Consider the following 144,179-nt stretch of genomic DNA (forward strand, 5'->3'; position numbering starts at 1 on the left):
CTTCCCACCAGCTCTATCCCTTGAGCTCTCTCCTGACTCTCTGGATTCTTGGGTTGCTTTGCAAATAACACCACTCCATGGTCCGAAACCAGATGTAAATTATTTTTTATTGTTTAATTTATTGAGATTATTATTGATTTGAGCACTCTATTGTATATGTTGAAATAGCACCACACATATTTAGTGGTGTTAGCATTGATATTATCCTACACAAGGTAATCATAGTGCAGGCAGCTACAAGGAATTACACACCGTAGCGCTGGGTTTTCACTGCTCTTAGTTGCTTTGCAAATAGGCTCACCAGCTAAGCCTAGCTGGGACCTTGGTGTCTTCAGGCTGTCTTCCTTCCTCGCCTTCTGCCCAAGAGGAACAGGGGTCTTCGCCAGCAAGCTGGACCTAGAAACACTGGCTCTACCTTACACCCACATACTGCAAGCTGCCCTTACTGTACAGGACTCACACAATTTTTGGACTCTTCCACATCTTCTGGGCACACCTCCCCAGGAATTGGCTAAAGTCCCATATAATATTCAGGCTGCAGTCTCTGCCCCCCCCCCCCCCCCCCTCCCCAATTATGCTCTAGAAATGTCTAAAAGACAGAAGTGGCAGAGCAGAAGCTTGTGAAACTCTGAGAAGCCCCAATTAATCAACATCTGCTCTACTGATTACAGAGGAGCTAAATCTAAATTTGGCTCAGCAGCCTACTCTAACTAGGAAGGTGCTACAGAAGTATACATGGAATATCATACAATGCTATAGAACAAAAATGTTTACATGGGTCAAATAAATGAAGATCCTAGCCTCTATATAAATGCAGCCCAGCCAATTGGGGCTTGGTCCAAGCTATATGCAGCATCAGAGAGAAAAACGTCATAATTGACTTATTTCAACATGTCCTAGCAAATAGATGAAGCGCCAGCTCCTGAAGAGCACGCACTTTGTGTTTTGTCATTTTATATTTCTGGAACCTCAGTTTGGTTTTGGGTTCAGTTATACTAAATATTGATCTCAGTACCAGTCTAGCTGGATTCCATTGTGTTCTCCTTGACCATAGGTGGCGCTGTCATCTCTGGCAGGTGCTAGAACGCACTCCAGTTAGGTGCATTGAGTGCAAATTCTTTCTCGGAACCAGCCCAGTGGGAGTGTCGTCCTGCTATGCATTCTGGGAGAGGGTGCTTTAGGTGCTTACGTCACGTGCTTTGGCGTTCCGGTCCAGAAGGGCTTTCTGTCTGTTTGGTCTTGGTCCTCCTGACCAGCCCCCAGGGCTCTCATGGCCTGGGGTGCGGATCCACCCAATTCCGAGTCTCGGGGCTGGCTAGCCTGAGGTAAAGTAACTGGAAGGAGGATTCGGAGGTGGTCCGGTGCCGTCTCCGTTTGTGGAGAGGCCCAGCAACTGGAGAAGCATCCAGGGGAGGACTCTTCAGGGAGAAGGCCACGCAAAAGGTTGACTTCTCAGAAGGAGCCTGGAGGCTTAGTTGAAAGACCCCAAGCGAATCTGGTCTCGTATGGTATCGCCGGACCGGCTGCAAGATACTGGTACCGTACGAGGGTTCTCTAAGTTTGTCTACATCCTTCAGTTATTCAAGTGTCCTGTAGCAGGTCTGTGGCAGAGGCTTCGCTTGGTTAAGCACTCTATCGGCTGCTAGGCCTAGTGAGAGAAGGACTATCCGATATAGGTGAGGAACCAGCTGTGAATGGCTAGTTTCTGGATTTCCTAATGTGAGAGACTCTTTTCAATTTGACTAAGTTCCAAGAGTACCTGGACTTTTTACCAAAACCCTCTAACCCTTATTTGATAGACTCTGTTTTGTTTATTCCTTCTTGCAAATAAAAATCCCTCAAGTGGATCTGGTGTCAGTCTCTACAGTTCTTGGGCCATCTACCTCGGGAAATCCCTAGACATACACAAGGTCAAGAAGGTAACAGTAAGCCCAATTAAATCAGCCGCTCCTTCGGGAGTCAGTGTTACATAGATATAACCATATTGGGAATTATGTCAAAATGGTCAAACGTCATGTTGAAGCATGACAAATGGTTGATGAGAATACAAAGGGAAGATATAGTAAAGAAAGAAATAGTGATTATAATCAAAGATGATACAAAGGTGTCTCAGAAAGTGGCTCCCTAAGTGCCAGACCCCAGTACCCAATCGCCTTTCCCCCATTAATCTATATGTTTCAGATATCTTACCGAATGTGGCTTATCGTGAAGGATACTAGCCAATTTCTCATGAAGCTTAAGCCAAGAAAGCCTATTCTTGGTGGTGGATAGATGGACAACTGGGGATTTCCATGCCTTAGCAATTTACTTTTTGCAGCCAAAAACTAAAAAAAAAAAAGGTCTGGGCAGGGGTGTTGCTAGGTCTACAAATGAACTGGGGCTAGAGCCAATAGCAGTGTAGTAAAGAAAGTCATACGCTTGGGTGGGCATACACATGTTTTTAATATACGTGTGTGTGTGTATATATCCCAGAGAGCCCCTCCTTACATTAGGGTCCCCAGAGAGCTTCCCCCTTAAATCAGGGTCCCTAGAGAGCCTCCCCCTTAAATCAGGGTACCCAGAGAGCCTTCCACTTACATCAGGCTGCCCAGAGAGCCTGCCCTCCCCTTGGAGACCCCTGCAGAGACTCGGGAGCTATGGGCCCCAGATTCTGGACTATAGCCCCAAAAGCCACCCTGTAGCGACACCATTGAGTCTGGGTATGTTTAGGGATATCCACAATTGGTTTGTTCAGAAGGGATGTTCTTGTGATTTTAGGTATGTTAACAGTTGCTACAAAGTAGATAGGGGTAAATATTCTAATCCAGAACTGGCAAACATTGGGGCCGACCCATCATATATGAAACATGGTGCCTTCCTGTCCGCATCCCGGCAAGCAAAGAGGGGATGCTTGTTTTTCAGGTGTTTTATCTCCTTCCTGCCCAGTCCTGTTGTCCCTTTAATAAGGTATGTGTGGCATGTGGGCATTAAAGCCGGCCAGGAACTGGCTGAGATTCAAACTGTTAATGGGCAGGTTGAATGTACCAAGTTGATTGATCGATCAACATAGGTACAACCAGCCTGCTGGATTCTCTTGCGATTATCGCTAGCGGCTACTAAAGCCGCTAGCTATAATCATTGTCTTCTCCCCGCAGGGACGGCTTCCCTCGCCCACCCCCCGCTGGGAGCAGACATTTTCTTTGTTGGGGGAATTGTGTGAATTTCTTTCCTGCAACCCATGGTTGTAGGAAAGACATTTCACCGTGGATGGCCTACCTAAGGTTCACTCCTTTGCCACTTCCCATATGTGTTATAGGGTTGCCATCTGTCCGGGATTCACCTGGACAGTCCGGGTTTAAAATCGTGTGTGTGGCTTTCAGACCACCTGAAACCTGGACACAATATTCAGAATGGACTGTGACTCTCCAAGTAACCAAGTACCACAACCGAGGAGTGCATAGGTGTGCACATGGGCCCCCTCTCCATGCATGGACAGGAGAGGAGAGAGGGCTTGATCTGCTCCTCCTACTCTCTTCCCTACCCCTTGGTCTGCCCACCCACGCTCCAATCCCTGGCATTCTGTACCTCAAAAAAAAGTATGTGTGGGCTGGAGGTTTGAAGCTCAGCTACTGGCAGATACATAGTTGATGAAAGGTGTCGGTGCCAGGGCCTCCATCCTCGGGTGAGTGAGCTCACCATCCAATGTCTATGTCTAAAGTCTCCCTCCTCCCTCCTTCTCTCTCTCCTGCCTCCAAGCGATAGAGTATACTAAGGTAAGGCGAGAAGACCCCCCAAGATGGAAGAAGACCCCCGGAGCTGTGCAATAAATTATTTTAAAAGCTTGTGTTGTGTTTTATTTACATTTTTTTCACCAGGTGAATGGGTAGGGGTATATTGTACCCCATACTCATTTACATAGGGTGGGGGACCGGTATCTGGGGGCCCCCTTATTAAAGGGAGCTCCCATTTTCCGATAAGCCCCCCGCCCGTAGACCCTGACAACCAATGGCCAGGGTTTTCGGGAAGAGGTCCTTGTCCTCATCAACATGGGGACAAGGTGCTTTGGGGTGGGGGAGCCGCAGGGCCCCCCCTTCCCCAAAGCACCCCCCCATGTTGAGGGCAGGTGGCCTGGTACGGCTCAGGAGGGGGGCGCTCACTCGTTCCCACCCCCTTTCCTGACCGACCGGGCTGCGTGCTTGGATAAGGGTCTGATATGGACCTTGGGGGGGACCCCCACTCCGTTTTTTTCGGCGTAGGGCTTCATCTTTAAGTCCATACCAGGTGACGGGGCCGGCGACGTGTCAATCTTGCCGATGGAGGCGGCGACATTGACTTTCTTCGCTAGTCCCGTCTACCTGGAGCCGCGTTCAAAATGAACGTACTTTGCTCAGTGTGCGTTCATTTCAAAAGTCCGGCGGACTAGCACACAGATGACTGGACGAGTCCGGCGGACAATTTTTGAATCAGAACTTCTTTCTAAGTCCGCCAGACTTTTGGGGGAAAAAAGTCCGCCGGAACCCACACACGGGCGGATTGTCTGGTGGACTCTGATCCGCCGGATAGTCTGATCTTGTGTACGCGGCATAAGAATACCTGAACTTCCTTTCCAACCCTCTGATCCCAATTTAAGAGACTGTTCATTGTCTAGGTTTTTGCAAATAAAATCCATTCAAGTGGATCTGTTGTCGGTCTCTCAATTTACTTGACCATTTACCACGGGACAACCCTAGACATGAAACGAGTGGAACAGAAGGTAAGCCCAAATCTAACCAGCAGCTCCTTCAGGTGTAGTGCTACATCTGTAATCCCCAAATAAATCCTAGTTAAAGTGCTTATAAAATCATTTAATCCACTCTGCCAATGAAATATACAATGCCTAGTGTGTGTCTTTATGTAACATTGTAGAAAATACCTTATTTATATCGCCGCTGGGCGCTCACATGACCCACTGGAGCATTTCTTCCCCTCTCAGAGCACTGCTGAGGGAGATGCCGAGATCCCAGGGCCGGATTAAGAACATCATGGGCCTGGTGTTTAGGATTTTGGTGGGGCTTTTTATAAAAATAAATAAATAGAAATGCAAACAATTTTTTTGTTATAACAAATTAAATAGAGTGAGGGGGGATGAGAGAGAGAGAGAGAGAGAGAGAGGGGATGAGAGAGGGGTGAGGGGTAAGAGAGGAAGGAGGAGAGAGAGAGGGGGGATGAGAGAGGGGTGAGGGGTAAGAGAGGCAGGAGGAGAGAGAGAGGGGGGATGAGAGAGGGATGAGGGGTAAAAGAGGGAGGATGAGAGAGAGAGGGGGGGATGAGAGAGGGGTGAGGGGTAAGGGAGGGAGGATGGGAGAGGGGATGAGAGAAGGGATGAGAGAGGGGTGAGGGGTATGGGAGGGAGGATGAGAGAGGGGATGAGAGAGGGGTGAGGGGTATGGGAGGGAGGATGAGAGAGGGGATGAGAGAGGGGTGAGGGGTATGGGAGGGAGGATGGGAGAGGGGATGAGAGAGGGGTGAGGGGTATGGGAGGGAGGATGAGAGAGGGGATGCGCATAAACATGCTGGAGGGCTCAGTCTGACAGGTAAGTGCACCTTAATGTGCTAAAATGCTGTGCATACATTATGGCATAACCTACCTCAGGGTCTCTGAAAAGTAGTAATGTTAGCAAAGTTTACTACCGACAAGGGGGGGGGAATAATTTACAAAGGAGGTGGGACTTTAAATGCAGCACATGGAAGCAAAACAATAAAAGGGCGAATGTGAAGGAGTTTTATTGATACATCAATCTAAATATACAAAAATACATAATAATGGTACAAAATGAATGAATACAAAATAGTAATGCTAAATAATCTACATATAATAATACCGTGTTTCCCCGATAGTAAGACACCCCCGATTGTAAGACGTATCGGGAGTTTCAGAGGGGTCGGCTAATATAAGCCGTACCCCGAAAGTAAGACATATGTCTTACTTTCGGGGAAACACGGGGGTATTGCCGCCTCCAGTGGCGTACTAAGAGTGGGGCGGGGGGTGCGGGCCGCACCGGGTGCCACACCCTGGGGGGGGTGCCAGGCCAGCGCCCTCCCCCTCCGACTGAAGAGACAGCGCCGTTCTGATCAGTCTCGGGCAGCGGCTGTCACTCACAGCCGAGCAGAGTGAAGCCGCCTCCCCCTCCTCTTGTATGGCTACACAGTGCTGTCCATGAAGGAGAAGGAGGGGGAGGCGGCTTCACTGAAGCCGCCTCCCCCTCCTCCTCCTCCTCCATACACAGCACTGTGTAGCCATACAAGAGGAGGGGGAGGTGGCTTCACTCTGCTCGGCTGTGAGTGACAGCCGCTGCCCGAGACTGATCAGAACGGCGCGACGCAACCACAGAGAAGGGGATTATTGCGCCAGGTCCCGGATCACTGCCGACAGGTGTCACTGGCTCTGTGTCCTCCCGGTACAGGTCAGTGCTGGTCATACAGAGAGAGACCAAGGAGGGGGAGGGGGAGGGGGGGGTGAAGAGATTCTCTGCAGCTCTTATTATGTAACCGCAAGATGCAGCTGAGGAGGACTACAAGTCCCAACATACCGGGCTGTGTGGGCTTACAGTTCTCCTCTGCTGAGCATAGCAGCTTTGTATGCTTGGACTTGTAGTCCTCCATAGTGCAGCCTTGCATGCTGGGACTTGTAGGCCAGGCCTCCTCTGTAGTACAGTGCAGCCTTGCATGCTGGGACTTGTAGTCCTCTGTAATGCAGTGCAGCCTTGCTTGCTGGGACTTGTAGTCCTCTTCTGTAGCGCAGTGCAGCTCTGCATGCTGGGATTTTTTTCCAATATAAGACATACCCCGAAAGTAAGACATAGTGGGGCTTTTGGGGATAAAAAGAAAGTAAGACACTGTCTTACTTTCGGGGAAACACGGTACATATGATAGTAAATTCATTAAAAATACACTACAATTAAGTGCATTTATAATACAATATAAATATAAATAAAAATAATAATAATAATAATAATAATAATAATAATGATGATAATAATAATAATAATGATAATAATAATAATAATAATAATAATAATAATAATAATAAATTCATGTGATGTAAACAAAAACATTTCCTCATTCGTCTCTAAAAGACATGGTATATTGCAATACTTGAAGAGGTAAAATCCGCAAGACCTATGGCCTCACTAAAACTGAAGGGGGAGTAAGAATTCTATAATGACATGGAGGTCTTAATACAATATGGTAAATACATAGAAACCGGTAGCTCTACGCGTTTCGTGGCTTAACCGCCACTCATCAGGAGCAAGCATATATGGGATCCAGGAAAAAGAATTTTTTTATATAAATAAAAAAAAATGTAATAAATATATAAAGAAAGTTCTAAATATAATGACTAAAGAAGCAAGGTTAAATGAATAATTACCCCAACCAAAGCTAACTTACTAGAATTCCCTGTATGGCCGATGCGGTAGTGGGACTGCAAAAGCGGTCCGGAAAACAGCTCCAACCGGGAGCTGAGGTGGACAAACACCCAGCACCGATATGGGCGATAGCCAGGGTGAGTGACTTGCAGGGACATTCTGAAGGGAAAGGAAAGAAATGAGAATAGGAGAGGGTGGGGGGAGGGAGAAGGGGGCAAAGGAGGAAAGGAAGGGAAAGGAGGGGGATTAAAGAAGAAGAAGTAGGGAATTTACATGAATATGTACAAAGATATAGAGAGAGGGAAGAAAAAAAAAAAAAAGGGGGGGGAAAAAAGGAAGAGGTGAGGGATATGTAAGTGGTAAGTGAAACACAATAGTGTGCAAAAGAGGGAGTGAAATTTGTACAGGTGTAAACTGAAAACCAGTGAGTTAGAAAAATAAAGTAATAGTGTTAAAGTTTACTACCGCTTTAATATCACAGGATCCCAAGAGCCTCTCATGGGGCCCCCTACAATGCACCTGTACTAATTCACCAAAAAAGTGTCAAAAATAGTAAAAAAGGCAGGAGACACTTTGGGAGAAGTCCATTAAAAAATAAAAATGTCCCGCAATGTAAATTCATCTAATGCCGCACGACGAACCGAAAAAAGAAAAAAAAAACACAACAGCTCCGCCTCCATGGGAAGCTTCCTCCGAGTGATGCTTCTTCTCGATGACAGCTGTTATATAGCTGAGGGCGGGGCCACTCTGTGTTTGGCTCATCCTTAGTGGGCAGTATGTAGAGGAGAGGAGTGTGGACGGTATGATAGTAGACAGTGTGCACTGAAGAGGAGTGTGGAGGGTATGACAGCCGGCACTATGTACAGTAGAGGAGTTTATGACAGTGGGAATTATGTACAGGAGTCGAGTGTGGAGGGTAAGACAGTGAGCAATATGTACAGGAGAGGAGTGTGGAAGGTATGGCAGCGGGCAGTATGCACAGGAGAGGTATGTGGAGCATATGACAGTGAGCAGTATGTACAGGAGAGGTGTGTGGAGCGTATGACAGCAGTCACTATGTACAGGAGAGAAGTGTAGGCCAGTGGGCACTATGTACAGGAGAGGATTGTGGAGGGTATGACAGTGGGCACTATGTACAGATGAGGAGGATGAAGGAATCTGGGAAAGAAAAATGTAAAGGTTTGTTGAAGGGTGTTTAGGGACTGCGTAGTGGTTAAGCGGGCCATACATGGATTGAAATTAAGCCAATTAGGCAGAGACCAGCCATAGTTGATCTATGTACGGGCTAGCTGGTTGTACACAAGGCAATCTATTAATTGACTTGAGTACAACCAGCCTGTCAGGTTTTTCCCAAAACAATCAGTGCTGCCAGCTATAGTTAGCAACACTGATCTTTGTATTGTGTGGGTAGGGAAGGATCCCCACTGGCAGAACACAATAACACTATGGGAGTGATTCCCCCCATTCACAGGTCAGCAGGTGAGAGCAGGGGTGTATGAGGTGGTCATGGAGGGATATCAATGTCTCTCCACTGCAGTGTATGGAATAAATTGCACCTATTCCTTTATCGATTTGGACTCATTGTTTCATCTGAAAGGTCATGTTTTAAGACTCCATAACCTGATTTAACACGGGGTAGGTCTTATTTTCGGGGAAACGCGGTCTACTGTAAGCTGCAGTTGAGCTTTAGGTATGTGCATGCTATTATTAATGTGGCATTGAGAAAAAACAGTCCCCTCTGAGTGATCTGTGTACATTGCAGGGATTTTTTTTTCAAACTTTGTTGCAGATTCCTACCTTTTGTTATTCTGAAGAAATAGTTGTTTGCTTGTCTGTGTTCATGTGTGAGTGGATGAGAATTGGAGTGTTTTTATTACTGTCAACCAGCTGCTGCACTTGCAGGGCTCTAATGAAGAAAGTGGCAGGGTCTGCATTACTTTATAAGTTGTTTTTTCCTTTGAGAGTATCTCTGTATCTTAGTACAGACTTCTGGGAAAATCAGTAAACCAGTTACACAAGCAAGAAATTATATTTCAGGCTGGCATTCTGTACACCATCTGTGTACAAAATGCCTACAGGTTGCCTTATTGCACTAAATTATACAGAAAATGACAGCACTGCCAGTTGAAAATGAAAGACAGTTTTTAACTGCTTGCTGACCAGGACATGACAGTACACCCGTTTGCGCAGCCGGGCCATTGTGCCAACAATATACGTCGGCACAATGGCACGGCTGCGCAAATGGGTGTACAGGTACGTCCTCTTTAAGACTCGACATTGTGGGTACGCGCACGCTGTGTGCTCCATGACCACGAGACCCACGGATTCAATGTCCACCGGTGTCCTGCAATCGGGTCACGGAGCGGCAGAATTGGGAGATTCCTATATAAACAAGGCATTTCCCCGTTCTGTCTAGTGACATGACAGGGATCTACTGCTCCCTGTCATCAGGAGCAGTGATCGCTGTCATGTCCTAGGTAGCCCCTCCCCCCACAGTTAGAATCACTCCCTAGGACACACTTAACCCCTTCATGGCCCCCTAGTGTTTAACCACTTCCTTGCCAGTGTCATTTACACAGTAATGCAGATATCGCCCAAATCGTTCCCTGCGCTCCTCCCAGGACCTCCTGCTCTCTAGCTCCCTTGTTACCTCCTCCCATGCTCGCCTTCAGGACTTCTCCAGAGCTTCTCCCATCCTCTGAAACTCCCTGCCCCAGTCTGTACAATCAGCCCCTAGCCTGTCAACCTTTTCGGAGATCCCTGAAAACTCATTTATTCAGGGAAGCCTATCCCACACCCACCTAACAACAACTGTTCCAGAGCCACCCCCATGAAATCATTCTCTGCAGCTATTACCTTTTGTACCACCTCCCCCTCCCTATAGAATGTAAACTCTACGAGCAGAGACCTCCTGTACCTTTTGTATTGAACTGTACTGTAATTGTGTTGTCCGCCCCCCCCCCCCATACATTGTAAAGTGCTGCGTAAACTGTTGGCGCTAAATTAATCTAATCGTGAATAATAATAATAAATAGTAATCAGTGCATTTTTATAGCACTGATTGCTGAATAAATGGCAATGGTCCCAAAATAGTGTCAAAAAATGTCCGATGTGTCCACCATAATGTCGCAGCCACGATTGCCACCATTACTAGTAAAAAAATAAAAATAAAATAAAAATGCTATAAATCTATCTCCTATTTGGTAGATGCTATAACTTTTGTGCAAACCCAATATATGCACATTGCGATTTTTTTTTTTACCAGAAATATGGAGAAGAACACATATCGGCCTAAAATTAGGAAACAAAATGAGGAAATCATTTTTTTATATATATTTTTGGGGGATATTTATTATAGCAAAAAGTAAGACATATTGTTTTTTTTTTCAAAATTGTCGCTCTTTTTATGTTTATAGTGCAGAAAATAAAAACCTCAGAGGTGACCAAATACCACAAAAAGAAAGCTCTATTTGTAGGGAAAAAGGGACATCAATTTTATTTGGGTGCCACGTCGCACGACTGCGCAATTGTCAGTTAAAGCGGCGCAGTGCCGAATCGCAAAAAGTTCTCTGGTCAGGAAGGGGGTAAAATCTTCTGGGGCTGAATTGGTTAAGAACATTAATTTACAATATGATTTGTGCAATTGTATATGCTATTTTTTTTATTTATATGCTATTTTTGTTCCCACAAAAGTGGAGTCACCCTTTAAGTCCTACCATTAATGGTGCTGTAGATTCTGTAGATCATAAGCTTCTCTGGACCTGGTTGCCCTAACAGTTTTTTTTTATATAGTGTTGCATAGTTGTCTGCATGATATGCTGCGAAAGCATTTGCCAGGCAGATAAATGAACTGTTATGTATATATTACATCCAGCGCAGTGAGCTATTCATTCTGTTTTGTGGTCTCTCCTGTCGTCTCCCATATATTGTAGATACCGAGAAAGATTTATGAAGGACAAAGAATGATTACATATTCTTTAGGTTCATAGAGGGTCAGTCTCTCTCCCCCACCTCCAAACATGAACTTATATTACCTCTGCTTAAAGGCAATGTATAGTCTTTTCAATTTTTTTATTTATTTTTTACTTTATTTTTTATTTTTTAAAAATACATTTTTTATTTTTATTTTTTTAAATCTTTATTTTTTTTACTTTATTTTTTATTATTTTATATTATAATTATATATATATATATATATATATATATATATACACATATATATTATTTATTTTATTTATATATATATATATATATATATATATATATATATATATTTTTTTTTTTTTTTTCTTAAGAAATCGGCTTGATTTAACCACTTACAGGCGGGACCATTTTGCTGGTCAAAGACCAGACCACTTTTTGCAATTCGGCACTGCGTCGCTTTAACTGACAATTGCGTGGTCGTGCGATGTGGCTCCCAAACAAAATTGACGTCCTTTTTTCCCCACAAATAGAGCTTTCTTTTGGTGGTATTTGATCACCGCTGCAGTTTTTTTTTTTTGCGCTATTAACAAAAATAGAGCGACAATTTTGAAAAAAACGCATTATTTTTTACTTTTTGTTATAATAAATATCCCCCAAAAATATATAAAAAAACATTTTTTTCCCTTTCCAAAAAACATATTTTTGGTAAAAAAAATCGCAATAAGCGGTTATTGATTGGTTTGCGCAAAAGTTATAGCATTTACAAAATAGGGATAGTTTTATAGAATTTTTATTAATAATTTTTTTTTTTTTTTTTTTTTACTAGTAATGGCGGCGATCAGCGATTTTTATTGTGACTGCGACATTGTGGGGGACCCATCGGACATTTTTGACACATTTTTGGGACCATTGTCATTTATACAGTAATCACTGCTATATAAATGCAGTGATTCCTGTGTAAATGACACTGGCAGTGAAGGGGTTAACCAGTGGGTGGTAGTGTAGGGGTTAAGTGTTCCTAGGGGTGTGTTACTAACTGTTGGGGGTTGGGCTTTCATTTAGTGAACACTGATCTCTGCTCCAATCACATGGAGCAGAGATCAGCGTCACTAGTTGCTAGGCAGAATGGAGAAATGCTGTTTACACGGCATTTCCTCCATTCAGCCGTCCCGTGAGACGATCGCGGGTATGCCCGCAGTGATCGTGTCCGTGGGTCCTGCGACCGGACTCACGGGGGTCTCGACCAGCGCGGGAGCGTGCCGCCGGCGGCGCGCTCCCGATGGCAGGGCGGCATTGAAGATTGGACGTACATGTACGCCAATATGCCTGCCCGTGCCATTCTGTCGACGTACATCGTCGTGTGCTGGTCGGGAAGTGGTTAAGTAACCTAACAATTGCATGTTAACATTTCAATGTCAATATAAGAGAAAAAGAGAAAAAAAGCACTCACGGTGCCTCATCCGTGAATAGTTTTGAATATACAAAGAAGAGAGGTCCCAGAAGGTGACCCAGGATCCGACTTTAAAGGCACAGTAAACAATAAGGATATGAACAAAATATTAATATCTATTGAAACATAGATGTAAATATATACATGGTATGAAAAGGAACATAGAAAAAAGGTTAAAAATCATATACTGTACATAAAGATGCATGATATATGATGTGAGCCCTAGTGCGTCAACGCGTTTCGCTGTTAAGCTTCTTCAGGACACATTTCAATGTCCATGCTGATTGTACACTGTTCTTTTTCATAAATAAAAAACATTATGGAAAAAAAAAATCATGTTTTGAGGTATAGATGTTAATTTTAGATGTACAGGGGGGCAGCCATGACTGTCAATTACACACATAGGTTTTGATTCCTGCTTTGCAGAGTTATGCCCTGTACACACGGTCAGCCTTTCCGACGGAAAATGTGCGATTTGATCTTGTTGTCGGAAAATCCGATCGTATGTGGGCTTCATTTGACTTTTTCCGTCGGAATTTTCGATCCTGTGTAGACAATTCCGATGGACAAAGTGCCATGCATGCTCAGAATAAATTAAGAGACCACAGCTATTGGCTATTGTCCTCTTTATAATGCCGTCATACGTGTTGTACATCACCGCGTTCTGAACGATCGGATTTTCCGACAACTTTGTGCGACTGTGTGTATGCAACACAAGTTTGAGCCAGCATCCATTGGAAAAAATCTGATGGATTTTGTTGTCGGAATGTCCGACCGTGTGTATGGGGCATAACATGTCTGTGCTTTACTGAACATGTAAGTCTATGGGATGTATTTATAAAAAAATATGCAGAGCTAATTATCCTGTGAAACTGCATGTACATTTGTTCTGTGCAAATGATGGCAAAATGAAATATTACTAGGCTGTTTTCTCTCCAGGTCAGATGTTCTTCATTCATAAGAATAATGTGAATCGTGAGAATACTGTATTATGGCCACTATATGGAGCTAACGAGCGAAGTAAAAAAAGTGTTTATTTCCTATGATCATCAGCTCCATCTAGTGGCCACAATGCATATCCTTCTCTTCTCTATTCTTTATGAAGGAAACACATTCAACCTGGAGAGAAAATAGATTAATTCCATTGACATTCTAACAAAACATGCAGTTTCACAAGGTGATTAGGTCTGCAATTTTTTTTTTTTAAATAAACATTGAGTCATCTAATTGAAAACACTGACCTGTATTGCTGATATATTATCTGAACAGCTATTAAAGTGACCCTGTCACCATTTTTTTTAAACCACTTCTCGCCCGCCATATAGCAGAATATCATCCAGAAAGTAGTTGTATTATCCTGACTGTGTGTCATATGGCGTCCAGCAGGCTCTCTGATCTAGGTAAAGAGCCTCTGACGTCGGCTCTTTACCATGTGATCAGCTGTGTCCAATCACAGCTGATCACAGTGGTAGCTAGGAAATGCCATTTATTAGCTTTCCTCCATTCACGCTGACAAGGTGTGGGTAGAGGAGAGCCAATCAGCGGCTTTCCTGCTGGAGGGGGGGGGGTCTGCTCTAATTGGCTCTCCTCTACCCACACCTTGTCAGCGTGAATGGAGGAAAGCTGATAAATGGCATTTCCTAGCGACCACTGTGATCAGCTGTGATTGGACACAGCTGATCACATGGTAAAGAGCCGACGTCAGAGGCTCTTTACCTAGCGCATTTATTATCAGTGCAGACCCAGATCAGCAATTCCCATCGGTGCACCACCAGTGATGCCCACCTGTATGCCAATAAGTTCCCATAAAGGATGCCAATCAGTAATGCCAGTCAGTTCCTATCAGTAATGCCTGTCATTGACTCATCAACAGTGCTTCCTAGCAGTGCCATCTATCAGTGCTGCCCATCAGTGTCCATCATTGCCCATCATTGCCGCCCATCAGTGCCATCTACCAGTGTCCATCAGTGCTGCCTATCAGTGCTGCATATCAGTGACGCCTTTCAGTGCTGCATATGAGTGCTGCGTATAAATGCCACCTATCAGTGCCCATCAGTGCTGCATATTAGTGCCACCTCATCTGTGCATGTCATTGCTGCCTCATCAGGGCCCGTCAGTGCCACCTCATCTGTGCATGTCATTGCTGCCTCATCAGTGCCCGTCAGTGAAGGGGAAAACTTACTTATTTACAAAATGTTATAACAGAAACAAAGAAAAACTTTTTTTTTTTTCAAAATTTTTGGTCATTTTTTTATTTGTAACGCAAAACATAAACAAGCCAGTGGTGATCAAATACCACCAAAAGAAAGCTCTAATTGGGGGGGAAAAAATATGAAAAACTTCATATGGGTACAGTGTAGCAGTGTAGCATGACCGCGCATTTGTTATTGAAAATGCGACGGAGCTGAAAGCTGAAAATTGGCCAGGGCAGGAGAGGGGTGAAAGTGCCCTTTCAGCCAGTTTCAGTGAGGAATCGTTGGTGGTTGGATGATGGAGGTCCAGAAGGTAGGGTGATCTGGCACATGGGGCACCCTACCGAGCAGTCGGTCCATATTTTAGGACCCACTGAGGAACAGAACCATCCTAGAGACCTGGTCTAGAACCATGGTGTGTAGGGCCTTGGGATGCACTCTATGTGCATTGGCTAACTTCCTAGCCTTTGGACTGAAGACGACAAAGTGTAAAGTGTATGAAAAGCTGGTAGAGAGAAGCGGTGCTCAACCCTGCATCTCTTAAAGGGTACGTTTACATTTAGTAACATGTTGGACCCATTGTGACAGTGGGTGGGGGATCCTCTTTTCGCACCTACTGTCACAATTCAAAAACAACACGGCTGTGTGGGGCTCCACCCTCAGTCGTGTCATTCATACACAAAGTTCTGTACATGAACTACAAGTCTTGTCTTCCACTGAGTAAGACAGCCTGTAGTGCAGGTTCGCCAACAATTGCGAACATAGTGACGTACTAGACGTACTATGTGGTTTTTCAGCTCCTTAGCGCCACCCTTTGGGCAACTTCTACTAATTTCGTGTTAGTAGAAGTTTGGTGAGTGCTGATTCGTGCTTTTCTTTTTGCGTTTTTTATTTTACGCTATTATTATTATTATTCTTGATATCACTTGAAAAAAAAAGCCTTTGAAAATTCGTTTGCAACTCCATCAGTATCACCAGAAAAGCAGCTTCATTATTATCCCATTAAAGAAGAAGAGAATGTGCGCTGCATTTGTAGATTTCATAATTTGCCAGGTCACGAATGTTAATTCCCCATTGCGAACGCTAGTTTACAAGACCGGCAGCTTCTGCTTCTGAGCATGCGTGGAATTTTGTGTGATGGACTCGTGTACACACGATCGGAAAGTCCGACAACAAAAATTTGTTGGCGGAAAATTTGAGAACCTGCTAGCCAACATTTGTTGGCAGAAAGTCCGACAACAAATGTTCGATGGAGCATACACACAGTCGGACTTTCCGCCAACAAGCTCACGTCCAACATTTGTTGTCGGAAAGTCTGATAGTGTGTCATTAGACTTCAGTAATTGTCTGCCAATACAGGAGTTACATACAGGCAGACAGCCATACTGGGAGAGTCTGCAGGAGCCTGACATTACACCCATGATCTGCTGATTCCGGGTGCATTGCTTTACAGGCTCCTAAGAAAAAATATAATGAATGCACTTTTTTTTCATATCCTTTAAAATGTCTCTGTAGTCAGTAATGGGACCAGTGCCAGTGACAAGTCAAAGGACATAATCCTTTGACATGTGGGGCCCAGTGCAGTAATAAGGGCGCACAAACCCACATGTTAAAAAAAGGCCAGTACCATAACATGTTTGTTAGCCATGTGTTATCAATCAGTGTTGTTTGGAGGACCATAATACTATAATATCTTCCCCTGTAAGCCTGTCACTACAAAACCATGCACAATAGGCACATTGCAACTTATTCACTCCCTCATTTTCTCTCGCCTTGACTATTGTAACTCACTCCTCATTGGCCTACTTCTCCGCAAGCTATCCCCTCTTCAGTCTATCATGAATGCTACTGCCAGACTCATTCACCTAACCAACTGTTCAGTGTCTGCCACCCCTCCCCGCCAGTCCCTCTACCGGCTTCCCATTGCCCAACGAATAAAATTAAAAACACTAAGAATAACATACAAAGCCATTTACAGGCATACCCCACTTTTAAGTACGCAATGGGGTTTATTTACTAAAGCTGGACAGTGAAAAATCATACTCAATTCTGCATAGAAACCAATGAGCTTCCAGGTTTTATTGCCAAAGCTTAATTGAACAAGCTGGGGTTAGAAGCTCATTGGTTTCTATGCTGAAGTGAGCCTGATTTTGCACTTTTCAGCTTTAGTAAATAAACCCCATTGTGTACTTAAAAGTGGGGTATGCCTGTACAACTCTGCCCTGAGCTAGATCATCAATCTTGTCTCCAAATATCACCCAAACCGTCCTCCCAAGACCTTCTGCTCTCTAGCTCCCTTGTCTTCTCCTCCAGTGCTCATCTCCAGGACTTCTCCAGAGCCTCAGCCATCCTCTGGAACTTACTACCCCAATCTGTCCGGCTATCTCCAACTCTGTCCACTTTCAGGCGTCCCCTGAAAACTCATCTTTTCAGGGAGGCCTATCCTGCCTTCAGTTCAGCTAGCAACCAAATCTTTTGCTTCCCCCATCAGTTCATCCCTCACAGTTACTACCTTTTTGTTTCACCAGCCCCTCCCCATTAGATTGTAAACTCGCAGGATCGGGGCCCTCCTAACCCTCTTGTAATGTATTGTAACTGTACTGTCTCCCTTTATATTGTAAAGCTCTGCGCAAACTGTTGGCACTATATAAATCCTGTATAACAATTGCTATTAGACCCGTTAATTGCCCGTTCGCCTGATTGATTGCTAGAGATAGCTTGGGGGCATCACAGGGCTTTCAAAGCAATATGGGAATTTCTTCAAACCCATTTGATCATTAGACATAACTAAATATGTGTCCAGAGAATAGTACACTAAATGTTCCCTTTAAAGTAATGGAAAACATATGGAGCAGGAGAGCCCAACCTGTTTAACATAGATACAAAGAAAAATCATTAATATCTGGTTGAAATGAGGCATTCATCATCTGCTCTTCAAACAGTATTGCAAGCTGTAATTTTATTGAGGATTCGATTTATACTGTCTCATTAAGTCAAATGTCTTGTGTAATCCCTTATTACTCAATCATCTGACTACCCTTTGTATCACCGTGGCAAGATCAAATACCATAACTATGAGGGGGCAGAGAGACAAAAAGAAACAATGGATGGAAGAGTCAGGCGAGCTTCGCCCTAATCGGTTCTATGAGTATGAAGCCAAATTGAGTGAACAGTATCATACTGCACTGTAGGGAGTAGGGACCTTGATATATGCAGAAAGTATCTATTCATTTTGTGCAATCTGCAGAAAACTGAAGGCCCCATTTACACTTGAGTTGGACATCTTTGGTCGTTTTTTTGGTAATTTTTTTTTTAGAGTGTTTGTGCAGATGTCCAGGCTTCAGCATTTTCTTGTTCGTTTTTAGCCAATGAAAGAAATGTTATTTGTACATCACACAGTGGTACTGTGAATACAAGAAAAAATACAAAAGTGCCATGACCCAATAAACTTGTAAGACTAAATAGAGAAGATGATGGCCTTTGTAGGCACCACAGTAACAACGTTATTAAAATTCAATACGTTTTAATACAAAACACATTAACAGTACTAAAAACTATTTCCATTCATAATATATCAAAATTGCCTTATGTTGCATACACACGATCGGAATTCCGGCTAGAAAAAGACCGATGAGAGCTTTTCAACGGAAAATGCGACCTTGTGTATGCTCCATCAGAATTTAGCTGTCCGAATTTCAGCCAGCCAAAAATAGCATGTTCTCAATTTTCTCGACGGAAATACTTTCTATCGGAAATTCCGATCGTGTGTATGCAATTCCAACAGGCCAAAAATCACGCATGCTCAGATTCAACTACGAGATGGAAGCTATTGGCTACTGGCTATTGAACTTCCTTTTTCTAGTTCCGTCATACGTGTTGTACGTCACCGCGTTGTAAACGATCAGAATTTGGTGTGACTGTGTATAGGCAAGACAGCTTGAGCGGAATTCCATCAGGAAAACCATCAGAGCTTTTTCGGACGAGAATTACGATCATGTGTACACGGCATTAGGACGTATAGTACACAACCTATTAGACCAATAGTAGTAATAGACTGTCTCTTCATCAAAGGGACCATGGAACTAGGTCCATTAGTATTGTTGCATCATAGTCACCATTTACCACGCTGAGTGGTACAGGACCAGCAGAGCTCTGCAATGGATGCCTTCCTGCATGGTAGACACTCTATGGCATGAGAAAGTCTATGGTAGGTTTGGAAAAACCTCTTACATCCTCAGTCACCATAACAGTACCCAAGCCGGATCTATTTATCTTACCTTATGTTTGCTACATATCATAACAACATAAAATTATAGAGCTGGGTCTGCCATGCAATCTCTGTCATCTTTAGATCAGTTTAATACCTGGCAATACATCCCTGTACTCTCCGCTGTGTCCTGGATACTTGTTTTCCTGTAAATAATCTTCAAATAGCGAAAGGCTACCATAATTGAAAGAATAATATATGCCTAAGCTCCTGAAGAAGCGTTTTCACGCCTAACATGTAGAGCTGAGTAGAGCCACAGCACACCTCCTATTCCACAAACACCAAGTCTGATGCAACAATACTAATGGACCTAGTTCCATGGTCCCTTTGATGAATAGACAGTCTGATACTATTATTGGTAGAGCTCTATACGTCTTAAGGCAATTTTGCTGTGTTATGAATGGAAATAGTTTTTACATAGTTAAATAGTTACATAGTTAGTCAGGTTGAACAAAGACACAAGTCCATCTCGTTCAACCAAACAAATAGAATAAAATACAATCCTATACCCACATTTGATCCAGAGGAAGGCAAAAAACCCCAGCAAAGCATGATCCAATTAGCTATAGCATCGGGAAAAAATCCTTCAGATTTTCCCTGGATCAACTTTACCTATAAATGTCAGTACCCAGTTATAGTATGTATATTTAGGAAAGAATCCAGGCTTTTTTACGAGCTGGCCAGAACCACCTCTGCAGGGAGTCTATTTCACATTTGCACAGCTTTTACTGTGAAGAAACCTTTCCGTATTTGGAGATGAAATCTCTTTTCCTCCAGACATAAAGAGTGGCCCGTTGTCTTCTGTGATGACCTTAAAGTGGATAACTCAACACCAAGTTCACTATATGGACCACTTATGTATTTGTACATGTTTATCATATCCCCCCTTAATCTCCTCTTATCAAGAGTGAATAAATTCAGTTCCTCTAATCTTTCCTCATAGCTGAGCTCCTCCATGCCTCTTATCAGTTTGGTTGCCCTTCTCTGCACTTTCTCCAGTTCCAATATAACCTTTTTGAGAACCGGTGCCCAAAACTGAACTGCATATTCCAGATGAGGTCTTACTAATGATTTGTACAGGGGCAAAATTATATCTCTCTCTCTGGAGTCCATACCGCTCTTAATACAAGAAAGGACTTTAGAAACCACAACTTGGCATTGCATGCTATTTTGAGCTTATGGTCTACCAAACCCCCCAGATCCTTCTCCGCCATTGATTCCCCCAGTTTTTAGTACTGTTAATGTGTATATTTTGTAATAAAATGTATTGAATTTTAAAAAACTTTATTACGATGGTGCCTACAAATTCCATCATCTTCTCTATTTAGTCTTTAGCCAATGAAAAACTAGTTACTAGGCAAGGAAACACTTGGACTATTTGGGACAAAAAACGGGACTCTGCCCCAAAATAAGCTCATAGACTTATTCAAGTGTAGTGCTACCCCCAAGGGGCCGCTGGTATTAACTGGTTCTTTCTCAAACACAACAGAGGACTGCAGTCATCCAAGCAACAGTCCATTCACTCTGGCTCCTATAAACAATGTAAGGATTGTCTTTTTGTAGTTTATTGCTTGTAGAAGCTATAATAGGTGTGGGGTTCGGTATGGGATACTCCAAAAGGATTAGCAAACAGCAGTTAGAGGGCAATCTTCTCCCTAAGTAAATGTGAATAAAGAGCAGCCTATTCCCTTACACCTGAAGTCCAGAGGGAAAGACCCTTTCACCAATGCAGAATTGCTGGTACCCAATGCAATCTCCAGAACACGGTACAGTCACAGGCATTAATTCAAGGTCTTTACTCGCAAGTCCCCAGGACAGCTGCACACCTTCCAGCTTCCTCCAGATACAACTCTTTTCGGTTCTAGATTCCTTTGGAGAAGTCCTGCAGTCAGTTCCAGATACTTCAAGGTCCCAGCTCTGCACCACTAAGACCTCACAGAACAGTAACGCAGCCCATAGGCTGCTTCAGGGGCAACAACCCCCTGGGGTTGGGAACTTTCCTTGGTGGAGAAAGACAATCTCTCCCAGGCTCCAGAGTACTTATCAGATTTGCAGCCACCATTTAGGCACACCTCTCCAGGAATTGGGTAGGCATTGAGTAATATTCAAACTGGCTTTTTGAATTGTCCCTCCTTAAAGTTTTACTAAACCCACAACAGTAAAATCAGTCTGTATATGCAGTAAAGCATGGTTGTTATATTCACTGTGGAACCTAAGGGGTTAATCCTCTGCATTGTGTAAAAAGGCTGTTAGATCCTCTCCTTCTTCCACTGATTCTAATCTATTTCCTGATATTTACAGAGCCAGGGGACAGGCTGCACAAGCTCAGTTTGGTGTGTATTGCTAAAGAGTTTTTTTTCTTGGGAGAGTGCATATGATCAGCATAGGGCCAATCAGCACTGTCCAGACAGAGGGTCAGGGGTACTGTATTCTTATAGGACAATTGTGGGAGAATGAAAACCCCTCCTACAAGCTTTTACCGGGCACTCATAGAAGTCACAAGACTGCTATATACTGCTGATGAAAAAAGTATTTAGCAGTTTATATTTACAAAAATAATTGCATTTCCATTTTCTGTGTAATTTGAGAGACCAGATATAGTGATTGTAAGGTCCTGGGTTTAGTAATACTTTAAGCTCCAGAAACTTCTTCTAGAATCAGGGGGAAGCAATCAAACTCCCAGCCTGTGAAATTTACCTAGCAGTTTAACTAGGAGGGTGCTACATGAGTGACAAAGTTCAAGTGACACTACGCTCAGGTGTGAAGGGGCACCATTGAATATAACGGAAATCCTAGTGCCGAATGCTAAAGCACTTCTGGTAAAGCTTCAAAATATGCTTCATGTCACTCAGTTGTGAACTAGGCTAAGGTTTTTCTTGAACTCTGAAGTGTTTCTACACTCGTGATGTTACTGCTTATGCCAGATGGACCAGAACAGGTAATAATGAATATTTATTGGCCCAGCCAATCAGTGAGAAGCTTGTCCTGTGGGGTGTGAGCTGGGTAGGTGAGAAATATTTGGGACAATCCTTGTAGAACATTCCTGGTTATCTGGGCTCCTGAAGAACCCCCCACCCCAGGCATAGATCAAAAGGGTTGTGTGTTCTCACTTTCTTGGAGGCTACTGCAAGATGTTGACCTGCCAAAGGAAAAGAAGTACTTGGGCCTTGAGGAATAACCTACAACTGGAATAACCTGTAGTGAGTGGTTGAGGGAAAAGTTGAACACAGAAGACATCTCAGCAATCCTGATGGAGGAATTGTTGATACCACTAAAACCTTAGCCCAAACAATTTCTATAGCCCACATAGTCTTTGGGAACACAGAAAGAACTTAAAGCAGGGTTCCGCCTGGGTTCTCCTAGGGTGGCATGAGTACAGAACCAGTTTGCCCTGCATCATCGTTGAGTTGCCATGGTTTGCCATCACCATAACAACCAATGAAGCTCTAAGGCCAGGACTCGTAGGGGTTGATTTACTGAAAGCCAACAGACTGTGCACTTTGCTCCATAGCTTAGTAAATGAGTCAAAGCTCCACTTTACAAAGAATACCCAATCATATGCAAGGAAATGGAATTAAAAAATAAAGCATTTTTGCTTGGACATGGATGAGGAACGTTTGCAGACCTTCCCCTCGTTTTCTAAGCTCTGGAGCAACTGCACTCTCAAAGTCAGCCTAATTTGCCTTTAGCAAATCCACCCCATAGCATCATTCATTGTTATGCTGTGTACACACAGGCGGAATTTCCGACAACAGATGTTCGATGTAAGCTTGTCGGAAATTCTGACCGCATGTATGCTCCATCAGACATTTGCTGTCGGAATTTCCGACAACAAATGTTTGGGAGCTGGTTCTCAAATTTTCTGACAGTAAAACTTGTTGTCGGAAATTCTGAGCATGTGTACACAATTCTGACGCACAGAATTCCATGCATGCTTGGAATCAAGCAAAAGAGCCGCACTGGCTATTGAACTTCATTTTTCTTGGCTCATCGTATGTGTTGTACGTCACCACGTTCTTGACGTTTGGAATTTTCCAACAACATTTTTGTGACCGTGTGTATGCAAGACAAGTTTGAGCCAACATCCATCGGAAAAAAAATCCACGGTTTTGTTGTCGGAATGTCAGATCCTGTGTAAGCGGCATAAGGGTGATAGCGGCCAGTTCGGCTGCACCATACCGATGCATGACTCTGATCGTGGGCAGGCAGCATGCAAGGCTGCTCTGACCATTAAGAAAAGTACCCAAGTCTGCCCCCTTCAGAAATCCACAACCTTCCACCCTCGGCTGTGCTACTGTACTCAAAAGGTAGAGCTCTGATGTGAAAAGGGGGCTTTGTGATGGGGGGTGGGGGGGCTCTCTGTAGAGGAAACCTGTGTGACTGGGGGCTCTGTGATTGAGGACTTTGATGTGATGGAGTCTCTGATATGATAGAGAGACTCTGATGTGATGAGGAGACTCATGTATAGGGGGCCTTCGATGTATAGAGGCGACTCTGATGTGACGGGGGAGGATCTATGGGGAAGGGGGATTTTTAGATGATAGGGGACTCTGATGTGATGTGGGCCTCTGACCTTAATAGGGGGAATGTGATTTGATGGAGGCCTCTTATATTAAGGGAGGACTCTGGAGGAACAATTAAAAACCTCACCCAATCACAATTGTTTCTCTACCCCTGCGCCCTCTCCATGGAGTTGTGCCACTTGAGCTGATCTTGAAATGGCAGGATCCTCTATATGGTCTCTTTTGGTCTGAGCGTGGTCAGAGAATAATGAGGAGCCAGTGCTGGGACTGCCATAGAGGGACAGAACTCCAAGAGAAACCTATATTAGCTTTGTTTTAGCATGCCTATTATTGTGGAGTGTATTTTTGCCCTACATGGCCCAACCATTAAAAGCAATACGAAGTATCAGAAACAATAAAATTGTGAAAGCTTTAACTATGGGGAATGATAGTAAATATTATCTACTAATGTTATTGTATTAAAAAGAATCCCCGTTAACAGGAGAAGGTGCTTGAGGCACCAGAATCATTAATGAAAAAGTCACATAGAGGTTTCTAAGATCGTTACACTCTGTGCTGAGATGGTATCGCCATCCACCCATGTAAAACAATTCTTTGCATTCTGTTTCATGAACAGTAATGGAAGTGTAGAGACATGACCTGTGGGACTCTGTCTCCCCCTGGCTGTGCTTTGTGCTTATTGCACTAGAAAATGAAAATGTACAAGTACCTTTATGTTTTAAACATAAGTGATGGGAAAATGTGCCCAGGTTTGGTTTGCCAAGGATTTGGCGAATCTGGTACAAAATTTGAAGAACCCACATTTGTTAGCGAATCCCACTGAGGTCTATTGGGAGACTGATTCTTCTGTTAAACTCTGGTCATTTTTGGGATAATAGGCAAACTTTTGTCAAAAAGGGCATGAGAGACAGGGTACTGCCATGAGGGGCATTTAAAAAGAAAACATTAAACAAAAATACTGTACAGAACCTCCACTTATCCCTGTGTACCCTAATATTCCCAACGTATTAAAAATGTAGACTTTAGGTATGCGTTTCATAGAAATTGGCCAGCATCAAGACTCTGGGGGTTATTTACAAAATGCAAATCCACTTTGCACTGCAAGTGCACTTGGAAGTGCAGTCACTCTAAATCTGAGGGGTAGATCTGAAATGAGGGGAAGCTCTGCTGATTTTATCATCCAATCATGTGCAAGCTAAAATGCTGTTTTTTATTTTCCTTGCATGTCCACCTCGGATCTACAGCGACTTTACTTCCAAGTGCACTTGCAGTGCAAAAGTGGATTTTCCTTTAGTAAATAACCCCCAATGTGTGCAAGTACTTGACTAGTCAGCAAAAAAAAAAGTACTGTAACAAAGTGTCGCTCAAGCCTGGGGTTTTACCGCCCCCTCAACTGCTAGTATACATACCTCCCAACATGTTGAGATCGAAATGAGGGACACCTTTATAGCAAATGTATGTAGGCATAAGACATACCCCCTGCCACACCCCCTTAAAGGAGAATTAACCCAACAAAAAAAGGTTAATTAAATCCACAAGGGCTTTTGTTACCACTATTATTCCTTTATATTACTTAGACTTAGAAAGAAGTTTTGACTCAAAATTGTCCGCTGGACAATCCGCCTATCTGTGTGCTAGTCCACCGGACTTTTGAAATGAACGGACTTGCCTACACACGGAGTAAAGTCCGTTAATTTTGAACATGACTCCAGGTAGACGGGACTAGCAAAGGAAGTGAATGTTGCTGCCCCCATTGGCGAGATTGACACCTTGCGAGCCCTGTCGCCTGTATGGATTTAAAGGGGAAGCCCTATGCTGAAAAAACGGAGAGGGGGTCCCCCCAAAGTCCATAGCAGACCCTTATCTGAGCAAAAAACCCTGGCCATTGGTTGTTGGGGTCTGCGAGTGGGGGGCTTATCAGAATCCGGGAGCCCATTTTAATAAGGGGGCCCCCAGATCCCAGCCCCCCACCCTATGTGAATGAGTAGAGGGCACATGGTACCCCTACCCATTCACCTGGGGGAAAAAAGCGTACATAAATAAAAACAAAACACGTTTTAAAAAAAGTTTATTAGACAGCTCCGGGGGTCTTCTCTTCTTCTGTCTTTGGGGGTCTTCTCGTCGTACTCCTGCTATATTCTGCTCTTTTGCTAGCTCTTTTACTAGCAGAGGAGCCCGGCTTTTTCCTTCGTCGCCGCTGCCATCCGGGGGTCTTCTTCCGACTTCGGGGTCTTGTCTTGCTCTTCGGGGGTCTTGTCCCGCTCTTCAGTTCTTCTTGTCGGGCCTCCGCTTTCTTCTTCCCTCTCTTTAACTAGCATTGGCCCGGTCTTCTGTTACTGTCGCCGCCGCCGACGCCTCTGCCTTCTGCTTCTTCTTCTTCCTTTTTACAATGTTGACACAATGCTCTCTCTGGCAGGGACGCGTTGTGCGGCGACTTATATAGGGACAAGGGGCTGGGTCACCAGGTGATGTCACATGGTGACCCTGCCACTTATGATATCACAGTCCCAGCATCCTCTGGGACTGTGACATCATAAGGAGCGGGGTCACCATGTGACATCACCCGGTGACGCCGCCCCATGTCCCTGTATAAGTCGCTGCACAACGCGTCCCTGCCATTACGGCCAGAGAGAGCATTGTGTCAACATCGGAAGAAGGAATAAGAAGAAGAAACAGAAGAAGCAGAAGGCTGTGGTAATAGCGACAGTGACAGAAGACTGGGCCAACGCTAGTTAAAGAGCTGGAAGAAGAAAGCGGAGGCCCGGCAAGAAGAACTGAAGAGCAGGACAAGACCCCCGAAGAGTGGGACAAGACCCTGAAGTGGGAAGAAGACCCCCGGATGGGCTCCTCCGCTATTAAAAGAGTAGAAGATAGCAGAGGAGTCAGTCGAGAAGACCCCCGAAGACGGAAGAAGAGAAAACTCTGGAGCTGTCTAATAAAGTAATTTAAAAACCTGTGTTGTGCTTTTTGTATGTACAATTTTTCCCCCCCAGGTGAATGGGTAGGGGTACCATGTACCCCATACTCATTCACATAGGGTGGGGGGCCGGGATCTGGGGGCCCCCTTATTAAAGGGGGCTCCCGGATTCAGATAAGCCCCCCGCCCGCAGACCCCGACAACCAACAGCCAGGATAGTGGGGAAGAGGCCCTTGTCCTCATCAACATGGGGACAAGGTGCTTTTGGGTGGGGGGCCACAGTGCCCCCCCTTCCCCAAAGCACCCCCCATGTTGAGGACACGTGGCCTGGTATGGCTCAGGAGGGGGGGCGCTCACTCGTCCCCACCCTCTTTCCTGGCGGGCTGGGCTGCATGCTCGGGTAAGGGTCTGCTATGGACTTTGGGGGGACCCCCACGCCGTTTTTTCAGCATAGGGCTTCCCCTTTAAATCCATACCAGGTGACGGGGCTAGCAAAAAGTTTGGTCGTGTGTAGGCAGGTCCACTCATTTGGAAAGTCCGGCGGACCTCCGCTGCAAAGTCCGGCAGGTTGTCACGAGATAGTCCGATCGTGTGTACGCGGCATAAGTTTTAGGCATGTGTGAAAATATGCTGTAAATGAAGAATGCTTTCAGAAATAGAAGTGTTCATATTTTATTTTTCTTTATCAATTAATAAAATGGAAAGTAAATAAACAAGAAATCCAAATCAAATCAATATTTGGCATGACCACCTCATGCCTTTAAAACAGCATCAATTCTTCTAGGTAAATTTGCACACAGTTTTTGAAGGAACTCGGCAGGTAGGTTGTTCCAAACATCTTGAAGAACTATCCATAGAGCTTCTATGGATGTAGGCTGTCTCAGATCCTTCTCTCTCTTCATGTAATGAAGAGACAGGCCATTCTTGTTAGGACATGCGGCCCGGCGGCCCCAGCCCACCAGGAAAATGCCAGGTGTGCCCTATGGCCAGTCCAGACCTGGTCACAAGGCAAGCATGGAGGCTAACTGTCAGGATGATTGAGCAGAGGTGTGTATGCACCAATACAGGGGTTAGGAACTTCCGCCAGTACCCTTCATGGGCACTTACAGTTGCACAGTAGTGTGCATAGTCACGTAGCATGGACATCTGTGCATGTCCAATTCAAGAATTGGTGCCAAACACAATAATTAAGGAAAGTATTAGTGACAGGTAGCTGCTGGATGATCTTCAGCTAGTCCTTGATTCTTGTTCCTGTGTATTCTGATCCTATGTGTATTCTGACTACCTGTTACACACTTGGCTTGCCCCTGGACTTCGTTTGCTTCACTCCTGATTGTGACCTTGGTGCGTTGAAGGGTCTTGTTTCTATTGATCTATCATGTATGACCCTTGCTTAGCTTTTGATCTCTCCATCATCTCCAACTATACTACTCACTTGTGTATGACCTCAGTCTGGCTCCAGACAATGGGGGTTATTTACTAAAGGAATATCCACTTTGCACTGAAAGTGCACTTGGAAGTAAAGTCGCTGTAGATCTGCGGGGGACATGCAAGGAAAATAAACATTTTAGCTTGCACATGATTGGATGATAAAATCAGCAGAGCTTCCACTCATTGCAGATCTATCCCTTAGATTTAGAGTGACTGCACTCCCAAGTACACTTTCAGTACAAAGTGGATTTGCCTTTCGTAAATAACCCCCAATGTCTCTTCCACCGACATCATCTTCCTTACCTATGCATGACCTTGGCTTGGTTGTTGACCTCGGCACTGAACGGCATACTCAAGATGTGGCTGACCCATATTCCAGTGGAGTCCAGACATTTTTTTTCGGTTACATAATAGTGATGAAAGGGGAGTGTCTGGACCCCTAAAGTGTGCTGGGTCTCTTATTCCACTTGTAGGCAGGTCCCTACAAGAAGGATATCATGTTTTCCTTTGTTTATTCTTCTTTTTCCTGTCTGTGTTCATGCCTTCATGTTAATTGAGCCAGCCGATGCAAAATGTTACAATGTTTTGATGCTGCACCGTGTCTTCAGGTTGACCTATGAGCTGGAGGTAACCAAGCTGTAGGGGTTAACATTATTCCTGCCATTTTCAGTAGGGTTACTGCCCCCTACAGGTCAATCAACATACAAGGGGCTGACTCCAATGTAGAATGTTACTCTGCTGGCGTCATCAACCCCTTGGGGGAGGGGGGGGGGTGATAGGAGCCCAATCGGGGTTCCTGGTGGGAGTCTTGAGCCTGGAGACCCCCATGGACTTGTGCTTTCAAAATTGGACTTACTACCCTTATGGATTAATGCCAATGAATGGACTCTAAAGGACTTGTAAGGGTTGCTTTCATGGACTTGGCTTTTGCTTGAGGTATGCACACTTTCTGATGCACTTGAGGAGCTTTGTATAGAAACTATGTTGAGAATGGCTCTTGAGAACTTTATGTTTCCTGTATGCCACAGCCAACCATGGGATTAGTCACTGGGAGAGATGTGTTGGATTGGTGGAGACTGTTTCAGGCGCTGTGGTACTGGTCTCTAAATGCTGCACACCTGGAAAGTGGCATCTTCTAACAGAAAGAGTGTCTGGAGTTGTGGCTTAATGTTGATTGCACATGATCACACATTCCTGCCTAGCATTTAGGCAGGGCCGTCTTTAATATTGACTGGACCCGGGGCAAACATTTTATTGGGCCCCCTCTTCCATGCAATTTCGATCTCCTAATGCTTTGAGACATACAATAAAAAGCAACTAGACTCAAAATCAGTTTACTGAATCAGATCAGGCTGAGATTGTGATCGGTTGCCAGAGGTTACAGTGTATCATTACCGCTCACTGACTGGCTGCTAGAGGTTACAGCACACATTATGGCTCACTGTTATTTTCTAGAGGTTACAGCACATGATTTATGCTTGTTGATTGGTTGCTAGAGATTACTGTACATCAATGCTGCTCACTGATTGAATGCTAGAGGTTACTGAACATCTATACCGCTCGCAAATTGGTTGTTAGAGGTTACTGGACATTATTACTGCTCACTAATGGGTTGCAAGAGGTTATTGCACAGCATTACTGCTCACTGATTGGTTGCTAAAGGTTGCAGCACATAATCTCCTCACTGCCTGCCTGCATATTCACATGCACCAAAATTCCGGGTGCTGTGGCACTATGTTATTTTGAAGAAGGGTTCCACCTCCAATTTGCTTACTTTTGCAGAACATGATGTTAGGCTTAATGACCACAATTGTAGGCAGAACTTTCAAGCATGCCCCTTTACCTCCCCAGTGGGCAGCATTCAGCAGAAGTGATGGTGAATGTGACCTCAGGGGGACATGACATACACGTGAACACCGCCTCTATTTAAATATCGATGCCGCGGTCCATGACTATTTACATGTCAATGAAGGTTATTTACATGTAAACACAGGGTCTGCTGGTGAGTCATCTGTACATGGCAATAGGGCAGAGCTGGGCAGCAGCAGCAAAAGTTTACACTGAAATATCCGGACACAGCACGGGACTAAAACTTTAAGGGATAAGGGAATTTAAACTGGAATAGTTGGCAAGTATGAGGCAGCTGCTTTGGGCCCCACAACAATGATGGGGCCAAGGGCAGCTGTCCCTTTTGCCCTGCCTTAAACACGGTCCTGCATCTAGGCATTAGTAAGTACAGTTCAGAGAGTCCTTGCTATGGTGCCTCAAGCCCTACCCAAACACTGATTATCTGATAACAAAACATTTTGGACTTATTGATCATTGGTGTGGTGACCTTACTGCATCTTTCACATTTAAGCAAAATTAATCTGACAGAGGTTCTAAACCGTCCCTACTCAATCCAAATGTAAAAGGAAAGCTTTGATTTTATATACACTTTAACATACATTTTTTTTCTTTGGTGGCCTTTTAAGCATATTGTTTTTTGCATCCATTGGACTACACTTGTACAAAGTCATTGAACTCAGACCGGGGTTACTATTGATCGTCTACACTCAGGGCTCAGCACGGTTAAATATAAATATGTGATTCTCTTCATCCACACAGTTAATTGCCAAATAGCAGCAGGGAATCGGGTCACCCAGCATTACACAATCCCGTCTGTTGTCTATTAATGAAGTTCTGTTTTTTTCCCAAAACACTGGAAAGTCGCCAAAACAATTGCTCATGATGCAGATGTTGGATGTGTATTTAAAACAAAGGAAAACCGCAAAGCTTTGCTCATTCTCAAAACCACCCATCAAAAGTTCAACTTTCAACATCTATTTGATGTCAGTGGGAAAAGTGAAGTCATTTTAAAGAGGACCCATCAGTAGTCTTAAAAATCTGCATGACTAGATTGCTGACAGGTCACCATATACAGGAACATCATCATTTTTCAACAAAAGTCAATCTTTTAGTCTCAGTACACAATAGTGCGATTGCAATGCAGTCGCAAATGCAATGTGTTTGCCTGCACCGGATTGCATGGAGCTGTAGTACCATGCAATCCGATTGCTGAGCATTTTTATAAAGTAACGCATGCACTACTTTTGGTGCCATCTGGTGCAATTTCAGCCCATTCATTTGAATGGGCTGAAATTGCACTACACCTGAATCACATGAGAAAAGCATAGGAAACGCACAGCACGTGCCCCTTTCACTAGCCCTCCAGGCTAACTTCTCCACAGCAGTCCTCCACACTGACTCTCACAAGCCCACCTGACTGACTCTCAGGAGATCTCCCAGGGAAGGTTGAAGACTTAAGCACACCGCTATTTTCAGGGAGAACTGGCTACATGTGGCAGTCTCCTCCCTTGTAAGCCCCCAGTAAACCTGCTCACACTGTCCTCTCTCTTGCTCCCATGGCTCCAGGAAGGGCTTCCTCTATGTGTTATGGCAGCATCCTTCCAGCACCTGAGTCCCCCCCTCAGACTAGGGGACACTCCCCAGGGCCACCACAACACTATACAGTGGTGTGAAAAAGTGTTTGCCCCCTTCCTCATTTCCTGTTCCTTTGCATGTTTGTCACACTTAAGTGTTTCGGAACATCAAACCATTTTAAACAATAGTCAAGGACAACACAAGTAAACACAAAATGCAATTTGTAAATGAAGGTGTTTATTATTAAAGGTGAAAAAAAATCCAAACCATCATGGCCCTGTGTGAAAAAGTGATTGCCCCCCTTGTTAAAACATACTATAACTGTGGTTGTCCACACCTGAATTCAATTTCTCTAGCCACACCCAGGCCTGATTATTGCCACACCTGTTCACAATCAAGGCATCACTTAAATAGGAGCTGCTTGACACAGTAAGGTCCACCAGAAGATCCTTAAAAGCTACACATCATGCCGAGACCCAAAGAAATCCAGGAACAATTGAGAAAGAAAGTAATTGAGATCTATCAGTCTGGAAAGGGTTATAAAGCCATTTCCAAAGCTTTGGGAATCCAGCGAACCACAGTGAGAGCCATTATCCACAAATGGCGAAGACATGGAACAGTGGTGAACCTTCCCAGGAGTGGCCAGCCGCCCAAAATTACCCCAAGAGCGCAGCGACGACTCATCCAAGAGGTCACAAAAGACCCCACAACAACGTCCAAGGAACTGCAGGCCTCACTTGCCTCAGTTAAGGTCAGTGTTCATGCCTCCACCATCAGGAAAAGACTGGGCAAAAATGGCCTGCATGGCAGAGTCCCAAGGAGAAAACCACTGCTGAGCAAAAAGAACATCAAAGCTCGTCTCAATTTCTCCACAACACATCTTGATGATCCCCAAGACTTTTGGGACAACATTCTGTGGACCGATGAGACAAAAGTGGAACTCTTTGGAAGGTGTGTGTCCAAGTATATCTGGCGTAGAAGGAACACTGCATTTCATAAAAAGAACATTATACCAACAGTAAAATATGGTGGTGGTAGTGGGATGGTCTGGGGCTGTTTTGCTGCTTCAGGACCTGGAAGACTTGCCGTGATAAAAGGAACTATGAATTCTGCTGTCTACCAAGAGATCCTGAAGGAGAATGTCCGACCATCTGTTCGTGTACTCAAGCTGAAACGAACTTGGGTTCTGCAGCAGGACAATGATCCTAAACACACCAGCAAGTCCACCACCGAATGGCTGAAGAAAAACAAAATGAAGACTTTGGAGTGGCCTAGCCAAAGTCCTGACCTGAATCCTATTGAGATGTTGTGGTATGACCTTAAAAAGGCCGTTCATGCTCGAAAACCCTCTAATGTAACTGAATTAGGACAATTCTGCAAAGATGAGTGGGCCAAAATTCCTCCAGGACGCTGTAAAAGCCTCATTGCACGTTATCGCAAACGCTTGGTTGCAGTTGTTGCTGCTAAGGGTGGCCCAACCAGTTATTAGGTTTAGGGGGCAATCACTTTTTCACACAGGGCCATGATGGCTTGGATTTTTTTTCACCTTTAATAATAAACACCTTCATTTACAAATTGCATTTTGTGTTTACTTGTGTTGTCCTTGACTATTGTTTAAATTGGTTTGATGTTCCGAAACACTTAAGTGTGACAAACATGCAAAGGAACAGGAAATGAGGAAGGGGGCAAACACTTTTTCACACCACTGTATGTCCATCTTCCATCCGACTGCCCTTGCTGGCATGGCTTATTGCTATTTATGAGGTAAACTCTACCCCCTGCCAGCCTACTCCTGGAGATTGGTCAAGGCTTCATAAATTAGGGTTACCAGACATCCCCGGTATCCGAGGACAGCCCCCGGAATGAGGACACTGTCCCCGGAGGAACTCTGTCCTCAGTTTTGTCCCCGGATTCAGGGTTGATCCTGGGCAGGTGCACCACGAGCTGAGGCAGAGGCGGGATGCCCAGGGCCGGTCCTACCATGGGTTACGCTGGGCTGTCTTGGATGGGAGGGTCAAGCACCACTGGATTATATAGAGCAGGGATCTCCCGCTTCCTCTGCTTTCAGACAAAGTCCCACCTCCTAGGCTGGCTCCTATGATAGGCAGTACATTGGTGCTGGACTGCATTGATAGACACTGGTAAGGCTGAGCTGAACAGGCAGTGTTGAGGGGCACTGAACAGGCTGCATTGAGGAGCACTGAACAGGCTGAGCTGATGGGCACTGAACAGTTTGCATTGATGGGCACTGGTAAGGCTGAGCTCCTGGGCACTGAACAGGCTGCATTGGTGGACACTGGTAAAGCGGAGCTGCTGGGCACTGAACAGGCAGCATAGAGGGGCACTGAACAGGCTGCATTGAGGAGCACTGAACAGGCTGAGCTGATGGTCACTGAACAGTTTGCCTTGATGGGCACTGGTGAGGCTGAGCTGCTGGACACTGAACAGGCTGCACTGATGGGCACTGAACAAGCTGCACTGATGGGCACTGAACAGGCTGAGCTGATGGGCACTGAACAGGCTGAGCTGATGGGCACTAATCAGGCTAATTTAATGGGCAGAAAGATAAAAGGACTGAACATCAAAGAAAAAATTAAAATAGTGTAAAAAAAAAATAAGGAACACAATTTGACTACTGGATACCAGTCTTGCTTAACGCTTTCATGCCTAAGCCTAATTCTGCCATTTGTTGCTTACAAGTGGGACGGGAGGCCCAGGAAGAGCGGCGTAAGGCGATGGGAGGGGGGACTTCCCCTTCCGCTCCTTAGAATAACAGCCAAGCAGCTTTTAGCAGCCATCACCCCAGTGTAACCCCACCCAGCCGAGGCCGCATATGTGCGTATGGTCAGCACTAAGGGGCTTGAAACAAAAGAACAAGCCGCTGCTCCAGGTGAGTGTAATGATCCACAGAGCTGGAATGGCTGGCTGCTAGCCCTGACTCACAACTGTGAGCATATGAACAAGGAGAGGAAGAAATGGCTGCATACCATCGTCCACCCAATGGATTTATTAAATATACAGTAACTGCCACCCGGACCACGACAGAGACAGGAGAGGTGACGCGTTTCACACAGACATTGTGCTTCTTCAAAGGAGAAGCTAACATTAGTGTGTTATAAATAATTGGCAATTTTTTTTTTTTCATGAGATACCGTTTTTACCGTTTTTAACCTGTTGTTTTTCTTTTCATCTCAGTACTGCTCATACCCTCCAGCCTCTTTCAGAAACTGTCTGTCTACATGCACTTGCTCAAATGTCAGCTGCACATCATTACTGTGGACCAGATTCCTTATAGTGGGAATGGTGGACCATGTGCCTTTTTGTTTTACTACCCTGTGATGTCCACACTGGGTCTTTGTGCTTCTATATGGAATGCAGGTAGATCATGGCTGGTGGGAGGGGCTGCACATAGCTTCCTGAAAAGGGCAGATTACCCTAGGTGTAGACAGCATTCCTCCAACCTGTAGGTGGCACTGTGCCATTGTTACAGGTGGAAAGGAGTTTAAAGTAATTGTCCCTAATAGACTCCATGAGTCTTCTCAGGGAAGACAGCTGTCTGATTGGACACTGAAATCCCTCGAGATCTCAAGCAGCGATCTTGGCATGGGAACTTATAAACATGGTCTGGAAAAAAACTTCTGCACCAGCCTGTCTTAACCTTTTCAACACGGAGGAACCCTTGAAATAACTTTCCCGGTTTCAGGGAACCGCTGAGCAAAAATGACTATACATACATGATACTGTACATTAGTGTGATGGTCAGTGGGAAGAACTCCCTTTACACTTGTGGTCATTGGGAAGAATTACCACATTACAGATAGCTAAAAGACCATTGGCGTCAGTGGGAAATTCTGAGAGGCAGAAAATTCTTATTGCTCAAGGGACCCCTACCAACCTCCGAATTAACCCTAGGGTTCCATGGAACCCTAGATGAGAAACCCTGTTCTGTTTTTAGTTCATATACATTAAAGTACATGTTTAGGCTGGCCGGCTGCATCAAAGTAATCCCTCTCTGGCCGGACCTACACCTGTAGCTCTCCTACAACTTGTGTTTATTTGCCCCATATTGGCACTTTATCCATTGGAGCATTTGCAGCTTTACATTTGTTGGAGCAGTCGACTCTCTCTCATTTAAAGCGGGAGTCCGCCGGGACTCCGCGTTTTTTTTTTTTTTAAGTCAGCAGCTACAAATACTGCAGCTGCTGACTTTTAAAATAGTGACACTTACCTGTCCAGCGCGCCCGCAATGTCGGCACCCGAAGCCAATCTGTAGATCATCACTCGAGTGCTGCCGCCGCCATCTTGGGTATGGGAATCAGGAAATGGAGCCTTTCGGCTTCATTTCCCGGTTCCCTACTGCGCATGCGCGAGCCGCGCTGCGCAATGAGGACGGTCCCCGCTGCCTCTGGGATCTGTGTGTTTCCCAGCAGACAGCGGGGCACTTGCGGAAGGGGGCGGGGCACTTGCGGAAAGGGGCGTAATCTACGCCCCTTTCCGCAGAGAGCTAGCCCAGAAGTGGGTGCAGTTACCTGGATTATCCAGGTAACTGCACCCCCCTCCCCCCTGAAAGGTGCCAATTGTGGCGCCAGAGGGGGGGAGGATTCCGATGAGCGGAAGGTCCATTTTAGGGTGGACCTCCGCTTTAATATAAACTCAGTTTTATAGCTTCAGATATTAATTACCACTTATAAATAGACTGCAATCAAGCTCCCACAGCCTCCTCTTTTTATCTTTTCCCAGATTATTTAAGGCACAGAAAAAAACCTTCATAATTACCACATGTTACACCACATTTTCATCTTGGCTCTGCAATCTACATCTGGAACTGGAATGTCCAGCCTAAAACAAGGTCCACTTTTATCTGCTGTCATTTGCAGCCTCCTCTCAAGTTGGGTTCTACATCAAAGAATGGAAGGTTTAATAAGCTGGGAGGAAGTCTTGGATCTGGCTGTTATGTAATACATAGTGAGGATAAGAAGGTGTCTGAAGTACTGTCATTTATTACCTGAAGACCAGGGACACCAAAAAGTGATATTTTACTTATAGGTTGTGCCTGGAGGGCTGAGTTAGCTCATGGTTTCCTTTTTGTCTTTAATATTCCAAATGCTCCATGCCAGAGTTCCTAACAGCGACAGCCTTCTAGTTCCATAAGGAGGCTCTGAGATTGGTGGCAGTTCTAAAGCTGTCTTCAGATACCCTTACTGAAAGACCACTGTAGGAAGACCATAACCAAATTGTAGGCAGGTGCAGGTACTTGCCTGTAGGTTGCAATGTGCTATTGCTAAAGAGGAAGGGCAATCTATAAGGGAGAGACTCCATTAGTCCTCTGTAGGGAAGTAGGCATCTGAATTAATGCACAAGGGAAGGAGCCTGGAGTGCTGAGTCAGCCCATGGTTTCTTTTATGTCTTGTATATTCCAAAAGCTCCATGCCAGAGTCCCCAGATAGAGATACCCTTACTGAAAGACCACTGTATGATGACCATAAACAAATTGTAGGCAGGTGCAGGTACAGGCCTGTAGATGGCACTGTGTCATTGCTACAGAGGAAAAGGAGTCTTTAAGGGAAGTTTGACCCTTGAAAACTCCATTAGTCCTCTCTAGGGAGGTAGGCATCTGAACTAATGCACGAGGTAGCCTGGAGTGCTGAGTCAGCCCATGGTTTCTTTTATGTCTTGGATATTCCAAAAGCTCCATGCCAGAGTCCCTAACAAAGATAGCCTTCTAGTTTCTTAAGGAGCCCCTCAGACTGATGGCAGTATTGCCTTATAGGCTGAGGATTGCAAATCATACTTATAAACAACAGAATTGCTTTTAATTATTTAGACATCTATGGATACCCTTACTGAAAGACCACTGTTATAAGACCAGAACCAAATTGTAGGCAGGTGCAGGTACAGGCCTGTAGGTGGCACTGTGTCATTGCTAAAGAGGAAGAGGAGTCTTTAAGGGAAGTTTGCCCCTTAAAAACTCCATTAGTCTTCTCTAGGAGGGTAGTCATCTGAACTTATGCTTGAGAGAGCCTGGAGTGCTGAGTCAGTCCATGGCTTCTTTTATGTCTTGGATATTCCAAAAGCTCCCTGCCAGAATTCCTTACAGCAGTCTTCTAGATCCATAACGAGCCCCTCAGATTGATGGCGGTTCTCAGTACTGCTATATAGGAAAGGCTTAGGATTGCAAATGATACTGATAATCAGCAGAATTGCTTTAAATTATTGGGTCATCTATGGATACCCTTACTGAAAGATCACTGTACGAAGACCATAATCAAATTGTAGGCAGGTATAGGTACTGGCCTGTAGATGGCACTTGTCATTGCTACAGAGGAAGAGGAGTATAAAGGAAGTTTGTCCACTTATAGCAGCCATTCTCAACCTGGGTTCCTCCAGGATTGGCTCGGGGTGCCTTGAGCTGTGGCCATCTGATGGTGCCTGCATAGTTCCAGGTCCAACATCACTTGCCAGTGCCAGGGGCATGACTGAAAGGGCATCATTCTGACCACCCCTATAAGGGGAACAATCTTCCCACCACCACCAATGTAAGAGGCATCTTCCCAATTACCCCAATTAGACTAATCTTACCAGGGGTTCCCTGAAACCTTACAATTATTTCAAGGGTTCCTGTAGGCTAAAATGGCTGAGAAGGGTTAAGTCTATCTTAGAGACTCCATTAGTTCTCTCTTGAAAGGTAGGCTGAATCTGAATTGATGCTTGAGAGAGCTGAAGTGGCCATCTTTACAGGGTTGAAGAAAGTAGGTTTATTTTATTGGCATTGTTATCGTAAGGTATTTATGTTGGTGTAAATGATCTCGTTCCTGGGTAGGTGGCTGTTACACCTCAGAGGATCTCCGCAGTCATCTGGGCTTGTAGTGTAATGCAAGATGGTTTGAAATTTAAGCACCATACCACTGCTAAGAGACTCATGGGCTGTAGAAATGTTGTATTTCATTTGGAAATCAAGGTCCCAGAGTCTGGAGGAAGAGTGGTGAGGCACAGGATCCAAGTTGCATGAAGTCCAGTGTGAGGTTTTCACAGTCAGTGATGATTTGGGGAGCCATGCCAACTGCTGGTCTTGGTCTGTGTTTTATCATGTCCAAAGTTAGTGCAGCCCTCTACCAAGAAATTCTAGAGTACTTCAGGCTTCCCTCCGCTGACCAGCATTATGGAGATACACATTTTATTTTCCATCAGGTCTTGGCACCTGCCCACATTGCCAAAAGAACTGGTTTAATGATCATGGTATCACTGTGCATGATTGTCCAGCAAACTTGCCTGACCTAAACCCAATAGAGAATCTGTGGGGTATTGTCAGGAGCAAGATGAGAGACACCAGACCTAACAATGCAGACTAGCTGAAAGCCTCTATTAAAGCAACCTGGGCTTCCATAACACCTCAGCAGTGCCATATGCTGATCGCCTCCACGCCACTCCGAATTGATGCAGAAATTCATGCAAAAGGAGCCCTGACCAAGTATTGAGTGCATACCATACTCTACATGGACATATTTTTCAGTAGGCCAACATCTCTGGATTAAAAATCCTTTTTTTATTGGTCTTATGTAACATTCTAATTTTCTGAGATACAGAATTTTGTGTTTTTACTAGCTGTAAGCCATAATCATCAAAAAAAAAAAAAAAAAGAAATGCCTGAAATATATCACTTTGCGTGTATCGCATCTATATAAAATATATGAGTTTCACTTTTTGAATTGAATTTTTGAAATAAATTAACTTTTTGATGATATTCTAATTTTATGAGATGCATCTGTATAATGTACCGTACACCACAGGAGTGAACATAAAGTTAGGTAAGAGTATGTAAGGTTCTGCACCGTGTAAAGAGTAAAACTGTTGTGAGTATGCTCTATACAGCACAGAGTACAAATGGGATTGGCCAGAGTATGTCAGGTACAACAGAGTGTACAGAGTGGGGTATGTAATATAATGCTCAGTGTACAGAATGGGGAAGCCTGGCGTGTGTCACATACAGCACAGTATAGACATTGGCATGGTTTGATGTTTATATTGTATCTGTAGAGTAAGGTTTTGGATATTCAGCTTTCAAGTTGCAATATTTATTATTAGGGGTAACTATAGCCTTAGAATATATAATATACATGACAGGAGTCAACATGTAGTTGTGTGAAATATGTAATGTACTGCACAATTTAATAAATAAAACTGTTCTTATTATGCTCTATACAGCACAGAGTACAAAGTGGGGTGGCCCAGAGTATGTCAGGTACAACTGAATGCACAGACAGGGGTATGTAAAGTAATATATAGTGTAATGCACAAACGTGGGAAGCCTGGAGTATGTCACATACAGCATAGTATAGAAATTGGCATGGTTTGAAGAATATACTTGCAGAATAATGGGGTCAATTCACTAAGAGTTAAATAACGGCCAAAAAAATGTAGTAAAATAACACTTGCAATAAATCAGTTTTGAAAGTGCAATTTACTAAGAATTTTGTGTTAAACACCGAATGCGGTATTTGCTTAATTTAGTGGTAATTACCGCCTTATTTAAGGTGGTAACTTATTGCATTGAGTGGGTTTCCCACTGAGAGTTGAATGTAAAAAAACCTATTTAAAATGATGAAAAGCAGCACGGGGTCCCCCCCCCCCAGTCCATACAAGAATGGACCCACTCTCCATATTGAGGGTATGTGGTCTGGTATGGTTCAGGAGGGGGGGGGGGGTGCTTGCTCACCCCCCCCCTTTCCTGACCTGCCAGGCTGCATGCTCAGATAAGGGTTTGGTATGGATTTTGGGGGGATCCCACGACTTAAAAAAAATAAATAATTGTCATGAACAGTTTTCTCCAATCACATCTGATCCTGATGTAATCACAAGCTGGTTATTACCTTTTCTTTCCTCACAATAATAGCGTGAGGAAGGGAGAAGAGAGACGATAACTGACTTGTGTTAAAGGGACATCAACACTGATAACCAGGGCACAGATTATCAGTGCAATCCCACCAGTGCTGCCAATCAGTGTCACTTATCAGTGTTGCCTACCAGTGCCACCTACCAGTGCCACCTATCAGTGCCATCTCTCAGACCCCTTCAGTGCTGCCTATCAGAGCCCATCAGTGTCACCTATCAGTGCCCATCAGTACCACCTATCAGCGCCCACCAGTACTGCCTCATCAGTGCCTATCAGTGCCACCTATCAGAGCCCATCAGTGCCACCTCATCTGCGCCCATCAGTGTGACCTATCCGTGCCAATCATTGCAGCCAATCAGTGTCCATCAGTGCAGCCTCATCGGCGCACATCAGTGATGGAAAAAAATGACCTGTTTGCAAAATTTTATGCATTTCCTTTATCAGGTAAGTGGTGAAACCGAGACTTAACTACCTGCTTTTAACACCCACCCACATGTGTTAAAGAGCCCTTAGACAAATTTTACCATATGTAGCAAGGCCTCTGGCCTTTTCCAGTCTAATGAGGACCTCCAAGGCCAAAGACAGCAGACATCCTTCAATATGTGGTGGGTTGTGAGGCATAGTGGGTGCAAAGATGGTGAAAGTCATTGGGCGCCAGACACTTCTTGGATGTAAAAGAGGTTTCATTTCCTTTGAGAGTTCCTTTTGTATTTTTGGGGGGGGGGGGTTAGGGCCAGAACACCCTTAAGTAGTTATAGATTCAATTGGCAGACTCCAAGACTTCAATAGGAGGATAGCCATGCAGGGAAAGGCCCTGCACATGCAGGAATGCTGTCTATTATGGCAACAGTCCTTTAACAGTTCCTAACTCAAACGGAACAGTTGTTTCAGCTCCACTGCCTCTTGTAAGTCTTCAACACTGAGCTCCCAGCCTGTCACTAGACCCTCTGATTTCCTGACTCTGAATCCCTTGAGCTCCTCCAAGGTTGGCGGTGGTATCCCCTCAAGCATAATCCCCCTTTCCCTGCTGGGGAATAGCCAATCTCCGGCCTAGCAGTCTGGGGCTTATGAAACACATCCACCCAGACAGCCGTCCAGGTGGCACAGAACACCTGACCTCACCTGAATATATAGGTTCTCCCAGCAGGCCAAGGGATTCAAGAAAACCCCTGCCCATTGGCTGAGATACCCCATATACCCATAACCTGACCTTGGGTTGCCTTTCTCATATCTAGTACCACCAAGCTCCCGGCCACCTAGTGGTAGAAGAGAAAAGTGCAACAAAGCCAAACTTAGGGAGAAATCAATATATCTCTATCAATCGACCAAGATGACTACTCTTGACAAGTAAATTTGTGAGGAGCTCCCTGACTAATCCCCAGGGTGCTACACATAAAAATGTCAAAAACACCAAAAAGTTGTTCTATCACTTAAATGTTGCAATATTTTTTAAAAAAGTAAATGATTATAATGAACAAAAAGAAAAATCTCCACGTGGAACAAAAAAAATAATTCAAATATTTTATTTTTCCAGCCATTCTCCTTCAGTATACTTTTAGTAACTCTCAAGTAGTTGGCAAATCACTTTACTGTAGCTTTAAAAAAAAAACTTTGAAATAGTTGTTAAAGCACTTTCTGAGAAGTGATGTTATTGTCATCCCCGTGCGCCCTCTGCTGGTGGTCTGCAGGCAGTGCAGCTCCTGCAGAGGGATGCACACTGACTATTCCAGAAAGCTCTGCAGACACACTGCTGGTACATTCCTGGCTGATGAGTCAGGATCAGTGAGAGAAGAGGGAGCTCTATATATACTGTCAGCATCTCAGGACTTGCTGCACATCCAGCTGACTGCCAGGAGCTCACACTGCACAGACAGCCCCAGGTAAGGTCCCTCTTCTAGTAATAAGATGATCCTACTGATGACATGAATTACTTTCAAGTCTCATTTTATTTCAGAAATCATTATGCATTCAGGGTTTGTAAATATCTGTTTATTTTATTTTCATAAAACCATAATATTTGCAGTGTGCATGCTAATTATTGCAAAACAGTTATTATAGAGGAGACTCGGCGCATACAAAATATGCATTGTACATACAGCTGGGATTTAGGATTAGATTTGGGGGTCTGGGATTCCTTTTAGGAAAATCGCACCTCCAGGGGCACTTTTTTTCTCCAATGACCTCTGAGAATTTATATATATATATATATATATATTTATATATATATATATATATATATATATATATATATATATATATATATATATATATATATATATATATATATATATATATATATATTATTGTAAAACTGTCGGGGCTAAATAAATCCTGTATAATATATATATATATATATATATATATATATATATATATATATGATTTTTTTTTTAATAATGATATATTTGCTAAACTGGATTAAGAACTGTGGATTCTGCTTTTCAAATATTATTATTTATTTAATTACAGGTATTATATATAGCACCAGCAATATGTTTAGTGCTCTGCATACTGTACATTTGCATAAGTCCCTGCCCTCAAGGAGCATACAGTCTAAGGTCCCTAGTGCATATTCATACATACATTCTTAGGCCAATTTTAGATGGGAATCGGTTAACCTACCATGTCTTTGGAGTGTGGGAGGAAATCGGAGTACCCGGAGGAAACCCATGCCAGGACAAGGGAGAATATGCAAACTCCAGGCAGATGTTATCATTATACTGTACTAACAATGTTTAATAACCTGGTGCAGTCACAAAGGATTTATACAATGTAAACAATAAAACAAAGGGTTGGATTGCTTTGCTAGGAAGAGATTACATTCTAATTGAAAGGAAGGGACCTCAGGCAGGCTTCTTAAATTGTATTTTAGTCATAGTTGGGGCCAGTGACGGCGGGTGCTCAAAATGTTTGTGGGGGACGCAAAGAAACGGAAACATACTGAATCCCCCCATCAATTGCAGCCTTGCTGTGCCCATCAAATGCAGCCACTGTGCCCATCAAATGCAGCCACTGTGCCCATCATATGTAGCCACTTGTGCCCATCATATGCAGCCACTTGTGCCCCATAATATGCAGCCACTTGTGCCCGCCATATGCAGCCACTTGTGCCCAATATATGCAGCCACTTATGCCAATCAATTGCAGCCACTTGTGCCCATCATATGCAGCCACTTGTGCCAATCAAATGCAGCCACTTATGCTCATCATATGCAGCCACTTGTGCCCATCATATGCAGCCACTTGTGCCTATCATAGACAGCCACTTGTGCCCATCATATGCAGCCACTTGTGCCCATCATATGCAGCCACTTGTGCCCATCATATGCAACCATTTGTGTCCGTCAAATGCAGGCACTTGTGCCCATCATATGCAGCCACTTGTGCCCATCATATGCAGCCATTTGTGCCCATCATATGCAGCCATTTGTGCCCATCAAATGCAGCCACTTGTGCCCATCAAATGCAGCCACTTGTACCAATCAAATGCAGTCACTTGTGCCAATCAAATGCAGCCACTTGTGCCCATCATATGCAGCCACTTGTGCCAATCAAATGCAGCCACTTTTGCCCGTCATATGCAGCCATTTGTGCCCATCAAATGCAGCCACTTGTGCCCATCATATGCAGCCACTTGTGCCCATCATATGCAGCCACTTGTGCCAATAAAAGGCCAGGCTTTGCTGTCCCTTCACTAACCCCCCCCCCCCCACGGCCGGTCCGGTGGAACTTACCGCTCATGTGGCGGGGCTCTGCTCCTCTCCTGGAGTGATGAGGCTCTCCTCGGTGGTTCTCCTCCTCGGCGGGAATCGGCGGCTCTCCTCGGTGGGAAGCGGCGGCTCTCCTCCTAGGTGGGAAGCGGTCGGCTCTCCTCCTGGGCTGGAAGTGGTGGCTCTCCTCCTGGGCAGGAAGCGGTGGCTGCGGCTCCTGTGTCCGCTCGGCTCCTCAGGCTTCCTCTGCCATGTCTCCTCTTCCGCCAAAGGGTTAGGCATCCAATAGGATCGCCTAATGCTTTGGTCAATTGGGAGACAGGTCTCACTGACTTGCCTGCTAATTGGCAGGGAGGAACATTAGTGTGAAAATAGCAAAAATTAATTTGCTATGCCACACAACAGGGTGGGATTGAGATGCAGTGCTCTGTGCCCCGAGTCCACCCTATTTTGAAGCCTATTAGAGCCTCTGGTTCTAATCATGCGCTTCAAAATACACACCCCACCATAGTATTTTGCCGATCCCCGCCATAGTATTACATGTGTCTGACGCCCTGAAAGGGGTTGGGCACATAAATAGGGAGGGCGGTGGGGGTGTTGGGGGGGGGGGTGGCGCTAATGCGCCCACAATGCACGGGCCACCACTGGTTGGGGCTTGGTATACAGAGTCATTCCCTGGTGTCATATATGTTTGGATACTGCAACAATGAGATCTTCCTGACATAATTCCAGAGCCCAGCTCCTCCTGTTATAATCTCTATAATATGAATTGAATAACAGAAAATCCAGCAGGTATGGTGGGAGCCCCTCATAATGGACACAGCGGGTGTGCAGAACTAGGAGCTCAGCACAGGGATGGTGGGAGCCCCTCATAATTGACACAGCATATGTGCAGGCTTTCAAACTCAGCACAGGGATGGAGGGAACCCCTCATAATGGATACAGCAGGTGTACAGACCCAGGAACTCAGCACAGGGGTGGTGGGAACCCCTCATAATGGGCACAGCAGGTGTACAGACCCAGAAACTAAGCACAGGGATGGTGGGAACCCCTCATAATGGGCCTAGCAGGTGTGCAGACCTGGGAACTCAGCACAGGGATAGCGGGAACCCCTCATAATGGGCACAACAGGTATATAGACCCAGAAACTCAGAACAGAGATGGTAGGAACCCCTCACAATGGGCCAGACAGGTGTACAGACCTGGAAACTAAGCACATGGATGGTGGGGAACCCCTCATAATGAGCACAGCAGGTGTACAGATGAAGGAACTCAGAACAGGGATGGTGGAAACCCCTCTTAATGAGCACATCAGAAGTGCAGTGCAGGGATGGTGGGAACCCCTCATAATGGGCACAACAGGCATGCAGACCCAGGAGCTCAGCACAGGGATGGTGAAAACCTTTCATAATGGACACAGCAAGTGTTCAGACCCAGGAACTCAGCACAGGGATGGTGGAAACCTCTCATATTGGGCACTGCAGGTGTGCATACCCAGAAACTCAGCACAGGGATGCTGAAAAGCCTCATAATGGGCACCGCAGGTGTGCATACCCAAGAACTCAGCACAGGAATGGTGGAAACCCCTCATAATGGACACAGCAGGTGTGCAGAACCAGGAACTCAGCACAGGGATGATGGAAACCCCTCATAATGGGTAACGCAGGTGTGCAGACTTGGGAACCCCTAGCATAGGTCTCACCAATAGAGTCCCCAAGATAGACAACACAATCAGGGGTTTAAGTCTCTAGCATCCTCCAAACAATTAAATATCCTTTCATTAGTACAGAGAAAAAGATCAAAAAGCCAGAATATCATTACCGAATGGTAAAGGATAAATGGAAATAAGCTTAGATTTATAATAGTCCTCATCTATTATCACTAATTTATCTCTTTCCTAACTGAGGTTTCTGACCTTCTGACAATCGTTTCTATTCAACACACTTTGATTGCATAACTCTATGTGCAACAACTGTATTGTGTAGCGATCTACCTGATTGGATAAAAATTGGATGGAGCGTTTAGTTATTACATTGTTGCTGATGAGGATAAGCTCAACAGGATCTAAATAGCTTATTTCAATGTATTCAGCGTTTCTTAGATTTCAAATGTTATCAGTATTATGCTTTTCAAGGAGGGATATCGGTATCTGTTACTATTTCCTGTTACTAGGCTAGGATTGAATGATACTGCAACTAATATACCGCAATGCACTGAGATATTTATAGTATCACCTGTTATGTAATATGCATAAGCAAGACGCTGTATACTCAGACATAGATATTACCCAATGTATAATTCTGATTTCATTGTAGAAGGGGGTGGGGGTGAGATGACCCTCTCCTGACAGCACTTACATCAAGTCACACAGCAGCACCTGGGAAGCAAGGAATCCTGAGCTTGCAAAAAAGTCAAAGTACATCTAAGGCCCCTTTCACACAGACGATCCGTTCAGGTCCGCCTGTCAGTTTTTCAGGCGGACCTGAACGGATGCTCCATAGAGGTCTATGGAGCGTCGGATGTCAGCGGTGACAAGTCCGTTGACATCCGACCCGCTCCGATCCGAAAAAGTGTGACGGATGAAAAAGCTATTTTTCCATCCGTCATCGGATCGGGTGACGACGGACACTGCGCTCCGTCGTCACCCGATCTCCCATAGGGGAGAGCGGCGCTGTGACAGGTCCATCCCTGCGCAGTGTGCAGAGACAGACCTATCATCTTCCTGCTCAGCGGAGATCGCTCTGGCGATCCCCGCTGAGCAAGCGGATATCCGTGGGGCGGATCAGCACTGATCCGCCCCGTGTGAAAGGACCCTAAAGGTTACTGTGTGATAATCAAAACAAATACCCAACCAGTTACTATGTGATGCACAAGCTTCATAATTTAATAAAAACTTCTATTACCATTCGTTCTGAGCCAAATCCTCCATCATTTGTGTCTCACACGCTCCCCCTCCCAGGCACTGCAGCTCACAGTGGGAGGGTCTCAGCAGCAGAGCCAGTACTGTCAATCCAGAAAGCAGTGGGTGGGAATAGTTGTGGCCAAGTGCTGATTGACAAACCACAGGCTTGTATATCAGCAGTGGCAATGCTGATAGCCACACCCACTGTAATAGCTTCCAGTCCTATTGTAATGCAAGCAGCTTCAGCCTACATGTAAGTGGCAACTCTCCTCTGAATTCAAGGCAACAGCCCTATTGCCAGCCTATCATAGGAAGCTGCATTATGCCGCGTACACACGGGCGGACTGTATGGCGTACTTAGTCCGTCGAAACACATTTCAGCGGACAGTCCGCTCGTGTGTGGGCTTCAGCGGACTTTTTCAGCGTGCAGTCTGGCGTACAAAGAATTTCGGATTTTTCGAAATTCTGTCCGTCGTACTTTGGTTTCAGCGGACAATCCGCTCATCAGTATGCTAGTTCGACGGACTAAGAATGGCGCATGCCCAGAAAGGATTTACACGGCGGAAGGGTGCTTTGCTGTGTATTGGACTTCCTATTTCTAGTCCCGTCGTACGTGCTGTACACGTCATCGCGCAAGCTTTCGACGGACTGTTTGGGTATCCGTGTGTGGTCAAGTCCGTTCAGTCGAAAGTACGACGGACTGTCCGTCGGATTGTATGACGAACTAAGTACGTCATACAGTCCGCCCGTGTGTACGCGGCATTAGGTGGACTTTACTGGGAGAATTAACAGGTATTTGTGGGACTTTGCAGGGGGACAAAAAGAAAACTGTAATGGCAGATGCACTGATTATTAAATGCCTGTGCACATAGTTTATGGGGGGAGCCATTGTTCTTTTTTTATAGTAGCTTTCCATTCTTAAAGTGAAATTGTGCTCAGGTTATACTGTACACACTAAAGTATCTCTATATTCTGAACAAGCAGCAAATACAATTCAAAATATGCCCTCAATTACCTGTGTAGCTGTAATTATTGTGGAGAAACGCATCTTCAAATTTCACAAGCCTTGCCCAACCTGGTCCCAACACATAGACAAGGCAATTTGCATTGAGTCTTATAAATTCACAGCATTAATCAGTAGCCATGATATAATGCAGGCACTAGTGTGAATGAGACCTAAGGCTCAGTTCACACTGCTGTGACTTGGGATCCGACTTGTGAGACCCCAAGTTGCAGAACATGTGAAATCCAATTTTATTCAATGAGAGCTGTTGTTATTAGCACTACTGAAGTCACTCTGACTGTAAAATTTTTTCCAGTAATACTTCAAGACAGCTTCTATCCGACTTGAGCCCAATAGACTTTAATGGATATAGCCTCCAAGTGCTTCCACCTAAAAGGACCTTCAGATTACAAGTGGGATTTCTTTCTAGGATTACATTGTCCCCGTGTCCTTCTGAATGAATGTTCAGATTTGAAGCTCCAACTCTTTATTACAAACTTGAGGTCGGAAGATAGGAGAGGAGACTCTTCAGGGCCTAATACAGATCCTCAGTTATCAGGCACTGGCAGAGTTTCAGCATCCAGGAGCATCAAATAGCACTCATTGGAGCTTTGTAGAAACAAAACAGGTTTTTTAATGTCACTTCCTTTCAGCTCTCCAGCTCTGGTATGAATTCTTCAGGCCCACATGGCTTCTAGGTACACAGCCTGCACCGGGAGTCACACTATCTAAGCCTGAGGTCTAGTTTGTCTCAGACTGGGACAAAAAATAGGCCCAAGCATTTTAGACTGAGCTGTATTCTACACAATGTGCATAGCCTGATTCATCTTTATTCCTCCTCTGGCGGGTTGCCTGGGCTACTAGCCTACCATCCCTCCCTGAATTCCGGCATCTTCTACTGAGCGTCGGCATCCTCTACTGAGCGTCGGCATCCTCTACTGAGTGCCTGCATCCTCTACTGAGTGCCGCTTTCTCAACGAGCGCTGGCATCTCTATTGAGCACCCCAAGAGTTGACACACTGCAGAGGAAGGATTACTTAAGTAAGTTCCCTCCCTGGAGGAACACACCAGACCCAATATGGAAGTAGAAAACAGAATCTGGCTAAGCACATCATGTAGATTCTGTTTTCTGTCTTCCTCCACTGGGTTTTTACAGGCAGCTGCCATTGAGCGCTGGCAACATGTTCCATGGTGAGGCCAAAGCGAGGACCAGTCCAGGAGGAATCAGAGAGTCCAGCTCGGCTGGTGTCTCTCTGGCCGGCAGACAGAGACCCACAGGTGAGAGCCAGGTGCATGATATATGCAATATAATGACATATTTTATGTCGTTCTCACCCTCTGGAGCTCTCTGTCACATTAGCCAGCTCTTGCTAGGACATACAGCTTGGCAGCCTTGGCCCGCCGGGCAAGTGCCCGGTGTGCCCTATGGCCAATCCGGGTCTGGGTCATGTCCTGTTCCCCTTTCCAGACAGGACTCTTCTCCTCAAGGGGATGGCAAGCAGTAGACATTTCTAGATCAATGCCCCTCTGTTTTTGTCGATGCCAAACCCACTGATGGCAAAATCACAATGGGTTGACCAACTGACACGATGAATAGGACTTCTGTACCTACCCCTAACACAGGACTCTGGAGCCTTCTGAACAGGGCCTGTTGGGTAATGTTTAGTGTGCCCTATGGCCAGACCGGGCCTGGGTCCAGTTCTGGTCCCCTTTCCAGACAGGACTCTTCTCCTCAAGGGGATGGCAAGCAGTTGACCTTTATAGATCAATGCCCTTCTGTTTTTATCAATACCTGATCCAAACCCACTGATGGCAAACTCACCATGTGTTGGCCAACTGACACGATGAACAGGACTTTCTGTACCTACCCCCAGGGGCAGACTGACCATTAAGCAACTCGGGCACTGCCCGAGGGCCCCGGGCCACTAGGGGGCCCCATCAGGGTTGCCAACCTCAGTAAAACCAGGGACAATATCTAAAAATCCTCTACAGTACCTTCTCAGCCAATAGAAACATGTCTGTGTATACTATGTGTACATGTATGTGTATACTGTGTGATTGTATACTGTGTGGCCCCATAATCTCTTATTGCCTGGGGGGCCCATAATCTCCTATTGCCCGGGGGCCCCATGAGTTGTCAGTCCGCCCCGCCTACCCCTAACATAAGACTCTGGAGCCTTTTGAACAGGGCCTGTTGGGTAATGCAATACAGATTGTCCCTGGGCACAATGTTTTACAAGAGGGCTTGGAAAATATCAAAACGCCTAATGCAGCAAGATTGTCAGGAACTCATCCCTACACATATAGATTGTGACGTCACTGGTGAATGCGCTCTGAAGGTCCGGCATACTGTGCTGGACCTTCAGAGCCTGTGCCGTAAACTGCGGCATCGCACCTCTGGCCACTCATGTAGCCGGAGGCTGTGAACCCGAAAGGCATACCAGGGAAGATAGAAGCCCTCTCAGAGGTGACAGCGAGGCACTGGAGGGCTTTGTTTTAAGGTAAGTCTCATAATGTGCTAGTATGTGATGCATACTAGCACATTATGACATTGCAGATACATTTTTTTTTTAACTGCAGTTTACTACCACCTGAACTCCAGAAGGTTTTACCTACTTCATAACCAGTCCATTTTTTTGCTATTCGGCACTGTGCTAATTCAACTGCCTGTTGCACTGTCATGCAACACTGTACACAAATGAAATGTATATAATTTTTTTTAACATAAATATAGCTTTCTTTTGGTGGTATCACCATACTATAAGGGCTCCATTTACTTCTATGTGATGCGCTAAGGTTGCCCACCCTAATGTGCTTAAATAAACCAATGCAATGCACTACCCCAGGTGCATTGGGGTACCATTTAAAATGAATGGCACTGCAACACATGATACGCATAATACTGTGCATGTGTGGTGAGAACGTGCTATATAATAAATGTATTCATGCTACACAGAAGTGTAAATGGGTCCTTCAAGTTTTTGCAGGTAGTAACTAACTGGTCTGTGAGAGCTCACAGACCAGAAAGCACATATCATTTGAAATTAATGCTGGATAGCAGGTCTTCTTCCTACACTATTAATAAAATATAGGAATAGATGAGATTAATCAATAAGTAAAATGAAAAACATTTTTTGTGTTAAATAATCAGAAATTCTTCTAGGTGTCAAAGTTTTTTATTTTTGTGAGCATCCCGTAATCTCTGCTGTCAAAACTGTAAAGAGCTGCTGTGTATATGGGATAAAGAGTGTGACAGTAGGAGGATCTATCTGGAATAAATTATCGTGGTTCAATGACTCCGCGCCCTAGTTGTGCCAGTAACTGTGGAGGGGGGGGGGGGGGGGAATCTCAGCCGTGTTTGCACTGTGAATGCTGAGCAATGATGGAATGGATTTGAAAACCCCCGATATGACCTACTTTCACAGCCTGGTAACATCCCCCGGCTTTACAGAAAATAATCGTTAGAGCAATAGCGCCCCCAGTGGCCATCAACTATTCATGGACAAAAGAAGAGTTGTTAGACTTATGCCGCATACACACGATCAGACTGTCCGGCGGACTTTGGCGGGAGTCTGCCGTACTTTTGAAATGAACGGACTTGCCCACACACGGAGGAAAGTCCGTTCATTTGGAACGTGGCTTCAGGTAGCAGGAACTAGCGAAGGAAGTCAATGTTGCCGCCTTCGACGACGAGATTAACATGTCGCTGGCCCCGTCACCTGGTATGGACATAAAGGGGTAGCCCTGCACTGAAAAAACGGCGTGGGGGTCCCACCAAGGTCCATATAAGACCCTTATCCGAGCACGCAACCCGGCCGGTCAGGAAAGGGGGTAGGGACGAGCGAGTGCCCCCCCGTACCAGGCCGCGTGCCCTTAACATGGGGGGGTGCCCTGCTGCCCCCCGCCCCAAAGCACCTTGTCCCCATGTTGATGAGGACAAGGGACTCTTTCCGACAAAGTTGTCGGGGTCTGCGGGTGGGGTGCTTATCGGTATCCGGGAGCCCCCTTTAATAAGGGGGCCCCCAGATACCAGCCCCCCACCCTATGTGAATGAGTATGGGGTACAATGTACCCCTACCCATTCACTTGGTGAAAAAAATTGAAAAAAAAAACACACCACACAAGGGTTTAAAATAATTTATTTCACAGCTCCGGAGGTCTTCTTCCGTCTTGGGGGGTCTTCTTGCCGGACTTCTCCGCTATCTTCTGCTAGCTCTTTTACTAGCGGAGGAGCCCGGCCTTCTTCTTCGTCGCCGCCCGACGGTCTTCTTCCGACTTCAGGGGTCTTGTCCCCCTCTTCGGTTCGTCTTGCCGGGCCTCTGCTCCTTCTTCCAGCTCTTTTACTAGCGGTGGCCCGGTCTTCTGTCGCCACCGCCTTCTCTTCTTCTTGTTCTTCTTGTTTCTTGAGATGTTGACTCGACGCTCTCTCTGGCCGCAATGACAGGGGCGCGGGGCGCGGTGCTCGGCGACTTATGTAGGGACAATGGGCGGGGTCACCAGGTGATGCCCCGCCCATTATCATGTCACAGTCCCAGAGGATGCGTGGGAAAGTCCGTTCATTTCAAAAGTCCGGCGGACTAGCACACCCACGGCCGGATCCGGCGGACAATTTTTGAGTCAAAACTACTTTCTAAGTCCGCCGGACTTTTAGGGGAAAAAAAGGTGCGCCGGACAGTCTGATCATGTGTACGCGGCATTAGTGAAAAAATATTAAAGGAGAAGTATGGGAATGCAAAAATAGGTAGTACATGCTACCCTCATACCTGCATTGCATTTCTTTCTTTCCCCAGTCCTTTAGTTTTTGCAGAATAGTCTTTTGAAGATCCCAGAATCAGCCTCTAATGGTTCTTTCTCAGTTCAAAAGTTTCCAGGGGGTGGAAACATGTCAACAATACAGCCCCTCCTTAACTCCCTCCCTCTGGAGTACATGTGGGTGTGTTTGGTGAAGAGGTGCACACCCAGACTGCTATCTAGAACAAGCACGTTCTTCACATGCCTCTGTTTCCATGGCAGCGTGTCCCCAACTAAAACCCGGAAGCAGGGGCACTGCTTTACCATCGTTTTAGCGGCGCTATTCCGCCGCTAGTGAGGCTTTTTTAACCCCCGCTAGCGGCCTCAAAAAGGGTTAAACCTGCCCACAAAACGCCACTGCAGGGACGCTTTAGGAGTGGTGTATACACCGCTCCTACAGCGCTGCAATGATGCGGCTTGCAGGACTTTTTTTTACCGGCCTGCAAATGCACTAAAGCACTCAAGCTTTCACACTGGAGACACAGGAGAGGCACTTTACAGGCACTATGCAGGCGCTATTGTTAGCGCTGTAGCGCCTGTACAGCACCTCAGTGTGAAAGTAGCCTTAGTGAAGAGATCATACCAGTGTATAGTACATAGGAGAGGAGACTAACAACTCCCCCACATCTAACGTGACCCTGATATGTCCCCAGGGTCTCCTTCATTGTACATACAAATCATCCATCTGTCACTGTACTCCTATACAGTCCCATCATCTCCATCCCCACACGGCAATGAATGGCACTGTACGGCATGTGATGACTCTCTACGGCATGTGATGGCACTGTATGGCATGTGATGGCACTGTATGGTATGTGATGGCACTGTACGGCATGTGATGGCAATGTACAGCATGTGATGGCACTGTACGGCATGTGATGGCACTGTACGGCATGTGATGATTCTGTACGGTATGTGATGATTCTGTACGGTATGTGATGGCTCTGTACGGCATGTGATGGCACTTTACGATATGTGATGGCACTGTACGGTATGTGATGGCACTGTACGGCATGTGATGACTCTGTACGGTATGTGATGACTCTGTACGGTATGTGATGGCACTGTATGGTATGTGATGGCACTGTACGGCATGTGATGGCAATGTACGGTATGTGATGGCACTGTACGGCATGTGATGACTCTGTACGGTATGTGATGGTACTGTACGGCATGTGATGACTCTGTACGGTATGTGATGGCACTATACGGTATGTGATGGCACTGTAAGGTATGTAATGGCTCTGTACGGCATGTGATGGCACTTTACGGCATGTGATGACTCTGTATGGTATGTGATGGCACTGTACGGCATGTGATGGCACTGTACGGTATGTGATGGCACTGTACAGCATGTGATGATACTGTACGGCATGTGATAGCTCTGTACGGTATGTGATGGCACTGTACAGCATGTGATGACTCTGTACGGTATGTGATAGCACTGTACGGCATGTGATGGCACTGTACGGCATGTGATGGCTCTGTACGACATGTGATGGCACTGTACGGTATGTGATGGCACTGTACGGTATGTGATGGCACTGTACGGCATGTGATGGCTCTGTACGACATGTGATGGCACTGTACGGTATGTGATGGCACTGTACGGTATGTGATGGCACTGTACGGCATGTGATGACTCTGTATGGTATGTGATGGCACTGTACACCATGTGATGACTCTGTACGGTATGTGATGGCTCTGTACGGTATGTGATGGCACTGTCCAGCATGTGATGATACTGTATGGCATGTGATGACTCTGTATGGTATGTGATGGCACTGTACGGCATGTGATGGCACTGTACGGCATGTGATGGCACTGTACGGCATGTGATGGCAATGTACAGCATGTGATGACTCTGTACGGTATGTGATGGCACTGTACGGCATGTGATGGCTCTGTACGGCATGTGATGGCAATGTACAGCATGTGATGACTCTGTACGGTATGTGATGGCACTGTACGGCATGTGATGACACTGTACGGTATGTGGTGGCTCTGTACGGCATGTGATGGCACTGTACGGCATGTGATGATCTCTGCCTTCACACAGTACAAGCACCTCCCCCATAGTTAGAAAGCATGCCCTAGGAACACATTTGACCCTGATGTTATCCCCTTCCCTGCCAGTGTCATAAGTACAGTGACAGTACATACTTTTAGCACTGATCACTGTATTAGTGTCCCTGGTTCCAAAAAAAATGTAAGAAGTGTCAGTTAGTGTTTGATATGTCTGCCAAAATGTTGTAGCCCTGCTTTAAGTCGCTGATTGTTGTCATTACCAGTTAAAAAAAAAAATACAAATATCCCATAGACTGTAGATGTTATAACTTTTGCGCAAACCAATCAATATATGCTTATTGGGATTTTTTTTACCAAAAATATGTAGCAGAATACCTATTGGCCTAAATTTATGAAGAAATTCGATTAAAAAAAATAAAAATAATTGGATATGTTTTATAGCAGAAAGTAAAAAAAATATATATATATTTTTTCAACATTGTCGCTCTATTTTTGTTTGAAGCGCAAAAAATAAAAGCCGCAGAGGAGATCAAATACCATCAGAAGAAAGCTCTATTTGTGGGAAAAAAATAGATCAATTTTGTTTGGGTACAGCGTCCCACAACCGCGCAATTGTCAGTTAAAGTAACACAAAAAAAAATTACCTTGTCATGAAGGGGGTCATTTTTCCGTGGTTAATTTGAAAATAACTTCACTATTTGGGCAGCACAGTGGTGTAGTGGTTAGCACTCTCACCTAGCAATAAAAAGGGTCGCTGGTTCAAATCCCAACCACGACACTACCTGCCTGGAGTTTGCATGTTCTCCCTGTGCCTGCATGGGTTTCCTCCGGGTACCCCAGTTTCCTCCCACCCTCCAAAGACATGCAGGTGGTTTAATTGGCTTCTGTCCAAAATTGGCCCCAATATATGAATGGGGACCTTGGATTGTGGGCTCCTTGAGGGTAGGGACTGATGTGAGTGTGCAGTGTACAGGGATAGGGACAATTGTAGACACTCACTCAGGTTGGACTGGTGTCCTTATTCAACCTTACTAACTATGCAACTATGATTAAATTGCCTTTCTACATTTTTTTACATTTTTTTTTTTAAAAAGGAGCAGCACAATATATTTTCCGAAAGACAAAATAGAAATAGTTTACCATAGTCAGTGCCGATGTCCTTCGGTAAGGGCTTAGTGTAGTGACAGGTCCACTTTAAGCTGCTAACATTCAGATAACAAATAAAACTGGATAAATAAGAATAAAGAAATATTATTGTATAAAAATATTAATAAAGAATTATTTCATTTCAATTTCAATACTTGCTGTATAATACTGTGTATATATATATATATATATATATATATATATATATATATATATATATTTTTTTTTTTTTTTTCCTCTATATTCTTAAACGAATAAAAATGTTATTAATCAAAAAAATAAAGAAATAAGCAATCTGATGTTTTAATGATAATATTATTTTTCTGATATGAATAAATAATGATCCAGCAGTATCAGATGTTCGCTCTCAGCTATTGCAAATGTTTATCCAAGTGCTGAGTCAAGCATGCTGACAAGGTCAGTGTATGCCGGGGGGGGGAGATTGATTTCTCCATAAAGCATGACTAAATCAAGGGGAAGTAGCAGGAGAGCTACCGGCATAGTCAGCACATTAATAGGGACTATAATAGGGACTTCATGACCAGGCCATTTTTTGCGATATGGCACTGCGTTACTTTAAGTGACATTTGCGTGGTCGTGCGACACTGTACATAAATTCTATTTATGTCTCCCCCACAAATAGAACTTTATTTTGGTGGCATTTGGTCACCACTGGGTTTTTTTTTTTGCACTGTAAACAAAAAAAAAAAAATGCAGACAATTTTGCAAAGGAAACAATATTTTTTATTTTCTGCTATAAAACATATCTGATAGAAACAACATTTAAAAATCGAATTTCTTTCTAAATTTAGGCCACAAATTCATTTTAAAAAATAGTAAAAGTAGTACATGCACCAAATTCATTTTGGTGGCATTTGGTGGCACTGCAGTAGTAGTAACCATTCAATTTGGTGCCTGGAAACGTACTGCGATCTGTGATCTATGTTGGGGTGCCGCTAACATTACAATGGTACTTCACATGCAGATCTCAAGGGAAGTTCGTTCTAAAGTGGTGCGGGAAATGCGCAAGGAACGCTCCTATCCTGCACCACGTTTTGGTGTGAACTTACCCTACGAAATGCATCCTAAAAAAAACAGTTTTTAGGGCGCATCTTTTCTGTACAGCCCCACTACCCTTGCCGTTGCTCCAATAATACCACTGCTAAGGATGAGCCGAACACCCCCCTGTTCGGTTCGCACCAGAACCTGCGAACAGACCTAAACTTCGTGTGAACTTTAGAACCCTATTAAAGTCTATGGGACTCGAAAGTTCAAAATCTAAAGTGCTAATTTTAAAGGCTAATATGCAAGTTACTGTCCTAAAAAGTGTTTGGGGACCCGGGTCCTGCACCAGGGGACAAGGATCAATCCAAAAAAAAGTTTTAAAAACTGACATTTTTTCGGGAGCAGTGATTTTAATAATGCTTAAAGTGAAACAATAAAAGTGTAATATTCCTTTAAATTTCGTACCTGGGGGGTGTAGGGAAATTCAGCTTCTAGGACCACCCAGATAGGTTCAGGTAATGCAGGAAGACTTCCGTAGACCCCCAGGCCCGGAGATATCAATAAGTGAAACAGGAAACTGGTTTGCTATGTTCACTTGTAATACCTGTTTATTCAATGCCAGATGCCGGCTTATATGTTGTCTAGGGATAACAAGGGAGGAGTTTCTGAAGTGGTACACGTATGCAGAAGAAATAGCTTCAGTCAATATTTTACTTATTAGCTGATGCCATGAGCCAAATTTTTACATCATCTTTACTACAAAATATATGTATTCTTGAACAGATGTCGTTATCTTATCTAAAACAAACGTAAGCCTGAGCTAAATCAAACTGTACAGTCTTAATATATATATGTCAAAATGACCTCGAGAACATTTCTATAGATAACACTAGAAACATGTGTGAGTTTCAACTTAAACTCATATCTGAATTCAAGAGTGGTCATGTAACACATAAAATCTAATACAAAATGGAGTCTATCTTGCTATCGTTCCTTACAGTTCCCCTCTTTGAGACATTTATATGACTCACTACCTTTCACAGTTATGTAATCTTTCTTCTATCATAATACATACTAAGATAAACTCTATTTGCAGCAGCAGGATCAGGGGTTCGGGATGCCTTAACAATTATGCACATTATAAGCTTATAACAGGCATATAGGAACAAAACAAAAAGAATAATCATAGTTATAGTTATGGCAGCACTTTTTAACCATGTAAGTATTCCTATTCCAAAACTTAGGTTTGCAAAAGGATCCCATGTCTTAGCAATGTTTCTAGCTTCATCTTGTAATTTGCTTACTTCTTTCCGGTGTTGTGCAATTATATCATGGTAATCCGGTACCTCAATACTTGTGTTATGAAACCAGGTACAACACTCATAATCTTCTGTGTTTTCACATATCCCTGTTAAAGCAGCACTCATGCTTTCTATGGCTAACTCGTGTAGTTCTAATTGTTTTCTAATTGCCCTAGTTTCTATATTTAAATTAGTAATATCCTCAGAATTCTTTTCCATTACTTCATCAATGATTCCAGTGTATTTATTCAACCTTTTCATGAAGTCTATTCCCCACCCAGTCCATGAGGGGAACCAAGCCCATGCCATATCTTTTTCAAGAAATAACTCCCTTTTATTGCGGTGTTTGAGGGGGTACCTAGGATGCATGCTAGCTTCAAGGAGGTGTCTTCCCTTGCTATCTCCTACTACACCCATGATGGGAACTAGGGCTGCGAGATAACACCATCCTTGGGGTTCAGTGGGGATCCAAGGGTGACAGATTTTTCCACAACAAATATAAATACTGTTTCCTAGAGCTAAAGATCGTTTGTTGAATATCGTCATCATTTCATCAGAAAGACTGGAAAAGGTTAAACTCGACAATAATTGTCCTACTGTGGAACCGGAACTGGAGCTAAGAAAGTTTATCAGAGTGGTGTTTAGGTCAGATTCTGAAGTGTGAAAGAAAGGACTTTCAATTGATGTCATTGAAAAGTTAATGTTAGCTTGTTGGCAAACTTCAGCTCCGTTTGTGGAGTTTCCCAACCTAAAACACCAGTCTGGGAAATGACTTCTACCAATAATCTGGAAAGTAAGGGTATTATTTGAAAGCATTCTTGTGACAGTTGTAAGAACGACAGGAGGAGTGCCATTAAGGAGAGGGGTGAAGTTTAGAGGTACGGCCATTAAGGGGATCCTAGCCGTGCTAGGATGGAGTTTACTACATATCCAACATTTTTCAAATCCAGACTTCTGGGCGTAGCTATATTTAAACTTCAATAATAACATTTTATCGGTAAAACTTTCTGAGTATTCATTTCTCTTGTGTCTGTCATGTGTGTTATTCATATTATTCTGTTGTAGAGTGTTAGAGGCTCCACAAATACTCTTTATGGGTCCCAAATCTTCAGGATGATAAATACAGTTAGTTATCAGCAAAGTTGGCAGGAACACAATCAGGGCAGCCCAGCATAAGAGGCACAAGGCCTTCCCAGAAGTCAGTGGTGAAATAAGCAAAGTCATCTTGTTCAGAGTCTTGACTATCTGCTTCACTTCTCTGTGCTTTATCTTTGTCTTTGCCTTGCTTCTTAGGTTCCTGGTTGACCTTCTTTACACGACTTGCATGAATCCAGGCCTGTTGTCCCTCTACCAGAATAGCTGTGCGGGTAACTGCGATCACTGTGGTTGGGGGTCCAAAGGGATACTCCTGTTTCTTGGTGCGTTTCAATTGCTGGACCACCACGGTGTCACCCACCTGAAAAGGGTGTGTAGGTTCCTGTGAAGAAGAAGGAGAGGTGCGAGCAACGTTCCTTTCAACTTGATCCAAAGTTTCAATAAGTTTTTTTACATATTCTTCCTGAATAAGATCTAGGTCCCCTCTTTCTATCATAAGTGGCTGTCTGGCCCATGGGGTGGGGAATGGCCTACCCATTAAGACTTCAAAAGGAGAGTATCCTGTCTTTTTAGAGGGTGTCATTCTTATCTCGGCTAGTACAGCTGGGAGGACCTTCTTCCAATTTGCATACGTACCTCCAGTGGCCTTCCTGATCTTATCCTTAATGGTTCTGTTCATCCTTTCCACTATACCTGAACTCTGGGGGTGGTAAGGAATATGAAATTTCCATTCTATTTTCAGTGTTTTTACCAGGTCTTGACAAACTTTGGCCACAAATGCAGGACCATTGTCAGAATTGATCTGTAGTGGGCAACCCCACCTTGGAATAATTTCTTGTATCAGAATCCTCACTACTGTTTGTGCATCTTCCTTTGTAGTTACAAATATCTCCAACCATCTCGAAAATACGTCCAAAATTACGAGCAAGAATTCTTGTCTTTTACCTAGTTTGGGCATGTGTGTAAAATCTATCTGCAGGTGAGTGAATGGTGTAGATGGATATATCAGATGTTCATGTTTTACTTTGTGAGGGTTCCTAGGGTTATTCCGAATGCATGTGATGCATCTGGAAACATATGCCTTTACAAGAGAGGGAAGACCTGGAATGTAAAAATCCTTATCCAAAAGTTCACATGTGACTTTCCACCCTCTGTGACCTATCCCATGGTATTGTGAAATAAAAATGGGTGCGCTGGCTACAGAGATACATGGTCTCCCCTCTTGGCAGACAAGGTCAGTTTCTGGGCTTGTCTGCACACCTGCTGAGTTCCATTGCTGGATGTCTTGGTCTGTGGCATATGCTTGGAGGTCACGCAATGTTTGATCCAAAAGAGGAATTTCTGGTGAGATTAATGGCATTTGTGTGTTTGCAGGCTGTGTGAATGCTGCTTCTCTTGCTGCTTTGTCAGCTAAGGCGTTGCCTTTGGCTATGTCATCCTGTTGCCCTGTATGTGCCCTACAGTGTAATATAGCTATGGACCTTGGCAATTGTATAGCTTCTAGCAAACTTGTGACAAGAGTGGAGTGTGAGATGGATTTACCATCTGCTGCTATGTAGCCCCGCCTTTTCCATATAACTCCAAAATCGTGTGCAACGCCGTAAGCGTACTTGGAGTCTGTGTAAATGTTGACATCCTGCCCTTCAAAAAGCTGACAAGCTCTAGTAAGAGCTATAAGTTCTGCAGCTTGTGCTGATTGGAATGGGACAGGGTTTGCTTCCAGTATTTTATCAGGCAGCTGAACAACAGCATACCCTGCATGGTATGTATTATCATTTGGTCTTGAACAAGACCCATCCACGAAGACATTCTGTGCTCCAAGGAGAGCAGTGGAAGACATGTCTGGTCTCGGGGATGTGTCTTGGTGGATGAGGTCCATGCATTCATGTTGAGGCACTACCTCATCTTCTTCACCTTTCAAGCCTAGCAAGGCATTTAGGATTGGAACTGGGCCAGAAGTGGGAGAGGCATATTTTATCTCAAGTTTTGGGTTAGAAAGTAAAATGACTTCATAACCGCTCAGCCTCTGGGCTGACATGTGCTGGGTATGGATGTTTTTTAGTAGGATGGATACATTGTGAGTGGTATGCAGTGTGGTGGCATGTCCTAGAGTGAATGATGTAGCCAATTCCACGACCATCGCACACGACGCAAGAGCTCTGAGACATGCGGGCATGCCCTGTACCGGCATAGGCACAACCTTTGAAAAAAACGCAATAGGGCGGAGTTTGCCCCCATGCTCCTGGGCCAGGACCCCCGCCATAGTTTTACAATTGTCCCTTGCAAACAAGTGAAACATTTTCCCATATTCAGGTAGTCCAAGTCCAGGAGCTGTGACCATTGCAGTTTTAAGATACACAAAAGCATTGTACATTTCATAATTCCATTTCACACAATCTGGCATGTCAGTACCTGTGGCTTGCCTCAGGAGATTATCATAGTAGGAACAATCAGGTATCCATTGGCGGCAGTAACCAATCATACCAAGAAAGGATAGCATGTCCTTCTTAGTAAGTGGGCGGGGCAGACCCACGAGAGCCTCAGCTCTCTTGTGACTGATTTTCCTTTCTCCTTTGGAGAGTACAAAACCAAGGTATTCAACAGTTTCCTGACACCATTGTAGCTTTTTCTTAGAAACCTTGTGACCATTGTCTGCTAACCAATTTAACAGATCTAAACCATCATTTTTACATGCTTTCTGGCTTGGACTACACAACAACAAATCATCAACATATTGAAGTAGGACGGAACCATGGCGGGGTGCCCAGGACCGCAGGGTTGCTTGGAGGGCCACTGTATATACTACAGGGGAGTCTACATATCCCATGGGCATTCGACACCACGTCATTTGCCTTTTTCTGAAACTGAACGAGAAAATAGGTTGTGTCTCTTCGTCAACAGAAACTGAAAAAAATGCATTACAAAGGTCAATGACCGAAAAATACTCTGCATCGGATGGTATGGAGGTTAGGAGTGATGGCACGTCAGGCACTATGGGAGCAATGGGTACCACTAGGTTGTTTATAGCTCTGAGGTCTTGTACAAACCTGTAAGAGCCATCCGGCTTCTTTACTGGGTTAATGGGGGTGTTGTAGGGTGAGAGTATCTCTTTAAGAATTCCTTGCTGCAGGAACCTTTCTACCATTGGAGCAACTCCTTCCTCTTTTTCTTTTGAAATGGGGTATTGTTTGTGATAAACCGGCTGTGCCCACGATTTTAAAGTTGCCTTGTATGGGGTACAAGAAATAAGACCTACATCCAAGGAGCTTTTAGACCATACCGGATCATCTGGTGGAGGGAGATCACTATCCTCAGTGTAATATATTGGTATTACCTTGGAGTGTACGAAGACCCCTCCTTCAGTGGTCATTTTCAGTGTTATACCCAATCTTCCCATCAAATCTCTTCCCAAGAGGTTCACGGGACAGTTTGGTATAATCCTGAAACAATGATGCAAGACTGTTGCACCTTCCCCTTCACCATCACTTACTGGTAAAGGCGGTGTTTTGTATGTTTTGGTAAGTATCCCATTAATTCCCATAGAAGGTTCAGCAATTTTGGTCTCACCTCTGTAGTAGTCCTCACTGAGGGTGCTCCGAGTCGCTCCTGAATCGGTTAAAAACGGAACAGGCCTATATTTAACATATAAGGTCACAATTGGTTGCTCATTGTAAGAGTGTGAGATCAAGGGAAATGCTGGGATACTACCTTCTGGGCAGCTTCATTTCAGTTGCTGTTGATTCCACTGTATAGGGAATCGGGGACCCTGTTGTTTTGGGGCAACATGATTCTGTTGGCTAGATTGGGGTCCCTGTGTATGCATTTGATCTTGATCTTGAGTATTCGGGTCATTCCATTCATAAGGACATTGATTTCTCCAGTGCCCCTCCTGTCCACAGTTAAAACAACATGTGCGTGACTGCTGGGGGGGTTTGGAAAAACCATGCCCTTTCCCTCTTATTTTTCCTCTTCCTCTGCCTCTACCTCTATTTCCACTGTCCCATTGTCCACCATTAACTTGGGGAGGCTGGGCTTGCACTCCACCCTGATAATGGGTACTCACTGCTTTCTCTTTTATTACATCAAAACACCCTGCTGCTTCTTTCTGTATTAAAGTTTCCTGAAATTGGTCAATCGTCTGTGTGGTCCATTCCGATATCATCTGTTTGACCACCAAGGCGAACTGGGGTTTTAGATTATTCATATAAGTTTGAATAAACAAAGCTCCCACATCAGTAGTTGTAGCTAATCCAGCTTCTGTTGTCCAATTTTCATGAAACCTTTTCCAGAACTCAACTACAGTCTCTCCTGACTTTTGTTTGCATGCTATGGCAGTAGGGAGGGAACTTTTATTTTTAAATACTCTCATCATTTCAGTCTCTAATTCCGTCCACATGGTGTTCCTACCTGGTACTGTGTTTAACCCATATGTTCCCGCATTTCTAGTGTCAATAGTGTTTATAGTTGCAACATTTGCCCAGTTCCAGGAACTGGTGTGTCCTATGATGCCATCAATGATAAGACGCATATCTTCCTGTGTGTAATTTCTATCCTTACAGGCCTTTTTTAAGTAAGTTAAAGTACCTCCTGCAGAGGCGGTGGGTTTGGGGCAATGTTTTACTATCCTGTCAATGTCCTCAATGTCCATTGCCTTTTTCAATATTTCATTTCCAATGGTCATGAAAGGCACTTGAAGATTAGGGTTACAATATACAGCTCCACTCTTTGTTTTAGGGGGACTGAATATTCTATCCCTATCAGCGTTTTCCTGTTCTTCCTCCTGCTCTTGGCCAGGTGGTGAAACTACCTCTCCTATAGCCCCCTGATCTTCTGGTTCAGTTACCTGGACTTGGGCTCCCGCTTCTCTCCTCTGTGGGTGCTGTCTATCTTGTTGTGGAGCAGGAACGATCTGCTGTTGTGGTTGTGGAGCGGGAGGGACCTGCCGTTGTCTGGTTGCATAATGTCCAGCCAGAAGATCAATATCTTCCTTTGCTAAACTTGGATAGACATGTACATATGCGGGTGGAGGATGACTGACTATTGGCAGAGATGGGGCTGTTGGGTCAGGGAAAACTCTCTTTCTATCGGCTTCTTCTCTATGTTTCTGGTCATAATCTTCCTTACTTAGACATTTGGTGGGCTTTTTCTGTTTCTTATTTTCCCTCTCAAACCAATATGGGGCGTATTTTAACCAGTTCTCCCCTCCCTTTTCCATATAATCCATATCCCATTGGGGATCCCCAGGGTACCAAGGGAAAGTTCTCTTATCTCCTAAACACAATCCTTTAATCATATCCATATGAAAATTATCATTGTTACCATTCCGGGAAAAGGGGTCTACACTGTGCATGGTTTCGGTCCATCCCGCTAAATTTGAAACCCATGGGACTATAAATTCATAATTAGTACCACAAACTCTGGCTACAAAATCTTTACATGTTTCTCCTGGGTTGGGAAGAGGGGGAGGATCTTCTTTACCTTGTTTCTGACCCATATTGACAGTGGGAGCCGACTGTTTTACCACGCAGCCTTCTGACCCACACAACAGATAATCTTATAGCTAAGCGATAGAAAGAAGAAGCAAAAGATTTTGGGGTCACCGGAGTCTATTTCCTCATTAACCTCCTCATATTTCTTCCCAAAAGAAATGTATCTATATATGTGTATGCAGTACTGCTTATCTTTGTGGATTTCCCAAAAACCCTCCAATATTAACCTCTGGCGTGATCCTATCCCCTACTAATTTACGGGTCTAAAAAAACATTAAATCAGAGCTGGGGTAAGGAATATTTTGTCAATAAAGACAAATTAAAAACTTACCCTTAAGCTGATGTTTGTTTAATGTTTTGTATCCCGGACGAGCCCCCAGTTGTAGGGAAATTCAGCTTCTAGGACCACCCAGATAGGTTCAGGTAATGCAGGAAGACTTCCGTAGACCCCCAGGCCCGGAGATATCAATAAGTGAAACAGGAAACTGGTTTGCTATGTTCACTTGTAATACCTGTTTATTCAATGCCAGATGCCGGCTTATATGTTGTCTAGGGATAACAAGGGAGGAGTTTCTGAAGTGGTACACGTATGCAGAAGAAATAGCTTCAGTCAATATTTTACTTATTAGCTGATGCCATGAGCCAAATTTTTACATCATCTTTACTACAAAATATATGTATTCTTGAACAGATGTCGTTATCTTATCTAAAACAAACGTAAGCCTGAGCTAAATCAAACTGTACAGTCTTAATATATATATGTCAAAATGACCTCGAGAACATTTCTATAGATAACACTAGAAACATGTGTGAGTTTCAACTTAAACTCATATCTGAATTCAAGAGTGGTCATGTAACACATAAAATCTAATACAAAATGGAGTCTATCTTGCTATCGTTCCTTACAGGGGGTGTCTATAGTATGCCTGTGAAGGGGCGCATGTTTCCCGTGCTTAGAACTGTCCCTGCACAAAGTGTCATTTCTGCAGGAAAAAAAGTAATTTAAAAGCTCTCGCGTGGGGTTCCCTCAAATTCAATTACCAGGCCCTTCAGGTCTGGTGTGGATATTAAGGGGAACCCCACGGCAAATTAAAAAAAAATTGACGTGGGGTTTCCCCCAAATAGCCATACCAGACCCTTCAGGGAGAACTCTGGGAACTCTGATGTAAGAGAGAACTCTGGGAACTCTGATGCAGGGGAGAACTCTGGGAACTCTGATGTAAGGGAGAACTCTGGGAATTCTAACATGAGGGATGCTCTGGGAACCCCCGATTTAAAGGGGAGCACTGAGAACTCTGCTGTACGGAGAGGACTCTGATGTAAGGGGGGACACTGTGGCCTCTGGTGTAAAGGGTAACTGTGATATAAGGGGTGCTCTGAGAACCCTGATTTACCTTAGTGTACTCACTCAGAGGCAGGAGAGAGAAGGGGGAGACTTCAGTCACAGACAAGGATGGATGGTGAGGATGGATGGTGAGCTCACCCACCCTTTGGCAGGCAGCACCTCTCATCCAGATGTATGTGAGGTTGCTGGACTTCACATTTCCCACCCCCACTTTGCTTTTCTGAGTCAAAGCCCTGAGGATTGGAGGGTGGACAGACACAGGGACGTAGGTGCGTTAGGAAGAGGAGCAGATCAAGCCCTCTCTCCTCTTCTGTCTGTATGTGGAGGGATTGTTAGTGCTGGCTTTGGGCAGTGTGAAAGAGAGTGTAATAGACACTCCCAGTTTAGACAACTGCAGCCAGCAACCCTGCTGGGAGGCCATAGTCTGGTCTGAATAATGTGTCTGGGTTTCAGGCAGTCTGAAACCTGGATACATGACTCCAAACCCAAAGTGTCCGGGTGAATCCTGGACAGGTGGCAACCCTAGCCAACGGATAGGTAAAAAGAAGTGTTCACATCCTGCAGGCAGTGACATGGACACCCAAAGAAGGACCTAATGGATGTAAACAGAGGAAGAGGAAGGACCCAGGACTAGAGCATCAGGTGACCGCGGCTTTAGGTAAGTGGAAACAGGGTTATTAATGGCAGCGATCAGTTGGAGGGCGGTGGGAGGGAGATTGTATTTTGCCAAGAATTGGGAAAGTAATAACAAGGTTATTGCCATATAAACAGGTCCATAGTGAAAATGTGTAAACTGCCTTGGGCCATAAAAGGGTATAGAAGTAGAAGCTGAAGTGCTTAAAGCGGAGGTCCACCCTAAAATGGACCTCCGCTCATCGGAATCCCCCCCCCCTCCGGCGCCACAATCGGCACCTTTCAGGGCGGAGGGGGGTGCAGTTACCTGGATAATCCAGGTAACTGCACCCACTTCCGGGCTAGCTCTCTGCGGAAAGGGGCGTACGTTACGCCCCTTTCCGCAAGCGCCCGCCCCCTTCAGCAAGTGCCCCGCTGCCTGCTGGGAAACACACAGCTCCCAGAGGCAGCGGGGACCGTCCGGATTGCGCCGCGCGGCTCGCGCATGCGCAGTAGGGAACCGGGAAATGAAGCCGAAAGGCTCCATTTCCTGATTCCCATACCCAAGATGGCGGCGGCACGAGCGAGCGATCGGCTTCGGGTGCCGACATCGCGGGCGCGCTGGACAGGTAAGTGTCACTATTTAAAAGTCAGCAGCTGCAGTATTTGTAGCTGCTGGCTTTAAAAAAAAAACAAAAAACGCGGAGTCCCGGTGGACTCCCGCTTTAACCACTTCAGCCCCAGGAGATTTTACCCCCTTTCAGACCAGAGCTATTTTTGTGATTTGGCACTGTGTAGCTTTAACTGACAATTGCGCAGTCGTGTGACGTGGCACCCAAAAAAAATTGACGTCCTTTTTTTCCCACAAATAGAGCTTTCTTTTGGTGGTATTTGATCACCTCTGCCTTTTTAACTTTTTGTGCTATAAACAAAAATAGAGCGACAATTTTGAAAAAAAAAGTAAAATATTTTTAACTTTTTGTTATAATAAATATCCCCCAAATATGTATAAAAAAACACATTTTTCCCTCAGTTTAGGCCGATATGTATTCTTCTACATATTTTTGTTAAAAAAAAAATCGCAATAAGCGTATATTGATTGGTTTGCACAAAAGTTATAGCGTCTACTAAATAGAGGGTAGTTTTATGGGATTTTTATTATAAATTTTTTTGTATTAGTAATGGCGGTGATCTGCGATTTTTATCGTGACTGTGAAATTATGGCAGACACATCGGACACTTTTGACATTATTTTGGGACCATTGTCATTTATACAGCGATCAGTGCTATTAAAATGCCCTGATTACTGTGTAAATGACACTGGCAGGGAAGGGGTTAAACACTAGGGGGGCGATGAAGGGGCTAAGTGTGTCCTAGGGAGTGATTCTAACTGTGGGGGGGGTGGGCTACCTAGGACATGACAGCGATCACTGCTCCTGATGACAGGGAGTAGTAATGCCGCGTCTTAAAGGGCATGTATCTGTACGCCCATTTACCCAGCTGTCATCGCACGCTGGTCGGCAAGCGGCTAAAGTAGAATGAAACCCATCAATTGTTTCCCAAAGGCATGCCATGAAGGATAACTGTCACAGTTGCTTGTGCTTTCAGCTGAACTGTCAAGCCATCAAATGGCTTGTGTCATGACCGATCTCCATGGCAACTGTAGATCAAGCAGAGGCTAAGATGACTGTTTCCATGGCTGTAGTAGAGGAGAGGAGGGTGTAGTTCTGATTTGGGTGGAGGGCGGAGGATGTTTAGTGGACAGTGGGCACATGCAAACATTTTCAAGTTTGTCATTAACCCCTAGTCATCGACAGTACACAAATATGCGGCCTCATGATGGGTGGGCCTTAGCCAAGCCCACCGCATATTTGCGTACCAATTAGCTGACACAGCTGTGCCATGAGCTCACTCCCAGTGCAGTTACCAGCAGCGCCGGCGAACACAAAGCTCCCCGACCACTTTCTGCGATTCTGAGCTTTCTGATCATGTGATTGCCATGACAGCCAGTCACGGTAGTCACACGATCATAAGCCCCGCCTGCCTCCTGGCATCGGAAACCTCCTAAAGGGCCAGGAGGCATCGACGTAAAAGGATTAAGGATTAATGGCGCGGTTAGCACCTGTGCGCATTTGCAAAAGGGCAGTGTGTTTTCTGTAGTGCTGGATAGCACAAACAATTTTTACACATGTTCTTGTACCTCACCTGGTGTGAACGAGCCCTAAAAACTAACATAAATCATGCATAGAAAGCAGGTGAACGCAGGCCAATGCAGATGCATTTTTAGAGTGTTTGTATGCACGTCATAATGTGAATGGGCACTAAGACCCCTTTCACACCGAGGGCATTTTGCAGGTGCTATAGCGTTAGAAATAACGCCTGCAATCCGCCCTCAAACTGCTGCACCATTGTCTCCAGTGTGAAAGTCCCGAGGGCTTTCACACCGGAGCGGTGCACTGGCAGGACGTCAGGAAAAGAACTGCCAGCAGCTTCTTTGGAGCGGTGAAGGAGCGGTGTGTTTATCGCTCCTCCACCGATGCTCCCCATTGAAATCAATGGGGCAGCGCGGCTATACTGCCAGCAAAACGCCGCTATTGCGGCGTATTGCGGGCGGTTTTGTCCCGCAAATCCGACGGTAAAACGCCGCTAAAAATATTGCCGTTTTACCACCGACGATATAGGCTCGGCGGTGTGAAAGGGATCTTAGAGCGATTAGTGGTTGCCCCCATGCTGGATTTTGCCTTTCCCATATACAGTATATGGAGAAGGATTAGATTAAGGGTTAGGCCTTCTTTATCAAAAAGTGCCAATGCCGGAGCATCTGTAGATAAAAACAAGCCTTGCAGTTTTGACCAAAGTTGAATAAAGTCCTTGCTATAGGTGTAGGCCATTTACATACCTCATGGAGCCTGAAGTGAATACTTCCAAGACGTTACTATGCTGTTGCTAAGTGGGGCCTAGTCTTTACTGTTTACCACATCCATCACAGTAGTGAGCTGTCAAGCTCTGAGCTCAGGGCTACTGCATCAGGGGACAGAGAAAGTATGTGAGGGGGTTTGAATCAGAGAAAAAGCTCACTCTTGTGATGGTGGAGATGAGCAGTAATGACTAGGCCTCACTTAGCAACATCCTAGAAACATCCTGGGAGTATTTCAGAAAAACAGAAAAACTCCCAGAGATGGCACCATCCTGCCCTGCCTTGTTGCAAGGATGTTGCTAGAACACACCCAGCTGTTACTGTTCCCCTCCATCATCACAGGAGTGAGCTCTCAACCGCTCAGAGCTACTGGGATACGGGAGAGCAAGCACATGTAAATGGGTTTGGATGGGCTGGGAGTGTCTTAGCAACGTCCTGGCAACCAGGCAGGACAGAATGATGCCACTTCTGGGAGTTTTTCAGCCAGGCTTCTGCAAGTACATAAAAGACCTACACCTATAACAAGTAGGGTTTCCACCTGTCCGGGATTCACCCAGACAGTCCGGGTTGGGAATCATGTGTCCGGGTTTCAAACTGCCTGAAACCCAGAAACATTATTCAGACTGGACTGTGGGCGCCCAGCAGTGTTGCTGGCTGCAGTTGTCTAAGCTGAGAGTGTCTATTACACTCTCTTTCACACTGCCCAAAGCCAGCACTAACAATCCCCCCACATACAGATGGGAGAGGAGAGAGGGCATCAATCTGCTCCTCTTCCTACCGCCCCTACCACTCTGTGTCTGCCCACACTTAAATCCCCGGCGCTGTGCCTCAGAAAAGGGGGGGGGGGGATTTGAAGTCCAGCAACCTCAGATACATATGGATAAAAGGTGCTGACTGTCAAGTGGTGAGTGAGCTCACCATCCATCCCTGTCTGTGACTGAAGTCTCCCCCTTCTCTCTCTCCTGCCTCTGAGTGAGTACACTAAGGTAAATCAGGGTTCTCAGAGCACCCCTTATATCACAGTTCCCCTTTACACCAGAGTCCACCGTGTTCCCCCCTTACATCAGAGTCTTCTCCGTACATCAGAGTTCTCAGTGTTCCCCCTTACATCAGAGTCCTTACTGTGCATCAGAGTACTCAGTGTTCCCCCTTACATCAGGGTTCCCAGAGCATCCCTATGTTAGAGTCCCCAGAGTTCTCCCTTACATCAGAGTCCGCAGAGTCCCCCCTTACAGTGTAAGGGAACTCTGTGGATTCGGATGTAAAAAGGGACTCTTGTGATTAACTTCATATGATTAGAAATGTTATTTAACCACTTCCCGACCGGTGCACGCTGATGTACGTCGGCAGAATTGCATGGACAGGCAAATGGGCGTACAGGTACGTCACTTTAAATTTGCCGCTGTGCCATTGCATGCGCGTCGCTGGTCGGGACCTCCATGAGTCCAATTGCGGTGGGGATACCCACGATCGTCTCACAGGAGAGGAAGAACGGGGAGATGCTAATGTGAACAAGCATCTCCCCGTTCTGCCTAGTGACAGTGTGCCCTACACTGCCACCTAGTGGTTAACCCCATTCACTGCCAGTGTCATTTACACAGGAATCAGTGCATTTGTATAGCACTGATTGCTGTATAAATGACAATGGTCCCAAAAATGTGTTAAAAATGTCCGATGTGTCTGCCATAATGTCGCAGTCACGATAAAAATCGCTGATCACCGCCATTACTAGTAAAAAAAAAAGAATAAAAATGCCATAAAACTATCCCCTATTTTGTAAGCGCTATAACTTTTGCGCAAACCAGTGAATAAACACTTATTGCGATTTTTTTTTACCAAGAATATGTAGAAGAATACGTATCGGCCTAAATGGAGGGAAAAATTTTATATATTTTTGGGGGATATTTATCATAGCAAAATGTAAAAAATAATGCTTTTTTTTCAAAATTGACGCACTTTTTTGTTCATAGCGCAAAAAATAAAAACCACAGGGATTATCAAATACCACCAAAAGAAAGCTCTATTTGTGGGAAACAAAGGATGTGGATTTTGTTTGGGAGCCATGTTGCACGACCGCGCAATTGTCATTTAAATCGACGCTGTGCGAATCTCAAAAAGTGCTCTGGTCTTTGTCCTGCAAAATGGTCTGGGGCTTAAGTGGTAATTGCAAAATATATGTATAGTTTATACGATGAAAAAAAAAATTGTTGTGTGCTGCTAAAGTGTTCGGGTTTAACTTGAAGAAAAGGTGACAACCCTAATAACAAGGGCATGATTCAACTTTGGTCAGAGCTGCACAGTTTTTTATCTATGGAGGCCCCATACACACGGTCCGACATTCCAACCATAAAATCCGTCAGATTTTTTCCAACGGATTTTGGCCCAAACTTGTCTTGCATACACACAGTGGCACAAAGTTGTCGGAATTTCCGATCCTTCTGAACGAGGTGACGTCAAACGCGTACGTCGGGACTATAGCCAGTAGCCAATAGCTTTCATCTCAGTTTATTCTGAGCGTGCATGGCACTTTGTCTGTCGGAATTGTCTTCACACGATCGGAATGTAGGCGATTGGATTTTGTTGTCGGAAAAACTTTGTGCGGTGGAAAATCCGACGGAAAAAGTCAGATGGAGCCCACACACGGTCGGATTTTCCGACAACACGATCCGATCGCACATTTTCCGTCTGAAAATCCGACCGTGTGTACAGGGCATGACCTGCATAGGCAGTTTTTTGGTGAAGGATCAGTAACCCTTCCAGAAGTAAATCGATTTTTTCTTGCAGCGGAGCAGATTTTGATTTGCTTTGTGAATATTGAATATCAGGGACATCTGACTCCTCCGTGTTTTTTTTGTATGGTTATGTAATGTACACAGCCCGACTCTCCGCTCCCCTCCCTGGTCTTCCCGACAGCCTGAGCAACATTTTTCACTCCTCCTTACGGTAAAGATGTTACATAAGATTTCTCCTTCTGGGAAAGTCTTACATAACACACATCTGTTATGCGGCTTCTACATAACATCTTGTATTCCACCAGGTGGGTTTGTGTCAATCCATTTGTATCAGGTTAGCGTACAAAACACCGGGCGCGATAAACCTTCAGGGGTGCGAGAACATTCACATATCAATGCAGCATGTGAACGTGCACAAAATTGCACATGTTGTATTTACAGTGCCAAGCATTGTTAATAGCACCCCAAAAGCGCCAAGCAAAAAGCATGGTGGTATAAGTGCGATAATATGCGGCAAATGTGGCAAACATCACAGTTAAAATAGGCGCAAAGCTTAAAGCAGAAAAAGGTACATGAGCTTCTTTGCTGCATTTTTTTTGCATGTAGGACAATCCATTGAAATTAACCGCTTCAGCCCCGGAAGATTTTACCCCCTTCCTGACCAGAGCACTTAGTGCGATTCGGCACTCCGTCGCTTTAACTGACTGTTGCGTGGTCGTGAGATCTCTCGTCCCTTCAGGTGGCAACCCTAGCCGCCAGATAGGTAATAAGAAGTGTTCATATCCTGCAGGCAGTGACATGGACACCCAAAGAAGGACCTGATGGATGTAAACAGAGGAAGGACCCAGGACTGGAGCATCAGGTGAACGTGGCATTAGGTAAGTGGAAAAAGGGTATTTAATGGCAGCGATCAGTTGGAGGGCGGTGGGAAGGAGATTGTATTTTGCCAAGAATTGGGAAAGTAATAGCAAAGTTATTGCCATATAAACATCCATAGTGAAAATGTGTAAACTGCCCTGGGCCATAAAAGGTTATAGAAGTACAAGCTGAAGCTCTTAACCACTTCAGTCCCAGGAGATTTTACCCCCTTCCTGACCAGAGCACTTTGCGCGATTCGGCACTGTGTCGCTTTAACTTACAATTGCGCGGGCATGCGATGTTGTACCCAAACAAAATTGACATTTTTCCCTACAAATAGAGCTTTCTTTTGGTGGTATTTGATCACCCCTGCCATTTTTATTTTTTGCGCTATAAACAAAAAACAGAGCGACGATTTTGAAAAAAAGCAATATTTTTTTACTTTTTGCAATAATAAATATCGCTGAAAAATATCTAAAAAAAACAAATGTTTTTCTCAGTTTAGGCCGATATGTATTCTTCTACATATTTTTGTATTGATTGATTGGTTTGCCCAAAAGTTATAGTGTCTACAAAATAGGGGATAGTTTTATGTCATTTTTATTATTACATTTTTTTATTAGTAATGGCGCCAATCTGCGATTTTTATCGTGACTGCGACATTGCGGCAGACACATCAGACACTTTTGACACTATTTTGGGACCATTGTCATTTATACAGCGATCAGTGCTATAAAAATGCATTGATTACTGTGTAAATGACAATGGCAGGGAAGGGGTTAAACACTAGGGGGCGATGAAGGGGTTAAGTGTGTCCTAGGGAGTGATTCTAACTGTGGGGGGAATGGGCTACAACTCACATGACAGCGATCACTGCTCCCGATGACAGGGAGCAGAGAGCAGTGATCTGTCATGTCACTAGGCAGAACGGGAAATGCCTTGTTTACATTGGAATCTCCCTGTTCTGCGGCTCGGTGACACGATCGCCAGGACACCGGCAGACATCGAGTCCCGCGGACACGCTTACGCTGTACAGGGTGGGTGCGTGCGCGCCTGCTAGCCTCACCAATTAAAGGGGACGTACAGGTACGCCCATTTGCCAACCGCTGCCATTGTGCCGACGTATATCGGCGTGCAGCGGTCAGCAAGTGGTTAATAGCACTCCAAAATCGCCAAGCAAAAAGCATGGTGGTATAATGCTTAGAAAATGAGGCAAACATCACAGTTAAAAAAAATGCACAAAGCTTAAAGCAGAAAAAGGTACATGAGCTTCTTTGCTGCATTTTTTGCATGTAGGGCAATCCATTGAAATGAATGGGCTGCCCTGTGCAAAAATGTGCAATGACAGGGCTAGGCACAACACCTGATGCCCCATTACAGGAATGTGAATAGGGGCTAAAAAACACAGACTGAATGGCAGAAGTTGGCAGCAAAACAAGTGGAAAAATTGCTCAGCGATCAATGGTCATCAATGGTTGCATAATTGCTAGGGCGTAGGCGACTTCTTAAAGTGACACTAAACACTATATCCTTATTCTCCAAAAGAATCTACACACATCCATTACTTAATGGCCCTGTAATCTATTTTTCATGAAATTGTTTCATACTGTGTTTTTCTGGCTCCTTGTAGTGTCATATGTGAGCTCCCAGACCTCTCCTTTTTCCCTCACTTGAATAGTGCATGTTAGTTGTGGTCATGATTGGCATTGTTCTATACACACTACATATCCCATAGTCCATCTCAGAAAGATGCATACATTGGGAACATGGAGAATGAACGTAGACACCCTCTAACAGGAAGTCAGTTCACAAAAGCAAAAAAAAAAAATAAGAATAGGGATTTGGAGATTTGGAGGATGGTGAAGGGACTTCCCTGAGTTACAAATACAGTATCTCACAAAAGTTAGTACACCCCTCACATTTTTGTAAATGTGTTATTCTACCTTTAAAGTGACAACACTGAAGAAATTACACTTTATTACAATGTAAAGTAGTGAGTGTACAGCTTGTATAACAGTGTAAATTTGCTGTCCCCTCAAAATAACTCAACACACAGCCATTCATGTCTAAACCGCTGGCAACAAAAGTGAGTACACCCCTAAGTGAAAATGTCCAAATTGGGCCCAATTAGCCATTTGTGGACAATTTCAAGGGGTATGAATACTTTTTCAATGCACTGTACATTTTTTTAAACCAGAGTATAGTGTTAATTTAAGGATGATTCCCAGTGTCCTTCTTTGCTAGGATGCAGATGGCTTTAAAGGGCGCCTGTTGCTAATTACAAAAAAAAGTCCTTTGTTTTAGTAGTTTTTTTCTTTTAAATAAAGCTAGGTTCAAATATCTGCAGACAGGAGAGAAATGTGTGGGGGTGCTGTTAATTCTTAACACCTTCACACGTCAACACCTAGGGCTTCCTTAGCCCTCGTAAAAAGAGCATTGTGAGCATGCACCTATTGGGGATTCCTAGTGGCGATCCTCTGTCTGCCTTTCTAGATTAATATTTCTCCTTGGAATTCTAAATCCAACACTGGTTACGGATATGTCTGCATGGATAAAGTGAAGTGAGAGTGGAGTTAACCATAAACTTATATGATTTTTTTTTTTTATTAATATTTATTATTTTTTATTGATTGGTGGTACATATCAATCGTACTTTTTCACATCGGTCATTCACAGATACAGTGCCTTGCGAAAGTATTCGGCCCCCTTGAACTTTTCAACCTTTTGCCACATTTCAGGCTTCAAACATAAAGATATAACATTTTAATTTTTTGTGAAGAATCACCAACAAGTGGGACACAATTGTGAAGTGGAACGAAATCTATTGGATATTTTAAACTTTTTTAGCAAATAAAAAACTGAAAAGTGGTGCGTACAAAATTATTCGGCCCCTTTACTTTCAGTGCAGCAAACTCACTCCAGAAGTTCAGCGAGGATCTCTGAATGATCCAATGTTGTCCTAAATGACTGATGGTGATAAATAGAATCCACCTGTGTAATCAAGTCTCTGTATAAATGCACCTGCTCTGTGATAGTCTCAGGGTTCTGTTGAAAGCGCAGAGAGCATCATGAAGACCAAGGAACACACCTGGAAGGTCCGTAATACTGTTGTGGAGAAGTTTAAAGCCGGATTTGGATACAAAAAGATTTCCCAAGCTTTAAACATCCCAAGGAGCACTGTGCAAGCGATCATTTTGAAATGGAAGGAGTATCAGACCACTGCAAATCTACCAAGACCTGGCCGTCCCTCTAAACTTTCAGCTCAGACAAGGAGAAGACTGATCAGAGATGCAGCCAAGAGGCCCATGATCACTCTGGATGAACTGCAGAGAACTACAGCTGAGGTGGGAGAGTCTGTCCATAGGACAACAATCAGTCGTACACTGCACAAATCTGGCCTTTATGGAAGAGTGGCAAGAAGAAAGCCATTTCTCAAAGATATCCATAAAAAGTCTCGTCTAAAGTTTGCCACAAGCCACCTGGGAGACACCCCAAACATGTGGAAGAAGGTTCTCTGGTCAGATGAAACCAAAATCAAACTTTTTGCCCACAATGCAAAACGATATGTTTGGCATAAAAGCAACACAGCTCATCACCCTCAACACACCATCCCCACTGTCACACATGGTGGTGGCAGCATCATGGTTTGGGCCTGCTTTTCTTCAGCAGGGACAGGGAAGATGGTTAAAACGGAGGGGAAGATGGATGCAGCCAAATACAGGACCATTCTGGATGAAAACCTGTTGGAGTCTGCAAAAGACCTGAAACTGGACGGAGATTTATCTTACAACAAGACAATGATCCCAAACATACAGCAAAATCTACAAAGGAATGGTTCACAAATAAACATATCCAGGTGTCAGAATGGCCAAGTCAAAGTCCAGACCTGAATCCAATCGAGAATCTGTGGAAAGAGCTGAAAACTGCTGTTCACAAACGCTCTCCATCCAACCTCACTTAGCTTGAGCTGTTTTGCAAGGAAGAATGGGCAAGAATTTCAGTCTCTCGATGTGCAAAACTGATAGAGACATACCCCAAGCGACTTGCAGCTGTAATCGCAGCAAAAGGTGGCTCTACAAAGTATTAACGCAAGGGGGCCAAATAATTTTGCACGCCCCACTTTTCATTTTTTTATTAGTTAAAAAAGTTTCAAAAATCCAATAGATTTCGTTCCACTTCACAATTGTGTCCCACTTGTTGGTGATTCTTCACAAAAAATACAAATTTTATATCGTTATGTTTGAAGCTGGAAATGTGGCAAAAGGTTGAAAAGTTCAAGGGGGCCGAATACTTTCGCAAGGCACTGTATGCTCACACAGATCATGAGTGAATATGAATGTATCTTTTCCTTATTTATGTTCTTTGCTATTTATTGATTGGTTGTACATATTGATCTCACAGTTTTGCACTGATTGCTTTGTGACAATTGTACTTGGCATTTGTATTAACTGCAATATTTACACATTTGGTCAATTTGCACCTTAAAAGTTAATTTTCTTGGAGACACATGAATGAAGTGCTAGAATGAAGGCATGGTAGGAGGCCACCGGAGAGGTGAATGTATCCTGGATAGAGTTTCCATTAAGCACAAATAATGATCTAAATTAAGTTTTAAGAAAGGTTATATAGATGTGCATAAGAAAAACTGGAGTATTGGCCTATGCTGCAAAAAAATATATTTTTTATTATCAGTGGTAGGCATAGTATCATGCACATGTTAAAGGACACAAAAACAGTTAAACACTGGAGGATATCCGGCTGATGTCTTGATGAGTTCCTAGCCAGGGATATAGACCCTCCTATAGTCCCTTTCCTGTTTAATTTGTATCAGAGGTTAGGTATTATATATTTCAGACTGGTTTAGCAATGGGTGATTCCATCAGATATATGTGTCTTCTTACAGAGACATCCAGTGAGAAAATGAGGATGGTTCCTCTATCGCTGCTTCTTGTGGCCGTTGTGCTCAACTTTACAGGGGCTCTTCTACCCCCCGAAAGCCTGAAAAGTGAGTATGTCATGATCTGTATTCTGTAACATTTTTATTTGTATATAATACTTTTTTTTATTTTATATACTCTAGCCTGCCTTCTTCTCCTTCTTTTCTCTTTTTCAGTCCTTCTCTTCCCTGGTTCTTCTGTCCCTACTTCCTACCTTCCCTTTTGTTCTTCTTTATTTCATCCTGCCTTCTTTTCCTTCCTTCCGGCCTTCCTCCTTGGCATTCCTTCTCTTCCCTGGGTCTTCTGACCCTTTTTTCTTTCTTTCTTTCTTTCTTTCTTTCTTTCTTTCTTTCTTTCTTTCCTTCCTTCTTCCCTTCAATCCTCCTATCTTTCCTTCTACTTCTTTCCTTCCATCCTACTATCTTTCTTTCTTCTCCTTCTTCTCTTCAATCCTCCTATCTTTCCTTCTTCTACTTCTTCCCTTCAATCCTCCTATCTTTCCTTCTCCTTCCTTCATCCTATCTTTGCTTCTGTCTTTCCTTATTCTCATTCCTTCCTTCATTCCTTCCTTCCTCATATCTTTCCTTCTTCTCATTCCTTCCTTCCTTCCTTCCTCCGATATTTCCTTCCTCTCATTCCTTCCTTCCTCCTATCATTCCTTCTTCTCATTCGTTCATTCCTTCCTCCTATCATTCCTTCTTCTCATTCATTCATTCCTTCTTCCCTTCTATCTTTCCGACTTCTCATTCCTTCTCCTCCTTCCTTTTCAGTCCTTCTCTTCCCTGGTTCTTCTGTCCCTACTTCCTACCTTCCAGACTTCTGTTCTTCTTTATTTCATCCTGCCTTCTTCTCCTTCCTGCCTTCCTCCTTTTAATTCCCTTTCTTCCCTGGTCCTTCTGTCTCTTTCTTCTTCCCTTCTATCTTTTCTTTCCTTCTTCTCATTTCTTCATTCCTTTCTCCGATCTTTCCTTCTTCTCCTTCCATCCTATCATTCCTTCTTCTCATTTATTCCTTCTTCCCCTCTATCTTTCCTTCTTCTCATTCCTTCCTTCCTCCTAGATTTCCTTCTTGTCCTTCCTTACTCTATCGTAGCTTTCCTTCCTCTCTCCTATTTTCCAACCATTCTTTCTCCCATTCTTTTTCCTTTTCGCTTTCTCTGTGAAAGTTTCAGCATGCCTATTTAGACTTTTTTTTTCGTCTTTGAAAACTTCTAAGCTTTTCAGTTTCCAAACTTCACCTATCTATTTAGTCTGAATACAGTGCAGATTTTCTGTGACATACTGTCTGCTAATCCACCCAGCACCTCTTTACTCCGTGAAAAATTCATCCTCTTTTAACTTTGTGACCTACATTGAGCAGTTTAATCATATAATATATATATATATATATATATATATATATATGTATGTATGTATGTATGTATATATATATATGTATGTATGTATGTATGTATGTATGTATATATATATATATATATATATATATATATATATATATATATATATATATATATATGAATAAGCCATAACGGCCATTATTTTCCCTGACAAAGCGCTCATCAGCAGAAAATAATGATCTTCATGGCAATTAGTGCATGTGCTATAGCTTAGTGAATTGAGCCAGCTGTCTTCTGAGTGTGTATAACATTATCACATCACTGCAACCTATAGATAAAAAAAAAAAAAATCAGCCACGGGGCTCTATGTTTGATACTATTACGTATGTACTCAGGTGCCCGAAAACAGCCCTCCATGCTGAACTATGTGTTGCTATATGTGGTCTGCTTGCTTGGTATGCTATACATGTGACCACATGTGGTAATTTATTTTTCGTTCAGCCAGGTGCATGGCGGACTCCCCCCGCAGGGATGTTGTATTACACTATTGAACAGCTGGAGCTGATTGGCTGCATGTTCCTTTGACAAAAGTCAGCTAAACAATCAGTTTCTATTGAGCTGGGGAGCCCACACACTGATTGAAATGCTGCCAGTCCCTGACTGGCCAGCCAAATTCTGATCAGTGTATGGCCAGCTTTCCTTGAACACATGTTGAGCCATGGATCACAATCTGAGCAAGAGGCTTCTGGTTTTAAATTAGATGTTTATCATCACTCATGACAGCCAGGTGTCGTCTTAGTACCTTACACTCTCATTTTTGTGGATGGCTTGTTGTACACTTGCCAGTTCATGAAAATGACTCTTATGTCTGTCTTTGTTCTGTAGAAATCTCAGAAGAGGGAAGAAAGTACATCACTGAACAGTTTGAGAATGCTGTGAATGGAGTCCGACAGATGAAACAGCTCATGGATCAAACTGGAGAAGAGCATCAGAAGATCCTTCGCACGCTGGAGGAGACCAAGAAGAACAAGGAGGTATTTCATTCACTTCTTTTATCTATCAAATCTATACATTGTGGATCTTGAGCTTGTGTTTTAGGCTTTCTCTACTGATGTTTACTGCAGCATGATGCAAGCAGCTCTGATTTAAGTTGGATAATGCCATTTCTATTGGTGTAGGCCATTTACATACCTCCCAAAGCCAGACTGGAATGACTTCCAGGATGTTGCAAGGACATTGCTAAGCGAGGCCAAGTTGTTACTGTTCATCTCCACCATCACAGGAATTAGCTTTTTCTCTGATTTAGACCCCCTCATTTGCTCTTTCTCTGCAACCTGAGCTCAGTGCTCGAGATCTCACTCCTGTGATGGAGAATGTGAACAGTAATGACTAGACATCACTTAGCAATGCCCTAGCAACATCTTGGGAGTATTCCAGTCAGGCTTCTGGAGGTATGTAAATAGCCTCCACCTATAGCAAGGGCATTATTCAACTCTAGTCAGAGCTGCATAGGTTGTTTTTATCTACGGACATCCCTTGTCTACATAGGCAGCTGAACTATTCCTTTAAAGTGGTTGTTAACCCAAGCCGTTAAATCACTGCCAGACCCTCTATTATAGCTAGGTATACCACACTGTATATGTCTTTTATTAAAACGAGGCATCTTAACGCTGGCCATGTGACTTTCAGCCACTCTACACCTCCAATCCAGGGCTACAGCAGGAGAAGCCGAGATCTCCCTCTGATGTCAGCCAGGGAGGCAGTAGCCCTGATCGGAGGTGTAGAGCAGCCTGAAGATAGCTCTAAAGATGCATTTACATGCCTCTTTTTAATAAAAGACCTATACAATGTGGTATGCCTAGCTAATAATAGCAGCGGGGGGGCAAACAAACGGAGCTGACAGGCAGGGAGAAGGGAGTGAGGGCGATAGAGCAGAGCAAAGAGGAGAGCTGTGGATTATGAAGGGACGTACTCTGACCACAGTAGTCAGGGTTTAACAGCCCTGATTATTGTAGTCAGCTCACAGAGGGGGACAGAGGAAGTGGCAGCATCAACCAGGTTTTTTACAGTTTAGAGAGGGGCAGATTAGACAGCATAAGCACTGTACTGTTTAATATGCTTTAAAATATAACTAAAGGCAACGCTTTTTTTGTTTTGGATAGAGTGGAGTGTGATTAAAACCCCTGTCAGTTTTTTGTTTTTGCTGTCTGTGCCCCCATTAAGGAGATTCACCCTCTTTATTTGTCCTGTTTACCATAATCATTGAAAATGAAAGTTAAGGTTAATCCCGAATTTTGGGTTGTCCGCTGGAAAGTAATGCCTATAGTTCTACTTTAAGGGAACAGGATCTCTATTTTTTTTTAGGTTAACAAACACTTTAACTTACTTTTTTTTTCTTAGGATGCTTTGAAGCAAGCTCTAGAGTCGGAGCAGCAGCTCTCCGAGACCCAGGAAATTTGCAATGACACAATGCTGGCACTGTGGGAAGAATGTAAGCCTTGCCTCAAACAGACCTGCGTCAGGTTCTACTCCAAGACCTGCAGAAGCGGATCGGGGCTGGTTGGACGTCAGGTGAATTTATGTTTTTACTTTTAATACAATATGGAATCCTGAGGGCCGGTTCACACTGCGGGCGATGCGAGGCGACACCGACTTGCCTCGCCGCGACCTCAGCGGCGACTTGCAAATGACTTCTGTATAGAAGTCAATGCAAGTCGCCCCGAGGTCGCCCAAAAGTAGTACAGGAACCTTTTTTCTGAGTCGGAGCGACTCGAGTCGCTCCTCTCAGAACGGTTCCATTGTACAGAATGGGGGCGACTTGTCAGATCGCGGCGAGGCAAGTCGTGCCGCCTCGCATCGCCCGCAGTGTGAACCGGCCCTAAGAGTTCTGGAGGGTATTGGTTTATCTGTGGTGTTGAAAGATAAAGTATGATAGGATAGTGCATATAATGTATATAGTTCTCCTACAACAATTGTGATTGGGCTGTGAGTGCCCAAATGGGTGAGATTAAATGAACTATCCAGAATTGAAAATTAATCTCTGAGAAACTTAAAGGGAGCCCAGTTTATCTGCTTAGTGCTTTCATCGTTCATCCAGTCCTAACTGTAGGCCAGTTCTCAACATATGGTATGCAGACTGTGGGGAACAATGGTGGACATATCAGCTGTCTATCCCCTGAAGATGCATAGAGGCCTCTGAGATCCTTCATCCCTTTACAGGAAGAGCCTGCCCCTGCTTGGAATGGGCCCAAGAACCTCAGTGGTCGAACTTTCAGTAAATGATAACACCCTGGCCATGTCCTGAATATGTGGACAGTATTTCATATTATCGTCATAGTTTGGCTGCAGAGTCTGGGGGAATCAGCATGTACAGAGGAGCTCCTGTTTCATCTAAGGATCCGCTGGTCAGCAAGGAATTTCAGGCAATTTCACCCAGTGGCAGCGCTGAGATAGGTCCTTTTCCCCCTAAACGCCAATAACTGGGGTCAGTGAACCACCAATGTAAAAGGGTCCTTCTGCCTTTGAACACCAATGTAATGAGGGCATTTACATCAACCACCAATCACCAGTGCAATGGGGGTATAGATACAGGGAATAGTAACAGGGAAATTTACACTGACCACTAGACATGTGCGCTGTCGAAAAATATGTTGGTTTTAGTTCCCGTTTCATTTCTTTTTTTTCGTAAATCCATAAATTTGAAAATTTGAAAATTTGAGCATCCCAAAATAAGGAAGAAAATCTGAATATTTGAAATAATAACTAGCTAATAAGAACTAAATATTAATTTATAGGTATTGTAATTTCCTTTCAAATTTGGCTGTTAGTGAACATAACAAATATGAATTTATCTGAAGTTACGAATTATCCAAAAAAGCGAATGCCGCATCTAAACCAATAGAACAGAACAAATTGATAATAAATAATAATAATAAAAAAGTAATTTCTTACATTCCATTCGTTTAGATACGGCATTTGTTATTTTGGATAATTTGTAACTTCAGATAAATTTGTATTGGTTACGTTCACTAACAGCCATTTTCCGAATTTCACAATTTTCAGACTTTCAAATGTCAAAATTACGAAGTTTGAGTTTCCGAATATTCTGAAAAATTTGTTAAATGAGTTTTCGTTAATTCGGATATTTTTTAATTAATGTATTTGTCGAAATTTGTTAAAAAACTAATTCATAACAAAATGAATTACATAGGTTTACCGATCACCAATGTAACATGGGATTGCAGTGACCACTAATGTAACAGATGGAATTACAGTGACAGAAATTTACACTGACCGCTAATGTAAGAGATGCATTTTTACTGGCCACTAATGTAAGAGGAGAATTTACATTGAACACCGGTAAAAGATACATTTACAGTGACAACTGATGTAACAAGGTTATTTAAACAAGCCACCAATTTAATGGGGGAATTCACACTGAACACCAATATAACAGGGTAATTTACACTGTAGAACACTATATACCCCGCTCAATGTGTTTATCCAATACAGAATCCCACTAATCAGATTCAGAGCTGCTGTGCAAGTTTTTGGAGGTTTATGAACACTGGACATGCTAGACATACCTATAAACAGTTCCTCTAGATCACGTGTGCCCAACTAGTCACCTGCGGAGCCCTCTGATATGGCTGGTGACCTCCTTCTCTGGGCTAGCTCTGGGTTGGCAAGATCGTGGGTTGCCGGCCCACCATCCCGGAGCATCAGTGTTGTGAATGAAGCCAGCAGTAGAGGAAGCAAGCGGCTGTGGAGCAGAGCCACATAAACCGATGCTTCCTGTATAGCGACCGCACCTGTCACAGGCGGTGTGATACCAAATGCGCTCTGCCTGGGACAGCAACAGCTGGCGATACCTGGATGTAGAAAAAATTTAGAGAAATGACTGCGCTAAACCCAAATGTGACAAAAAAGCTGCTAACACTGAAACAACGTCCAAACAAAATGTGAAAAGCAGTAGTGCTAAATACAGTAATATGACAGTAATAAACTGAAATAATAAATTGTGCCAAAACATATAAAGGTATGTTGTAAATATGTGAAAGTCCAATGTTCACATGTGTGACCAAAAAGAAAATTGAAAGTTCAAATATAAAAGGAACTACTGAAAAAACGTGTCCATCTAATTCATGACTTGTGAGTCCTCGATAAAAGTGATGGTGATATAAATAATGTATGGCTGGCAGTGAAACTGTTGAAACAAGGAAATCCAAAAGAATATGAATGGGTACTCTTACCGGATAAGGTGGACCCACTTACCAGCGGTAGTGGGTCAATCAGGCTTGTGTAGGACGAATGCCTCAGGGTTAAGAGTTGGCAGAAAGAAGGTCACTCCACATGGGATGGTCCCACTCCTTGACAGTAGTAATCCAGCTGAAGTTCCTGGATGTAAAATGGCTCTCAAAGAAGCATGGAACCTCCACCCAATAGGGGAGCCGCCTGGAGGTCAATGGTGTATACAAGATAGACTCAATCGAACCGAAGTGGAGATAAAAAATGGAGAAGCTCCATATGGTGCAGGTCAAAAAGATGTAAACAGATTGTGTTCATTTACATCCGCTCACCTCCAATCTGATCCGCTAGAAAAAAAAAACAGAAGGGGATCTGTCTCCTTCCATCTGGGTGGATTGGATTGGAGGGCCCATAGAGTAGAGTGGCCTGTGTCCGTGTCATCTGCCTGTGGACCTGTCATCTGCCTGCTCCGCTCATTGCGGACTGCGACCGGTTACCGCTTAAATGGCCCTCGCTCCTCAATAAGTTTCATCCCCTGGTCTAAATACTTGGAACATTTAATTAAGCTTTGATAAAAAAAAAAAAAACTGGAAGCTGATTGTTTTCTATGCAGAGCTGCACCAGATTTTGCACTCTCCAGTTTTGGTAAATCAACCCCACTTTGTTCCTATTTAACCCCCTAGTAACCATAAATTAATCTTAATCAATTCAAATGAACCCCTTCCTCCCCTTATTTCCTAAGCTAATATTTTGCTACTGATTTATTTTTAGATATTTTATTTTATGTGTCTGCTTAACCTTAAAAAAAAAGTTGTAACAATAAATAAAAAAAAGCCTTTATTTTATTTGTAAAAAACTTTGCTATGCTTTGTAATAGAAGCAGGAGAAATGATAGCATAAAATGCACACTTTTTATCAACAGGATAGGATACTTGCTGCTTTAACCACTTAAAGACCGGGCCTCATTTTCAGACTCGGTGTTTACAAGCTAAAAACTGTTTTTTTTTTGCTAGGCTAGAAAATTACTTAGAACCCCCAAACATTATACATTTTTTTCTAACACCCTAGAGAAGAAAATGGTGGTCTTTGCAGTACTTTCTGTCACACCGTATTTGCAAGCGCACTTTTTTTTTTTTTAAATACACTTTTTTAAATTAACCTCCCTGGCGGTACGATTATTTCGGATTTTAGGTGCTAAAAGCGGTACCATTATTTTGCATGAAAATTTGGCGTTTTATATTGTAGTCCTGCAATTCTTAGGAATAACTCTCTTAAATCTGTCCAAACCAGAGTCTAGCAGACATCCCGGGTATGATAAAGTTTGAAAAATGAAATCATAAATTATAATATAATAAATAATTATAAATAATTGTACCAAATAATAATATAACAATAATAAAAATTATTCAATAATGTAATCAAATCAAAAACACTGAAATTTGCTCAGTTGCAGAATTGTCACTGTCATTACTTTTCAGTATTTGATGACGGATCTCCCCACAAATCGCTATCGATCAATTCTGCGAGTGATTCTAATTTATTATCGCTGTTTTCTAGCTGGTCTAAAATCATTTTTGATGTAAAGGGACAGTTTTGGTTGCTATGGACAATCTCCAGTTTCCAGGCATAAAGAACAGTTTTTATTATATAAAACTGCATGCAGGACACTGGGCAGACCACTAGGGACAACGGGGATGTGAAATATTTACATACAGCAATGTAATCTGTAAGATTACATTATACTGTATGTATACTGTGTGTTTCACTTTTTGAATTTGGCGCCGATCTCCGTGCCCGTGCGTCGCAACGCTCGCAGGGCACGGAGATCGGCGGTGTGATGCATCGAGCGAGACTCGGCTCGCTCGTACAGCGGGGAGACAACGCTGGATCCGAAGGAGAAGGTAAGTAAACATCCTCCTGGATCCAGCGACGCTGTCCCGAGTCTGACTCGGGGATACCGCTTTTGGTATGAAAAATCCACCCCGAGTCAGACTCGGGAATACCGTCAGGGGGGTTAAAAAAAAGGACAACAGTAAAGTTAGCCCAATATTTTTTATACTGTGAAAGATAATGTTACACCAAGTAAATTGATACCCAACATGTCACGCTTCAAAATTGCTTCCACTCGTGGAATGGTGACAAATTGTATCCTTAAAAATCTCCATAGGCGACATTTAAAAAATTCTACCGGTTGCATGTTTTGCATTACAGAGGAGGTCTAGGGCTAGACTTATTGCTCTCGCTCTACCGATTGCGGCGATAGCTCACATGTGTGGTTTGAACACCATTTTCATATGCGGGCGCTACTCACGTGTGCGTTCGCTTCTGCATGCGAGCTCGGCGGAATGGGGCGTGTTTAAAAAAAAAAATTCTTATTTATTTTACCTTTTATTCTTTATTTTTACACTGTTTTTTTTTTTTTTTTAATTGTGTCACTTTTATTCCTATTACAAGGAATGTAAACATCCCTTGTAATAGAAAAAAGCATGACAGGTCCTCCTAAATATGAGATCTGGGGTCAAAAGGTCCTCAGATCTCCTATTTGGACTTAGGCTAGGTTCACACCATAGCAATGCGGGAACGCCGCGAATCCGCGGCGTTTTCGCGCATCGCATGCCTCCCGCCGGCAGTTCACACTGCCCTATGCGGACTGCTGGGAGTGTCAATGAAATGTTAATGACACCCCCAGATCCATCCGCATATCGCAGTGCGATCTGCACACTCGCACAGGAATCGGATCGCATGGTGTGAACACCCATGCGATCCGATTCTGCTGCGGACCAAAAAAAGGGTCTCGTGCGAGTTTGCGGCGGGAGCAATGCGAATTCAGCCATACTATCTGTATGGCTGAACTCGCATCGCTACGGAGATCGGATGTGATTTGCACTGCAGTGCGGTGCGAATCACATCCGGATCTCTCACCCGCAGCGGTGTGAACCGGACCTTAAATGCAATAAAACATTTTTTTTTTTTAAATTGACATTTTGAAAAAATAACATAACAAAAATGTGCCTTTAAGAAGTATGGACGGAAGTGAAGCTTTTACGTCATTTCTGCCCAGCTATGGTATGGAGATGGGTGGGGGCCTCGTCTCCATACCTAGCAAGGAGACACACGCGATCGCCTCCGCCGCTGCTGACGGCTCCGGTAAGCGGTGGAGGGCACCGGATCGCTGCGGGAGGGGGACCCTCAATCACCACCGATGAAAGTGATCTTGCGGTGAATCTGCTGCAGAGACCACTTTTATCTTGTAGCCGACCGCTGGCTGAACGCGGAGATACCGGGGTTATGGCAGCTAGCTGCTGCCATAACAACGATATATGTCCCCAAAGTAGGGACATACATCGGCGTGTGGCGGTTGGCAAGTGGTTAAAACTAATTCTAAGAAAATACTAAATGCTTGCTTATAAAATTGTAACTTTAAAAAAATGTATTAAATTGACCAACAACTCTAAGCCCCCGTTCACACCTATGCAAATTAGATAAGGCTTACACCGCATTCAATTCGCAGGACATTTTAAAATACATTCATTTGAATGCATCTGGTTCACATATGTGCGTTGCATTCGCACTGCGCATTGCACAAAAAACGTGTGCATTTTCTGGGCATTGTGGTGCGAATTACAACCCATGTTCTATTGGAACGCATCTGATTCGCAGATGCATTCCATTCTGAACACTAATTCTCTTCTCCTTCTCCTCACTACCCCTCCCCCCTCTCCCCCCGCTCACTGATCCACAGCTAAAACGCAGAGGAACCTCTGAACAACTGATTTTATCTTCGATTGAAACCGGAGCTTCAATTCCCAACGCACAAGTGTGAACCCAGGCTCATAGTTTCCTGTTAACACTGAACTACACTTTCACACGGTGGCTTATGTCAATCATCAGGGTGGAACAAAAAGTTCTTTGGAGGTTTCCGACATGCTCCAGTGGGCAGAACGCTAGTTTATGGCCCTCTCCGCCGTGCACATTCCAGGTGTGGAAAATTAGCAGGCGGACTATCTCAGTCGGCAGGCGTTGGACCATGGGGAGTGGTCCGGTCCCTTCATCCGGATGCGTGTTTCATCTGATATGTCTGTGGTGGGGCACCCCCGAGGTGGACCTGTTGGTGTCTCAGCTCAACAGAAAAGTTCAGAGTTTGTGGCAAGATCACGAGATCCTCTGGTGGATGGCACACAGATGCTCTGCTGGCCCCGTAGGGTCAGTATCATCTGATTTATGCCTTCTCTCCTCTCAAGGTTCTTCCCCAGCTTCTGCGCAGGATCAAGGCTGAAGGGATTCTGGTCGTTCTGGTGGCCCCGGACTGGCCTCGCAGGTCTCGGTATGCTGACCTAGTGCGATTGGTCACCGACATTCCTTGGAGGCTGCCTCTCAGGGAGGACCTGCTGTCCCCAGGGCTGATCTTCCATCCTGCTTTACAATCACTGGCTTTGACAGCCTGGCTGTTGAAAGTCTGGTGCTGAAGAACAGAGGTTTGCCTCTGGTGCTGGTGCTGAAGGTGAAGGTGAGTCTACCTCTAGAAAGATTTACCATCATACATGGAAAGCGTACATTTTGTGGTGTGAGTCGATCGGTGTGCACCCTTGATTTTTTCGGTGGCTCGGATTTTGACCTCCCTTCAACGAGATTTTGAGCAGAAGTTGGCCTTGAATACCATCAAGGGCCAGGTGTCTGCCTTGGTGGTCTTCTTTCAGTGACCCTTGGCCATGCATTCCATGGTGCGTACTTTCATTTAAGGGGTTTGACACCTGAGTCCACCAGTGCGGTCTCCTTTACCACTGGGGGATTTGAACTTGGCACTCTCCGTTCTCCAGAAACCTATTTTGGAGAATATTCTGGAGATTCAATTGCTTACGCTGTCACAGAAGGTAGCTTTTTTGGTGGCTATCACTTCTGCTCACAGGGTGTCTGAGGGTTATCTTGTCGTACTCCCTTGTTGGTCCACAAAGATAAGGTGGTTCTTCATCCATTCCCATCGTTCCTACCTAAGTTGGTCTCTGACTTCCATTTGAATGAAGACATTGTGTTGCCTTCCTTGTATCCCAGGCCCGCTCATCCCAAGGAATTTTCATTGCATATCCTGGATGTGGTTCGGGCGGTTTGGGTACACAGTACCCACCCCTCTATGGAGTCTTAATACTTCTGATACTGCTTGTAACTAAACTGATGTCCTATAGCAAAGAGGGGGATGTATACCAGCAACAACTGCCCATAGGCATAGCAAAGTTGTTTTTTCTGCCTAGTGTGCTACTCCTGTAGGGGGGTGACATAATCCTATGGTTCTGAATATGTAGCGATGTGTCCGTCAATGAGCTCAGAGAAATGGATTTTATGGTAAGTAGCATAAATCCTATTTTTGTTTACAGAGTTCAATATCTCTAGCCAAAATTTACAAAAGTGAACAGTAGTCAGAGAAGTGATACCTCCACGTACCTCCCTTCCCTTCTGTTGTATTTAAATAGCTCCATTCAATGATTCAATATAAGAACTCCATGCAGATTGCACCGTACTACAAACAGAACTTGGTGGAAATTCAACAAAAATGTAAGAAAAATGTGTTTTAATGGAATGAAAATGACTGTGTTCCTTTCTTCTTACAGCTGGAAGACTTCTTAAACAGATCTTCACCTTTTGCCATTTGGGTCAATGGACAGAGGATAGACACTCTAAATAAGCAAGATGAGCAGCAGCACATAGCACTGGAGGATTTCGAAGATGGCTACAGCATTGTAGAAGATAGCGTGCATGAGCTCTTCCAGGACAGCATGAAGGCTTTTGACCACATGAAGCCATTATTCAGCAAACCTTTCCAGGGCTTCAGTTTTCCCCAGTGGGAACCATTCCCCTTCCAGAGAATCAGCACACCGGTCTCTGCCATGCGTATCCGCAAGGAACGCTCCCCTCTATTTGAACCTTTTTTCACCAGCAATTTCGACTCTCTCTTCGAAGCTGCTCAGAAAATGATGGAGAGGCATCGCCAGATGATCCAACAGGGACCCCAGTTCGATGGTGAGAGTTCGCCAGAAATGTATTTAAAGCCTATCTCTAATTCATATAATTTTGATAGGTTAAGAGCGCTTCATCGATGCTTACCTCTGTCATTTACTATCTGCTTTCTTCAAACATGATAAAAAGACATTTAGGCTCTGTTCACAACCGAGCGATTTTCTGCTTTAAGCTTACAAATCTAAAAATGCTCAACAAGCCAAATCCCATTCATTTCAAATTCAATGGCCTCTGTTCACAAATGAGCGTTCTGTTGCCTGAAGCAAAACGGCTGTCACTCAAAAAAGTACATGAGCTTCTTTTTGTCAGATTACAAGCTTTAGTGGCCCCATGGACTTCAATAGAAATGCATAAAAATGCATGACTTGAGCGTTTTACAAGTTTTGTTGCGCGTTTTCTACTCTAACAGCAGCTTTCCGCCACTAATTTCCTCCCTCTCTCCTCCCCCTTAGTGCTTTCTTTTGGCTAAACAAAAACACTTGAAGCTGTAAAACGCTTGTAATACGCTTCTACACCACTTGTAATACACTTCTGAAAAAGCTAAAAAGCTCTCAAATAAAAACACCTGAAAGTTTCTCTGCTCAGATTTGAAATGAGCCTAATACCACGTACACACGATCGGAAATGCCGCCAGAAAAAGCCCGATGTGATGTTTTGGTCGGAAAATGCGACCGTGTGTATGGTCCATCTGACTTTTGCTGGCAGCATTTCCGCCAACAAAAGATTGAGAGCAGGTTCTTAATTTTTCAGTTGGAAAATGCGGCGATCCGAAATTCCAATCGTCTGTACCAATTCCGACACGCAAAATTCCTGCGCATGCTCGGAAACAATTTGACGCATGCTCAGAAGCATTGAACTGTTTATAAGTTAAACTATTTAACATTTGTAAATAGCTATTGTGATTGGTGATGGTGATGATAAAACTGATGAGTATAAAAAATATGACAAACAAGCTGAGACCTTGATTTCCTGTTACAAGAAGGAGGAGCACGTACCTTTGGCTGTTTTATAAATGTTAAAAACCAAAACCAAAAAAATAAGTTCTGCAAAGAGTGTTACCGAATAGTAAAATAATAATTTTATTTCATATATTTAATAATAATGTATTTATTTAATAATAATAATTTGTAATAATAATGATTTAATACTAATTTATTTATTTAATAATAGATAGCAAAATCGTCACACCCAAAAGTGTGTTTTATAAATGTGCCATATCTTTAAATGATATAAAACTCAAATTCAGGGCCATTTTTAAAATAAACATGCTAGCTACTATTCGACCAGGTAGGGTGGCCTAGGAGTTATGCAAAATAGAAAAAATCAATTTCCAAATGCAACATTTTCATATTTCACAGGAGTGCACATTTTTTTTGTTGTTTTCTCATTAACCACTATGTATTTTTTTTTAAATGTCTTCTTCTTAGGGATGACTAATTCTACTGATGACAAAACAGTATGTCGGGAACTCAGGCGGAATACTGGCGGCTGCTTAAGGATGAAGGACCAGTGTGAGAAATGCAAGGAAATTCTGGCAGTTGGTAAGTGTCTATATATAATGAGTTCCACCATTACAGTGGCAGATGAATAGTGTTTTCACTGTATTTAGGAATATATCAGAGGTAAATCCAGTGATATGTTACATTTATACTTGCTTATTATTATATATTTCTTCTTCGTCCTTTTTCTTTTTTTGTTGCTTAGTATGTCCGATACATCATTCCTTCAATGAGAGATGGGTTGCCAATATCCAAAATGGCGCTTTGTGGCTCCATATTTGGAGGTGTTAGTCTATTTTTCTTTTTTTTCTCCCTTTTCTTTTTTGTTGTTCAATATGTCCGGTATATCATTCCTTCAATGAGAGATGATTTGCCAATATCCAAAATGGCGTTTTTTTGCTCCACACACGGCACTCAGAACGAGGTGTGGTTTTATATTAAGGTGGTGGATCAGCACACTACCCATTCCCCATTGACAACGTTGCATACGACAAAACGCGCCTGGGGGAGGATACGTGCTGACGTCACCACGATGTCTCGTTAGGATGACGTTTGTTTGTAGCCAGCCGGCTCTACTATTTTATGTGCAATTTTAAATTGAATACAATGTAAGTGCAATGTTGTTTTTTACACAATAAATAACAAGTTAGGCGATATTACATTATGGTAGATCTCTCTTTCTGGGTTTACTGCTGAGTGGATTGCTGAACTAATAGTTCTGGATTGAGCGGTATCATCGGTGTTTGGATATATCTATGCAGCCATCCATCCAGAGCTTATCTCCATGATCTTCTGTGCAAGCAAAGGCCTTGGCTGGGCTATAGCCACATGCCTGGTTTTGCTTGCCATCTGGTAAGTGAGTTTTTCTAAAGGTGGTGGCACACTTTTGTTGAATGAACTCACTGTGGTGTTAATACTAGAAGAATTTGAATATTAGTCATCCACATTTTTTTTTCCATATGAGAGATGATATTTATTTCTAAAATAAATTTTATGAATTGGATTTATTAGCGCGGCTTCTTCCTTTTATGTTTTATCTGTTTATATCTCACATTGAGCTGCTGCTCATTGGATTTTATTCTGTGATTAATTTTTATTGATACATTAGCGTGTTTTTTTCCCTTTTAGATGAACTCTGGTTGAATTGCTATGGGCTGCTTCCCTTTGCTTAGTTAAGGGTTGAGTCCACTCAAAACTATATCTAAAGCCCCATACACACTATCAGATTTTCTGCGGAGTTTTTCCTTCAGATTTACCAAAACCATGTAATAGAAGGCCCTACCTGATTGCATACAAATTGAAACTCCTAAGGTTTGACCTCATATTATATGGTTTTGGTAAATCTGAAGGAAAAACTCAGCAAAAAAATCTGATAGGCTTTAGGCTGCTTTCACCCTGATCAGTTTTTCTACTGCTTTTGCGTCAAAAAAGCGGAAGAAAATGCATGACCATTAAATCCTATAGAGCAATTCACACTGGTCAGTTGCGGGTCAGTTGCGTTCTTAAAGGTCCTGCATGCTGCATTTTTGGTGTGGTAAAAAAAAATAAAAAACGCACAAAAAAGTTCCCCTCCCCATTGAAATGAATGACAAAAGTTTCAAAAATTCACCCACGGTACGTCTTTCATGCGGTTTTGAAGTCACGCCTCCTTTTTTCACAGGTGTAAAATGCAGCAAAAACATGGAAAAAAACTCGGAAAATGTGCATATGTGGTTTTACTGCCTTTAAAACGAGCAGTGTCAAAGCAGACTTAGTTATAGACAAAGCCCCTGGCTTCATAAATGTCTTGGATGCTCCAGCATTGAGGTCTCCCTTCCATATCTCTTGGCTCTTTTCCTGTCCACCTGGGAGTTTTGAGCATTCACGCCCTCCTTGTACATGCTTCATAATTGAAAAAAAAAAAAAATCCAGCAAGGATAGTGTTAGCCTCTCATAATAGGTACAGTAGATGTGGATAATCCCAGGAGTGTTGAATGCTGAAGAGTCTGAAGCACTCGAATATAGCAAAGGTAGGAGACCCTGGCCACCAAAGAGCTGAGTTGTTCCTCTTGTTTTACGGGGAACCGTCATTATGATTTTTTGGGGGATGAATGAGAGTTTTGCTTTTAATTGTATCTAAAGGCAAAACCTTTTATTTTTTTTTGGTTTTGTATACAGCGGTAAGAGGCTAAAACCTCTGTCAGGTGTTTATTGCTGTTATGTCTCCATTATGGAAAATAATCACCCTCTCTATTTGTCCTGTTGGCTATTGTCACCAGAAAAAAATCCAACATTTTGAGTTGTTACCAGTACTGAGTAAGAAAATAAATCTTTCAATGGCAACACTTGTTCTGGTGTGGTCTGTCTAATGGGGAACTTTGGAGAAATTTAGTCTCACTTCTACTTTTGTATAAAGGACCGGAAATGAAGGGAAATCTCTTGAATATGACACAAAACTTGACAGGGGGTTTACCAATTTCTATCTCCATCTAATATGAAAAAGTTTTAACTTTTGAGACCTCAAACCAAAAGCTGTGATTGAGTCTTCACTGTCCTGGCCTTACCTGTGCATTAGTGCCCCATAGACCTTTAAGGGACTGAGATGATCCCATAGAAGTTTGTGAGGCTGTAATGTGCAGGTAAGGCCAGGACAGTGAAGAATTTTACCCCTGGACCTAAACAGACAGTGGAACTGCGGTCTTTGGAACAAGGTAAATATGCATCTGTGAAGGAGATGGGGGTGGTTTAGATTGGGCCCGGGGAAGGGAAAGGGGGCAAAAAGGATACATTCACTTTATTTTAAAGTGCACTTATCCTTTAAGAGCTCCATTTTCTCTGACTTTCCATCCCAATAAGTGAAAGCAGTCACTGAAATAGGGAATGAAAGGAAATCTTGAGTACACAGGCAATTAAAAAAAAAGAACAAATCGAGGGTTTAACTCTTCCCCGCTCTAAACCAAACCTTGAAAAAACATCTGGATGGATTCATGTGGATTAAGGATGGTAAAAAGTGTTGGACATACAGGCATCTTAGAAGCCAACTCTCTTGATTAAGATCTATTAGGTCCTCTTCATACTTAAAGTGGTGAAAACTCTTGACATATACCAAGTAAAGTGACTGGCCTAAGGTGATGAAAGATGGTGATGAGGAGATGAAGCACATCCTCCTACATAGATTGTACCTGTTTGTCTGCAGTCTTCTCTACATCCATTCAAAGTCCAGAATCTATCAACCTTTTTTCAACCATTTAGAAAAAAAGGGGGTGGAGAGTTGAAGTTACACTCTGTAGAGCTCAGTGAGGAGAGCTCTGAGAACTGATTGGAGGGAAGACAAACCCCCCTCCTCCTTCACAGCACACAGGAACAGAGCTGAGGCTGTCAATCAGCTGGAGATCCCTCCCTGGTCACCTTTTTTTTTCTTGGTGTCAGGAGAACTTGTCAGAAGAGATTTATGCTGACAGAAGAGGAATGAATGAGTGACAAAAATGACACTAATGCCCCGTACACACGATCGGACTTTCTGACAAAACCGTGGAATTTTGTTTTAAGGTTGTTGGCTCAAACTTGTCTTGCATACACACGGTCACACAAATGTTGGCCAGCAATTACAGACGTGGTAACGTGGTGATGTACGACGAGCTGATAAAAAGGAAGTTCAATAGTCATGTGATATCTCCATTATGAACACTAGTTTTACGAGACCGAACGCTTCCGGCTTGTACTTGATTCTGAGCATGCGTGAACTTTTGTGCGACGGACTTGTGTACACACGATCGGAAAATCCCACAACAAAGTTTTGTAGCCGGAATATTTGAGAACCTGCTAGCCAACATTTGTTGGTGGAAAGTCCGAAAAACAAATGTTCAATGGAGCATAAACATGGTCGGACTTTCAGCCAAAAAGCTCACATCCAACATTTCCCATCGGAAAGTCTGATCGTGTGTAGGTGGCATTAGGGTTGGATTTACTAAAGGCAAATAGACTGTGCACTTTGCAAAGTGCAGTGCATTTCTGCTCATTTACTAAGCTCCAGAGCTTAGTAAATGAGCAGAAGCTCTGCTGACTTCCATAAACGAATCATGTGGAAGCAAACATGCATTTTGTTTTCATTTTACTTGCATGTGGTTGTGCATTCTTTGCAAAGTGAAGATTTACCTTGTTTACTAAGCTCTGGAGCAACTGCACTTGAAGAGTCTATGGAGCAGATTTACTAAAACTGCAGCACTCAGAATCTGGTGCAGCTGTGCATGGTAGCCAATCATCTTCTAACTTCAACTTGTTCAACTAAGCTTTGACAATAAAACATGGAAGCTGATTGGTTTCTATGCAGAACTGCACCAGATTTTGCACTCTCCAACTTTAGTAAATCTCCCCCTATTTGTCTTTAGTAAATCAACCCCTTAGTGCTCTGGATTGAGACACATGCACACTATATAGGGATATGCTTTGTTCATATTTCATGTCTGAGGGTTGCAACCACTTGTGTTTTTGGAAACCACGTGTTTTGGAAACATGTATTGCACAATTTAGTATGCATTACCACAATTCAGGATAACACATGACACTTTGTTTGGTGTGTTGCAGTGTCATTCTTTTAAGAATGACACTCCAGTGCACACAGAACAGTAGGTGCCAGTGGTCCTGCACTGCAGTGACATCTGTTTTTTTTTTTTGACTCGATACAGTGCAATGGCAGCCAGAAGCGCAACTAGAACCTTCAGGGCCCCAGTGCAAGAAACCATGATGGGCCCCCTTCCATCCGAGCCCCGGGCTTCCAATTTTGGGAGGGTGTCCATGCACATCCTCCCAAAACCGTGCTTCCTGCATGCCCCCTGGGACTGTCAATGCCGGTGTCTCCATGCTGCTGTTTCATGAGACACACTCTCCGCTCAGAGCCCTGTGAATACCAACCCCGCTGGGGCCCCCCCACAGTGACAGAATGCCAGGTCCCTGTCGCAAGTGCGACTATTGCAACTCTGGTAATTCTGCCAACTGCCTTGACCCAATACGTACTAAAGTAAGGTGACCAGATTTTATAAAATGAAATTCGGGGACATATTCTTTTTTTTTTACTAGTAATGGCAGCAATCAGTGACTCATAGCAGAACTGCGATATTGAGGTGGACAAATCGGACACTAATGCCGTGTACACACGACCGTTTTTCCCGTCGCAATAAACTCCGAAGGTTTTTCAGACGGCGTTCCGACAGAGTCCTGACGGAGTTCCGCTGAAACTGTCTTGCCTACACACGATCACACTAAAGTCCGACCATCTAGAATGCAGTGACGTACAACACGTTTGACAGGACTAGAAAAAGGAAGTTCAACAGCCAGTAGCCAATAGCTTCCGTCTCATACTTGCTTCAGAGCATGCGTCATTTTTGGTCCGTTGGAACAGCATACAGACGAGCGGTTTTTCCAATAGGAATTGGTTCCATCGGGAATATTGAAGTCAAATCCGGGGACAAAACCGGGGACAGACTTGGTTCGGGGACAGTTTCCTCAATCCGGGGACTGTCTTCTGAAACCGGGGACATCTGGTCACCCTATACTAAAGTGCAGAATACCTTATATTAACATGCGTGTGGTAACACACCACAATGGGACCAGTAAATGTGCTGGGGTCTTACAGGTAGATCAGGACTGTATAATGGTAATGACATGTACCCTATCAGGAGCAATTTCTTCATTCAGATCAGCAGCAGAGAGCTTGGCAGGTCCACCACTGCCAACATCCAAGCTCCCCATGTGTTCCAATTATGACCAGTTTGAAGGAGAAGACCCAGGACGTGCTGGAGGGTGTTATATCTGCCAGAAAGATTATCTTGTCCCAGTTTCTGAAGCTTTAATCATGACACATCTACAACTGCCTATAAACATTAGGATCATCCAAAAGACATCTAACAAAAGATCTTTCTACAAACATACAAGATTATATTAGGTGACCATGCTTGCTTGTGTTTAGTGAGTAAGCGCAATGCGGCACCAGCTGTCTCAGTATAAAATTAATTCTGGGTGATCAACTTACCTCAAAACAAGTCATATATGTGTATGTAAAAGACTGGAGCAACAAACTGCAAATAGATAGGACATCCTGTGTGGTCAGCATTAAAGTAGATCAAAACTCAAGAACAAAAAAAGAGTTTATTGCAGCTTACCAGTCCTGAGATGTGGCTGCTTTTGTTCCCTTTTTTCAATCTATGAAAATACTCTGCAAGTACAGAAATATACTTGTTGACTTGCAGTGTCCTGGTAGCATCCTGTGCACTGAACTGACATATTTCTAAGCTATCTTCTGCGAGATAGAAAACACCTCTTCCGTTGTAATGAAGATGAAGAATGTTGGGCATATTTGTTGTCCAAATCAGCCTAGTGTGACAGCACTGTTCCCCCATAGATGAAGTGAAAAAAACAAAACTAACGCAGCCACCACATCGAGGGACTTGTAAGATGCAATATATGGCATTTTTGTTCTACGGTTTAGACACACTTTAATTAAATTGGCTTGGTTTACACAACCTCTCCAGCCTGATGTCCCATGCCACCTAAAAGGGTATCTTATGGAAGATGGGATTACTTTCTAAAGTTTAATGATGATGATATATTTGACAATTTGTTATTTTATTGCCCATGTCAGATTGCTCAGGGAAGAATACGATGCAAGAAAAACTGCGAGAGAAATTTGAAGACTCTGTTCGCTTAGCAGAAAAGTATACCACACTGTATGATGATCTGCTACAGAGATTCCGGGAGAAGATGCTGAATACCACTGGACTCCTGGAGGACCTGAGTCACCAGTACAGCTGGGTGTCCAAGCTGGCCAACCTCACCGACAATGATATGAAAGGAATATTCCAAGTGTCTACCGTGAGTACTAATTCTTTCTTTTCTTTCTTTTCCCCTCCTTTCCTTTTTGCCTTTTCCCTCTTCTCTCCTCTCCTATCCTCTCCCTCACCTTCATTTTTTTCTCTCCTTTTTCCTTTCCTTTTTCTCTTCTTTTCCCTTTCCTTTCCCTTATTTATGTACTGTATGTCACAATTTTTCTAGGTAAATATATTTCTAAAGGTGCTATTGACATTACATTTTCATCACATGTCGGTAACACACCATGCAATCCATACTTACAAAGCAGTGGCGACTGGTGGAAGAAATCCACCTGCTGCCACCACCCTATTTGTTCAGTCTCAACAGATGACCTATAAAAAGGTGTCTCATTACCAAGGTGTCACACAAGAAGCATCTCATGATGGGTAAGGGCAAACAGCTCTCTCAAGACGTTTGCAACCTTATTGTTGGAAAACATACTGATGGCATTGGTTACAGAAGAATTTCTAAACTATTGAATGTTTCATTGAGCACTGTTGGGGCCATAATCTGGAAGTGGAAAGAGTATTCACCATAAACCATCTGTCACGTACCTTTTAGCAGAGCCCGGAGTGCAGGGAGTGGCCTCTCGTAGACCTCTGACTCGAGAGACCCTGGTAGTGGTGACAGGGGCTCAGGAGCACAGAGGGGCACAAGTGCCTGACCGGATAGCAGGTGGTAGAGGCAGAAGACCGTTGAAGGAGGAGGTGTATTGTAGTCCGGTGTCTGAATGCAGGCAAAGGTGAGATAAGTTCCAGCAGACAGCAGAAGGGTTCCTGTAGTCCAGCAACGGTATACAAGTGATTGCAGGAAGTGACAAACAACGGAGGGGTATTGTAGTCCAACAACGGATGCAGGTGCAATGGATAAGTGGAAGCGGAAGAGTCCAGTAGTCTGCGGCCAGAGATAGAAGGCTACAAACGCAGAAGGAGTACAGCCAGATATTGCGGAGGACTGGGAGGTGTCCTGTAGTACAACAGCAAGCAACTTACAGTTGACGGATGGTGTAACAGTCCAGGTCAGGCACAGGCGGGCAGATCAGGTACAGAAACGGAATCCAGAAGAGTAGTCGGGTACAAGCCAAAGTCGGGGGGCAGGCAGCAAACAGCAGAGTCGGGAACAAGCCGGGTTCGATACGGATCAGGGTACAGGTACAGATACAGGTACAGGTTCAGGTTCAGATTCAGTTACGGATCACCAGGACGCACAGGAACGCTGTTGATCAGGCAGCAAGGCAGTGAGGCATGGATCCAGTTTAAATAGCGCTATTGGCGCCAATTTGCGTCAAACGGTCGCGCGCGCACTCGCGTGCGCTCTCCCGCGCGCACGCGCACGTGCGCACCGCCGATCGCGGTAACGCTCCTGGAACTGGGCAAGAGATCTTCTGCGACTTTCGCCGCTCGGATGTCCGTGAGGAGGATCTTCCTGACATTGCCCCCCCCCAATGGGCAGCCTCCGGATGCCCAACTGGGACATCTTACCTGGGTGAGATCTTTTAAATGCCAGAACCAACCTCTTGGCGTGGATGCCAGTCTCTGGTTCCCAGGAGTTCTCTTCTGGACCATACCCCTTCCACTTCACCAGATACTGTACCTGGTTGCGTCTCTTTCTGCAATCCAAAATTGCTTCTACTTCAAACTCCTCTTCACCATTAATAAGCACAGGTTCAGGAGGGCCCACGTTCCGATCGGTGAAGGGATCCTGGATTGAAGGTCTCAAGAGGGACACATGAAACACTGGGTGAATACGCAGCGATTCTGGTAATTTCAGCTCATAAGCCACATTGTTAATTTTCCTGGAAATTGGGAAAGGACCCACAAATTTTGGGCCCAGTTTTCTAGATGGGCATGTTAATTTTAGATTCAGAGTAGATAACCAAACCAAATCTCCGGGTTTTAGGTCGAGCTCCCCTCTCCTCTTTCTGTCAAAAACTGCTTTGTTGCGTTCTTGAGTTCTTGCCATCGTTTCTTGAAGCAACTTGTTATTGGTGCAGAAAAAGTCCAAAGTTTCTTGAACTGCTGGAACCGTGCATTCTGGGATATTGGCTGATAGGAACTGAGGGTGAAAACCATAGTTCGCAAAGAAGGGAGATTGATTAGTTGCAGAATGAACAGAGTTATTGTAGGAAAACTCGGCAAGTGGTAAAAGGGATACCCAATCGTCTTGCGAAAAAGAAGAATAACACCGCAAATATTGCTCAAGGGTCTGGTTTGTTCGTTCGGTCTGGCCGTTGGTCTGGGGATGATAGGCAGACGAAAATGAAAGATCAATTTTTAAGGACTTACATAAAGCTCTCCAAAATTTTGATGTAAATTGTACCCCTCGGTCGGAAACAATGTTCGCAGGTATACCGTGGAGTCTTACAATCTCCTTAATGAAGATCCTTGCGGTCTCAGGGGCAGAAGGTGTACCCTTCATGGGCAGAAAATGAGCCATTTTGGACAATCTGTCGACCACCACAAAGATAGTGGTGAAGCCTTCTGACGGAGGTAATTCAACAATAAAGTCTATGGAAATCATTTTCCAAGGCCTTTCCGGGATGGGGAGTGGTTTCAGCAACCCCCAGGCTTTGGTCTTGCTACTCTTGTTCTGGGTACAGGTAATGCAAGATTCAACATAAAGTTTACAGTCTCTTAGCAGCTGAGGCCACCAGAAGGTGCGTTGGAGAAGTTCGGCGGTCTTGTGTACCCCAAAATGACCGGCCAATTTGTGGTCGTGGCAAGACTTGAGAACAGCAACCCGTAGTTGTTGGGGCACGTAGATCTTGTTTTCATGCCATAACAAGTTATTGCTAGAGAGTAAGGTGGTGTTTGAGGGATGTGGAGCTGACGATGAAGCCTGCTTAAGTTGGGATAGAAGATCTTCCTGGAGCATAAGGAAATTTCCGGGCGCAAGGATGGTGTCTGTGGGTTGAAGAACTTCGGGTTCACTGAACATCCGGGATAGCGCGTCGGGTTTGGTGTTCTTTGATCCGGGCCTATAGGTTATGTGGAAGGAAAATCTTGTAAAGAACAGTGCCCATCTGGCCTGACGCGGCTTCAGCCTCTTAGCAGTCTTTAAATACTCTAAGTTCTTGTGGTCAGTGTATATCAGAATGGGATGGGCTGCTCCCTCCAGGAGATAGCGCCATTCCTCAAGTGCGGCTTTGATAGCGAGTAACTCCCTGTCCCCGACATCATAATTCTTTTCCGCTTCAGACAATTTACGTGAGAAAAACGCCACTGGGTGTAATAAAGCCTTTGGGCCCTGTCTCTGAGAAAGGACTGCTCCCACTGCAACTTCGGATGCATCCACCTCAAGGATGTAGGGTAGCGCAGAATTAGGATGCTTCAGGACAGATGCTGACACAAATTGTTCTTTAAGGGAAGAAAATGCGGCTTGTGCCTCCGGAGTCCACTGGAACTTGATACCTTGTCTCGTTAATCTGGTGATTGGAGCGATGATTGTAGAAAATCCCTTGATGAATTTTCGATAAAAATTCGCAAACCCCACAAAGCGTTGAATTCTTCTTTTATCAGTAGGGGCTGGCCAGTCCAGGATGGCCGAAACTTTTTGCGGATCCATCTTGATTCCATCCACCGAAATAATCAGCCCCAAAAACTGAATGCTGCGACGTTCAAACTCGCACTTCTCAGGTTTTGCGTACAAGCCATGTTGGCGAAGCCGAGTGAGAACCCTCTTAACGTGTTCCCTGTGAGCTGGCAGAGAGGGGGAGAAAATTAAGATATCGTCCAGATATACTAAAACAAACAGGTCGAGAAAATCTCTAAAGATATCATTCACAAAATGCTGGAAAGTCGCAGGAGCGTTGCATAGCCCAAAGGGCATTACGAGATATTCAAAATGTCCGAAGCGGGTGCGGAAGGCAGTCTTCCATTCGTCCCCGCTTCGGATACGGACCAAATTATAGGCTCCGCGAAGATCCAATTTTGTGAAGATACGAGCTGATCCAAGGCGCTGGAATAATTCGGGTACCAAAGGCAGTGGGTACCGGTTCTTGACTGTAACTTTATTTAAGTCCCGGTAGTCAACACAAGGGCGGAGAGAATGGTCCTTCTTTTCTACAAAAAAGATTCCTGCCCCAGCTGGGGACGTAGAAGGACGTATGAACCCCTTTTTTAGATTGTCATCAATGTAAGTCCTGAGAGTCTCCAATTCCACTTCTGTTAAGGGAAATATTCTCCCGAAAGGGATTTCGGCTCCGGGAAGGATCTCAATTGGGCAATCGTAGGGTCTATGAGGGGGAAGTGTTTCTGCCCCTTTCTTGCTGAACACGTCCAGGAAGTCATGGTAGGTCTCAGGAACGTGCTGGCGAGTCTCAACATCGGTCTCCATACACATTAAATGGGGTGAAACCTTAGTTGATTCTTGAAAGCAGTGTTGACGACAGTAGGGGGAGAAAAAGAAAATGTTTCCGGTGGACCAGTCTATTTGCGGGTTGTGTGCCCGAAGCCAGGGCATACCCAGTATGATAGGGAAAAGGGGAGATTCAATAATGTCCAGGCAGAGTTGTTCCTGATGGTTACCGGAAATAGTAGCAGTCAAAGGACATGTCTCTTGTGTCACTGGTCCTGATTTGATAGCTGACCCGTCGGCAAGGTGTACAGACAACCCTTTCGCCCTGGGCCGTAAGGGCACTTGGAACTTTTGGGCAAACGATAAGTCCATAAATCCACTGCACGCTCCAGAATCAACTATTGCGGGGACTTGAATGTTCCCTCCGGGTAGCTGAAGAGAGACGGGAACAGCCAGGTGAGTAGCATTACTAGGCACAGCAGGTAAAACAGGAGAAGATACATAAGAGTGCTTACGGAATTTGGCAGGACAGGATCTCACGTAATGTCCGGGTTCTCCACAGTAAAGACACAGATTGTTGAGCTGCCGGCGTTGTCGTTCCTCGGTGGTGAGCGTTGGTCTAAGTAAGCCCAGTTGCATGGGTTCAAGCGTGTCAGCAGCAGGATGTGCAGGGGGATTAGGTACACGGGGTAACATCCAGACTGGTCGGGACGGCCCGGCAGTGCGTTCTGTTCTCCGTTCTCTCAAGCGTCTGTCTATCTGGATGGAGAGGTTGATAAGGGCTTCAAGAGTTGCTGGAACACCCACCCGGGCCAATTCATCTTTTAGAGGTTCAGAGAGTCCCATGCGAAACTGGTAGCGCAGAGCAGCATCGTTCCAGGTAGTATCGGAACTCCAGCGCCGAAATTCAGACGCATAGTCCTCTGCCGCTCTGCGGCCTTGCTGAAGAGAATATAAAGCTGCTTCCGCTGTGGCCGCCTGTTGAGGATCCTCATAGAGCAAACCCATGGCTTGAAAAAATGTATCCAGGTTATTAAGGCAGGCTTCCTTTTGCTCCAAAAGGCGGTGGGCCCAAGCCTGGGGCTCACCCAGTAGAAGGGAGATAACAAAACCCACCTTAGTGGATTCTAGAGAGAAAGTTCTGGGTTGAAGTGCAAAAAACAATTCACAGGCATTGCGAAAAGCTCTATACTTGCTGCGATTTCCCGAAAACCTCTCCGGAGTTGGGACCTTGGGTTCTGGGGGCAACATAACCACTGATGGCGCAGAAGAAGTTCCCGACACGGTAGGGCCTGTGGTAGATAAGACCTGGACACGCTCTTCCAATCGAGAATAGCCTTCTTGTAGAGATTTAACAGCCTGGGTAAGTCCAGCAAGATGACGGCATAAATCATCCATGGCCGAATCTCCCTGCGTGGGCTCAGACATGGCTGCCTGATACTGTCACGTACCTTTAAGCAGAGCCCGGAGTGCAGGGAGTGGCCTCTCGTAGACCTCTGACTCGAGAGACCCTGGTAGTGGTGACAGGGGCTCAGGAGCACAGAGGGGCACAAGTGCCTGACCGGATAGCAGGTGGTAGAGGCAGAAGACCGTTGAAGGAGGAGGTGTATTGTAGTCCGGTGTCTGAATGCAGGCAAAGGTGAGATAAGTTCCAGCAGACAGCAGAAGGGTTCCTGTAGTCCAGCAACGGTATACAAGTGATTGCAGGAAGTGACAAACAACGGAGGGGTATTGTAGTCCAACAACGGATGCAGGTGCAATGGATAAGTGGAAGCGGAAGAGTCCAGTAGTCTGCGGCCAGAGATAGAAGGCTACAAACGCAGAAGGAGTACAGCCAGATATTGCGGAGGACTGGGAGGTGTCCTGTAGTACAACAGCAAGCAACTTACAGTTGACGGATGGTGTAACAGTCCAGGTCAGGCACAGGCGGGCAGATCAGGTACAGAAACGGAATCCAGAAGAGTAGTCGGGTACAAGCCAAAGTCGGGGGGCAGGCAGCAAACAGCAGAGTCGGGAACAAGCCGGGTTCGATACGGATCAGGGTACAGGTACAGATACAGGTACAGGTTCAGGTTCAGATTCAGATACGGATCACCAGGACGCACAGGAACGCTGTTGATCAGGCAGCAAGGCAGTGAGGCATGGATCCAGTTTAAATAGCGCTATTGGCGCCAATTTGCGTCAAACGGCCGCGCGCACACCCGCGTGCGCACGCACGCGCGCACCGCCGATCGCGGTAATGCTCCTGGAACTGGGCAAGAGATCTTCTGCGACTTTCGCCGCTCGGACGTCCGTGAGGAGGATCTTCCTGACACCATCCATGACCAGGTTCTCCTCACAAGATTTTTGAGAGAGGAGTGGGAAGAACTATCAGAAGAGTGGTCCAAGAACCAAGGACCACTTATAAAGAGCTTGAGAAAGACCTGGAATTAGCCGGTACAATTGTTTCAAAGAAAACAATAAGAAATGCACTCAACATGGCCTGTACGCATGCTCACCATGCAAGACTCTTCTCAGAAAAAGCATGTTGAAGCTTGTTTAAAGTTTGCTGCACAACATTTAGACAAGCCTGTGAAATACTGGGAGAAGATAGTCTGGTCAGATGAGAGCAAAATTTTACTCTTTGGATGCCATAATACACACAATGCTTGGAGGTCAAATGGTACTGCACATCACTCCAAAAACACCCTAATACCAATAGTGAAGTTTGGAGGTGGGAACATCATGGTGTGGGGCTGTTTTTCAGCCTACGGTACTGGCAAACTTCATGTCATTGATGGAAGGATGAATGGGAAAATATACCAAGACATTCTTAATAAAAATCTGCTGCCATCTACTGGGATGATGAAGATGAAACAAGGGTGGACATTTCAGCAAGACAATAATCCCAAACGCAAAGCCAGGAAAACTCTCAATTGGTTTCAAAGAAAGAAAATAAAATTGCTAGAATGGCCCAGCCAATTACCTGACTTGAATCCAATAGAAAACCTATGGAAAGAACTAAAGATCAGAGTTTCCTAGAAGAGGCCCACAGAGCCTTCAAGATTTGAAGACTAATGCCACGTACACACGATCGGAATTCTCGTTGGAAAAAGCTCTGATGGTTTTCCCGACGGAATTCTGATGAAATTCGGCTCAAGCTGTCTTGCCTGCACACGGTCACATCAAATTCCGATCGTTTATAATGCGGTGACATACAACACGTACGACATGACTAGAAAAAGGAAGTTCAATAGCCAGTAGCCAATAGCTTCTGTCTCTTAGTCGAATCTGAGCATGCGTGATTTTTGGCGTGTCGGAATTGCATATACACAATCGGAATGAAAGTCCGGAAAATTGCGAACATGCTATTAATTTTTGGCTGGCGGAAATTCAGACAGCTAAATTCCGATGGAGCATACACACGGTCGCATTTTCCGAAGAAAAGCTCTCATCGGTCTTTTTCTGGCCAGAATTCCGATCGTGTGTACGCGGAATGTGTTGAAGAATGGGCCAAAATCACACCTGAACAATGCATGAGACTAGTTTCTCCATACAGGAGGCATCTTGAAGCTGTCATTACTAACAAAGGATTTTGTACGATGTATTAAATACATTTCAGTTAGCGTGTTCAATACTTTTTCCCTACGTCATTCCATTTTATTACACATAACGTCATTTCTGAACGTATTTGTTTTGGCTTCTTTGTATGTATGGATTGCGTGGGTTGTTACCGACGTGTGGTCAAAATTTCATGTAAATAGCACCTTTACAAATAAATTTACCGTATATACTCGAGTATAAGCCGAGATTTTCAGCCTCTTTTTTGAGGCTGAAAGTGCCCCCCTCGGCTTATACTCGAGTCATCGCCGTCTGACTGCTCGATCAGCGTATCGAGCAGACAGACGGCGGACATACTACAATTCGAAAGCCGCGCCTCCGCCTCCGCCTGTGATAGGCGGAACACTGAATTTCCCAGCAGCCTGTGTTCCGCCTATCACGGACATCGTCTCATCCTCGTCCGTAGTACGAGGATGAGACGATGTCCGTGATAGGCGGAACACAGGCTGCTGGGAAATTCAGTGTTCCGCCTATCACAGGCGAAGGCGGAGGCGCGGCTTTTGAATTTTAGAATGGCCGCCGAGGCGCCGACGAAGAGCGGCGATCCTGGCAAGGCACGGGACGGAGGCAAGGCAAGGCACGGCACGGGACGGGACGGAGGCAAGGCACGACACGGGACGGAGGCAAGGAGGCAAGGCACGGCACGGGACGGAGGCAAGGAGGCAAGGCACGGCACGGGACGGAGGCAAGGCACGGGACGGAGGCTCGGGACACAGGCTCGGGACACAGGTAGGCTGGACACACACACACACACACACACACACACACACACACACACACACACACATGGACACACACACACAGGGATGGATGGATGGAGACACACACACACAGGGATGGATGGATGGATGGAGACACACACACACAGGGATGGATGGATGGATGGAGACACACACACACAGGGATGGATGGATGGATGGAGACACACACACACAGGGATGGATGGATGGATGGAGACACACACACACAGGGATGGATGGATGGATGGACACACACACACACAGGGATGGATGGATGGATGGACACACACACACACAGGGATGGATGGATGGATGGACACACACACACACAGGGATGGACGGACACACAGGGATGGACGGACACACAGGGACGGACACACACACAGGGATGGACAGGCATGTCTCACCCTCGGCTTATACACGAGTCAATAAGTTTGCCAGTTTTTTTGGGGGTAAATTGGGGGCCTCGGCTTATATTCGGGTCGGCCTATACTCGAGTATATACGGTACCTCGAATAATGGTGACGTATTCAATACTTATTTTAACCAGCCTGTCTGTCCTTGTACTGCAGTGGTATAATTATTATTGGTGTCACCCTCCATGTGATCAGATACTTTATTTGTAATTAATAACGGTTCTATGTTCTTTTCACAGGCCTATTCCTCCAGCGGAGGGGCTCCATCTGACACCACTGTCACAGTCAAACTTTTCGACTCAGAGTCTTTCACCTTCACAGTGCCTGGACACATCACCATGGAGGATCCAAAGTTCGGCGAACTGGTGGCTGAGGAAGCTTTGAAGAGATTTAAGAAAGAAGTCATGTAAGTTTTATTCAATGTAACAAACCTGGAAGACCAGAGTACTCCAGCAGTGTAGAGTATTGAAGGATCTCCCATACCTGAGCCAAATGGCAAAAATCGAAAAAAATGTTCAGTGCCAGGAAAAAAAATAAAAAGTACAGAAAAATGCATAATAATAAAACAGGGGAAAAAAAAGTAATTGGATACAAACATATGTACTATATCACAAGTTATAAAATCCATACAAGTTGAAGTTGATTGTGCTATAAAATGGTTTTCCATATGAACAAATCTCTAAAAATGTTGTTTTCTGCAACGTTGTGTCGTTAGCAGGGTCATCTTTTCAATCCCTGATCCTACTGTAACATTCAAGACTCTATTACATAGTTAAATGTTATATAGTTAGTCAGGTTAAAAAAAGACCCTAGTTCAACAATTGAAAAAAAAATAAAACCTCCATATACACAATTCTAAACATGTGCAGAACGAAAAAAAAAAATGTTTTGTTTCGTTATTTGCATACATTTGTTGAATCTGTTTGATTCGTTTTTGGAATTTGTTTAGTTTATTCATATTCAAAACGATTAGAATTTTTCCAATCTCAAATTCAAATCGATTCAAATAGTTTTTTAATCAATTTCAAATAGTTTTCAAATTTTAATTAGAAAAGTTTTCAAATTCAAATAGTTTTTGATTTGTTTTCTCATTTCCAAAGAGAATAAAATAAAATAGAATAGAAAAAAAAAATAGAATAGAAAAGAATATAGTAGAATATAAAATAATAAAATAAAATAGAGTAGAAATTAAAAAAACAGAATAGAATAAGGGAAAAATAGACTAAAATTGAAAACATAACCATATTCTGAAATTCAAAAAAAGAAAAATGGAATAGAAAAGAATAGAATTAAAAGAACAATAGAGTAGAATAGAAAGAATATAACCATTTCCCAAAATCCAAATACAATCATTTTTGAATTTGAATAGGATAGAAAATAACAGAATAGTATAAAAAAACCTGCCAGAATAGAATGAATAAAACCATCTTCCTATACTAATCTTTTCTTTTCCATTCTATTAAAATTGATTCTATTTGCATTTGGGGAAATGGTTATATTCTTTCTATTCTATTCTAATGTTTTTTAATTTTTCTATTCTTTCTATTTGTTTTTCACAATTGTCAGTCATTCTTTGTTTATAGTGCAAAAAAATAAAGAACACAGAGGTTATCAAATACCACCAAAAGAAAGCTCTATTTGTGGGGAAAAAAGGACATATTTGGGTACAGAGTCGTGCGACCGCGCAACTGTCAAAGTAACACAGTGCTGTATCGCAAAAAATGGCCTGGTCAGGATGGGGGGGGGGGGGGGGTGGGGGGTTAATTCTTCTGGAAGTTCAGTGACCGATCTGTCCACATAGCTGATCAGTTTGGTTGCCCTTTTCTGCACTTTCTCAGTTATCTGTTTGGAAACTGAACTAAACTGCATATTCAAGATTTTCTGAGCCAAACTTTGGCCCAGATTTGGCCAAAATTTGTGAATGTGGTGAAATTCCACTTTGCAAAGAATACCCAAAAATATGCAAGGAAATTTAAAAAAAAAAAGCCTTTTTGTTTGTACATGATTATAAGATGGAAGTTGGCAGAGCTTTGCATCATCCACTAAGCTCTGGGGGCAATTCCCTTGAAAAGTGCAACTTTCCTTAAAACAAGTAAACAGTCTATTTGCCTTTAGTAAATGAACCCCTTTGAGTCTGTACATTACTCACCATGTTGTTCTGTTCTTCCTTCCGCAGTGAGGCTGCCTGATTGTACAGAGTGGAATCTGGCACACCTTAATCCACAGCCGTATCCAATCCAATTAGACGTTTATTGTGCCGTTCCTCTCCCGATAGCCAGCAAGGCCTAGACAAGCATCCAGCCGTTCTCCATGTCCAGCACACACCTCCTCTCACTACTGTTGTACTGCTACTACTGGTACTAATGTTTGCTGCTTTTTTTTTTTGTAGGGACCAAAAAAATGTACAAAAACAATTAAAAGACCTTTAATGTTACCCTTGCTTAAAATGCGTAGTCCTTTTGCTTCAATTTCCATTGTATTCCATTCCAGTTGTTGAACTACTTAATCCTTTACATCAGCTATATTCATTCTAGGTGCATCAAAACAAAATGTGTGCAAAGTCTTATGCCCCGTACACACGATCGGACTTTCTGCCAACAAAACCGTGGATTTTTTTTCAAAGGATTTTGGCTCAAACTTGTCTTACATACACACAGACTTACAAATGTTGGCCAACAATTCTGAACATGGGAACACAGTGACGTACAAGACGTATGACGAGCCGAGATAAAGCAAGTTCAATAGCCAGTGCTGCTCCTTCTGCTTGATTCTGAGCATGTGTGAACTTTTGTGCGATGGATTTGTGTACACACGTTCGGACTTTCCGACAATAACGCTTTGTTGGCGGAAAATTTGAGAACCTGCTATCAAACATTTGTTGGCGGAAAGTCCGACAGCAAATGTTCGATGGAACTTACACACGGTCGAACTTTCCGACAACAAGCTCGCATCCAACATTTCCCGACGTGTGTACGTGGCATTAGAGTTAGGGCTAGTTTACACTTGCTTCAAAACATGGCTCTGGGCACGCTTTGTTAAAGCTCTCTGAACGCCAGTCAAAGCTGCAAAAATGCATTTTTAATTGCACTGATCGCTGTATAAATGTGAATGGTCCCAAAATCGTGCCAAAAGTGTCCGATGTGTCTGCCATAATGTCGCAGTCACGATAAAAATCACTGATCGCCGCCATTACTAGTAAAAAATAAAATTATCAATAAAAATGCCATAAAACTATCCCCTATTTTGTAGACGCTATAACTTTTGCGCAAACCAATCAATAAACGCTTATTGCAATTTTTTTTTACCAAAAATATGTAGAAGAATACGGTTTAAACTGAGGAAAAAAATGTTTTTTTATATATTTTTTGGGGATATTTATTATAGCAAAAAGAAAATTGTTGCTATTTTTACATTTATATCGCAAAAAATAAAAAAAACACAGAGGTGATCAAATACCACCAAAAGAAAGCTCTATTTGTGGGAAAAAAGGGACATCAATTTTGTTTGGGAGCCACGTCGTACGACCGCGCAATTGTGAGTTAAAGCGACGCTGTGCCGAATCACAAAAATTGCTCTGGTCAGGAAGGGGGTAAATTCTTCCGGGGCTTTGGCTGCTTTATAAAGAAAACAAACAGTAAATCTTTGCACAACTTTTGTTTAAAGCACGTATAATTTAGTTGAAGCTAAACAAATATTGTCTAAATACAAGAGTCGTGTGTACTCTTCTTGTATCTTGGAGTGCTTTGTGTATTTTCAAGATCTGGGCAGTAATCCATGCAGGAGCTTCCTGTAATAAAGACCGCTCACTGCTGCTCCCTCTTGTGCAGGGTGACTGGTCTTGTCTCCGTCCCCTCCTGCAGTTTTTTGCAGGCGGCCTGTAGTGGGTGGGGCCTGCTGGGTCCTTCCAACAGCTCTGCTCTTTGCACAGGCTATGTACAGTAGTGATGATGTCACCGCTAGTTTACAAGGTCATACATGGGTTTCTAAATGCATTTTTTGTACATAGAGTGAATTTATATACTTTGTAGCTATTGGAGAAATATATTAAATGCACGTTTTTTTTGCCTGGTATTCAGATTTAAACCTTAATATTTTTAAAGACATATAAGGCTTTTTATTTGGTACATTATTTTAAGAAATACCCTGCTTTTTTATTAAAGACTGACAGAAAGGAAAACTTTTTTTAAAACGTGAATTTTGAATGTGTCCTTGAAAACTTACATTTTTAAAATTGCTCTTTAAAAAATTGCTACTGGTTTTAGCTCTCCTTTCCCTGTATGTGGTACTTGGACAGTATGGTAAAGCAGGTTTGCATGTAAACCAGCCCATGAGTTTAACATATGATTGCTGTTATGGTGATCATGTGATCAGGAACTACAGTAACCAGTCCCCGGTCACCATGGGAGGTCCCAAGCTTTCACTTGACAGTCGGGTCTATAAACTGCAAATGCAAACTCACCTGATCAATAAATAAATTGTCTTTGAACACAGGACATCATGCCGGAATACAGAAATAGCCAGACATTAATCAGGCTAAACATTACCAAAATAGATGTCTGAATATTGCTAGCTCCCAGTGTGGTCAGTCTACAGACTTCTGCAGCTACCGGAGGTAAATGCAGGATTTTGAAAAGTGAAGTTTCAATTTTGTATTTGACCTCTCGCCAATATGTAACAAATATCTATGGCGGCAAAGAGGGTAGGCTTTAACACCCACATGCTGTACATATGTGGCTCCCAATCATGTGACCACCGTGACAAGCAATCGTAATGGTCATGGGATTGTCTGGTCCTTCCCGCCCCTTCAAGCATACAAATATCTGAAAAAACACCTCCTCAGGTTACACAGTAAATACAGCCTCAATGCAAAAGATATCAACAAAAAAGTCAGTGCTACTACCCATACATGATACATCACATAGAAAGCAGAGCTTCCGGGTGCTCGATCCACAGTCGTTGGCTGAGTAGAGAAAGAAAGAAAAGATGATCCACACTCCGGTGATTGCTCTTAAAAAATGTATTTATTAACAAGCCACAGTGACCAAGCGCAAATACGAAAGGTTGACACGTTTCAGCCTATAAGGCCTTAGTCATAACCACCTCAATACAAAAGATATAGAAGGCAACAAAGACAATATTTTGTGTGGGCCAAAAACAGGTCAATAACAGGATTCCATGTCTAGCCACTTAACTTTCTGTCCATTGCCAAGCACAATGAAGGAATGCCTTGTGATGTGAAAGACTACTGATCAATACTCAAAAGAATTATGACATCAATTGAGTGTAGGTGTCATAGGGGGTTAAGTTTATTCACAATGCCCAAATCATATAAAATTGTGAATTTCTATCGGTAAATTGATACCTCCATTCCTCCACTAGCTGTATATCTCACACCTTGAGTGTAGCACCCTCCTACCATTGGTGCTAGATGTAAGTAGTTTGATTAGTGTAGTTTTCCCCTCCGCCTAAGGGTGGGGCTAGAGTCAAATCTATCTTTAGCATGTCTGCTTAACAGAATGCTGCAATTCATTAGTTAAGACTGGTGTTCTGGTGTTGAGTTTGCCTGGGCTCTTCCTGCCTTCCTGCCTTCTGTTTGCGTCTCCTGTGAGTACAGACCAAAGATCTAGGGGCCGGTTCTTTTGGCTACCCATTTATGCCAGTACAGTCAGCCAAGGGTCCAACTAAAGATATCACTGGCTAGTGTTCTGAAGAGCTTTGTCTAACTATCCTTCACTACAAGAGCCATTGCTCATACTCTATTTATTTCTACACTGCTACATAGGAGAAGTCTGCCATCAGCTCCCAGCAAGTGACTTCACCTACTGCTCAATTCTAGATCAGCTAGAGTCCTCAAGTCGTGAACAGTTTTGTTATGTAGTATCTTACTGCAAATCCCCTACCCTATCCAAGTTCCTCTAAAATACATCTACAAAATAACACAACTAGACTGGTCTTTGACTACATCGAACTAAAGTGTGTGTACCTGGCTGCAGAAAATACCTTATGCCTGGATGCCAATGAAGACTCAAGGGCTATCTGGGTAATACTCAAGTGGCTTCTATAGGGGAGGTGCTACATGAGTATCCATTCTCTAACTATGGGAACCACCAAGGTTTTCCATTGTTGAAGTATTAAGCTTTTAGCAATGTTGAACAAGTGAGGTATCATAAATCACTTGTACTTACCCACAGAAAGGTGGGTAGCGTGAAATAACATCTGAAGAGGGTCTAGTTGATGTAGTTGAACCTTGGTAATGAGATTCTGGATATTTGTCCAGAAGGGTTTCTCACCAAAAGGTGGAGAAACATATCTTTTTGTCCATTAAACTTCAACTTTAAGACATCTAAGCCCTTGTACACATGGTCGGACATTCCGAAGGACAATGTCCGATAGGACCGTGTTGTTGGATAATCCGACAGTGTGTGGGCTCCATCGGACTGTTACCTTTGGAGTATCCGACGGACCAAGTTTTCCAGCTGGGCTATAACATTTTCCGACAACATGATCCAATCGGACTTTGTCCGATCATGTGTAGAGAATTCCGATCGGACAAAGTGCCACGCATGCTCAGATCAAATTCCTACACCAAAGCTATTGGCTACTAGCCTGAACATAGTCCCGTCCTAATGAAATAACGTCATCACGTTAAGTACTTTCGGATTTTCTGACAACTATGTCCGACTGTGTGTATGCAACAGTTTCGGACAAAATCCGACGGATTTGGTTGTCGGAATGTCCGACCGTGTGTACAAGGGCTAAGAGAGCCTGCTATACTTTTGGGTGGTAGGGGATAGATTTATTTCATGACACTGGTTTACTTTGAGAAGACCTTTTCCTATCTTGAGTTCTGTCTCAGCGGAGAAAGTAAAATTTGGATACATAACAAACACAAACAGTTCAAATTTCCTGCACACAAAAGCAGCAAAACTTACAATTCCATCTCCCAGTCCTCACTAAAGGCACATGGAAATTTACGAGATCTTATTTCCGACCGCTGGCCAATTTTTGTTCGGAGCCGTGAAACTGAAAACCGAGATTATCTGACTTTATTTCACACCAGAGCCAGGCTCACAACAACTTTCAGGAGATGATGTACAAGGTGACTGATAAAAGTGGGATGGAATATCTGAAAAGGGCAATGGCTTTTTTTCCCGTGTAATCCGAAGAGAGATGCGGACACCGGATATCCCCCGGGGGACTGGACTCGGCTGCAACATACTTCACTAATTCATCTAATTATAAATACGTGTGTGTTGGCGAGAGAAGTGCCTTTATTGTCACTATACAGTATTTAAAAAATTAAATAGAAATTAAAAGTTTCTAAGAAGATAATGTATTGTATTCTGTAATGCCGCGTACACACGATCGGAATTCTCGTCGGATAAAGCTCTGATGGTTTTCCCGATGGAATTCCACTCAAGCTGTCTTGCCTGCATACGGTCACACCAAATTCCGATTGTTTAGAACGCGGTGACTTACAACACGTACGACGGGACTAGAAAAAGGAAGTTCAATAGCCAGTAGCCAATAGCTTCTGTCTCGTACTGGATTCTGAGCATGCGTGATTTTTTGGCGTGTCAGCAAACACGTGATCAGAATTACACGCAGGCGCATTTTTAGTTGAAAAACTCTCATCGGTCTTTTTCTGGCCGGAATTCCAATCGTGTGTACGCGACATTACTGCAAAGCAGCAAAGAATTCTGCCTACTGGTCAACTTAGTGGGGAGTCACAAGTGAAGCCCCCAACATATCCAGAGGGCTGCACAACAGCGTAGTGTTACAATTATGGCGTTGTATTAATGCATGTTATACTATAAAAAGAATTGTTAAATCAATAACAAACTTGCCCAGATGTGTGTGACAGTGATCAAATCATACTATTAATATAGATCAATAGAGAAAGTGGCTGATATGTCCTCATTAGATACAGCACCTCATTCCAAAATATAAAGGACAAAATGGAGCAGGGAAGGTAGGGATTATTGCGGTGCCAGGACGGTTCAGTGACAAGTAGTTTAAAATGTAACACATTTTATTACAAAATATTATAAAAATAGTACAAAGAGACAATTCATGTAGAAATCAAGATACACACAGAGAGCACATTAAATCTACTACTGGCCAAGATGGTATTAGCCAAAGAAGCGTGTAGGTCAGGTCTTCCCTACATGTTTCGCCAATGTCATGAGGAAGCCAATGTCTTGGCGAAACATGGAGGGAAGACCTGACCTGCACGCTTCTTTGGCTAATACCATCTTGGCCTGTAGTAGATTTAATGTACTCTGTTTTCTACATGAATTGTCTCTTTGTACTATTTTTATGATTTTTTGTAATAACATTTGTTACATTTTAAACTACTTGTCATTGAGCCGTTCTAACACCGCAATAATCCCTACCCTCCCTGCTCCATGTTTTCATTAATTCAGATGAAAGCATGTCAAAAATTCTAAATTAAATGTACTAATCAAAGTAGGAAAATCAAAATAAAGTCCATATAAAGTGAAAGCCAATTCCACGTGAAAAATAATATGTAAATTTTGGTTTTAATTGAAGAAGCCAGAGGAAACCCAATCCTGGGTGAGCTATATATACAGTACATGCTTACTGTGACCACTCTGTAGTCTTGGGTCATGGCATTTTGGTAAGAGTTCTCCCTTAAAGGCACAGTGGGTTCACATGTACTAGTGTTTGAATTTATGTATTCTTTTTATTATTAAATGGGGTTGGACTTTTACTTTATTTAGACTTTATTTAGATTTTATCATTTTGATTAGCAAATCTAATTTAGAGTTTTTGATATCCTTTGATCTATAATAATGTTTTGATTTGATCACTGTCACACACACCTGTGCAGTTTTGTTATTGATTTCACAAATTGTATATATTTAACCGCTGTTGGTTTGGGGATTCAGCGCTACCTTTATTTTGATTGTTTGTATTTATTTCTATTTATCAGGACATATGGTCAGCTGCTTTGTCCCTATTGAAGTAATGATTATGTGGTGCTCCCTCTAAAAGTGACTGCGTGATTGTAAATAGTGCACATGTATGAAGTAAATATACACTATACTACCAAAAGTATTGAGACACTTGCCATTACAAGCACATAAAGCAAAATGACGGTGGCAAAGTAGTTTCAATACCCTGACCCCCGGGGGCGGGCATCGTGGCGATCATTGTTGCGGTGTGTCACTCTGACACACCACAATTTAGATCAAGGTAAAGAGTCTCTGACGGAAACTCTTTACCACATGATCAGCTGTGTCCAATCACGCTGATCAGCTTTTCCTCACTTGCGTCTGTCAGACACAAGTGAGGAACAGAGGAGACAGACAGAGGAGAGACGATTATCACAGCAGCCCCCCCATGGATGCCCACACTGGACCACCAGGGATATCACCACCAGGTATGCTACCCTAGACCACCAGGGATGCCAATCAGTGCCCACAATGGATGCTAATCAGTGCCCACAATGGGCATCACTGATTGGCAGGCATTATTGTTTGTCACTGATTGGCATCCATCAGTAAAATATATTACAGTACATCAGTGCCACCTATCAGTGCCCACCCATGCCCATTCATGCCACCTATCAGTGCCCATCCATGATGTCTATCATTGCCCATTCGTGCCACCTATCAGTGCCCATCCATGCTGCCTATCAGTGCACATCCATGCCGCCTATCAGTGCCCAGCTGTGCTGCCTATCAGTGCCCATCTGTGCCACCTATGTGTACCCATTAGTGCTGCATATCAGTGCCGCCTATCAGTGCCCATCATCAGTGCCCATCAATGCCACCTCATCAGTGCCACCTCATTGGTGCCACCTCAACGGTGCCGCCTTATCACTGCCCGTCAATGCAGCCCCATCAGTGCTCATCAGTGAAGGAGAAAACACACTTATTTACAAAGTTTTGTAACCAAAACAAAAAAACAAAAACATTTTTCAAAATTTTCTATCATTTTTTTATTTGTTTAGCAGAAAATAAAAACCCCCAGAGGTGATCAAATACCACCAAAAGAAAGCTCTATTTGTGGTACAGTGTTGTAGGACCACGCAATTGTCACTTAAAGTGCGACAGCGCGAAAGGTGAAAATTGGTCTGGGCAGGAAGGTGTTTAAGTGCCCTGTATTGAAGTGGTTAATAACACCTCAGTATTAGTGCGTAGGGTTCAATATTGAGTTGGCCCAACCTTTGCAGTTGTAACAGCTTCAACTCTTCTGGGAAGGCTGTCCACAAGGTTTAGGAGTGTGTCTATGGAAATGTTTGACCATTCTTCCAGAAGTGCATTTGTGAGGTCAGGCACTGATGTGGACGAGAAGGCCTGGCTCACAGTCTCTGTTCTAATTTATCCCAAATGTGTTCTATTGATTTGAGGTCAGGCCTCTGTGCAGGCCAGTCAAGTTCTTCCACCCCAAGCTCGCTTATCCATGTCTTTATAGACCTTTTTTGTGCACTGGTGCACAGTCATGTTGGAGCAGGAAGGGGCCATCTCCAAACTGTTCCCACAAAGTTGGGAGCATGAAATTGTCTAAAATGTCTTGGTATACTGATGTCCCATTGACTCGAACTAAGGGGCCAAACCCAACTCCTGAAAAAACTTTCCCACACCATAAGCACTCCTCCACCAAATGATTTGGACAAGTGCACAAAGCAAGGTCCATAAAGACATGGATGAGCGAGTTTAGGGTGGAGGTACTTGACTGACCTCAACCAGATAGAACACCTTTGGGATCAATTAGAGCAGAGACTGTGAGCCAGGCCCTCGTCTCGTCCACATCAGTACCTGACCTCACAAATGTGCTTCTGCAAAAATGCTGAAACATTCCCATAGACACTCCTAAACCTTGGCAGCCTTCCCAGAAGAGTTGAAGCTGTTATAGTTGCAAAGGGTGGGCCAAGTCAATATTGAACACTACGGACCAAGCCTGGGATGCCATTAAAGTTCATCTGCGTGTAAAGGCAGGTGTCCCAATACTTTTGGTAATATAGTGTATAGAAAATTGAGTGTTATAACCAAATCATCCATGGTGTGGGAAAAGAAGGTCCGTAGGGATAATGACAGCAATCTTATTCAAAACAAGTCCCAAAATGGAGAATCCACATTGACTCCTCCTTCACTGTGTGCATAATCCTTGCAATATCTTATCACCCTCATGCAAGTGTGATCCTACCACCGTCACTCTGATGCGCTCACCTCAGGGTGTGGACCTAAAAATGTATTTTTAGGTCAAATGTGCTTAGTCCCCCCCTGGGGTATGGATATGCTGGCGTATCTTTCAACCAGAATCCTCAAATCTGTAACACCTTCCTTGGTGGTGATATGTAGTTGGTACCACTTTAAGAGACCCTCGGCCTCTGTTCCTCTGCAGCAAGCCAGCAAAAAATAAACTTAAACAGTCCAACCAAATGTTTTTGCTTCACAACATCTAAATGAAAGCCTCGCCATTACCACTCTGTATAACGTAGCCCTAACTCTAGTCAGACTTGCCCCTTGAAAATTGTCAACATGTTTTGTCTGATAAGGTCTTTACCAGGAGCTCACAGTTGTCATACTTCTTCCTCTTTTTATATCTTCTTTGTTCAGAATTTAATGTTTTATTGTGTCTATTACCTGATTAGATCTTTAGAGACACTGGGGGTATTGCCACCGATCTTCCACACACATTCCTACCTACTGATCCTCTAATGTGTCTACACTAAACTACACTACACTAACCCAATTGATGCCAGACACCGTTTCTTAGTGTTGGATACCTGTTTGAATTGGGCCCCATCGTATAACCGGCCTTCTTCCTTTACCGACTTGTTTATCAAGATCTACATAAGAGTAAGGAGAGAGAGGGCAGAAAGAGAGAGCAGAGAGAGAAAGAGTAATGAGAGAGAGAGAGCAGGGAGAGAGAGGGAGTAGGGAGAGAGAGAGAGCAGGGAGAGACAGAGAGAGATAGTGCAGGTAGAGAAAGAGAGCAGGGATAGAGAGCAGGGAGAGAGCGAGCAGAGAGATAGAGCAGGGAGATAGAGCTGGGAGAGAGAGAGAGCAGAGAGAGAGCAGGGGGAGAGAGAGCAGGAAGGGGGTGAGAGAGAGATAGAGCAGGGAGAGATAGAGCAGAGGGATAGAACAGGGAGAGAGAGTTGGGAGAGAGAGAGAGAGCAGGGAGAGAGAGAGCAGGGAGAATGGGAGAGCAGGAAGGGGGAGAGAGAGATAGAGCAGGGAGAGAGAGAGAGCAGGGAGGGAGAGAGAGAGCAGGTAGAGAGAGATAGAGCAGGGGGAGAGATAGAGCAGGGAGAGAGAAAGAGAGCAGGGAGAGAGAGAGAGAGAGCAGGGAGAGAGTGAGCGGGGAGAGAGAGCAGGGAGGGGGTGGGGGAGAGAGAGCAGGGAGGGGGTGGGGAGAGAGAGAGCAGGGAGAGAGAGAGCAGTGAGAGAGAGAGCAGGGAGCGAGAGCAGGGAGAGAGAGAAAGAGCAGGGAGGGAGAGAGAGAGCTGGAAGGGGAAGAGAGAGATGGGAGGGTGGAGAGAGAGGGGAGAGAGAGAGCAGGGAGAGAGATAGAGCAGGGAGAGAGAGAGAGAGGGAGTAGGGAGGGGGAGAGAGGGGGAAGAGAGAGAGCAGAGAGAGAGCAGGGAGAGAGAGAGCAGAGAGATAGAGCAGAGAGAGAGCAGGGAGAGAGGGCAGGGAGAGAGAGCAGGGAGAGAGAGAGAGCAGGGAGAGAGAGCAGGGAGGGGGAGAAAGAGAGCAGGGAGAGAGAGAGAAGAGAGAGAGCAGGGAGAGAGAGAGCAGGGAGAGAGAGAGCAGGGAGAGAGTGATAGAGCAGGGAGGGAGAGAGAGAGCTGGGAGGGGGAGAGAGGGGGAGAGAAAGAGCAGGGAGAGGGAGAGCAAAGAGAGAGCAGGGGGAGAGAGGGAGCAGGGAGAGAGAGAGAGAGCATGGAGAGAGAGCAGGGGGAGAGAGCAGGGAGAGATAGAGCAGGGAGAGATAGAGCAGGGAGAGGGAGAGCAAGGAGAGAGAGAGAGCAGGGAGAGAGAGAGCAGGGAGAGATAGAGCAGAAAGAGAGAGAGGGAGCAGGGAGGAGGGAGAGGGAGATAGAGAGCAGGGAGAGAGAGGGAGAGCAGGGAGAGAGAAAGAGAGCCTGCAACAACACATCACCTTGTCTATTCCAAACTCTCAGCAATGCAGCCTAACAAAATCTCAAATAAAAAACATAACGAATGACTAAAAAGAAAAATATGTTGGAGAATGGAGAAACGAAATAACAAATTCCAAAAAACTAACTGTTTACCAGTTATTACAGAGAGACTACAAACTGGCTCCGTACCTAGAGGTGCTACAAGACCCCAAAGACAGACAGACCCTGAGCCTTTACAGACTGAGAGCCCACAGCCTGGAAATCCAGTTAGGATGGCACAGACAGACCTACAAGCCCAGGGAGAGTAGACTGTGCCAGCAATGTGACCAGGGAGTCCTGGAGGATGAGGACCACTTCCTGCTACATTGCCCAAAGTACTCATCAGTGAGGGACACTCACTTCCAGAGACTCTCAACTCTCATACCAGACTTCACTTCTATAGAAGAGAAGAGGAAACTCCAATTTCTACTGGGAGAAGAGGAGCAAATGGTGAAGATAGCTGCCCGATATGTGACAGCGTGCCACCAACTGAGAGGGACATGAAAGACTGAGGACTTAAAAATCCTTTAAAGAGACTTATGCCCATTCCCCTTTATATTACCCATTACCCTTCCCCCTTTTCCCTATACAAACTCAATTGCTTTGGCAATGCTAACATGTATTTGGTCCTGCCAATAAAGCTTATTTGAATTTGAATTTGAGAGCAGGGAGAGAGAGAGAGAGAGAGAGCAGGGAGAGAGAGCAGAGAGAGAGCAGGGAGGGAGAGAGAGAGAGAGAGAGCAAGGAGAGAGAGCAGAGAGAGAGAGAGCAGGGAGAGAGAGAGAGAGAGAGCAGGGAGAGAGAGCAGAGAGAGAGCAGGGAGGGAGAGAGAGAGAGAGAGAGCAAGGAGAGAGAGCAGAGAGAGAGAGAGCAGGGAGAGAGAGAGAGAGAGAGCAGGGAGAGAGAGCAGAGAGAGAGCAGGGAGGGAGAGAGAGAGAGAGAGAGCAAGGAGAGAGAGAGCAGGGAGAGAGAGCAGGGAGAGAGAGAGCAGGGAGAGAGAGCAGAGAGAGAGAGAGCAGGGAGAGAGAGGGAAAGCAGGGAGGGAGAGGGAAAGCAGGGAGAGAGAGAGAGAGCAGAGAGAGAGCAGGGAGAGAGAGCAGAGAGAGAGAGCAGGGAGAGAGAGGGAAAGCAGGGAGAGAGAGAGAGCAGGGAGAGAGAGCAGAGAGAGAGCAGGGAGAGAGAGGAAAGTGGGGGAGAGAGAGAGAGCAGAGAGAGAGAGAGCAGAGAGAGAGAGAGCAGGGAGAGAAAGAGAGAGCATGGGGAAAGAGGGGCAGAGAGAGAGGTCAGAGAGAGAGAGCAGGGAAAGAGAGAGGGGCAGATGGAGAGGGCAGAGAGATAGCAGGTAGAGAGGGGGGCAGAGAGCGACAGAATGGAAAGAGATGGGGCAGAAAGAACAGGGAGAGAGAGATGGGCAGAGAACAAGCAGGGAGAGAGAGAGAGAGCACAGAGTGAGAGAGCCGGGGCCGAAGTCCGATACCTGGTGATGACCGGGCCGCACAGCGGTAGGTAAGCGCTGACCACGGCCTGGAGAGGGTTAACACAGGCCGCGGTCACCTCTCACCGCGCGGCTGTGCCTGTGTCTCCTCTCCAGACTCTCCTGCCCTGCCGACAATGTAATCTATCAGCAGAGCAGGGGCAGGAGGAGCCGGAGACACTGAAGAGCTTGAGTGCAGGGATCCGTGGTTGCTAGGCAGCAGGTTGGATCCAATCAAAACAGGGATTGCTGTGCACGCACGCGCACTGCTGCCGGCGATAGCTAGACAACGGGGACGCTGCCAGGGCTGGGGCCGCTGATGTCATGGAAACGTATGACGTCTGGAGACCCCACCCACCCAGGCAGATTACGTGAGAAGTGTAAGTGCATAGAGAGAAGTGAAGCCATCAGATCGGGAGACAAGGAAAGGAGACACAGAAGGAAAACAGGTAAACAAGAAAAGGAGTAATGGATGACACAGGAAAGTGTAAATAGATAAAAATGAATGGCGGCAAAAAGGAGATAAGAAAGGGGGAAGAAGAGGGGAAGGAAGGAAGGAGAACAGATAGAAAGAAAGGGGGATATATAAAGAGAAAGAGGAAAAACCAGGAAAAAAGAAACAGAAAAAGGAGACAAAGGAGAGGAAAATGAGAGAAAAATACAAGTGAAAAATAAAAAAGGATAAAGATGATAGAGAAATGAAAATAGGAAAAGGAAGAAATGAGTGGGAAAAGGAGAAAATTTAAGAGGATAAGGTGCAACTGAGAAAAATGTATGAAAATAAACTTTAAAAAAAAGTAAAGAAAATTACCTAAGTAATAAAAAATGAATAAATAAAGCGTGAAAAAAAATAATAAAACATAAATATAAAAATAAATATAAATAATAATAAAAGAAAAGAAAAAAAGGAGAAATAAAAAATAATAATAAAGGATAAAAATGAAAGAACGCGAAGAGTAAGAAACCGGAATATGGAAAAAAGAAAAATGGAAAATGGATAATAGAATATTATAGGTGAAAAAAGAAGAGAACAGAGCCTTGGTGCAGAAAGACCTAATCAATGGTAATACAGGTTCAATAAAGCGGGAGTCTTTTAATATGAACAAGCAGGTAATCACCCGTTTGTTAATATAATCCTGATCTACAGCTCCTCCCGCCCCCAACTCTGCTGATAGGATGACATCATTGGAGGGGTGGGAGAGCCGGTAGAGGACACACAGGCTGAATCCTGCCTCTGCCCTGCCAAAGGTAGGGCTTTGCAGGGGAGTAAAAGGGGCCACTGTGATTACAGAGAAAAATTAGGGGGCATGACTGCAAGGGGCACTGTAATGGAAGGCTGTGATTGGTAGGGGCACTGTGATGAAAAGGGAACTGCACTGTAAAGGGGGACTGTAATCATTACAGTTTAAATTACAGTGCAGTCCCCTTTATATTACAGTGCCCCCATTAGATTACAGTGCAGAGGACTGACTCCGTCATTATCCCATCACATACTGCCCTCACGAACGGGCGGTTGCTGGAAAATTGGCTGCTCAGTCTAAATTGCCCAGGCCTATTTTTTGTCCCAGTCCGGGCCTGGCTGTCAGTCACAGCTCTCCGCTCTTCTCCCTTCTCGCTCCTCACTGGAGCTCTGAGCTGTGGAAGGGCAGCCATCTCAGGCTCTCATCGGTTCGCTGAGAGGTTGAGCCGGATTTCAGTCCAGGCACCTGGCAGATCCAGACTCCATCCATTCTCTGGTGAAAACGGGTCACAGGAGTGCAAAACAAATTGCACTCCCGTGATCCATAGGAGAAGTACAGCCAAATAAGCTTTGGCTGTACTTCTACATTAAATATCATTGGTATGGTATACCCATATACCCTCTCAGCAGTCTTACATGCCTCAATTAGAAGCCTTCCGATGCACCTAAAAACCAGTATCCTCATTAGAGATACAGTAATCGCCTGGAGAGAGACGAGGAAATTACTAGGTTTACCTTCAAATATCTCGAGACACCTTCAGATCCAGGGAAATCCCATGTTTATACCCTCCACCACATACAAAGCATTCAAAACATGGGGATTGCTCGGACTCAATAAAGTAGAGTCACTATTTAATAACGTCGCAGGGCAGTTCAAATCGTTCCAAGACCTAGCTCAGGAGTACTCCATACCCCAGACCCACCTATTTCACCATCATCAAGTGGTTAGTTTTTTGAAGACATGCTATGGACTCAGAACTGATCCACTTCAAAAATCCTACCTGGACTCCATGATTCAAAACAACACCTACTCCATCTCTATGCTATACTCACAGCTGATCAAGCACCAAGCTACCAAATACCATCTCCAGCCTTTTCGTAAGTGGTCCTCTATACTCAGTGATAGTAACCTTTCAGAAAAAATTATTCAAGGCCATAATCAAATCTTGAAAATCATTTCGACTGAAACTTGGAGGGAAACTCACTTCAAAATAATCCATAGGGCATACCTTCCTTTTCGCATGAGTGGATCCGACCGATCACAAGCACAATGCTCTTGGTGCTCCTCTCATCGCCCTACCTTACTTCACCGTCTATGGGAATGCCCAGTGATCACTAAATTCTGGGAAACTGTACTCAAATACATTACCCAAGTTGACAGCAATGTAAAGCTTACCAAAGACCCAATATTATGTCTATTCGGGTACTACTCCCAACACGAAGGATCATTAAAAACAAATAAATCAACTCCAACCCAATGGACTCATCTATGCCTTCTGGCAGCCCGGAGGATGGTCATGTCCCACTGGATCAACAAAAATCCACCTTCTTTACGCTCAGTGAAACTCACTCTGCAGTCACTATTTCAACTAGAAAGACTGGATACAATTCTATCGAATTTCCGATCAAATACACGTTTTTTTACCAGATGGAAAAAATTTATTGAATACACCTATGATACCAACGAGATTTCAACAATACTTTACCCATTCAGATACACTGACTGGTACTTGAAACGTTCAACCACGAACTCCCTGGGAAAACTTAACATACAAGACCGCTCCAACCCTGATTAAACGGTTATATGAGGTATACCTGGGCAATGTATATAAAACATTCCAGTCACCTATTCTCTCTTCTCTTATTTTTTTTTATTTTTTACTGCATAGGTTTATAGCAAAAACATTTTGCTCTATTATGCATTTATCTATGGCTCTATCACACAAGCTGGTCACGAATAATATCAATAGTAACACGGCTTAACCAGTTCAAGATTCCTTGCCCCTATCCCTATCCTCCCCCCCCCCTTTTTTTTTTTTGTTTTGTTTTGTTTTGTTTCTCTCCCCCTTACCTTGACAGTTGCAGAGTACAATGTACAATATTTATGCTAATTAAAAATTGTTCATATTTGGAAGGAAAATACCTCCCCTTTTCAAGACTTCCTCTTTGAACCCTGTTGTCTATTTAGGGATATGGCTATTCTCCTTGCTTTGCTTTGTTTTCTTTTATTTTAAGACTTTGTACTGTAAACAGTAAAAACTACAATAAAAATTGATTTAAAAAAAAAAAAAAAAAATATCATTGGTCATTAACCTCCCCTCAGGCTTCTCCCCTAATTCAGCCAGCTTGAGATACAATCAGAAATATCTGCTATTCTGCTTACTTGCAGAGCAAGTATACACACTGTTTACACCCCAGCTAAAGCCAGGCTCCTCCAGGTCGCAGCGCCAGCAGCAGCTCTCTGCACTAATTTGAGTCCTTCCACCCCGCCTCCGACTGTGAGTGACTTCACAACACCGGAACTATGAGATGTCTCCATAGGGGGAGTGAAACACAGCCTGCTGACTATGGGCGTATAATGAAATGAGTGGGTAGATATAAAGGAGATAAAAAGGAGGAGGAGGATGACAGGGGTCTGGAGAACATGGGGCTGGAGGAGGAGGACACGGCGGACATTGGGGGGGGTGATCAGTGTGGCACGGGGAAGTTGCAAGCACAGATCTCCCTGATTGGATTTTGTTGTCAGAAAATTTTAGATCCAACTCTCAAACTTTATCCTGCCGGAAATTCTGACAGAAAAAGTCCACTACATCCCAGACATGATCGTATTTTCCGACAACATAATCCGATCGGACTTTCTCCGTCGGAATTTCTGACCGTGTGCACAGGGCATCAGTAATTGGAGCCTTTGACACAACACCGGTGTTCTATCGTATAGTGCCCGCTATTGAGAAGTGCTCGGGATGAACGGCAAATGCGCAGCACAACAGCTGATTTTACAATCAGCTGTTGTGACGGCAAGATGGAAGACATTTTTGTGTCCCGCGCTGGCGAGTGAGAGGGGAGAATTTGTACATGATAGGGGTGGATTATTAACCACTTAACAACCGCCCATTGCCGATTAACGGCTTCAGGGCGGTTGTTTAACTCTGAGAGGCCGTTAATTAACGGCCTCCCAGAATTCTGCTCTCGCGCGCCCCCTGGGGCGCGCACTCGAGAGCATCCGTGACCGCCGGGTCCACAGGACCCGGCGCATCACGAATCACGGTAAACGGCCGCTCAGCGCGGCCGTTTACCACGTGATCGCTCCGTCAAATGACGGAGTGATCACTTGTAAACAAACCGGCGTCATGTTATGACGCCGGTTCCTCCCTCCCCCTCTCTGTACCGATCGGTACAGCGGAGGGGGAAGAGATCGGTGTCAGCAGCGATGTGGGCTGCATCTGCAGTGCCCACATCGCTGCGCACCGAAATTTAACCCCTCAATTCCCTGCCAACACTCTGCAATACCCTGCCATTACTCTGCATTACTCTGCAATACCCCCATTACTCTGCATTACTCTGCAATACCCCCATTACTCTGCAATACCCCCATTACTCTGCATTACCCTGCAACACTCTGCATTACCCTGCAGCACTCTGCATTACCCTGCATTGCCCTGCAACACTCTGCATTGCCCTGCAACGCTCCGCAATGCCCTGCAACGCTCCGCAATGCCCTGCAACGCTCCGCAATACCCTGCAACGCTCCGCAACACCTTGCAACACTCCGCAACACCTTGCAACACTCCGCAATACCCTGCAACACTCTGCAATACCCTGCAACACTCCGCAACACCTTGCAACACTCCGCAACACCCTGCAACACTCCGCAACACCTTGCAACACTCCGCAATACCCTGCAACACTCTGCAATACCCTGCAACACTCTGCAATACCCTGCAACACTCTGCAACACCTTGCAATACCCTGCAACACTCCGCAATGCCCTGCAACACTCCGCAATGCCCTGCAACACTCTGCAATACCCTGCAACACTCTGCAATACTCTGCAACACTCTGCAATACTCTGCAACACTCTGCAACGCTTTGCAATACCCTGCAACACTCTGCAATACCCTGCAACACTCTGCAATACCCTGCAACACCCGCCAATACCCTGCAACACTCTGCAATGCTCTGCAACACCCGCCAATACTCTGCAACACTCTGCAATGCTCTGCAACACCCGCCAATACCCTGCAATGCAATACTCTGCAACGCCATACTCTGAGATACCCAGCCATAGTCGGTGATACCCTGCAATACCCAGCCATAGACATCCCCCCCCCTCCCGCCGCCCTCCAGTGCTTCTATCGAATCGCTAATACGATCAAAGACAGAATCTTTTTTTTATTTTATTTTTTTATTTTTTTCAGGCTTCCCAGCTTAGAGGTGAGATGTGGGGTCTTATTGACCCCACATCTCACTGTAAAGAGGACCTGTCATGCCATATTCCTATTACAAGGGATGTTTACTTTCCTTGTAATAGGAATAAAAGTGATCAAAAAAATTATTTTTGGGGAAAAAAATGTCAAACTAAAATAAATAAAGTAAAATGAACAATAAAAAAAAATGTTTTTTTTAAAGCGCCCCTGTCCCCATGTGCTCGCATGCAGAAGCGAACGCATACGTAAGTCCCGCCCACATATGAAAACGGTGTTCAAACCACACATGTGAGGTATCGCTGCGAACGTTAGAGCGAGAGCAATAATTCTAGCCCTAGACCTCCTCTGTAACTCAAAACATATAACCAGTAAAAAAAAAATTAAATTGTCGCCTATGGGGATTTTTAAGTAGCGACGTTTGGCGCCATTCCACGAGCGTGTGCAATTTTGAAGAGTGACATATTAGGTATCTATTTACTCAGCGTAACTTCATCTTTCACATTATGGAAAAATTGGGCTAACTTTACTGTTTTTTTTTTTTTTTTAAGCCCAAAACTGTTTTTTTTTCCAAAAAAAAGCATTCGAAAAATTACTGCGCAAATACCGTGCGAGATAAAAAGTTGCAAAGACCACCATTGTATTCTCCAGGGTGTTTGCTAAAAAAACATATATAATGTTTTGGAGTTCTATGTAATTTTCTAGCAAATAAATGATGATTTTTACATGTAGGAGAGAAATGTCAGAATTGTCCTGGATGCTCCAGAACACCTGATGGCGCTCCCTGCATGTTAGGCCTCTGTATGTGGCCACACTGTGTAAAAGTCTCACACATGTGGTATCGCCATACTCGGGAGTAATAGCAGAATGTGTTTTGGGGTGTAATTTGTGGTATGCATATGCTGTGTGTGAGAAATAACCTGATAATATGACAATTTTGTGAAAAAAAAAAAAAAGTAAAAAAAATCTTGATTTTGCAAAGAATTGTGGGAAAAAATGACAACTTAAAAAAACTCATCATGCCTCTTACTAAATACCTTGGAATGTCTTCTTTCCAAAAAGGGGTAATTTGGGGGGTATTTGTACTTTTCTGGCATGTTAGGGTCTCAAGAATTGAAATAGGCCGTCAGTACTTCAGGTGTGATCAATTTTCAGATATTGGCACCATAGCTTGTGGACTCTATAACTTTCACAAAGACCAAATAATATCCACCAATTTGTACTTATTTTTACCAAAGATATGTAGTAGTATAAATTTTGGCCAAAATTTATGAAGAAAAAATTACTAATCTGCTAAATTTTCTAACAGAAACAAAGAAAAATTCATTTTTTTACAGAATTTTCGGTATTTTTTCCTTTATAGCACAAAAAATAAAAAACCCAGCGGTGATTAAATACCACCAAAAGAAAGCTCTATTTGTGTGAAAAAAAGGACAAAAATTTCATATAGGTCCAGTGTTGCATGACTGAGTAATTGTCATTCAAAATGCGAGAGCACCGAAAGCTGAAAATTGGTCTGGTTATTAAGGGTGTTTAAGTGCCCAGTGGTCAAGTGGTTAAATGATGGGAAGTGCTGCAAAACATATATTTTTCTGATAGAAAAACCTGCCCTTCAGTTGGCTAAATACGCCCCGCAAGTGTCCAGGAAGAATAGAATAAAAAGACGTGTTTTGCAACACTGCCCATCATTTAATAATCCGCCCCCATCATGTACAAATCTGCACCTCACTCGTCAGCGTGGGGCACAATCTGACACTGAAATTTCTTCCGTCGGGTACCGTGCGCAGGCGCTGTCTCGCCATCGAAACAGCTGGTTGTAAAATCAGCTGTTGTCCTGCACATGTGCCTTTCATCACGGGCACTTCTCATTATCGGGCACTACCCAATAGAACACCAGAAAGAGTATACACTCCAGTACACAGTTTGCTGTTTTGATAGAACAGCGGCTGAGGAGGCAAAAGTAGTCGCTGCCTTGGAGGAGGCCATGTTGTTGCTTAGCATCGGGCAGCCTAACAATATCCGATCATAATATCATGTACCGGAGTGTACACACTTCCCAGTGTTGTGTCAAAAACACTATTTATCTAAATTTCCAATTACTGATGGCTTACAGTAAACAGAAGTGACATGGTTGGAGATCTCGACGAATTCGATATTTTGACGGAACAATGTCAGAATGGATAGATGACATGACCGTACTAAGGGTAGGTTGGAGCCATCTAGTGTATGAGAAAAGAAAGTGCAAGGGCTCTGTGTAGAAAGTATAGGAGGCAAAATACACAGACAAGAAAGCAGCAGAAGAAGAAAAGAGAAGGTACTCCAGAAAAATTAGAAAGAGCAAAAGAAGAATATATGAGAATTAAGTGTGTGACAATTGGGGAGAAACTGGTAAAGAATAATAATAAGCAAATAATAGATGAAAAGGAGAATGAAAAATAACAAATAATAAAAAAATAATAATGTAAAATGTAAAATAAATGCACACAAATAATAATAATAAACACTTATATATATATATATATATATATATATATATATATATATATATATATATATATATATATATATATATAAAAGAAAAACAAAATACAACAAATATAACCACACATTATGTGGTGTGTGGTGATATGTAATATGTTTATTTCAATCTACGCTTTCATGCATGTGCACCCCTGATATGGGCGGTCCTGTACATAAACAAAATGTATGTCCTTTTTACCCCACAAATAGAGATTTATTTTGGTGGTATTTAATCACCTCTGCGTTTTTTTTTTTTTTTACGCTATCAACAAAAAAAGACTGACAATTAAAAAAAAAAAAACAATATTTTTATTTGCTGCTATGAAACACATCCAATAAAAAAATGTAAAACAATCAAATTTCTTCATCGACAGGCCAATATGTAATTTGCTACATGTTTTTGGTTAAAAAAAATCAGAAGAAGTGTATATTGATTGGTTTGCGCAAAAGTTATAATGTCTACAAACTATGGGATATTTTTAATGGCATTTTTATTTTTACTAGTATTGGCAGCGATCAGTAATCTTTAGTGGGGCAGCAACATTGCAGCAGACAAATTGGACACTAAGTGACACTTTTTGGGGATCAGTGACACCAGTAAAGTGATCAGTGCTAATAAAATGCACTGTCACTGTATAAATGACATTGGCAGGAAAGAGGTTACAATCGGGGGCGATCACAAAGTTATGTGTGCTCCTAGGGAGTGATTTCTAACTGTGTGTGTGTTGGGGGGGGGGGGTTAACTTGAGGAAGAGAGAGATCTATGTCCCTGATTAGTAGGAGCACAAGATCTCTCTCTTCCTCTCTGGCAGAATAGCAGGATTGTATGAACATGGCATACATTACCATATCAGATTGGTAGAGATCGTCATTCTGTCAAATCTGACCCCCATTCCCCCCCATGGTGTATTGGTCACACGATTGTATGTCTGGGCACCAGTGATGGTGGCTCCCTCATACAACTCACTGTTTGTTTCTTTTTTTTTCTCAAACAGAAATATTTTATTGAATATACAAAAAGTAACAGACAGTTCCAGAGTAAATTCGGTACATGTGAATCAAAAATCATAGTACATAGAAAAGAAGATTATTCAGGCAAAGCATTTCAGACTCTCGCTCATAATTAGGTACAACTGTTTTTTTTTTTTTTGTTTCGTTTGATTAGACCTACATGGGGTTTTAAAATATGCGATCATATACCAAGTCTACTGGCGCTAGTCCAGGGACATCCAGCCATGGTGCCCAGAGTTTCACTGTTTGTTTCTTACAGAGCAACTCCCCCATACTGGGGGCCTGATTGGCTATGAAGTACAGCTGTATATTGGAAGAGCAATGAGTCACCTTCCCCCACTAAAATGGCTGCCAAAGGCGTAAAGGTGATGGTATGTTGACATCAGCACGTGAAGAGCGAGTGGGCGAACATGAAGAGCCAGATGGAGGCTACAATGGACAGCAGGCATTGTTGGGACCATAAGGGGAGGAATGGTGCTTCACCTATTTACAGACAGGGCTCTCAATCCCCCATACTATTCATGGGCTGTGAGTGGCAGGAGATCAGCTCACCACATACTGACCCATCACACACCACTGCCACAGCAATAACCCCTCCTATCAGTCAATACCTCCCACCCATCACCATCCAACATGAGTCCCTCCCGTCACCTCTATAGTGATGCTCCTTCTCATTTCAAACACTAACATTTCACCCATCTCCGAAACCCAGAACCAACCCTGCTCACTACCCCCAACACTGACCCTTCTCACCCAACCCAATACTAACACAAACCCTCCTTGCCCTCCACCAACACCAACCCTCTTCATCACTGAAAGGTTATATTAAGCATCCATCTTGTTTCTGTCAGCCATCTTTTCTAGTTTGGGTTTAGGTGGAATGTTTTCATGGTTAAAAGGACATAGTGATTATGATTATCATAGTACTATTGTTTGGATTGATAGGCTACCTGATTTTCAAGCTTATTCTACTTTGTATTAGCAAATGCACTACACCAGACCAACCTTCTCACGCATATACTCAAGATCTGCAGCTTTAAGTAAATGAATATAACAAACGTAGCAAGAACCGTAGATTTCAGGAGGCTGCGAATCTGTAGAAAGTCATTCCATGACTTAAGAGGGGGTTGAAAGATTATGTTAAGCATTCATCTTGTTTCTGTCAGCCATCTTAATATTCACAAACTTCCATTTTACAATATGTACAGTTTGAACACCCCTTTAACTTCTCAGATAACTGTCTCAACATGAGATTCTTCTAACTTATGTGTTCTCACATACTTATCTAAACTTTCACAAATTTTCTCAGCATTCCTTCAGCTACTGTAGAAAACAATGAACTGTTCTCACATACTTCTTATCTACATTTTCACACATTATTATATTCATTTAGCTAGTTTAGAACAAAGAACAATGCCTGTTTGTTTTGTCTTGACCAGCTGTAACCATCTTAATATCTACTGTGTATGTCTTATTCTGTGTGATGTGTAAATAGCTATATGAATCGCTTTGTGATAACTCAATACAATTAGTTCTTGAAGGACAGTATCGTGTGGGTGTCATTTCTTTGTTCTTTGAGAAATGATTCCAGATATATCTGAAATTATACAATACATCGAATCTGAGGTATGAGAGGTTGAAGGGACCCCCTAGACACAGGATTAACCCTTTCAGCACTGGGGGCTTTTCCGTGGATGGATGGATATCAACCCTTAACCGGATTGGAAGGTTACTCTTAACGGATTCGGTAAGTTAATTTTATTCTTTTTGATTGAAATTGACTTGCCTGGGTCAGGTGTCTGGCTTCCATCCCACAGAGATTGCTGCTGGGTCATAGAACCTCTCATAAGTATAGATAAAAATTGACCGGTCATGACCTTAAGGGTCATATAGTGTTTTGGGGACACTTGAAAAGGTTTTGATGACCTTAGTAGAATTTAGAGTACTTGTTACCGGCCTCAAAATGTGAATTAAGAGAGCCGATGATTGTAGACGCGATGAGATAAGGTGATCAGCTTGGCGTGGACTGCAAAGAATCACACAAACAGCATGAGATATGACCACTGACTTTATGGCTGGAAGTAGTTTAATTACATAACAATACATCTTTTACATTTTTATAGTCACATGTTTATAACCATTAACAATATATATAATACCGATTTTAACTAAAATATTTTAAAACGTAGTTATAACAATGAACATTACTAAATTTAATAACATATATATCCCTGTTATTCAGTGTTATAGATAACTATCTTTATCTCTCTGATACACTTTAAATGTGCAATAATCATACTAGCAATGCATTGCTTTAATACAAATATTTTCATGGTAGTACTCTTTTTTAACCACTAGATGGTGCACATTGCATGTCTGTATGATGCAATACATAAGCTTTACATACAATAGGTTTTTTTCTATATTAAATAACAGAAAACATGTGCTTCTATAAATCTATGCAATTTCCAATAAATCAGGTTTAAATATACCTATTTAGAAAGGTTTAGTGTTTATCATAGACATTTGTTCTGACTAATGCAGTATTTTCATGTTCTTATGCACTTTTCACTTGTTTCTGACACATGCTGTTCTAAACTTCTAATTACATCAAAACCATAGCATAAAATCTGCTGAGACTTTTTCTGCATCTGCTCAAGATGTTTAGGAATCTTTCTATCACAGGTTAATACAGATTAGGAACAATTTAGAGTACATACCTGCAAAGAATCACACAACAGCATGAGATATGACCACTGACTTTATGGCTGGAAGTAGTTTAATTTCCAGTCACATGGTGTGTGGCCTTATATAGACTCTGTTTGTGTACCTTCTCTGCCATCTACTGGTTATTAATAGAATAGAAGGGAGATGTTTAGAAATATAAAAAAAAATGAATATGTACTTTGCTTTGGGGTGTCTGTTTTGTGACCATATAAACCCCAGTCCGTCACACTCTCCCCTCCTTCAGTTAATGGCTCCCGACATTAAACTCAATTGGTATCTGAACACTATTTAGTGATTTAAGTAACCCAAATAGGTACTTGTTGCCACCAAGGAGCTACGTTAACTACCTGGCATGTCATGGGAGTAGCTAGCATTGTAGGAGTTTGTATGGTGTGAACCTGACTTGGTCTGTATCTTGGCTGACCTAGTGTGTCATATGTAAAGATCTCTTTAGGCTTAACTTGTCTGGTAGATCTTCTGACAGGAGTTGAGTCTTCTCCATCAACATCATTCTCCATTTGCATATCTTGGTTCACAGGTAAGTCTTGACTTAATGAGGGTAATTCTGCAGTGTCTAGTCCCACCATGTCTGTAGCCCAGATTTGGTCGCCAACTACTGTTCCATCATTTTGTTCTTGTTCAAGATTGGGTGTGGTAGTTGTAGGATAGAACTCTTCAGTAGTGATGGACGAACTTCCGACGGGACGTTTCGCGAACGCGAAACGCGAACGGACACAAACGTTCGCGAAAACGACCGTTCGCCGCGGGCTCCATTGACTTCAATGGGAGGCGAATTTCGCAAACCTTTAGGTCGAATTTGCGGCCACGGGGTAATTATTAGGGGGTAGCACGTAGTCCCACCACCTGGACAATAGCATAATACATGTATGAGGTGAATTTGGGATCGATAACTACAAGCATTTTTTTTTTATTTGGGAAATTGTTCTGACAATTCAGGACTATGGAGCTAATGAAGGCAATGGAGGAGAGGGAAGGTCAGGGACCAGGGTAGGCAAACAAGAGGGTGCAGGAGATACAGAGCACTGACAGCAGCACCGTAATACAGAGCACTGACATCAGCACCGTGACATACAGCGCTGACAGCAGCTCCGTGACATACAGCGCTGACAGCAGCTCCGTGACATACAGCGCTGACAGCAGCTCCGTGACATACAGCGCTGACAGCAGCTCCGTGACATACAGCGCTGACAGCAGCTCCGTGACATACAGCGCTGACAGCAGCACCGTGACATACAGCGCTGACAGCAGCTCCGTGACATACAGCGCTGACAGCAGCTCCGTGACATACAGCGCTGACAGCAGCTCCGTGACATACAGCACTGACAGCAGCTCCGTGACATACAGCGCTGACAGCAGCTCCGTGACATACAGCGCTGACAGCAGCACCGTGACATACAGCGCTGACAGCAGCTCCGTGACATACAGCGCTGACAGCAGCTCCGTGACATACAGCGCTGACAGCAGCTCCGTGACATACAGCGCTGACAGCAGCTCCGTGACATACAGCGCTGACAGCAGCTCCGTGACATACAGCGCTGACAGCAGCTCCGTGACATACAGCGCTGACAGCAGCTCCGTGACATACAGCGCTGACAGCAGCTCCGTGACATACAGCGCTGACAGCAGCTCCGTGACATACAGCGCTGACAGCAGCTCCGTGACATACAGCGCTGACAGCAGCACCGTAAGCAGCCCCAGGAGGAAGTCAGCACAGCACAGGGATGGTGTGATCCCCTCATAATAAGAACCCCCAGGAGGAAGTCAGCACAGCACAGGGATGGTGGGAGCCCCTCATAATAAGAACACCCAGGAGGAAGTCAGCACAGCACAGGGATGGTGGGAACCCCTCATAATAAGCAGCCCCAGTAGAAATATGACACCGCTCAACCTCTTCAAAGAGGAGGGTAGGGGCATATAGTACGGTGTGCTTTTTTGGGTCAGGGAAGTGAGCCAAATGAATTAAGAAGGTCTGTGTGCTTGATTCCAAAAATTGTTTATAGACATATACATGGTCTACTGATCACATGTGTTGAATTCCTCCGAGATCCATGCCTCATTCATTTTTAGAAATGTGAGGTAGTTAACACTGTGGTGAGCTAGGCGAGTACGCTTATCGGTCACAATCCCCCCTGCTGCGCTGAACGTCCTTTCGGACAGGACACTGGATGAGGGGCAAGCCAACAGTTCGATTGCAAATTGGGCAAGCTCTGGCCAGAGGTCAAGCCTGCCCACCCAGTAGTCTAGGGGTTCATCACTCCTCAGAGCGTCCACATCGGCCGTTAACCCAATGTAGTCGGACACCTGACGGTCTAGGCGTTCCCTGATGCTGGATCCGGATGACACCTGTCGATGGGTCGGCTGAAAGAATGACCTCATATCCGAAGTCACCAACACATCTTCAAACCGGCCTCTTCTTGCAGGCGCTGTTGGATTGGTACCCGCAAATCCTTCTCTGGGAGTGGGAATTGCTCCTCTGCCAGCGCACGCAAAAGCAGAATGCAGCATTTCTCGAAGCAAGGCCTGGAAGTGCTGCATTCTGACAGCCCTCTGCGACGGCGGTAACATTTCCGCCATTTTGTGTTTGTACCGGGGGTCTAAGTACGTTGCCACCCAGTACTGGTCCTTGACCCTCATGCTTTTTATACGGGGGTCCCTATTAAAACACTGGAGCATGAAGGCCCCCATTTGCACTAAAGTGGAAGCGGTGTGGTGGCCTGGCTCCTGCTCATCATCCAGGATAATGTCGTCCTCTTCATTCTCCTCTCCCCATCCTCGCACAACAGGGATCCCAGAAAGGTTTAAAGCATGCTCTTCTTGCTCCTGCTCATCCGCCCCGGCACCATCCTCCTCTGACTCCTCATCAGACTCCTGTTGTTGACTTGTCTCAGATAGAGTAGCCCCCCCTGGGAATTCATCCAGCATTGCGACTTCCTCATCTTCCCGCTCCTGCTCCTCCACAGCCTGATCAATGACACGACGCAATGCACGCTCCAGAAAGAAGGCATAAGGTACCATGTCACTGATGGCGCCATGGCTGCGACTGACCAGTTTGGTGATCTCCTCAAATGGCCGCAGAAGTCTGCATGTGTCGCGCATGAGCAGCCACTGGCGCGGTGAAAAAAAACCCAGCTCCCCAGAACCGTTTCTTTCGCAGAGTTCATACAGGTAGACGTTAACTGCACGTTTCTGCTGGAGCAGCCTATCAAGCATATAGAAGGTTGAGTTCCATCGCGTCGGGCAATCGCAAATAAGACGTCTGACCGGCAGATGGTGTCGCCGCTGAATGTCAGCAAGGCGAGCCATGGCCGTGTAAGATCTTCTGAAATGGGCCGAGATTTTCCTTGCCTGCCGCAAGATGTCCTGGACCCCAGGGTATTTGACAAGGAATCGCTGCACGACCAAGTTTAAGACGTGTGCCATGCACGGCACGTGCGTGATTTTGCCCTGTTTCAATGCGCTAAGCAGATTGGCACCGTTGTCACACACCACTTTACCAACTGTCAAATTGAGCGGTGTTAGCCACTCATCTGCCTGTGAACGCAAAGCTGAAAGGAGTGCCGGGCCAGTGTGGCTCTTTGCTTCCAGGCACAACAGACGCAGCACGGCATGGCAACGTCTCACCTGGCATGTGGAATAGGTTCTGGGGAGCTTGGGCGGTGCAGTGGAAGAGACGCTAGCAGCGGAAAAGGAGGAGGCAGCTGAGGAGGAGAGGGAGGAGGATGGAGTAGGAGGAGGAGAAGAAGAGTCAGGCCTGCATGCAATCCGTGGCGGTAAAACCAAATCTACACGGGTGCCACGGGTTACATGCTTGACGGCCGTCAGAAGGTTCACCCAGTGGGCAGTAAAACTGATATACCTTCCCTGCCCGTGTTTGCTAGACCACGTGTCTGTGGTCAGATGTATCTTGGCACCGACACTGTGTGCCAGAGATACATTCACTTGCCGCTGAACATGGCCATATAGCTCTGGGATGCCCTTCTCTGAGAAATACTTCCTTCCTGGGACCTTCCATTGTGGTGTTCCAATGGCCACAAATTTGCGAAAGGCCTCCGAGTCCACCAGTTTATATGGCAGTAGTTGGCGGGCTATGAGTTCTGACAAGCCAGCCGCCAACCGTTGGGCAAGAGGGTTATCCGGCGTCATCATTTTTTTACGCTCAAACATTAGGCCCACGGAAGCCTGCCTTTTTGCAGAAAAATGTGAGCTTGGCGTGATGGAAGGTGGAGTGGAGGACAATTGTGAGGAGAGAGGAGAAGGAGAAGTAGAAGACGAGGCTGGACGGTGAGAGCCTGCAGTGTGGCTTTGTGTGTTCCGTTGCTCCCACTGGGCTCGGTGATGGCTGCTCATGTGCCTTCTTAAGGCGGTCGTCCCTAGGTGAGTATTGGGCTTACCGCGACTAACGCGTTGACTGCAAAGATTGCAGATGGCAACGCTATTGTCAGCAGCGGACACGTTAAAAAAAGCCCACACTGCGGAGCCATGTGCCGGTGTCCTGGGAGCGCCAGATGTGACCGTACATGGTCGATGACTCGCTCCTGATACATTTGCAGTCTGCTTTGTCCCTGCTGTGCAATGTAAGTCATTGCTGCTTCTCCTCCCTATCTGCTGGTCCATATCTCCCTCTGAACTCCCCTCCTCTTCCTCTCTTGTGGGCACCCACGTGACATCACTAGACACGTCATCATCAACGTCACCTTCCCCACCGCTATAAGTAGAGTAGGCAGCAACACCGGGGACCAACCTCCTCCTTGGGCTGATCTGGGTACTGGCGTCAGACTGCTGAGTAGCGCTTGTTGCTACCTCCTCTTCCTGATCCAATACCAAGAGTGGCTGCGCATCAGAAATGTCCTCTTGATATGGATCGGAAAATAATTCCAGTGACTCAAGCGGAAGGTATGTGGTGGTGGTGGTGGTGGTCGTGTTGTTGGTGGTAGTGTCTTTGGGGGTGCACATAGCAGAGAGTGAAGAAGAGGGTGCAGATCGAGAGGATGAGGAGGGTGCAGAAGAGTAAGGCTGAGCGAGCCACTCAACCAAGTCTGGTGCATCCTTTAAAGTAATTGAACGCACCTTCTGCAACTTCCCACTTTGGCTCAAGCCTGTTGCTCCTGCCCTACCCCTACCACCCCTGCGGAAGGGCCTGCCTCTTCCTCTGCATGTCATTTTTTAAATGACCCTGTGACAAAACTCTTAGTCCCTATACCGCTGAAGGACTGCTGCAGTATAGGTGAGCGGTCAGCAGTGGTGCACGTCAACCCTATCTATTGTGGACCTATAGCGGTCCTTACAGAACAGCAGACTGTACCGCACTCAAGCCTATGTACCGTAGCACCCTATACCAAGTTACCAGTCCTTATAAGAACTTTTGTGGACCAAGCAGGTTGTGTATTAGTGTTTAGCAGACTGTACGTCAGTCCCTATACCGCTGAAGGACTGCTGCAGTATAGGGCAGCGGTCAGCAGTGGTGCACGTCAACCCTATCTATTGTGGACCGATAGCGGTCCTTACAGAACAGCAGACTGTACCGCACTCAAGCCTATGTACCGTAGCACCCTATACCAAGTTACCAGTCCTTATAAGAACTTTTGTGGACCAAGCAGGTTGTGTGTTAGTGTTTAGCAGACTGTGCGTCAGTCCCTATACCGCTGAAGGACTGCTGCAGTATAGGGCAGCGGTCAGCAGTAGTGCACGGCAACCCTATGTATTGTGGACCGATAGCGGTCCTTACAGAACAGCAGACTGTAACGCACTCAGGCCTATGTACCGTAGCACCCTATACCAAGTTACCAGTCCTTATAAGAACTTTTGTGGACCAAGCAGGTTGTGTGTTAGTGATTAGCAGACTGTACGTCAGTCCCTATACCAATGAAGGACTGCTGCAGTATAGGGCAGCGGTCAGCAGTAGTGCACGGCAACCCTATGTATTGTGGACCGATAGCGGTCCTTACAGAACAGCAGACTGTAACGCACTCAGGCCTATGTACCGTAGCACCCTATACCAAGTTACCAGTCCTTATAAAAACTTTTGTGGACCAAGCAGGTTGTGTGTTAGTGTTTAGCAGACTGTGCGTCAGTCCCTATACCGCTGAAGGACTGCTGCAGTATAGGGCAGCGGTCAGCAGTGGTGCACGTCAACCCTATCTATTGTGGACCGATAGCGGTCCTTACAGAACAGCAGACTGTACCGCACTCAAGCCTATGTACCGTAGCACCCTATACCAAGTTACCAGTCCTTATAAGAACTTTTGTGGACCAAGCAGGTTGTGTATTAGTGTTTAGCAGACTGTACGTCAGTCCCTATACCGCTGAAGGACTGCTGCAGTATAGGGCAGCGGTCAGCAGTGGTGCACGTCAACCCTATCTATTGTGGACCGATAGCGGTCCTTACAGAACAGCAGACTGTACCGCACTCAAGCCTATGTACCGTAGCACCCTATACCAAGTTACCAGTCCTTATAAGAACTTTTGTGGAACAAGCAGGTTGTGTGTTAGTGATTAGCAGACTGTACGTCAGTCCCTATACCAATGAAGGACTGCTGCAGTATAGGGCAGCGGTCAGCAGTAGTGCACGGCAACCCTATGTATTGTGGACCGATAGCGGTCCTTACAGAACAGCAGACTGTACTGCACTCAGGCCTATGTACCGTAGCACCCTATACCAAGTTACCAGTCCTTATAAGAACTTTTGTGGACCAAGCAGGTTGTGTGTTAGTGTTTAGCAGACTGTGCGTCAGTCCCTATACCGCTGAAGGACTGCTGCAGTATAGGGCAGCGGTCAGCAGTAGTGCACGGCAACCCTATGTATTGTGGACCGATAGCGGTCCTTACAGAACAGCAGACTGTAACGCACTCAGGCCTATGTACCGTAGCACCCTATACCAAGTTACCAGTCCTTATAAGAACTTTTGTGGACCAAGCAGGTTGTGTGTTAGTGATTAGCAGACTGTACGTCAGTCCCTATACCAATGAAGGACTGCTGCAGTATAGGGCAGCGGTCAGCAGTAGTGCACGGCAACCCTATGTATTGTGGACCGATAGCGGTCCTTACAGAACAGCAGACTGTAACGCACTCAGGCCTATGTACCGTAGCACCCTATACCAAGTTACCAGTCCTTATAAAAACTTTTGTGGACCAAGCAGGTTGTGTGTTAGTGTTTAGCAGACTGTGCGTCAGTCCCTATACCGCTGAAGGACTGCTGCAGTATAGGGCAGCGGTCAGCAGTGGTGCACGTCAACCCTATCTATTGTGGACCGATAGCGGTCCTTACAGAACAGCAGACTGTACCGCACTCAAGCCTATGTACCGTAGCACCCTATACCAAGTTACCAGTCCTTATAAGAACTTTTGTGGACCAAGCAGGTTGTGTATTAGTGTTTAGCAGACTGTACGTCAGTCCCTATACCGCTGAAGGACTGCTGCAGTATAGGGCAGCGGTCAGCAGTGGTGCACGTCAACCCTATCTATTGTGGACCGATAGCGGTCCTTACAGAACAGCAGACTGTACCGCACTCAAGCCTATGTACCGTAGCACCCTATACCAAGTTACCAGTCCTTATAAGAACTTTTGTGGAACAAGCAGGTTGTGTGTTAGTGATTAGCAGACTGTACGTCAGTCCCTATACCAATGAAGGACTGCTGCAGTATAGGGCAGCGGTCAGCAGTAGTGCACGGCAACCCTATGTATTGTGGACCGATAGCGGTCCTTACAGAACAGCAGACTGTACTGCACTCAGGCCTATGTACCGTAGCACCCTATACCAAGTTACCAGTCCTTATAAGAACTTTTGTGGACCAAGCAGGTTGTGTGTTAGTGTTTAGCAGACTGTGCGTCAGTCCCTATACCGCTGAAGGACTGCTGCAGTATAGGGCAGCGGTCAGCAGTAGTGCACGGCAACCCTATGTATTGTGGACCGATAGCGGTCCTTACAGAACAGCAGACTGTAACGCACTCAGGCCTATGTACCGTAGCACCCTATACCAAGTTACCAGTCCTTATAAGAACTTTTGTGGACCAAGCAGGTTGTGTGTTAGTGATTAGCAGACTGTACGTCAGTCCCTATACCAATGAAGGACTGCTGCAGTATAGGGCAGCGGTCAGCAGTAGTGCACGGCAACCCTATGTATTGTGGACCGATAGCGGTCCTTACAGAACAGCAGACTGTAACGCACTCAGGCCTATGTACCGTAGCACCCTATACCAAGTTACCAGTCCTTATAAAAACTTTTGTGGACCAAGCAGGTTGTGTGTTAGTGTTTAGCAGACTGTGCGTCAGTCCCTATACCGCTGAAGGACTGCTGCAGTATAGGGCAGCGGTCAGCAGTGGTGCACGTCAACCCTATCTATTGTGGACCGATAGCGGTCCTTACAGAACAGCAGACTGTACCGCACTCAAGCCTATGTACCGTAGCACCCTATACCAAGTTACCAGTCCTTATAAGAACTTTTGTGGACCAAGCAGGTTGTGTATTAGTGTTTAGCAGACTGTACGTCAGTCCCTATACCGCTGAAGGACTGCTGCAGTATAGGGCAGCGGTCAGCAGTGGTGCACGTCAACCCTATCTATTGTGGACCGATAGCGGTCCTTACAGAACAGCAGACTGTACCGCACTCAAGCCTATGTACCGTAGCACCCTATACCAAGTTACCAGTCCTTATAAGAACTTTTGTGGAACAAGCAGGTTGTGTGTTAGTGATTAGCAGACTGTACGTCAGTCCCTATACCAATGAAGGACTGCTGCAGTATAGGGCAGCGGTCAGCAGTAGTGCACGGCAACCCTATGTATTGTGGACCGATAGCGGTCCTTACAGAACAGCAGACTGTAACGCACTCAGGCCTATGTACCGTAGCACCCTATACCAAGTTACCAGTCCTTATAAGAACTTTTGTGGACCAAGCAGGTTGTGTGTTAGTGATTAGCAGACTGTACGTCAGTCCCTATACCAATGAAGGACTGCTGCAGTATAGGGCAGCGGTCAGCAGTAGTGCACGGCAACCCTATGTATTGTGGACCGATAGCGGTCCTTACAGAACAGCAGACTGTACTGCACTCAGGCCTATGTACCGTAGCACCCTATACCAAGTTACCAGTCCTTATAAAAACTTTTGTGGACCAAGCAGGTTGTGTGTTAGTGTTTAGCAGACTGTGCGTCAGTCCCTATACCGCTGAAGGACTGCTGCAGTATAGGGCAGCGGTCAGCAGTAGTGCACGGCAACCCTATGTATTGTGGACCGATAGCGGTCCTTACAGAACAGCAGACTGTAACGCACTCAGGCCTATGTACCGTAGCACCCTATACCAAGTTACCAGTCCTTATAAGAACTTTTGTGGACCAAGCAGGTTGTGT

The 144,179-nt window shown here is 44.3% G+C and overlaps 1 protein-coding gene across 1 annotated transcript; it reads left to right on the forward strand.

Moving 5' to 3' along the window:
• Positions 1–42,115: 42,115 nt before the first annotated feature.
• Positions 42,116–110,693, forward strand: CLU (clusterin). The gene is made up of 9 exons (XM_077489043.1): positions 42,116–42,282; positions 78,240–78,341; positions 80,495–80,643; positions 82,010–82,180; positions 90,460–90,868; positions 92,293–92,406; positions 98,981–99,210; positions 108,499–108,665; positions 110,436–110,693. Exons 2-9 carry the CDS (start codon positions 78,257–78,259, stop codon positions 110,446–110,448), a joined length of 1,338 nt encoding a protein of 445 aa, XP_077345169.1. The 5' UTR covers positions 42,116–42,282; positions 78,240–78,256; the 3' UTR covers positions 110,449–110,693.
• The last annotated feature ends 33,486 nt before the right edge of the window (positions 110,694–144,179 follow it).

This window comes from Lithobates pipiens, unplaced genomic scaffold (assembly GCF_037356315.1).
Source record: "Lithobates pipiens isolate NorthernLeopardFrog02 unplaced genomic scaffold, aLitPip1_a1.2 Scaffold_18, whole genome shotgun sequence".
Lineage (NCBI taxonomy): Eukaryota > Metazoa > Chordata > Amphibia > Anura > Ranidae > Lithobates > Lithobates pipiens.

Bases quoted from the DNA above. Each gene is read 5' to 3' on its own strand.
- CLU (XM_077489043.1), top strand. From the start codon at position 78,257: ATGAGGATGGTTCCTCTATCGCTGCTTCTTGTGGCCGTTGTGCTCAAC. The intron at 82,181-90,459 runs GTGAATTTATGT...TTCTTCTTACAG, and splicing joins CGGGGCTGGTTGGACGTCAG to CTGGAAGACTTCTTAAACAG. The intron at 92,407-98,980 runs GTAAGTGTCTAT...TGCCCATGTCAG, and splicing joins CAAGGAAATTCTGGCAGTTG to ATTGCTCAGGGAAGAATACG.